At 46.8% G+C, this 144,179-nt stretch overlaps 1 protein-coding gene across 2 annotated transcripts; it reads right to left on the reverse strand.

Annotated features, from left to right (window-relative positions):
- Window positions 1-17,941: 17,941 nt before the first annotated feature.
- LOC138663210 (zinc finger protein 585A-like) lies at window positions 17,942-94,202 on the reverse strand. Of its 2 annotated transcripts, XM_069749369.1 has the most exons (8): window positions 94,152-94,197; window positions 71,739-71,832; window positions 49,352-49,501; window positions 49,043-49,222; window positions 48,836-48,959; window positions 48,655-48,752; window positions 48,329-48,419; window positions 17,942-20,636 (listed from the first exon to the last, which is right to left on the reverse strand). In XM_069749369.1, exons 3-8 carry the CDS (start codon window positions 49,427-49,429, stop codon window positions 18,106-18,108), a joined length of 3,102 nt encoding a protein of 1,033 aa, XP_069605470.1. In that variant the 5' UTR covers window positions 49,430-49,501; window positions 71,739-71,832; window positions 94,152-94,197; the 3' UTR covers window positions 17,942-18,105. The 2 variants fall into 2 exon arrangements, with proteins under 2 accessions (XP_069605470.1, XP_069605471.1); XM_069749370.1 differs by lacking the exon at window positions 71,739-71,832 and having other exon boundaries at window positions 94,152-94,202.
- Between the last annotated feature and the right edge of the window lie 49,977 nt (window positions 94,203-144,179).

A 144,179-nucleotide genomic window follows, 5' to 3' on the forward strand; every position in this document is an offset into this window, starting at 1 on the left:
CAGGGGCCATTTTGTCTCAGAGGGATCCTGTTGGTTCCTTAATGAAACCGTGTGCCTTCTTTTCCCGTAAGTTTTCGCCTACTGAACGCAATTATGATGTCAGCAATCGGGAGTTGTTGGCTATGAAGTGGGCGTTTGAGGAGTGGCGACATTGGCTTGAGGGAGCTAAGCACCGTATTGTGGTCTTGACTGATCATAAGAATTTGATTTACCTCGAGTCTGCCAAACGGCTGAATCCTAGACAGGCTCGATGGTCTTTGTTTTTTTCCCGTTTTGATTTCGTGGTCTCGTACCTTCCGGGTTCTAAGAACATTAAGGCTGATGCCCTCTCTAGGAGTTTTTTGCCTGATTCTCCTGAGGTCTTAGAACCGGACGGTATTCTGAAAGAAGGGGTGGTCCTTTCTGCCATTTCCCCTGATTTACGACAGGCTCTTCAGGAATTTCAGGCTGACAAACCTGACCGTTGTCCTGTGGGGAAACTGTTTTTTCCTGACAAATGGACTAGTAGAGTGATTTCTGAGGTTCACTGTTCCATGTTGGCTGGTCATCCTGGCATTTTTGGTACCAGAGATTTGGTTGGTAGGTCCTTTTGGTGGCCTTCTTTGTCGCGTGATGTGTGTTCTTTTGTGCAGTCCTGTGGGACTTGTGCGCGGGCCAAGCCTTGTTGTTCCCGTGCTAGTGGGTTGCTTTTGCCATTGCTGGTCCCTGAGAGGCCCTGGACGCATATTTCTATGGATTTTATTTCCGATCTTCCGGTTTCCCAGAGGATCTGGGTTGTTTGTGACCGGTTCTCTAAGATGGTTCATTTGGTGCCTTTGCCTAAATTGCCTTCCTCTTCGGATTTGGTTCCGTTGCTTTTTCAGCATGTGGTCCGTTTGCATGGTATTCCGAAGAATATTGTGTCCGACAGAGGTTCCCAGTTTGTTTCTAGGTTTTGACGGGCCTTTTGTGCTAGGCTGGGCATCGATTTGTCTTTTTCTTCTGCGTTTCATCCTCAGACAAATGGTCAAACCGAGCAAACTAATCAGACTTTGGAGACTTATTTGAGATGCTTTGTGTCTGCTGATCAGGATGATTGGGTGGCTTTTTTGCCATTGGCCGAGTTTGCCCTTAATAATCGGGCTAGTTCGGCTACTTTGGTTTCGCCTTTCTTTTGTAATTTTGGTTTTCATCCTCGTTTTTCTTCTGGGCAGGTTGAGCCTTCTGGCTGTCCTGGTGTGGATTCTGTGGTTCACAGGTTGCAGCAGATTTGGGCTCATGTGGTGGACAATTTGGTGTTGTCTCAGGAGGAGGCTTAACGTTTTGCTAACCGTCGTCGGTGTTTTGGTTCCCGGCTTCAGGTTGGGGATCTGGTCTGGTTGTCTTCCCGTCATGTTCCTATGAAGGTTTCTTCTCCTAAGTTTAAGCCTCGGTTTATTGGTCCTTATAGGATTTCTGAGATTATTAATCCGGTGTCTTTTCGACTGGCGCTTCTGTCCTCTTTTGCTATCCATAATGCCTTCCGTAGATCTTTTTTTTTTTGTTCAAATAAATTTTTATTAAGAATAACAGTACAATTAACATGTTTCATTTGCATTTTCAATGCAGAGTATTTTTCCCCCCTCTCCCTTCAAACAACCCCCTTCGATCCCAATGCCCCCCTCCCCCACCCCACAAAGCAGCTCGTCTTGTTAATTACTACCATCATTAAAACAATTGAGTATCTAATCCCTCAACCAGTCGTATAAGCCACACTTCACATTACTATCCCATAGCAATCCATGGAGACCACATTTTATTGAACGTTTCAGTTTTCCCTTTCTTCTTATAAATCCCTTTTTCTAGTGTCAGGCTCTGTTTTACGTACTGGAGGAATTCTCCTCTTGACGGCGGCTCTTCCCTAATCCAGTTTCTAGCTATCACCTTCCTAGCCATGTACAACAATCTAGCTATAGCTATCTTTAGATGTTTATCCACCCCAATCTCATCCACGCATCCCAACAAGCATACAACTGGATCCCTTGGCACCGTGCATCCATACGCACCTTCCATACGACTTAAAACTACCACCCAAAAGGCAGCCAACCTCGGACATGTCCACATCATATGGAAAATGTCTGCATCCGTAGACCTACACCTCGGACATTCAGAGTCATTACGCAATCCTGCCTTATATAGTACCATCGGAGACCTATAAACTCTGTGTACCACATAAAGCTGTGACAATCTATACGGTTCACTCATCGACAGTTTTGGGATCCATTCCAACACCGACTCCCAAGTCTCATTATCCATTGGGCCCAGATCTCTTTCCCATTTAGCTCTCGCCATTATTGGAAACCCCAATAGGAAAGTGTGCAACAGATCCCTGTACAGAGTGGATATGACTCCTCCAGTCGTCCCATCATTACACACATACTCCAGTACTATATCCCTTTGAATCCTAATACCTCCGTTCCTACTCTGAGCTCCAAAAGCATGCTTCATCCGCAAATACTGATACTCCCCCGCAGTCCCAAGGCCAAATTCCGCCTGCAATTGGGAGAATGATTTCAGTTCACCTTGCTCAATTATTTGATACACAAACTGAATCCCTTTGCCCAGCCACTCTATCAGTACCCCTAATGCCTCAAATTCTTTCAGATTGTTATTATGCCATAGCGGCGAGTATCTAGTCAAGTCCGTGATCCCACGTACATGCCTCAATCTACTCCACAGCTTGCGTATCAACAGCAAAGTCGGGTATAGCTTCCCCAAATTCTCCAAGGATCCATCCTCCAAACATTGTACCACTGGCCTTCTTTTTGTCACCACTTCCATCAACCGCTGTACCGCTCCAGATGACCCTTCATGCGCCCAGCCCCTTAGATGCTGACTCTGGGCTGCGAGGAAGTACAATTCAGGGTTAGGCAATGCCAGACCCCCATCATCCTTGGGTCGCAGAAGTGTCTCTAGTTTAATACGCGGATGTTGCCTCCCCCAAATCAAGTTCCTGAACAGAGAGTTGATCTGTCTAAATTTCCCACGTGGTATCCAGACCGGTGCATTGTGAAGAATATACAGTATTTTTGGCATCAGAATCATTTTGATAAGATTCACCCTACCTACCACAGACAAATGTAGCTTGAGCCATGCATCCGCTTTTGCCTTGAGTGCACCCAAGATTGGAGTCAGATTCTCATGTATATAGTCAGTGACCGGCATAGATACCCATATTCCCAGGTACTTAAATTTACTCGTCACCTCCAGTCGCCCATTCTCCAATGGCTCCCCATCCACATCGTCCACCTTAAACAAGATAGACTTACTCCAGTTTATCCTAAGCCCCGACACTGATCCAAATCGTTCAATAATCCTAATGGCTCCTTCCAAGGATGCAACTGGATCTGCCAGAAACAACAAAATGTCGTCCGCATACAACGCCACCCTTTCTTCAATCACCCCATATTTAAATCCCGTCATCTCATCAGACCGTCGAAGCTTAGCAGCCAGCGGCTCCACTGCTAGAGCAAACAAAAGGGGGGAAAGCGGACACCCCTGCCTCGTCCCTCTAGCCAATTGTATGGTCCGTGACAACTCCCCATTTACCCTAACCCTGGCCATCGGCATCGAGTACATTAATTGAATACAGGATATGAACTGCGGTCCAAACCCCATTCTTTGCAACACTTGCCAGAGATACCCCCACTCCACACTATCGAACGCCTTGTGGGCGTCTAAAGATGCAATAACTCTCTGGCCACAGTTATCAGCTCTGAGTTGCAAGTTCACATACAATCTTCGCAAGTTGATCGCAGTTGACCTATCAGGCATAAAGCCAGATTGATCAGAGTGTACCAGGCCAGAAATAACACTTGTCAACCTCATCGCCAACACCTTAGCCAGGAGTTTAACGTCAATAGTAAGTAAAGAAATTGGTCGATATGAATCCGGCTGTGTCAGGTCTTTCCCCTCCTTTGGAATCACCACTATTGTGGCCTCCCGCATAGATGCCGGCAGCCTTCCACCAATCCTAGCCTCCTCCAAGACCACCTTCAATTTAGGGATCAACACTTCCCCCAAGTTTTTATAAATTTCAGCAGGAAATCCGTCTACGCCAGGCGCCTTCCCATTAGCCATCGACTGTAATGCCCGTCCCAGATCCTCTTCCGTAATGGGAGCCTCCAGATCCTCCCTATCCCTGTCACTCAGCCTCGGGAGCTCCAACAACTCCTCAAGGAACGCCACCGTGTCCTCCATTGACCCATCTACCCGAGAGGAGTATAAGTCTGCGTAAAAATCTGCAAAAGTCTCCAAAATCTCTGAAGTCTCCGAAACAGCAACACCACTCCCAGTCACCAGAGAATGAACAAAGGATGTATTTCTCTGGGCAGATGCCACCAGCGACAGTAAATGACCCACTGATTCACCCTCCTGGTAATAGGCCAAATTCATGAATTCCCTCTTCCTTTCAGCCTTACTCAGCAAGACCTCCTCTAGCTGGTTTTGAGCTGCTTTCAACCTCCTCCCAGCCTCCAGAGTACCCGTTATTACCATCTCATCCTCAGCCACCCTCAGCCCATCAATCGCCAACCTCTCTGCCTCTCTCGATTTCCGCTTACACCTGCTAATATCCCTAAACAACAGCCCTCTCAAGTACGCTTTCATGGCTTCCCACACAGTAAGCACATCTACACTTCCCTCATTTATCTCAAAAAATTCCCCTAGTTCCTTCTTAATCTTCTCCAAATCTATACTGTGTAACCAATTAGGGTGAATTTTCCACTCCCTTCTGCTCCCGTTCCGTGTCCCCACTGGTCTAAATTCCACTTCAACTGGACTATGGTCTGAGAGAGCCCTAGGTAAATATCTCACATCCCCCACCATCGTATCTAATAATCGGTTACCTAGTGCCAGATCAATCCTAGACAGCGTACCATGAGCTGCCTTTCATAGATCTTTATTGCGGAAATATGTGGAGCCCGTTGTTCTGTCTGTTGATCCTCCGGCCCCTGTGTTGGTTGATGGGGAGTTGGGATATGTTGTTGAGAAGATTTTGGATTCCCGTTTTTCGAGACGGAAGCTTCAGTACCTTGTCAAATGGAAGGGTTATGGCCAGGAGGATAATTCTTGGGTTTTTGCCTCTGATGTCCATGCTGCTGATTTGGTTCGTGCCTTTCATCGGGCTCGTCCTGATCGGCCTGAGGGCTCTGGTGAGGGTTCGGTGACCCTTCCTCAAGGGGGGGTACTGTTGTGAATTCTGCTTTTGTGCTCCCTCCGGTGGTTGTAGGTGGTAATGCAGTTGTCTCTGGGCTGCTGTCCTGGACAGGTGTATCTGCTAATTGCAATTCTGACTGGGGTATTTAGGTTTGCAGGACTCATTAGTCCTTGCCAGTTGTCAATGTTTCTGGGGATGTGTTGGATCTCTGTCTGGCTTCTCCTGCTTAGCTGCCAATTCAGCAAAGATAAGTGTCTGTTTCTTTTTCTATGGCACACAAGCTGTGTGCTTCTTTTTTGATTGTATTCCTGCTCTGAGTGTAGGAGTCTCTGGAGTTGCAGATATACGTTCCCAGTCTTTAGTTAGATGGAGGAATTTTTTGTATAATCTGCTGTGGATATTTTTGGAAGGGTTTTTATACTGATCGCACAGAACTCTGTCCTATCCTTTCCTATTTTAGCTAGGGTGGCCTCTTGTGCTAAATCCTGTTTTTCTGCCTGTGTGTGTCTTTCTTCTCCTACTCACAGCCAATATTTGTGGGGGGCTGCCTATCCTTTGGGGTTCTGCTCTGAGGCAAGATAGTATTCCTATTTCCATCTATAGTGGTATTTAGTCCTCTGGCTGTGACGAGGTGTCTAGGATTTGTTAGGTACACCCCACGGCTACTTCCAGTTGCGGTGTTAGATCAGGATTTGCGGTCAGTACAGTTACCACCTACTCCAGTGAAAGTTTTCATGCTGCTTCAAGGTCACCGGATCATAACACACATGCCCTCTATTCACCAATGACCGTGGGCCGCGTGGTACATGCATCGCCGTTGTGTTTCTGGCGCCTCCGTCTGCCGGCTTCACGTACCTCGGGGCTGCCTCAGATGTTCGCAGCGTCGGCGATCACGTGGGCTGGCGGCGGATGGTACCATGGTAACATCCAATGGCCGTGCGTGTCGCTCCACACTCGCTCCCGCTGTTCCTTTGTTGCTCCCCTTATAAATACCTTCCCTCTTCTGGATGATGCCACCCCCTGACGAAGGCTGACGCCGAAAGATGCGTCGGGCTCGGGCGCATCCAGGAGAGGGTTCTCTTATCACCCACAGGTAATGTTGCACATTATAACGCATTAAGCACCAATTTTTGTACGCACTTTATCCTCAGATTTTGTTATCTTAATTTCCAGTACTCTGCACTTGCACCTTACGCTTTTGGTACACTTTTATGTATATACTCACTGCATCATTCCTGTGGATACATATATATTGTTTTAATATTTTTCATTACTGGTGCCATGTATGTACTCATTCATTTATTTATATCTTTGATCTATCTATTATCATGAGTCACCTTAGTACTTAGTATATTGTGAGAATACGTTCCCGTCTCCTGGCTTTACGCCTCTCTTCTTGGTATTTTTCCCCCCTCCTACCAGATTGTGTACCTTATCCTCAATAAATACATCATTATTTAATTTGGGCACAAATTCGGTTTCCTTGTTCTTTTTTATTTGCTCATTTGCCGAGTTGTCCCTTATTTAGTCCATGTTGGTATACGCAGTAGTTCTGATTTAGAAATTTTGTCTTTTCCAATATATTTTTTTTGATTTATTCATTCTGTACGTATACCTTGCGTTGAGATTTGTTTTTAATTTAGCCTGTCGATACTGTAGAATCAGCTGCATGTGCAGATTGGGATCACTTATTCCCAGCCGTTGTGAGTCGATTTGTAAAGTACAGTCCATAGGCTCCTCAGCACTGGCATTTTTAGCAGGTATCTCCGGTGCAAGAGCTGGCATTGCTGGGTCTCTCTGAGGTGGACTCTCTCCTTGCCCAGATGTTCCAGCACTTTGCTCTATGTCCTGCTCGACCAAGGCGCATATCAGCAGCTCCCTGGATCTGTTGGCCGTCTCTATTCCTCTCTGCTCACAGAGGTCAGTCAGAGCTTCTTTGCTCTGCTTCTTGTACTGGGCTGCCATATCGATGAACAGCCTTTGCCAAATAAAAGATAGAAAAGAAAAACAGGGAGGGGAAACTGTTTGCAAGCATGTCTAAGTAAGCACTGAGTTCAACCTTGTAGAACTGGTGAACTCCTCGCAAGGATACCAATTCTTTAGTGCAGGGAATAATTGCTTATACCATGCACTAATGCTCTAACAGAAATAATTCTATCCCACCGCTCTGCCACCATTTGTCATGGATCTTGTTGTGAATTCTGTGGCTGAATTCACTCCTGTGGTCACAAGTGGTACTGCAGCTTCTGAGCTTCTTCCCTCAGGTGTTCTGGTGAGCTCGTTAACTGCTTCGTTACTTAACTCCGCCTGATGCTGCTATCCCTGCTCCTTGTCAATGTTCCAGTGTTGGATCTGAGCTTCTACTGCTTGTTCCTGTGACCTGCTGCTCTGTATAGCTAAGTGCTTTTTGCTATTTTGTTGCTTTTTTTCTGTCCAGCTTGTCTTTTGTTTTGCTGGTAGCTCTGAGAAGCAAAGGGTGTACCGCCGTGCCGTTAGTTCGGCACGGTGGGTCTTTTTGCCCCCTTTGCGTGGTTTTTGCTTTAGGGTTTTTTGTAGACTGCAAAGTTCGCTTTACTATCCTCGCTCTGTCTAAGATTATCGGGCCCCACTTTGCTGAATCTATTTCATCCCTACGTTTTGTCTTTTCATCTTACTCACAGTCATTATATGTGGGGGGCTGCCTTTTCCTTTGGGGTATTTCTCTGGGGGCAAGTCAGGCCTATTTTTCTATCTTCAGGCTAGCTAGTTTCTTAGGCTGTGCCGAGTTGCATAGGTAGTTGCTAGGCGCAATCCACAGCCGCTTTTAGTTGTGTTTAGGATAGGTAGGTGTGCAGTCTACAGAGTTTCCACGTCTCAGAGCTCGTTCTTTGTTTTTGGGTATTTGTCAGATCACTGTGTGCGCTCTGATTGCTAGGCACACTGTGTCTGTGGATTGCCTTCATTACACCTTTCATTAGCAGACATAACAGTACAAGGAGCCAACTAATGATTCTCAATAGAGGGAAAGAAAAAGTTCTGACATCATTTTTTTTTTTTTTTTTTTCTCTGCTCTGTCTTCATTTTTTTTTTTTTTTTTTCCCCTAGACATTTGGGTGATTCTGGACACAGGTGTGGACATGGATATTCAGGGTCTGTGCTCTTCAATGGATAATCTCGTTTTAAATGTACAGAAGATTCAAGATGCTATTGATCGGAAAAATATGTTAGAACCAAGAATTCCTATTCCTGATTTGTTTTTTGGAGATAGAACAAAGTTTCTAAGTTTCAAAAATAATTGTAAGCTATTTCTGGCCTTGAAGCCTCATTCTTCTGGTGATCCTATTCAGCAGGTTTTGATTGTTATTTCTTTTTTGCGCGGCGACCCTCAAGACTGGGCATTTTCTCTTGCGCCAGGAGACCCTGCATTGAGTAGTGTCGATGCGTTTTTCCTGGCGCTCGGATTGCTGTACGATGAGCCTAATTCAGTGGATCAGGCTGAGAGAAATTTGCTGGCTTTGTGCCAGGGTCAGGATGATATAGAAGTATATTGTCAGAAATTTAGGAAATGGTCAGTACTCACTCAGTGGAATGAATCTGCGCTGGCAGCTTTGTTCAGAAAGGGTCTCTCTGAGGCTCTTAAGGATGTCATGGTGGGTTTTCCTATGCCTGCTGGTTTGAATGAGTCTTTGTCTTTGGCCATTCAAATCGGTCGACGCTTGCGCGAGCGTAAATCTGTGCACCATTTGGCGGTATTGCCTGAGGTTAAACCTGAGCCTATGCAGTGCGATAGGACTATGACCAGAGTTGAACGACAGGAATACAGACGTCTGAATGGGCTGTGTTTCTACTGTGGTGATTCCACTCATGCTATTTCTGATTGTCCTAAGCGCACTAAGCGGTCCGCTAGGTCTGCCGTCATTGGTACTGTACAGTCCAAGTTCCTTCTGTCCATTACCTTGATATGCTCTTTGTCGTCGTTTTCTGTCATGGTGTTTGTGGATTCAGGCGCTGCCCTGAATCTGATGGATTTGGATTATGCTAAACGTTGTGGGTTTTTCTTGGAGCCTTTGCGGTGTCCTATTCCATTGAGAGGAATTGATGCTACACCTTTGGCCAAGAATAAACCTCAGTACTGGGCCCAGCTGACCATGTGCATGGCTCCTGCACATCAGGAAGTTATTCGCTTTCTGGTGCTACATAATCTGCATGATGTGGTCGTGTTGGGGTTGCCATGGCTACAAACCCATAATCCAGTATTGGATTGGAATTCCATGTCGGTATCCAGCTGGGGTTGTCAGGGGGTACATGGTGATGTTCCATTTTTGTCGATTTCGTCATCCACCCCTTCTGAGGTCCCAGAGTTCTTGTCTGATTATCAGGATGTATTTGAAGAGCCCAAGTCCGATGCCCTACCGCCGCATAGGGATTGTGATTGTGCTATCAATTTGATTCCTGGTAGTAAATTCCCTAAAGGTCGATTATTTAATTTATCCGTGCCCGAACACGCCGCTATGCGCAGTTATGTGAAGGAATCCCTGGAGAAGGGACATATTCGCCCATCATCATCACCACTGGGAGCAGGGTTCTTCTTTGTAGCCAAGAAGGATAATTCGCTGAGACCGTGTATTGATTACCGCCTTCTTAATAAGATCACTGTTAAATTTCAGTATCCCTTGCCATTGTTATCTGACTTGTTTGCTCGGATTAAGGGGGCTAGTTGGTTCACTAAGATAGATCTTCGTGGTGCGTATAATCTGGTGAGAATCAGGCAAGGAGATGAATGGAAAACTGCATTCAATACGCCCGAGGGTCATTTTGAGTATCTGGTGATGCCGTTCGGACTTGCCAATGCTCCATCTGTGTTTCAGTCTTTTATGCATGACATCTTCCGTGAGTATCTGGATAAATTCCTGATTGTTTACTTGGATGACATTTTGATCTTCTCAGATGATTGGGAGTCTCATGTGAAGCAGGTCAGAATGGTTTTTCAGGTCCTGCGTGCTAATTCTTTGTTTGTGAAGGGATCTAAGTGTCTCTTCGGTGTGCAGAAAGTTTCATTTTTGGGGTTCATCTTTACCCCTTCTACTATCGAGATGGATCCAGTTAAGGTCCAAGCCATCCAGGATTGGATTCAGCCGACATCTCTGAAAAGTCTGCAAAAATTCCTGGGCTTTGCTAATTTTTATCGTCGCTTCATCTGTAATTTTTCTAGCATTGCCAAACCATTGACCGATTTGACCAAGAAGGGTGCTGATTTGGTTAATTGGTCTTCTGCTGCTGTGGAAGCTTTTCAGGAATTGAAGCGTCGTTTTTGTTCTGCCCCTGTGTTGTGTCAGCCAGATGTTTCTCTTCCGTTCCAGGTCGAGGTTGATGCTTCTGAGATTGGAGCAGGGGCGGTTTTGTCACAGAGAGGTTCTGATTGCTCAGTGATGAAACCATGTGCTTTCTTTTCCAGGAAGTTTTCGCCCGCTGAGCGTAATTATGATGTGGGCAACCGAGAGTTGCTGGCCATGAAGTGGGCATTCGAGGAATGGCGCCATTGGCTTGAAGGAGCTAAGCATCGCGTGGTGGTATTGACTGATCATAAGAACTTGACTTATCTCGAGTCTGCCAAGCGCTTGAATCCTAGACAGGCCCGTTGGTCGTTATTTTTTGCTCGCTTCGACTTTGTGATTTCGTACCTTCCGGGCTCTAAAAATGTGAAGGCGGATGCTCTGTCTAGGAGTTTTGTGCCCGACTCTCCGGGTTTATCTGAGCCAGCGGGTATCCTCAAGGAAGGAGTCATTGTGTCTGCCATCTCCCCTGATTTGCGGCGGGTGCTGCAAAAATTTCAGGCGAATAAACCTGATCGTTGTCCAGCGGAGAAACTGTTCGTCCCTGATAGGTGGACTAATAAACTTATCTCTGAACTTCATTGTTCGGTGTTGGCTGGTCATCCTGGAATCTTTGGTACCAGAGAGTTAGTGGCTAGATCCTTCTGGTGGCCATCTCTGTCACGGGATGTACGTACTTTTGTGCAGTCCTGTGGGATTTGTGCTAGGGCTAAGCCCTGCTGTTCTCGTGCCAGTGGGTTGCTTTTGCCCTTGCCGGTCCCAAGGAGGCCTTGGACACATATTTCGATGGATTTCATTTCTGACCTTCCCGTTTCTCAAAAGATGTCAGTCATTTGGGTGGTCTGTGATCGCTTTTCTAAAATGGTCCATCTGGTGCCCTTGGCTAAATTGCCTTCCTCCTCTGATTTGGTACCTTTGTTCTTTCAGCATGTGGTTCGGTTGCATGGCATTCCTGAGAATATTGTTTCTGACAGAGGTTCCCAGTTTGTTTCAAGGTTTTGGCGAGCCTTTTGTGGTAGGATGGGCATTGACCTATCCTTTTCCTCGGCTTTCCATCCTCAAACTAATGGCCAGACCGAACGAACCAATCAGACCTTGGAAACATATCTGAGATGTTTTGTTTCTGCTGACCAGGATGATTGGGTGTCCTTTTTGCCGTTGGCTGAGTTCGCCCTTAATAATCGGGCCAGCTCGGCTACCTTGGTTTCTCCATTTTTTTGCAATTCTGGGTTCCATCCTCGTTTCTCTTCAGGACAGGTTGAGTCTTCGGACTGTCCTGGTGTGGATTCTGTGGTGGACAGGTTGCAGCAGATCTGGACTCAGGTAGTGGACAATTTGACCTTGTCCCAGGAGAAGGCTCAACTTTTCGCTAATCGCAGACGCCGTGTGGGTCCCCGACTTCGTGTTGGGGATCTGGTTTGGTTATCTTCTCGTCATATTCCTATGAAGGTTTCCTCTCCTAAATTTAAACCTCGTTTTATTGGTCCGTATAGGATTTCTGAGGTTCTCAATCCTGTGTCTTTTCGTTTGACCCTCCCAGACTCCTTTTCCATACATAATGTATTCCATAGGTCGTTGTTGCGGAGATACGTGGCACCTATGGTTCCATCTGTTGAGCCTCCTGCCCCGGTTTTGGTGGAGGGGGAATTGGAGTATATTGTGGAGAAGATTTTGGATTCTCGTGTTTCTAGACGGAAACTCCAGTATCTGGTTAAATGGAAGGGTTATGCTCAGGAAGATAATTCCTGGGTTTTTGCCTCTGATGTTCATGCTCCCGATCTTGTTCGTGCCTTTCATGCGGCTCATCCTGGTCGGCCTGGGGGCTCTGGTGAGGGTTCGGTGACCCCTCCTCAAGGGGGGGGTACTGTTGTGAATTCTGTGGCTGAATTCACTCCTGTGGTCACAAGTGGTACTGCAGCTTCTGAGCTTCTTCCCTCAGGTGTTCTGGTGAGCTCGTTAACTGCTTCGTTACTTAACTCCGCCTGATGCTGCTATCCCTGCTCCTTGTCAATGTTCCAGTGTTGGATCTGAGCTTCTACTGCTTGTTCCTGTGACCTGCTGCTCTGTATAGCTAAGTGCTTTTTTGCTATTTTGTTGCTTTTTTTCTGTCCAGCTTGTCTTTTGTTTTGCTGGTAGCTCTGAGAAGCAAAGGGTGTACCGCCGTGCCGTTAGTTCGGCACGGTGGGTCTTTTTGCCCCCTTTGCGTGGTTTTTGCTTTAGGGTTTTTTGTAGACTGCAAAGTTCGCTTTACTATCCTCGCTCTGTCTAAGATTATCGGGCCCCACTTTGCTGAATCTATTTCATCCCTACGTTTTGTCTTTTCATCTTACTCACAGTCATTATATGTGGGGGGCTGCCTTTTCCTTTGGGGTATTTCTCTGGGGGCAAGTCAGGCCTATTTTTCTATCTTCAGGCTAGCTAGTTTCTTAGGCTGTGCCGAGTTGCATAGGTAGTTGCTAGGCGCAATCCACAGCCGCTTTTAGTTGTGTTTAGGATAGGTAGGTGTGCAGTCTACAGAGTTTCCACGTCTCAGAGCTCGTTCTTTGTTTTTGGGTATTTGTCAGATCACTGTGTGCGCTCTGATTGCTAGGCACACTGTGTCTCTGGATTGCCTTCATTACACCTTTCATTAGCAGACATAACAGGATCTCTACTCTGTGATGTCACTAATTTGTCACGTGTCCGCTCTCAGCACGTGACTTGGGGTTGTGCCTGCAATGGTTAATCTATCTCCCCAATCTTAGTCCAGCCTTCAACCTCTGTCCTATGCTGTAATGAGAGCATAAATCACACACAGACCCAGGCCACACACCCCGCTCATACACGCTGCCACCACTCACCGAACACACAGGTGATGAGTCCCAGAAATATTACTAATAATGTCTACCACTCATAAAGCTCACACACCTTAGGCTATGGATTCACTAGAATATTAAAGATTCAACTTGTTAAAGTTTTATACTTTAATACAAAAAGGTTCAGTGCTTACAGTAAGAAAAAGGTATAAAAATATGATATTAAAAGGTATAAAAAGTATGCAAACAGTATAAAATAAACAGGAGAAAACTTACAGAAATCAACTAGCTTGGTAGTTGCTTTCTGCTCCTTGAGGGGGTGAATGGAGTTGGTGGAACACATCAGCTTCCCAGGGCTGCCCTCACATGTGAACACGATTCTAGGTATACAGGCCTAATTTATAGCTTTGGTCTGGAGGTCAGATTTCTAGACCGGACCCTCAGGTTAATATCATATTTGCTTGTTTTTAATTGGACCATGGCCGCGCTACCAATAAATATATTATTTTCTCTGAGATTCTTTGTGTAAAAGTTCTCACAGATAGATACTATCAGGCCGTAATTGACATCTCTCTTCCAAGACCGAGGAGATGTCAAGTGTTACTTTTTGTCTTAGTTGCCAGCAGGACCTCCTGGTGAAATTTGGAGACAGAAGTCTGCGGTCTCAGGATAATACATATTAACACCTGGGTGAAACCTACAGCATTCAGGACAGATTTTACATTATTGCTAGTGACACAATAAACCTATACAGATTTCAGCACACACACACATATATATATATATATATATATATATATATATATATATATATATACACATATTTCACCACACTCACTATTGTATTTTGCGATGTCCTTGCTATCATCTGTTTGTGGCGCTCCCTATCTGTACGTGCGTGTGTGCTCTGCCCCCGACAGTTCTCGGCATCTCTACACTGTGGTTGGCATCGCGGTTTGCATGGTGACACGCACATCACGTCCGACTCGGGCTGTAGTCTCTGGTCACGTGACACCGCCTCCAGATTACAACCCAAGACTATAAAAACCATGCATGCAGCTGGATGTGCAGGCCCCCTGACAAAGGTAGGACCGAAACATGCATTGGGGTGGATGTGCATCTCTCCTGGTTGTGGACTGCTCCCTCTTTAGGTAAAAGACCTCCTTCATAAATATCGTTATTAAGCTGCTATGTGATTGTTGTAATGCCTGTATATTTACATGCGCAATAGAGGTCAGCACCTATTTTGGCTCAGGGATCTGTAATATTGGTGATTTGCCCTGTGTCTATACCTTTTGTGAAAAGTGACATTGTATACAGGAGGGTATGGGGTATACACAGTGCCTTGCGAAAGTATTTCGCCCCCTTGAACTTTTCAACCTTTTCCCACATATCATGCTTCAAACATAAAGATACCAAATGTAAATTTTTGGTGAAGAATCAGCAACAAGTGGAACACAATTGTGAAGTTGAACGAAAATGTATTGGTTAATTTAAATTTTTGTGGAAATTCAAAAACTGAAAAGCGGGACGTGTAATATTATTTGGCCGCTTTAACTTAATACTTTGTTGCGCCACCTTTTGCTGCGATTACAGCTGCAAGTCGCTTGGGGTATGTTTCTACATCGAGAGACTGAAATTCTTGCCCATTCTTCCTTGGCAAACAGCTCGAGCTCAGTGAGATTTGATGGAGATCGTTTGTGAACAGCAGTTTTCAGCTCTTTCCACAGATTCTCGATTGGATTGAGGTCTGGACTTTGACTTGGCCATTCTAACACCTGGATGCGTTTAGTTGTGAATCATTCCATTGTAGATTTTGCTTTGTTTGGGATCATTGTCTTATTGGAAGACAAGTCTCCGTCCCAGTCTCAGGTCTTTTGCAAACTCCAACAGGTTTTCTTCAAGAATGGTCCTGTATTTGGCTCCATCCATCTTCCCATCAATTTTAAAGGGACACTGTCACCTGAATTTGGAGGGAACAATCTTCAGCCATGGAGGCGGGGTTTTTGATTCACCCTTTCCTTACCCGCTGGCTGCATGCTGGCTGCAACATTAGATTGAAGTTCATTCTCTGTCCTCCGTAGTATATGCCTGCACACGGCAATCTTGCCTTGCCCAGGTGTGCACTATGGAGGACAGAGAATGAACTTCAATCCAATATTGCAGCCAGCATGCAGCCAGCGGGTAAGGAAAGGGTGAATCAAAAACCCCAAAACCCCGCCTCCATGGCTGAAGATTGTTCCCTCCAAATTCAGGTGACAGAGTCCCTTTAAAGGGACTCTGTCACCTGAATTTGGAGGGAACAATCTTCATCCATAGGGGCGGGGTTTTCGGGTGTTTGATTCACCCTTTCCTTTCCCGCTGGCTGCATGCTGGCTGCAATATTGGATTGAAGTTCATTCTCTGTCCTCCGTAGTACATCGTTTCCAAGCCGGCTGGACCATACCAGTACCTGTGATCCATTAACCTGGACTGTGGCTGCCTTACACCAGTAAAGAGACTGCACCTTGTGTCTACATCATCTACCATATGTCCCTACTACAATGGGAATCTTGAGGACCCCAGCTTCACCAGTGGGAAGCCATACCATCCTTGCTGCAGTGCCATCACTCCCCAGAGGACCCCTTTAAGCAGCGTCTGTCAACCAAATACCACAGGTGGCGTCACGAACATTTCTTATTCTATTAACCCATTTAAAGTCCTTTCCTTTAATCTGGACGCCCAGGACCACGAACCAGGTTGATGCCACCATGACCACCCCTTTAACGATGACCGGACCCGGTATCGAGTAAACCCAAGGCCCTGGGGGGCGCTTCAGAACCATGGAATATATAGTGAGTAATGTAATACAGCCTGATATTACAGTAATATAATGTGAACTCAACTTATATGTCTTTATAAGATTTTATATGAACTGAGAGATTCTATATAGTGAGTGAGAGGAACATAAAACTCTATTAAGCTATATTTAATTATATTCTTAAAGAAACAACCAAACATCTGCAAACTGTCTCTCTCATCACATAAGACAAGTTTCATTTCAGGAGCTCATATGATTGGCAGGTTCCTTTCCCATCTGTGTTTATCACCATCAAGTTCCTGATTCATTGAAAGTCTTCTGCAACGTGCTGGAGCGCTTTGTGGCAATGGTGGAGCAGGTGGCCAGTCAGATATATGGATTCTGGGAATGTCCAGGGCATCATAGAATGGGCTCATTTTCATTGAAAAAATGTGTGACAGATAATGTCTATTGGACTCTCAGAATCTGAACCATGATTGTCTAGTGCACGGTACATCCTATCTATCTCTAGCTCCTTATCAATAGAATCACCAAGGATATTATTGAATAATGTGACCAGTGGTTGCATAATCGCTTGTATATTGATGCTTTCAGGTATAACCCAGATGTTATTATGATTTTCTTTGTCATCAGCCATATTATACAGATGGTTTATTTGCTAGCTGTGAAGATCCAGTGTTTGTTTATGAGCATTTTTATGTTCCAAACTTCTACATCATCCTCTAATCTCTGTACTTTGTCAGTAAGCTGTGAAGCGCTAGTATTGAGGTAACGTATTTCAGTTTTGTATATGGTCTCCGGCCTTTGTATATATTGTTCCATGTTTTGTTTAATAGGGATAGATGCAATATGGTATACGAATCGATTATGGCGTTCCCCATATCAGAATCCCCTGTGGCTTGGGAGGAGAGGAGGTAAATTCCCCTGTGAAGCAAACATTGCTCAGTATGTGGGCTTCGGTGAGAACACAAGGAGATTTGTGGCGCTATTTTCTTGTGAAACCGATATTAATAAACACCTACAAATAATGGCAACGCCAGAAAGAACCATATCATAAAAAGATATAACTTTATTGGACATAAAACAGAAAATATATTAAAATACAAAGGTATACTGCAGGTGAGGGTCACATAAACAGGAAAAGAAAAGGTGCATAACGCCTGGAAAGAGTCTGTGTATAAACCACAGGACGAAGCATTTCAATGCGAAACGCGCGTCGGGTGTGGTGGACGCCTGGTTATCCTGCACCTGACCTGGTAAATATGTATACAATGTAACTTTGTTGTCACTTGTTATATGCTATCTTAACTACTCACAGGACCCCTGTCGGCCTTTACTGGTGTATGTTTTGGCTTAAACTCCCCATACGTATACAGGCCTATTAGACATAAGGTCTCTTTACTTTGTTCCAACTTGTTGTATCTTTGTATTTGTTGTATGACAGGTCAGCTGTGGTTTATACACAGACTCTTTCCAGGCGTTATCCCTTTTCTTTTCCTGTTTATGTGACCCTCACCTGCAGTATACCTTTGTATTTTAATATATTTTCTGTTTTATGTCCAATAAAGTTATATCTTTTTATGATATGGTTCTTTCTGGTGTTGCCATTATTTGTAGGTGTTTATGATTTAGTATTATGGCCCTTAGTTAGGACATGTATATAGGTGTTTTGAAACCGATATTAAGAAAGGAGAAATTGCTGGACTTACAGGCTTGAGCTGTCTTGCATTGTGAGGGTTAAGAGTGCTTCTCTTTCCAAGCGGAGGTAGTAATAGCACCGAAGTGGGACGATGAGCCCTTCGATAAGAAATGCGGGAATGCGAATCGCGACACCAATGGATCAGCACCGGCATGGAAGGAAAGTATGAGTGTTTTTATTGTAAAGAGACCAAACATAAGAAATGAGAAGGTACAATTTTCGGTTAAAAAACAACAACATTCTGAAGATGAAAAAGGCTTCTCCCCTCTGTGACTTCTCTGAAGTTTATTAAGAGTTAATTTCCATGTAAAATATTTCCCGCATTAAGAACATGAAAAAAGCTTCTCCCCCGTGTGACTGCTCTGATGGCTAAGAAGAGATGATTTCTTCTCAAAACATTTTCCACATTCTGAACATGAAAAAGGCTTCTCCTCTGTGTGAGTTCTCTGATGTTTGATAAGACATGATTTAACTGTAAAACATTTTCCACATTCTGAACATGAAAATGGCTTCTTCCCTGTGTGAGTTCTCTGATGTGTGATAAAATTTGATTTATGGTTAAAACATTTTCCACATTCTGAACATGAAAATGGCTTCTCCCCTGTGTGAGTTCTCTGATGTGTGATAAGACATGATTTATCTGTAAAACATTTTCCACATTCTAAACATGAAAATGGCTTCTCCCCTGTGTGAGTTTTTTGATGTGTGATAAAATTTGATTTATTGTTAAAACATTTTCCACATTCTGAACAGGAAAAAGGCTTGTCCCCTGTGTGAGTTCTCTGATGTTTGATAAGACATGATTTATCTGTAAAACATTTTCCACATTCTGAACATGAAAATGGCTTCTCCCCTGTGTGAGTTCTCTGATGTGTGATAAAATTTGATTTATGGTTAAAACATTTTCCACATTCTGAACATGAAAATGGCTTCTCCCCTGTGTGAGTTCTCTGATGTGTGATAAAATTTGATTTATGGTTAAAACATTTTCCACATTCTGAACATGAAAATGGCTTCTCCACTGTGTGAGTTTTCTGATGTTTGATAAGACTTGATTTCTGGTTAAAACATTTTCCACATTCTGAACATGAAAATAGCTTCTCCCCTGTGTGGGTTCTGTGGTGGTAATGAAGATCCGCTTTACGGTGAAAACATTTCCCACATTCTGAACAGGAAAATGGCTTCTCCCCTGTGTGAGTTCTCTTATGTTTGATAAGACTTGATTTCTGGTTAAAACATTTTACACATTCTGAACATGAAAATAGCTTCTCCCCTGTGTGAGTTCTCTGATGTCTGATAAGACTTGATTTCTGGGTAAAACATTTTCCACATTCTGAACAAGGAAATGGCTTCTCATTTGTGTGACTTCTCTGGTGTGTAACAAGATGTGATTTATGGCTAAAACATTTCCCACATTCTGAACAGGAAAAAGGCTTCTCCACTGTGTGGTTTCTATGGTGGCTATCAAGACTTGCTTTACTGTGAAAACTTTTCCCACATTCTGAACAGGAAAATGGCTTCTCCCCTGTGTGAGTCCCATGATGTCTGATAAGCCCTGATTTATCTGTAAAAGATTTTCCACATTCTAAACATGAAAAAGGCTTCTCCCCTGTGTGAGTTCGATAGTGGCTATCAAGATTTGTTTTTTTGTTAAAACATTTCCCACATTCTGAACAGGAAAATGTCTTCTCCCCTGAGTGATTTCTCTGATGTGTGATAAGACTTGATTTCAGGTTAAAATATTTTCCACATTCTGTACATGAAAATGGCTTCTCCCCTGTGTGAGTTATCTGATGTCTAACAAGAGTTGATTTCTCTGTAAAACATTTTCCACATTCTAAACATGAAAAAGGCTTCTCCCCTGTGTGAGTTCTATGGTGGCTATCAAGACTTGCTTTACTGTGAAAACATTTCCCACATTCTGAACAGGAAAATGGCTTCTCCCCTGTGTGAGTCCCATGATGTCTGATAAGCCCTGATATAGCTGTAAAAGATTTTCCACATTCTAAACATGAAAAAGGCTTCTCCCCTGTGTGAGTTCTATAGTGGCTATCAAGATTTTCTTTTTTGTTAAAACATTTCCCACATTCTGAACAGGAAAATGGCTTTTCCCCTGAGTGCATTCTCTGATGTGTGATAAGGCTTGATTTCTGGTTAAAATATTTTCCACATTCTGTACATGAAAATGGCTTCTCCCCTGTGTGAGTTCTCTGATGTCTAACAAGAGTTGATTTCTCTGTAAAACATTTTCCACATTCTAAACATGAAAAAGGCTTCTCCCCTTTGTGAGTTCTATGGTGGCTATCAAGATTTGCTTTCTTGTTAAAACATTTCCCACATTCTGAACAGGAAAATGGCTTCTCCCCTGAGTGAGTTCTCTGATGTGTGATAAGACTTGATTTCCGGTTAAAACATTTTCCACATTCTGAGCATGAAATTGTCTTCTCACTTGTGTGACATCTCTGGTGTGTAACAAGATGTGATTTATGGCTAAAATATTTCCCACACTTGGAACAAGAAAATCTATTCTCCACTGTGTGAATGTTTTGATATTTAAGAAAAGACTTTTCGAGGGGAAAATTATTTACATATTCTGAACGTGAAAATGGCTTCGTTGCTTTATCAGTTTGATTTTTAATGCTTATTTTGTGACTTAGATTTTCCTCAGAGGTCGGTAATGAATCAGAAGACAGGATCTGTTTCAAAGGATCAGATGGTAGATCTTTGCTGCGAAAAGATGATGGTATATCTGGAGTAATGGCATTCCCTTCAATTGTATCCTGTGGAATCTCAAGATCATCTGATTTAAAAATTGAAGATGTCAGCTGTCCCTCTGATCTCCTGGTACAGTAATCTGCCAAGAATAAAACCAATTATTATTTTTGAATAAAATCCTTGAAACTTATATTAAAATAATAAATAAAATATTTTTTTTTAACATTTCTTCTTAAACTATCTGTAAACATGCAAGTTATGTTAAAAAAGTTTAATTATTCACGAAGACAATGATATTTCACAGTCTGATAGAAAACCTCATAGCATGAACCAGTAGAGCGTGGTGTTCGACTGTCTGTTCATTCTGCCTCCCAAAAGTAGGTGAAAATAACAACAATAAATACTTCTACTCATCTCACAAAAAACAAGCCCCCCTCAGGTCCATCATCTGTCAGAGGAAAAACAGAAGTTTCCACATTATTAATGGCTCAAAGGCTCTTGAAAAGCAACATGATTTCATAAACCAATTCAGCAATATCCGCTCTCCCAAAGTCAAATCTTTCCCTCACTTCTGAGCCTTGCCGTGTGCCCCAACCACATTCAACATCCATGTATTTGGCAATACAATATTGAGAAGAACCCACTTCATTTACGAAGTGTCTCCTTTAGCACAATCTGGGCACTATGTGTAGGGTAATAAAATGGCAAATGTGCCATTTTCACTCTCCAACATCCACTCGGTGCTAATTTCCAGAAAGTGGCTGTGAAGTCAAAATAGTCACTACTCCTAAAGATTAATTCCCTTAGGGCTATAATTTCCAAAACTGAGCCACCTTATTGGGTTTTCTACTGCTATTGTTTTCTATTTTGTCATATTAGGACTTCTGAAAATGATGTGAGAGAGGCCTGGATGTCTTCCTGGAGCAGAACAATATTGTATCATACAATTATTAGGTTCTGTAGAAGGACGTAGATCTGGGGATTTATTATGATGGAGTATAGGCTGAACTGGATGGACAAATGTCTTTTTTCGGCCTTACTAACTATGTTACTATGTGTCACATTTTTTACTGGATCTGCTCCTGCAATGTCCGTTTCTGCCACCAGGTGCCACCTTATTCATTCTGCAGGCAGCGCTGGTGATGCAGGAGATATAGCAACCAGAAACTCTGGATGGCACAGGCTTTGTCCTTCCAATAAGATTAGGTTGCCTGGGACCTGTAGTACCATCCAGTCTAGCAGTATGGGATTGCGTGGTGTCCAACTGAAGTAATCTGCTTCCTATTCTCTTCATACAGGTATATAGCTCATTCAACTACTGCAAAGATCCTGCATGTCTCCAGTCATTTGTATTCTATGTCAGAAAGCATATCTAATGGTATATAGTTTCTTCTTACTCTGCATTTCCCTTAATGCTGTAATGTCATGTAACTTTGTCAAAGAGGTTTATGATCCATGTAGGCCTGCAAAGTTGTTTATTTATCTCTCCATTTATTGTCTCCTGCTGTCTTAACTTGGTTGATTGATTGCTAACAAGGTAAAATAGTGATAGATCTAAGAGCAAGCGTCCTCTATATTCAGACACAGCTTGGGGATGTGCAGCTCCCCAGAGTCCTGGTCGTTGCAGTAATGTAGCTCTGCCGCTAAGGGGAGTGATGTTATGTCTGATTGCACTAAAGGAGTTCACCTGACCAGGTATCACAAGCACACATTACACTTCACACTCCGGCCACTAGGGGGAGCAGAAGGCACTATTTACTAGGCCACTCCTCACACTGGTAAAACTAGCTTAAATCACCTGAACGGACATAGGAGGCAATCATGGGAGAGGGGCATCGCTAGGGTCCCAAAATAACTCCAGGCCTACCGGTCATACGGGTGCGTCCTAGCCATATCATACTGGGGGATGGAGTGAAGTGTTATGACCTGGTGGTTAGGACAATAATGGACCTGGTGGTTAAGAGCACACGGAAAGACTTGATAGTTACAATAATACAGGACAAGCTCTGGGAAGTGGGAACTCTGCTGACCGCAATCCCTAATCCTATCACACACACTAGAAATAGCCGTGGATTGCTCCTAACACTCCCTATGCAACTCGTCACAGCCTCAGAACTAGCTAGCCCCCTAAGATAGAAAAATAAAGCCTACCTTGCCTCAGAGAAATTCCCCAAAGGTAAAGGCAGCCCCCCACATATATTGACTGTGAGTTAAGATGAAAATCACAAACACAGAGATGAAATAGATTTTAGCAAAGAGAAGCCCGACTTACTGAATAGACAGAGGATAGGAAAGGTAACTTTGCGGTCAGCACAAAAACTACAAAAAACCACACAGAGTGCGCAAAAAGACCTTCCGCACCGACTCACGGTGCGGAGGTTCCACTCTGCATCCCAGAGCTTCCAGCAAGCAAGACAAAATCAAAATAGCAGGCTGGACAGAAAAATAGAAAACAAATAATACTAGCAGGAACTTAGCTTCTGCTGGAGTAGACAGGTCACCAGAGAGATGCAGGAGCGAACTAGACCGATACTGGAACATTGACAGGTGGCATGGAGCAATGATCTAAGTGGAGTTAAATAGATCAGCCAGCTAACGAATTAACCTCGTCACCTGTGGAAGGAAACTCAGAAGCAGCAACTCCACTCACAGCCACCAGAGGAAGTCCATGAACAGAACCAGCTGAAGTACCATTCATGACCACAGGAGGGAGCTTGACAACAGAATTCACAACAGTGAAGAGAGAGGACAGATACGACAGTTGTGAGGACTATCCCGTGGTGCTCAGCAGGGAAGGACTACAACACAGGCGTTAGAAGGTAGACACTGATTTCCACCTGCAAAGGGAACTCTGGATGTGCCTTCGGTCCGGCCGGTCTCAGCCAGCCCTGTTAACAGTGCTCTGGATTGCGGATCCCGAAACCTTCAGTAAAAAGGTAAAGAAACTGCAACCCTGTGTCCTTGTTATTCCTTGCGTTCTGCACTACGCACTATCACCTTTTATTGGACGCCCCTTAGCAGGGTCACGGACCGGGTCTAGCCACTGTGACAACTCCGGACCAAGTACCCCGCGGCCCTGTGTCTGGGGGCGCTCCAACTTGGCATCACGAACAGGATCTACTTAAGCCTGAATAATCAGGTCATGTGTGCCTTGGAACTGTGATTGAACTGTGACTTATTGCAAAGATTGTGTATTGCTATTTGCTGCCAAAAATCCGCCATTGCCGCGCCGTGTGGAGCGCAAAAGGAGGAGCCATAGCTTCGTGGGTGGAGATGACTGGAAAAGCGCGGGGAGACGCGGTGAGGTGCCGACCCCGGAAATAGCACCCTGACCCCGTCGCCGATCCCAGAAGGAGACCCCGGCTCTATCCCGGAAGAAGAGCCCCGACCCCGGCACCGATCCCGGAGGAAGAACCCCGACCCCGGCAGGTTAGCAGGGGGAAGGGACGGTCATGTCGGATAACGGAGGAGTGGAGGCGGCGGCCACAGCTGCGGACTCGGGGGTCCTTCCAGATTCCGTGGCAGGCGCAGCCACAAACCCGGTACCACCGCTAGATGCCGCGGGGCTTGCCGCTCCCATCAGCCAGCCGGACCCTGCCGCAGCTACAACAGCCATAATGCCCTTCTCTATGCCGTACCTACCAGGAGCTGCCTGGCTCCCGCGATATTCTGGAGAATCCCATACGTTCACTGACTTTAAAGAGGGGATTTGTAGCCTGCTTGGATTTTATCCCTTGACAGAGCCCCAGAAAGTTCATATGATAACCGGCCAACTCTTTGGAGCAGCCTTGAGGGAAGTGAAGTCCTGGCCCGTGGCGGATAAGAAAACTGCGTAACAGGTATTTGCAAAGCTTAAAACCACCTTTGACACCCACACCACTACGGAAATTAAATTGACGTTCTATGGGTGCAAGCAGCGGCCGCAGGATAGCTTACGGGATTATGCCCTTAATCTGCAGGAGGCGCTGCGGGCCATCAAGCAAAGTGACCCAAACAGCATGCAAGATGAAGATAAACTCCTGAAGAAGCGGTTCGTCGAAGGGCTCCTGTGCAGTAACCAAAAGGCCCAGCTACACTTCCTGGCCATGCAGAATCCAGATCTGACTTTTGCGCAATTTAAAGATAAAGCCATCCAGGCGCTACCAGAGCGACAGCCCAGCCGTGCCACACTTCCCAGGCGTCAAGCCCTCACATACCACCAGGAGGTGGCGCCGGACACACCCGTTTCCGCCGAAGCTGATGCCCAGACCTTGGAAGACGACTCCCCTGCAGGACTGCGCCTCCAGATACAGGAGCTGACCAGGAGCGTTGCTGCCCTAGCCCGGACCGTTCAATCTCTACAGAAGGCCCCCAAGGAGAAGATCCAGTTGGCTTCCAGACCGGAAGACGTCCCCTGGCAGCGACCAAGGAGAGTCCCCTCGACCAGAGGCAGAGATGACGATCGCTTTCATCGAGATGGACGACCCATCTGCTGCTGCTGCCACCAGGTGGGCCATCTTGCAAGGTACTGTAATTTAAACAAGCAACCCCTGGGGCAGAGGGCCAACCCCCAGGAGTAGAACGGTCAGGCCCGCAGAATTGGAGAGCCAAATACATTGGATCGATGGTATCCCCATGAACGCTTTGCTGGACACTGGTTCCCAGGTGACAACTATGCCCTACATCCTCTATAGACGTTATTGGGAGGACACCGACATCACTCGTGGCCCCGATGATGATTTTACCATAATAGCTAGTAATGGTCAGCCACTGCCACAAGTGGGGTATAAACAGGTCACCATTAAGGTGGGGCGGGTAGAATTGCAGGCCCAGGGAATTGTCATTGTTGATATTGATCGAGGTGAATGTAACCCCATGATGACCATCGGTACTAATGTCATAGAAAATTGTCTTGCCGAAGTTATTGTCTTGTTGCAGCAGGTAGCAGAGACAGCTGGTTACAGTGAACAACGTGCCCTGCAGAAAGAAATCAGAACCCTAATGCGGAGACAGCAGGTGGAGCTGACTGGTGGTGAAATTGGCCGGGTCACAGTGAGTGATTCGAATCCCATTGCAATACCCCCCAGGAGTGAAATGTTGATATGGTGTCGGGCAGCCATAGGTCTCGGGGGCAAAGACTATCAGGCCCTGGTAGAACCTGTGTATTCAGATAATAGGCCTACCCTCCTGACAGCCAGAGGGGTGGTTGACGTCCGCAAGGGGAGGGTGCCTGTTGTGAATTCCGCTCTTGGGCTCCTTCCGGTGGTTGTAAGTGGCACTTTTGCGAGTTCTGCTCTTGGGCTCCCTCTTGTGGTTTCTAGTGGTATGGCTGCTCCTTGGAGTTAGCTGTCTTCAGCTGCTTCCACCTGATCGTCGTTTCTGCTCGGCTATTTAAGCCTGGCTTTTCCTTCAGCTTGTGCCACTTGTAAATGGTTTCTGGTTGGATTCACATCTCTTTGGATTTCCCTGTTATCCTGACCAGTTCAGCTAAGCTAAGTTCTTGCTTGCGCTTTTCTGTCCACTGATTGTGGACTTATCCGTTCTGTGTTTTCTATGTTTGTCCAGCTTATCAGTATGAATTAATTCTGTCTTGCTGGAAGCCCTGGGAAGCAGATTTACCCTCCACACCTTTAGTCAGGTGTTGAGTTTTTAGTAAACTCTGCGTGGATTTTTGTAGTGTTTTATACTGACCGCACAGTATTCCATCCTGTCCTATCTATCTAGCTAGACTGGCCTCCTGTGCTCATTCTGGTTTAATTCTGGGTATGTCTTTTCCCTCTCCACTCACAGTCATTATTTGTGGGGGGCTAATCTATCCTTTGGGGAATTTCTCTGAGGCAAGATAGTTTTCCTGCTTCTATCTTTAGGGGTAGTTAACTCTTAGGCTGTGTCGAGATGTCTAGGGAGTGACAGGTACATCCCACGGCTGCTTCTAGTGTGGTGTTGAGCTTAGGGACTGTGGTCAGTACAGATACCACTTCCTTCAGAGCTCGTTCCATGTTGCTCCTAAACCACCGCATCATAACAGTACAAGTGGCCAAAAATGAATTGAATGCATCTCAAAAGAAGGAAAAAAAAAAGTTCTGAACCATTTTTTTTTCTGTGCTCTGTTCTGTCTTTTTTTTCCTCTTGATATCTGGGTGGTGCAGGATATATGCTCTGGCATGGATGTTCAGGGGTTGTTTTCTCGTGTGGATCAACTTGCTGCAAGAGTCCAGAGTATCCAAGATTATGTTGTCCAGACTCCGGCTCTACAGCCTAGAATTCCTACTCCTGATTTGTTTTTTGGGGACAGATCCAAGTTTTTGAACTTTAAAAAATAGCTGCAAATTGTTTTTTGCTTTGAAACCCCGTTCTTCTGGTGATCCCATTCAGCAAGTAAAAATCATCATATCCTTGCTGCGTGGTGATCCTCAAGACTGGGCTTTTTCTCTTGAAACAGGGGATCTGGCATTATTGAATGTAGATGCATTTTTTCAAGCGCTCGGATTATTGTATGACGAACCTAACTCTGTAGAGCATGCTGAGAAAACACTGTTGGCCCTGTGTCAGGGTCAGGAAGCGGCAGAGTTATACTGCCAGAAATTTAGAAAATGGTCTGTGCTCACTAAATGGAATGAAGAGGCTCTGGCTGCTATTTTCAGAAAAGGTCTTTCTGAAACCCTTAAAGATGTTATGGTGGGCTTTCCTACGCCTACCGGTTTGAGCGAATCTATGTTTCTAGCCATTCAGATTGATCGGCGTCTGCGCGAGCGCAAAGCTGTGCACCATATGGCAGTATCCTCTGAGCAAAGTCCTGAACCTATGCAATGTGATAGGATTTTGACTAGAATAGAACGGCAGGAATTCAGACGTCAGAATAGGCTGTGTTTTTACTGTGGTGATTCGGCTCATGTTATCTCTGATTGCCCTAAGCGTACTAAGAGAGTCGCCAGGTCTATTACCATTAGTACTATACAGCCTAAATTTCTCTTATCTGTGACCCTGATTTGCTCATTGTCGTCCTTTTCTGTCATGGCATTTGTGGATTCAGGCGCTGCCCTGAACTTAATGGACTTAGAATTCGCCAGGCGCTGTGGTTTTTCCTTGCAGCCTTTGCAGAGCCCTATTCCTTTGAGGGGCATTGATGCTACACCCTTGGCCAAGGATAAACCTCAGTACTGGACACAGATTACTATGTACATGGCTCCTGCACATCAGGAAGATTGCCGTTTTCTGGTGTTGCATAACCTGCATGATGCTGTTGTACTGGGATTTCCATGGTTACAGGAACATAATCCGGTGCTGGATTGGAAAACTATGTCGGTGACTAGTTGGAGTTGTCGAGGAGTACATAGTGACGTTCCTTTGATGTCAATTTCCTCTTCCCCCTCTTCTGAGGTCCCTGAGTTTTTGTCGGATTTCCAGGATGCATTTGATGAGCCCAAGTCCAGTTCCCTCCCTCCACATAGGGACTGTGATTGTGCTTTTAATTTGATTCCTGGTTGTAAGTTCCCTAAGGGCCGACTTTTCAATCTGTCTGTGCCAGAGCATGCCGCCATGCGGAGTTATGTTAAGGAATCTTTGGAGAAAGGGCATATTCGGCCCTCTTCGTCACCATTGGGAGCGGGTTTCTTTTTTGTTGCTAAGAAGGATGGCTCCTTGAGACCCTGTATTGATTATCGTCTGCTTAATAAGATCACGGTCAAATTCCAATACCCCTTGCCTTTGCTTACTGATTTGTTTGCTCAGATTAAGGGGGCTAGTTGGTTTACTAAGATTGACCTCTGAGGGGCATATAATCTTGTTCATATTAAACAGGGTGGCAAATGGAAAACTGCATTTAATACGACCGAAGGCCGTTTTGAATACCTTGTGATGCCATTTGGGCTCTCTAATGCTCCATCTGTGTTCCAGTCTTTCATGCATGATATTTTCCGCAATTATCTTGATAAATTCATGGTCGTATATTTGGATGATATTTTGATTTTTTCCGATGATTGGGAGTCTCATGTGAAGCAGGTCAGGATGGTGTTCCAGATCCTTCGTGATAATGCTTTATTTGTGAAGGGGTCTAAGTGCCTATTCGGAGTTCAGAAGGTCTCTTTTTTGGGTTTTATTTTTTCTCCCTCGTCTATAGAAATGGATCCTGTTAAGGTCCAAGCTATTCATGACTGGATCCAACCCACATCTGTGAAGGGTCTTCAAAAATTTTTGGGCTTTGCTAATTTCTATCGCCGTTTCATTACCAACTTTTCCAGTGTGGTTAAGCCCCTTACTGATTTGACGAAGAAAGGCGCTGATGTGACGAATTGGTCCTCTGAGGCTGTTGAGGCCTTTCAGGAGCTTAAGCGCCGATTTACTTCTGCCCCTGTGTTGCGTCAACCGGATGTTTCTCTTCCTTTTCAGGTTGAAGTCGACGCTTCTGAGATTGGGGCAGGGGCCATTTTGTCTCAGAGGGAGTCTGATGGTTCTTTGATGAAACCATGTGCTTTTTTTTCCAGAATGTTTTCACCTGCGGAACGCAATTATGATGTCGGCAATCGGGAGTTGTTGGCCATGAAGTGGGCGTTTGAGGAGTGGTGACATTGGCTTGAGGGAGCTAAACACTGTGTTGTGGTCCTGACCGATCATAAGAATCTGATTTACCTCGAGTCAGCCAAGCGGCTGAATCCTAGACAGGCTCGATGGTCCCTGTTTTTCTCCCGTTTTGATTTTGTGGTCTCGTATCTTCTGGGATCTAAGAATGTTAAGGCTGATGCCCTCTCTAGGAGTTTTTCGCCTGATTCTCCTGGAGTCCTTGAGCCGGTTGGCATTCTTAAGGAGGGGGTGATTCTTTCTGCTATCTCCCCTGATTTGCGGCGGGTGCTTCAGGAATTTCAGGCTGATAGACCTGACCGCTGTCCAGTAGGGAAGCTGTTTGTTCCTGATAGATGGACAAGTAAGGTAATTTCTGAGGTTCATTGTTCAGTGTTGGCTGGTCATCCTGGGATTTTTGGTACCAGAGATTTGGTTGCTAGGTCCTTTTGGTGGCCTTCCTTGTTGCAGGATGTGCGTGCTTTTGTGCAGTCCTGTGGGACTTGCGCCCGGGCCAAGCCTTGCTGTTCCCGCACTAGTGGGTTGCTTTTGCCTTTGCCGGTCCCTGAGAGGCCCTGGACGCATATTTCCATGGATTTTATTTCGGATCTTCCTGTTTCCCAGAAGATGTCTGTTATCTGGGTTGTTTGTGACCGGTTCTCTAAAATGGTCCATCTGGTACCTCTGCCTAAGTTGCCTTCCTCCTCAGATCTGGTTCCATTATTTTTTCAGCATGTGGTTCGTTTGCATGGCATTCCGGAGAATATTGTGTCTGACAGAGGTTCTCAGTTTGTCTCTAGGTTTTGGCGGGCCTTTTGTGCTAGGATGGGCATTGATTTGTCTTTTTCTTCGGCGTTTCATCCTCAGACTAATGGCCAAACTGAGCTAACTAATCAGACCTTGGAGACCTAATTGAGATGCTTTGTGTCTGCGGATCAGGATGATTGGGTGTCTTTCTTGCCATTGGCCGAGTTTGCCCTTAATAATAGGGCTAGTTCGGCTACTTTGGTTTCGCCTTTCTTTTGTAATTTTGGTTTTCATCCTCGTTTTTCTTCTGGGCAGGTTGAGCCTTCTCATTGTCCTGGTGTTGATTCTGTGGTGGACAGGCTGCAGCAGATTTGGACTCATGTGGTGGACAATTTGACGTTGTCTCAGGAAAGGGCTCAACGTTTTGCTAACCGCCGTCGGTGTGTTGGTCCCCGGCTTCGTGTGGGGGATTTGGTTTGGTTGTCTTCTCGTCATGTTCCTATGAAGGTTTCTTCTCCTACATTTAAGCCTCGGTTTATTGGTCCTTATAAAATTTCTGAAATTATTAATCCGGTGTCTTTTCGTTTGGCTCTTCCTGCCTCTTTTTCCATTCATAATGTTTTCCATAGATCTTTGCTGCGGAGATATGTGGTGCCCGTTGTTCCCTCGGTTGACCCTCCTGCCCCGGTGTAGGTTGAGGGAGAGTTGGAATATGAGGTTGAGAAGATTTTGGATTCTCGTTTTTCGAGGCGGAGGCTTCAGTATCTTGTCAAGTGGAAGGGTTATGGCCAAGAGGATAATTCTTGGGTTGTTGCCTCCGATGTCCATGCCACCGATTTGGTTCGTGCTTTTCACTTGGCTCGTCCTGATCGGCCTGGGGGCTCTGGTGAGGGTTCGGTGACCCCTCCTCAAGGGGGGGTACTGTTGTGAATTCCGCTCTTGGGCTCCCTCCGGTGGTTGTAAGTGGCACTTTTGTGAGTTCTGCTCTTGGGCTCCCTCTTGTGGTTTCTAGTGGAATGGCTGCTCCTTGGAGTTAGCTGTCTTCAGCTGCTTTCACCTGATCGTCGTTTCTGCTCGGCTATTTAAGCCTGGCTTTTCCTTCAGCTTGTGCCACTTGTAAATGGTTTTTGGTTGAATTCACATCTCTTTGGATTTCCCTGTTATCCTGACCAGTTCAGCTAAGCTAAGTTCTTGCTTGCGCTTTTCTGTCCACTGATTGTGGACTTATCCGTTCTGTGTTTTCTATGTTTGTCCAGCTTATCAGTATGAATTAATTCTGTCTTGCTGGAAGCTCTGGGAAGCAGATTTACCCTCCACACCTTTAGTCAGGTGTTGAGTTTTTAGTAAACTCTGCGTGGATTTTTGTAGTGTTTTATACTGACCGCACAGTATTCCATCCTGTCCTATTTAGCTAGACTGGCCTCCTGTGCTCATTCTGGGTATGTCTTTTCCCTCTCCACTCACAGTCATTATTTGTGGGGGCTAATCTATCCTTTGGGGATTTTCTCTGAGGCAAGATAGTTTTCCTGCTTCTATCTTTAGGGGTAGTTAGCTCTTAGGCTGTGTCGAGATGTCTAGGGAGTGACAGGTACATCCCACGGCTGCTTCTAGTGTGGTGTTGAGCTTAGGGACTGCGGTCAGTACAGATACCACTTCCTTCAGAGCTCGTTCCATGTTGCTCCTAAACCACCGCATCATAACAGGTGCCAGTACGTGTCCTTAACTGTGGGGAGGAAGAAGTCCACCTAACCAAATATGTCACGCTTGCCAAGCTGTTTACTGTTAATAACAGCGTGATACAGGCACCCGAGCCCTTGGACCCTTCCAATCCGGCGGAGGACAACGGCTCAGCAGGGCAATCGAAAGATTGGTGTCAAGAATTACATGTGGGCACTGATACTACTCCACCTCACCAGATACAGGGGGCCTACAGGGTGGTTCACGAGTATGAGCGGGTATTCAGCAAGCACCCCCTTTATTTCGGGTGGGTAAAAGGGATTCAACACCATATTCCCACAAGAGATCACCCACCCATAAAAGAGAGATACCGTCCTGTACCCCCAGCTCATTATCAGTGTGCCAAGGACATGTTACGAGAGATGAAGGAGGCTGGGGTAGTGAGAGACAGCTGTAGCCCCTGGGCAGCTCCATTAGTTCTCATTAGGAAGAAAGATGGCACCATGAGGATGTGTATGGATTATAGGCAACTAAACCGCATTACACATAAGGATGCATACCCCCTGCCTAGGATAGAGGAGTCCTTGGCTGACTTAAAGTCTGCTAATTATTCTCTACCTTGGATCTCACCAGTGGGTACTGGCAGGTTCCCGTGGCAGAGGCGGACAAGGAAAAGACGGCCTTCACAACGCCAATGGGTCTCTGCGAGTTCAACTACATGCCCTTCGGATTGTGTAACGCCCCGGGGACGTTCCAGAGGATGATGGAGTGCTGCCTAGGACACAAGAACTTTTAGACCGTGTTGCTATATCTGGACGATGTCATTGTCTTCTCCAAGACCTATGAAGCCCATTTGAAGCACCTGGCCGAGGTGTTTGAAGCCCTGTCCAACTTTGGCTTAAAGGTGAAACCGTCCAAATGCCATCTGCTGAAACCCAAAGTGCAGTACCTGGGGTATGTGGTGAGTGCCGAAGGAGTGGCCCCAGACCCCAACAAGGTCACGGTGATAAGGGACTGGCCGCAGCCTGGTAACCTCCACGAAGTCCGACAGTTCCTTGGGTTGGTGGGTTACTATCGGAGGTTTATCAAAGATTTCACCAAGAAGGCCGCACCGTTGCAAGACCTGTTGGTGGGCCAACCCAAGAAGCCCAAGGGCAAGAATGCCCCGTTTGATTGGAACGACGAACTGGAAGAATCATTCACCTGCTTAAAGTCGGCGCTGACGGGAGAAGAGGTACTAGCCTACCCTGAATATGACCAGCCGTTTGTATTGTATACGGATGCCAGCAACGTGGGGCTGGGAGCTGTGCTGTCCCAGGTCCAGAAGGAAAGAGTGATTTCCTATGCCAGCAGGAAACTTTGCCCCACTGAAAGAAACCCTGACAACTACAGTTCCTTTAAGCTGGAGTTCCTCGCTGTCATTTGGGCCATGATGGAGAGGTTCAAGCACTACCTGGCCTCAGCAAAATTCACCGTCTTCACGGATAATAATCCGCTAACGCACTTGAACACAGCAAAACTCGGTGCCTTGGAGCAGTGGTGGATGGCCCGATTGTCCAATTACGATTTCTGTTATGAATTCTGCTTTTGGGCTCCCTCCGGTGGTTGTAGGTGGTAATGCAATTGTCCCTGGGCTGCAGCCCTGACAGGTGTATCTGCTGATTGCAATTCTGACTGGGGTATTTAGGTTTGCAGGACTCATTAGTCCTTGCCAGTTGTCAATGTTTCTTGGGAGGTGTTGGACCTCTGTCTGGTTTCTCCTGCTTAGCTGCCAATTCAGCAAAGATAAGTGTCTGTTTCTTTTTCTATGGCACACATGCTGTGTGCTTGTTTTTTGATTATATTCCTGCTCTGAGTGTAGGAGTCTCTGGAGTTGCAGATATACGTTCCACGTCTTTAGTTAGATGGAGGAATTTTTGTATCATCTGTTGTGGATATTTTTGGAATGGTTTTAATACTGACCGCACAGTACTCTGTCCTATCCTTTCCTATTTTAGCTAGAGTGGCCTCTTGTGCTAAATCCTGTTTTCTGCCTGAGTGTGTCTTTCCTCTCCTACTCACAGCCAATATTTGTGGGGGGCTGCCTATCCTTTGGGATTCTGCTCTGAGGCAAGGTAGAATTCCTATTTCCATCTATAGGGGTATTTAGTCCTCCGGCTGTGACGAGGTGTCTAGGGTTTGTTAGGCACACCCCACGGCTACTTCTAGTTGCGGTGTTAAGATCAGGATTTGCGGTCAGTACAGTTACCACCTACTCCAGTGAAAGTTTTCATGCTGCACCAAGGTCACAGGATCATAACAGATTTCATCAAGTACCGGGCGGGGCACAAGAATGCGAATGCCGATGCATTGTCCCGGATGCCTCACTTGCCTGAAACGGGGGAGGATCCAGAAGCATTTGAAGAGGTAGAGCTGCCCGCTTTCCATCGTCCCAAGGCAACCCAGTGTTCCCATCAGGTGAAGAACGGGCGCAGGAATCAACAAGGCGTCGCGTTGGATCCCCTGCCCCATCATGGATGGACAGAGAACCAGGATGGCGACCCTGCGGTCCGTCAAGTGAAAGAGCTCCTGACGCAGGCAGGTTTGCATCCCGGCCCGGATGATCCACCAGAGGCATTACAGTTGTGGAAGGAGAGGGGCAAACTGTTTATACACGATGGAAAGCTGTGCCGGAGGAGCATCGACCCACGCATTCATGAATTGGTATGGCAGATCGTAGTCCCAAGACAAGATGTGCCAATGGTCCTGGGAGCGTACCACGATGGGGCAGGACACTTCGGGTGGAGAAAACTGGAGAGGCTACTCCGTGGGAGGTTCTACTGGATTAGCATGAAGAAAGCCATCGAGAAGTGGTGTCGAGAGTGTGGCCCCTGTAGCCTACGCTGGAAGGATCGTGACAGCCAGCGGGCTCCCTTGCGGCCCATCATCACCAAACGGCCACTCGAATTGGTCGCGCTGGATCACGTGAAGCTAACACCTAGCCGGTCAGGTTATCTCTACGCTCTCACCATTGTAGACCACTACTCCAGATTCCTGGTAGTCGTACCGGTCAAAGATTTAATGGCTAGGACAGCTGCCAAAACCTTCCAGCAGTACTTCTGTAGACCCCATGGGTACCTGGAGAAGGTGCTAACCGATCAGGGACCAGCATTTGAAGCGGATGTGTTCCAGGAGTTCTGCGATTTGTATGGGTGGAAGAAGATCAGAACCACGCCGTACCATCCACAAACCAACAGGATGTATGAGAAGATGAACCAAGTGGTGATCGACTTACTGAATACCTTACCAGTAGAGGAGCGGAACTTGTGGCCCACAAAGTTACCAGACTTGGTAGACATGTACAAACACATCCCGGTGAATTCCACCAACTGCACCCCAGCGTACCTGATGCGAGCAAGTTCTAGCAAGTTGCCCGTCGATCTGGACATGGGGGTCCTGACCCCCGAAGATATATCGCCAGATGCGGATTGGGATACCGAGAGGCAGCAACGGTACCGCGAAGTACAGGAATGTGTAGAAAGAAGTCTCGCCCAAGCCAGACAAAAAACAAGAAAGGGACTACAATCAGTATACTCCATTGTCACCCGGTGAGCAGGTACTCAAATGAAAGAGGAGACTACACAATCTTGATGACCAATGGGAAGCAGAACTGTATACCATTCTGCCCCCCGATTTCGACAATACGAAGGTCTGTCTCATCAGTAAAGATGGAGAGGAAACCTCAACGGCCATATCCAGAGACCACCTCAAAATATGCCCTGATAAGCTGAGAGATGGGGAACCAGATCCCGAGACTTCTCCGCCCGTGGAAGAAGAGAAGATGATACACACTGTCCTTGGCGATTTTCCCCAGTCGTGGACTCAAATAAATCAGGCCATTGTGGTACCTGTCTTAACGTTTCGTCAACTGAAACCGCCAAAGCTAGACGTGGTGCCAGGGCATCTGTACCCGCAAGCGCAGCCGACCCCACCAGAAGATGCAATGCCAACAGTCGAACCAGCAAGCCCTCCCTCTGCTATCGGTGAATCTGCCATGCCCACCATTAGTAGTGACAGCTCTGAGGACTCCAGCATGTCAGTGCTGCCCAGACTCACTAGAAGTGTAGCTAGAAGACAGTGCACTACACTAGCGATAGCAAGCGTAGCGGACCCTGTTAGGCCAGTAGCAACCCCTGCGCTGCGGAGGTCCACGCGTAGCACTAAGAATCAGACTCCACTTCACTATAAAACTTGGAGATATTAACCATAGTTGCTATTTGGTTGAAATGTTTGTGTAAATATCTTTGTTACGGTTTAAGAATGGACAATGGTGTGATGGACAATGAATCGCTCCAAAACTTTCAAAGGGGCCCCTTTGTTTACCCGGGGTCCCTGCTACTTCAAGGTTACACCTACTGAACTGAGAGTCATGAACTATGCATGGCCAACCTTTTGCAACGTCCAAGCGTCCTAACCTCCCGTAACGGGAAGCACTATTATATTTACTTGTTCATAGTATTTGGAAATTTTTTTTATGTTTTCTACTAACATGTCTTGTTATTCTTCTTTTCCCAGTCCGGGGGTACTGGATTTAACCGGGGGGAGTGCAGCGCCCCAGAGTCCTACTCGTTGCAGTAATGTCGCTCTAACGCTAAGGGGAGTGATGTTATGTCTGATTGCACTAAAGAAGTTCACCTTACCAGGTATCACAAGCACACATTACACTTCACACTCCGGCCACAAGGGGAAGCAGAAGGCACTATTTACTAGGCCACTCCTCACACTGGTAAAACTAGGGGTTGGATAGGAAGTTAGGGAGAGAGTAACCTGGGAGAGCTCCAGGGAGGACCTGTCAGAGGTGGGTTCCTGACAGGGGCCTAGCAGAAAGGACTGATTGTTACAGAGCTGTGCCTGCACTACCTTGCGGCGGCATCTTAGAAAGGACACGAAGAGAAGGATACTGTGGAGCAGTGAGAAATGGGATCAGAGTACAAAGGAGATAGAGCCAATAGGAGTCGTGCCCCGAGAACGGCAACATCCTTCTGAGGCGCGTAGCCGGTGACCGGAGCACCGAGGAAGTAACAGACTCTACGCATTACTTCAAACAGCGGCAGGACAGTTAATTACAGGTTGGCTGTCTAACTTAAATCACCTGAACAGACATAGGAGGCAATTGTGGGAGAGGGGCATCGCTAGGGTCCCAGAATAACTCCAGGCCTACCTATCATACGGGTGCGTCCTAGCCATATCATACTGGGGGACGGAGTGAAGTGCTCTGGATTGCGGATCCCGAAACCTTCAGTAAAAAGGTAAAGAAACTGCAACCCTGTGTCCTTGTTATTCCTTGCATTCTGCACTACGCACTATCAACTTTTATTGGACGCCCCTTAGCAGGGTCACGGACCGGGTCTAGCCACCGTGACAACTCCGGACCAAGTACCCCGCGGCCCTGTGTCTGGGGGCGCTCCAGATGCATTTATGTAGGGATGGCATTTATCTACATTTATTCAAAGTACATTTTTCAAAGTATCTTGCAGTTATACATGGCAGTTAGAAAAGGCAAGAGACAGGTAAGACATTTAAACAAACCTGTTCCCAGTACATTTGGAATGCAACAAATACTCACCATATGCATTTGTATCATTTATATTCTGGTTGCTGCATTCACACACACCCACCGTGCATGCATTAACTCTTTACACTTCATCCACATCGGCCCCTCAGTCCTCTCCTCTACTATGTATAGCATTCACGCTCTTTTCACATAGCTAAACTGCACAGATCCATTCAGTCTGTTATGAACTGGTGGTTTAGGAGCAACATGGGACGAGCTCTGAAGGAGGTGCTATCTGTACTGACTGCAACCCTGAACCTAGCAGCGCAACTAGAAATAGCCGTGGGGGGTACCTGACACTCCCTAGACCCCTCGGCACAGCCTAAGATCTAACTTCCCCTAAAGACAGAAACAGGAAACCTATCCTGCCTCAGAGAAAATCCCCAAAGGAAAGCTAGCCCCCCACAAATATAGACGGTGAGAGGAGAGGGAAATAACATACGCAGAAATGAAATCAGATTTTAGCATAGGAGGCCATACTAGCTAGATAGATAGGACAGGATACTGTTCGGTCAGTATAAAAACTACAAAAATCCACACAGAGTTTACAAAAATCTCCACACCTGACTAAAGGTGTGGAGGGTAACTCTGCTTCCCAGAGCTTCCAGCTAACAGAATAAATTCATACTGACAAGCTGGACAAAACAATGCACAGAACAATTAAGTCCACAACATGTGGACAGAAAAGAGTAAAGCAAGGACTTATCTTTGCTGAACTGGTCAGGATATCAGGGAAATCCAAGCAGAGATGTAAATCCAACCAAGAAAAATTGACAAGTGGCACTGGCTGAAGGGAAGGGCCAGGAATAAAAGCCGAGCAGAAAGACAACCAGTGGAAGCAGCTGCAGACTGCTAAATCCAAGGAGCAGCCATTCCACATAAAACCACCGGAGGGAGCCCAAGAGCAGAACTCACAAAAGTGCCACTTACAACCACTGGAGGAAGCCCAAGAGTGGAATTCACAACAGTACCCCCCCCCCCTGAGGAGGGGTCACCGAACCCTCACCAGAGCCCCCAGGCCGATCAGGACAAGCCAAGTGAAAAGCACGAACCAAATCGGTGGCATGAACATCGGAGGCAACAACCCAAGAATTATCCTCCTGGTCGTAACCCTTCCACTTGACAAGATACTGAAGCCTCCACCTCGAAAAACGAGAATCCAAAATTTTCTCAACCTCACATTCCAACTCTCCCTCAACCAACACCGGGGCAGGAGGATCAACCGAGGGAACAACGGGCACCACATATCTCCGCAACAAAGATCTATGGAAAACATTATGAATGGCAAAAGAGGCTGGAAGAGCCAAACGTAAAGACACCGGATTGATAATTTCAGAAATCTTATAAGGACCAATAAACCGAGGCTTAAACTTAGGAGAAGAAACCTTCATAGGAACATGACGAGAAGACAACCAAACCAAATCCCCCACACGAAGCCGGGGACCAACACACCGACGGCGGTTAGCAAAACGTTGAGCCTTTTCCTGAGACAACGTCAAATTGTCCACCACATGAGTCCAAATCTGCTGCAGCCTGTCCACCACAGAATCCACACCAGGACAATCAGAAGGCTCAACCTGCCCCGAAGAAAAACGAGGATGAAAACCAAAATTACAAAAGAAAGGTGAAACCAAAGTAGCCGAACTAGCCCTATTATTAAGGGCAAACTCGGCCAACGGCAAGAAAGCCACCCAATCATCCTGATCAGCAGACACAAAGCATCTCAAATACGTTTCCAAGGTCTGATTAGTTCGCTCAGTTTGGCCATGTGTTGGAGGATGAAACGCCGAAGAAAAAGACAAATCGATGCCCATCCTAGCACAAAAGGCCCGCCAAAACCTAGAGACAAACTGAGAACCTCTGTCAGACACAATATTCTCCGGAATGCCATGCAAACGAACCACATGCTGAAAAAACAATGGAACCAAATCTGAGGAGGAAGGCAACTTAGGCAAAGATACCAGATGGACCATTTTATAGAACCGGTCACAAATCACCCAGATAACAGACATCTTCTGGGAAACAGGAAGATCCGAAATAAAATCCATGGAAATATGCGTCCAGGGCCTCTCAGGGACCGGCAAAGGCAAAAGCAACCCACTAGCGTGGGAACAGCAAGGCTTGGCCCGGGCGCAAGTCCCACAGGACTGCTCAAAAACACGCACATCCCGCGACAAGGAAGGCCACCAAAAGGACCTAGCAACCAAATCTCTGGTACCAAAAATCCCAGGATGACCAGCCAACACTGAACAATGAACCTCAGAAATTACCCTACTTGTCCATCTATCAGGAACAAACAGCTTCCCCACTGGACAGCGGTTAGGCTTATCAGCCTGAAATTCCTGAAGCACCCACCGCAAATCAGGGAAGATGGCAGAAAGAATCATCTCTTCCTTAAAAATGCCAACCGGCTCAAGGACTCCAGGAGAATCAGGCAAAAAACTCCTAGAGAGGGCATCAGCCTTAACATTCTTAGATCCCGGAAGATACGAGACCACAAAATCAAAACGGGAGAAAAACAGGGACCATCGAGCCTGTCTAGGGTTCAGCCGCTTGGCCGACTCGAGGTAAATCAGATTCTTATGATCAGTCAAGACCACAATGCGGTGCTTGGCTCCCTCAAGCCAATGTCGCCACTCCTCAAAAGCCCACTTCATAGCCAACAACTCACGACGTCATAATTGCGCTCCGCAGGCGAAAACTTTCTGGGAAAAAAAAGCACACGGTTTCATCAAAGAACCATCAGTATTCCTCAGACAAAACGGCCCCTGCCCCAATCTCAGAAGCGTCAACCTCAACCTGAAAAGGAAGAGAAACATCCGGCTGACGCAATACAGGGGCAGAAGTAAATCGGCGTTTAGACTCCCGAAAGGCCTCAACAGCCGCAGAGGACCAATTCGTCACATCAGCGCCTTTCTTCGTCAAATCAGTAAGGGGCTTAACCACACTGGAAAAGTTGGCAATGAAACAGCGATAGAAATTAGCAAAGCCCAGAAATTTCTGAAGGCTCTTCACAGATGTGGGTTGAATCCAGTCATGAATGGCTTGGACCTTAACAGGATCCATTTCCATAGACGAGGGAGAAAAAATAAAACCCAAAAAAGAGACCTTCTGAACTCCGAATAGGCACTTAGACCCCTTCACAAATAAAGCATTATCACGAAGGATCTGGAACACCATCCTGACCTGCTTCACATGAGACTCCCAATCATCGGAAAAAATCAAAATATCATCTTGAATTTATCAAGATAATTGCGGAAAATATCATGCATGAAAGATTGGAACACAGATGGAGCATTAGAGAGCCCGAATGGCATCACAAGGTATTCAAAATGGCCTTCGGGCATATTAAATGCAGTTTTCCATTCGTCACCCTGTTTAATACGAACAAGATTATATGCCCCTCGAAGGTCAATCTTAGTAAACCAACTAGCCCCCTTAATCCGAGCAAACAAATCAGAAAGCAAAGGCAAGGGGTATTGGAATTTGACAGTGATCTTATTAAGAAGACGATAATCTATACAGGGTCTCAAGAAGCCATCCTTCTTAGCAACAAAAAAGAAACCCGCTCCCAATGGTGACGAAGACGGCCGAATATGCCCCTTCTCCAAAGACTCCTTAACATAACTCCGCATGGCGGCATGCTCTGGCACAGACAGATTGAAAAGTCGGCCCTTAGGGAACTTGCAGCCAGGAATCAAGTCACTAGCACAATCACAGTCCCTGTGCGGTGGAAGGGAACTGGACTTGGGCTCACCAAATACACCCTGGAAATTCGACAAAAACTCAGGAACCTCAGAAGAGGGGGAAGAGGAGATTGACATCAAAGGAACGTCACTATGTACCCCTTGACAACCCCAACTAGTCACAGACATAGTTTTCCAATCCTGCATCGGATTATGTTCCTATAACCATGGAAAACCCAGTACAACAACATCATGCAGGTTATGCACCACCAGAAAACGGCAATCTTCCTGATGTGCTGGAGCCATGTACATGGTCATCTGCGTCCAGTACTGAGGTTTATCCTTGACCAATGGTGTAGCATCAATGCCCCTCAAAGGAATAGGGCTCTGCAAAGGCTGCAAGGAAAAACCACAGCGCCTGGCGAATTCTAAGTCCATTAAGTTCAGGGCAGCGCCTGAATCCACAAATGCCATGACAGAAAAGGACGAAAATGAGCAAATCAGGGTCCCAGATAAGAGAAATTTAGGCTGTACAGTACTGATGGTAACAGACCTAGTGACCCTCTTAGTACGCTTAGGGCAATCAGAAATAACATGAGCAGAATCACCACAGTAAAAACACAGCTTATTCTGACGTCTGAATTCCTGCCGTTCTGTTCTAGTCAAAATCCTATCACATTGCATAGGCTCAGGACTCTGCTCAGAGGACACTGCCATATGGTGCACAGCTTTGCGCTCGCGCAGACGCCGATCAATCTGAATAGCTAGAGACATAGATTTGCTCAAACCAGCAGGCGTAGGGAAGCCCACCATAACATGTTTAAGGGCTTCAGAAAGACCTTTTCTGAAAATAGCAGCCAGAACATCCTCATTCCATTTAGTGAGCACAGACCATTTTCTAAATTTCTGGCAGTACAGTTCTGCCGCTTCCTGACCCTGACACAGGGCCAACAGGGTTTTTTTCTGCATGATCCACAGAATTAGATTCGTCATACAATAATCCGAGCGCTTGAAAAAATGCATCTACATTCAGCAATGCCGGATCCCCTGATTCAAGGGAGAATGCCCAGTCCTGAGGGTCACCACGCAGCAAGGATATGATGATTTTAACCTGCTGAATGGTATCACCAGAAGAACGGGGTTTCAAAGCAAAAAACAATTTGCATTTATTTTTAAAGTTCAAAATCTTGGATCTGTCCCCAAAAAACAAATCAGGAGTAGGAATTTTAGGCTCTAAAACCGGAGTCTGGACAACATAATCTTGGATACTCTGTACTCTTGCAGCAAGTTGATCCACACGAGAAAACAAACCCTGAACATTCATGCCAGAGCCAAAATCCTGAACCACCCAGAGATCAAGAGGAAAAAAAAGACAAAACAGAGCACAGAAAAAAAAATGGCTCAGAATTTTTTTCCCCTTCTTTTGAGATACATTTAATTCATTTTTGGCCACTTGTACTGTTATGAACTGGTGGTTTAGGAGCAACATGGGACGAGCTCTGAAGGAGGTGGTATCTGTACTGACCGTAACCCTGAACCTAACAGCGCAACTAGAAATAGCCGTGGGGGGTACCTGACACTCCCTAGACCCCTCGGCACAGCCTAAGATCTAACTTCCCCTAAAAACAGAAACAGGAAACCTATCTTACCTCAGAGAAAATCACCAAAGGAAAGATAGCCCCCCACAAATATAGACAGTGAGAGGAGAGGGAAATAACATACGCAGAAATGAAATCAGATTTTAGCATAGGAGGCCATACTAGCTAGATAGATAGGACAGGATACTGTGCGGTCAGTATAAAAACTACAAAAATCCACACAGAGTTTACAAAAATCTCCACACCTGACTAAAGGTGTGGAGGGTAAATCTGCTTCCCACAGCTTCCAGCTAACAGAATAAATCCATACTGACAAGCTGGACAAAACATAGAATGCACAGAACAATTAAGTCCACAACATGTGGACAGAAAAGAGCAAAGCAAGGACTTATCTTTGCTGAACTGGTCAGGATATCAGGGAAATCCAAGCAGAGATGTGAATCCAACCAAGAACAATTGACAAGTGGCACTGGCTGAAGGGAAGGGCCAGGAATAAAAGCCGAGCAGAAAGACAATCAGTGGAAGCAGCCGCAGACTGCTAAATCCAAGGAGCAGCCATTCCACTTAAAACCACCGGAGGGAGCCCAAGAGCAGAACTCACAAAAGTGCCACTTACAACCACTGGAGGGAGCCCAAGAGCGGAATTCACAACACAGTCCCACCATTCAACAGAAGAGACGCTTTCACAAGTCTCTTAACCATCCGCTCACTCTTTCTATCCTCCTCCTAGTCGCAGGACATCTCTCCCAACCTTGGCCCCTCATGTTATAGTAAGTCGCACACCTCTACTGCTACATTCAGAAACCCCTCAAATCTCATTAACATTCCCTGTGTGTCTTAGGTCTCTTAATTGTGCCCTTTGGAATTCTCGCTCAGTGTGTAAAACTCTCCTTCATCCATGACTTCTGCCTTTCTGATTCTCTTAACCTTCTGGCTCTTACCGAGACCTGGATCCAGCAGTCAGACACCACCGCTGCTGCTGCCCTTTCTTATGGTGGACTACACTTTTCTCATACCCCAAGATCGGACAACAGAGCAAGTAGAGGCGTTGGTCTGCTCCTATCACCCAAATGTACCTTTCAGGTTATCCCTCAAGTACCCTCACCTATCTTCCCTTCTTTTGAGGTCAATGTTGTCAGACTATACATCCCTTCTCCATGTGAGTAGCGGTTGTGAATCATTCTCTGGGTCCCTCCCATCAGTTCCTGGATAACTTTGGCACCTGGCTTCCTCATTTTCTCTCCTGTGACATCCCAACCTTCATCATAGGAAACTTTAACATCCCCATTATTTTTCCCCTCTCCCCATCTGCTACTCACCTTTTACCTCTAACCTCCTAGTTTGGCCTTTCGCAGCTTACTAACTCTTCTACACATGAAGACAGAAACTCCCTCGACTTGTTCTTCTCCCGGCTTTGCTCAGTGTATGATTTTCCAAACTCCCCTCTCCCACTCTCGGACCACAACTTTCTTTCATTCTCGGTTAAGAACTGCTATCCTGCTCAGGTCACCCCCACTTTCCACACTTCTAGAAATATACAGGCCATTAACAGCCAAAATCTTATGAAGAACTTGCAGTCATCATTGGCCCCTATCTCCTTCCCCCATGTTCTGACTCTGAACTGAAGCATTATAATGAAACACTGCAAAGTGCCCTGGTATGAAACTGCACCTTCTATACATAGAACAACTTAGCACAGATGGTAACAACCCTGGCACGCGCTGCAAAAACGTTTCCTACAGCGGTGCTCCAGGTGCCCCGAACATCTGTGGAGAAAATCCAATCTATCCATTATAAGTTTATGCTTAAAACATACAACACTGCCCTTCACCTCTCCAAACAAGCCTATTTCAACGCCCTCATCACGTCACTATCCAATAACCCTAAACGTCTCCTTGACTCTTTTCACTCCCTACTCAACCCAAGAGTGCAGGCTCCAACCACAGATCTCTGTGCTGACGATCTGGTCAATTAATTCAAAGAAAAAAAATTGACCCTGTCTGACTGGAAATTTTCTCCCAATCCCCTCATACCATGCACTGTCCTCGCTCCCCCACTGCATCTAGCTCAATCTCTGATTTTGAACCAGTCACAGAAGACGTGATCAGGCTCCTTGCATCTTCTCGCCCTATTACTTGCACCAGTAACCCTATTACATCAAATTTCCTCCAGTCCCTTTCCGCAGCTGTTACCACTCACCTAACAAAAATATTCAACTTCTCGCTCTCTCTTTTGGTATCTTTCCCTCCTCATTTAAGCATGCCATCATACATCCATTACTTAAAAAACCATCCCTGGACCAAAACTGTGCTGCTAACTATAGACCTGTCTCTAATCTTCCCTTCATCTCTAAACTTCTCAAATGCCTGGTCCACTCCCATCTTATCCGCTATATCTCAGATAACTCTCTTTTCGACCCTCTTCAATCCAGTTCCCGCTCTTTACACTCTACTGAAACTGCCCTCACTAAAGTATCTAATGATTTACTAACAGCTAAATCTAATAGTCCGTACTCCATGCTAATTCTCCTGGATCTCTCTGTAGCATTCCACATGGTGGATAATAGGCTCCACCTCACTATGCTCTGCTCCATTGGCCTCAAGGACATCGTTCTCTCCTGGTTCTCCTATCTTTCTGACTCATCCTTCACTGTATCTTTTGCTGGTTCCTCCTCCTCTCATCTTCCCCTTACTGTTGGGGTTCATCAAAGATCAGTCCTAGGCCCCCCCATTTGAATACTGCCCCTATTGGACAAACAATCAGTAGAATTGGTTTCCAGTACCATCTGTATGCTGATGACTCCTAGATTTACACCTCCTCTCCTGACATCACGCCTGCCTTTTTAGAAAACACTAGTGATTGTTTTACTGCTGTCTCCAACATAATGTCCTCCCTCTATCTGAAACTGAACCTGTTAAAAATTGAACTCCTTGTGTTTACTCCCTCCACTAACCTACCTTTGCCTGACATTGCCATCTCCGTATGTGGTTCTACCATTACTCCCCAGCAATATGCCCACTGCCTTGAGGTCATACTTGATTCAGAGCTTTCATTCACCCCCCACATCTGATCACTGGCTCGCGCTTGTTTTCTGCACCTCAAAAACATTTCTAGAATTCGACCTTTTCTTACTTTCAATGCTGCAAAACTCTTAAAGGGACACTGTCACCTGAATTTGGAGGGAACAATCTTCAGCCATGGAGGCGGGGTTTTGGGGTTTTTGATTCACCCTTTCCTTACCCGCTGGCTGCATGCTGGCTGCAATATTGGATTGAAGTTCATTCTCTGTCCTCCATAGTACACGCCTGCACAAGGTGCAATCTTGCCTTGCGCAGGCGTGTACTATGGAGGACAGAGAATGAACTTCAATCCAATATTGCAGCCAGCATGCAGCCAGCGGGTAAGGAAAGGGTGAATCAAACACCCGAAAACCCCGCCTCCATGGCTGAAGATTGTTCCCTCCAAATTCAGGTGACAGTGTCCCTTTAAGCTATTTGCACACGTCTAGGATTTTTTGCAGAAAATTCCTGAGAAAAACCTGAAATTTTCTGCAAGAAATCTGCATGCATTTTTTCCTTGTGTTAGCCTCGGTTCTGATGCGTTTTTTTCCGAACATTTCCCAATGCATTTTATCGTGGGAAATCCGAAAAAAAAAAAACCCCGCAAAATTAATGAACATGCTGCGTTTTTTACCGGGATACGTTTTTTTCGCGGAAAAAAACGCATCATGTGCACAAAACATTCAGAATTCATTCAAAATGATGGGATGCACATTGTATGCAGTTTTTTTGCGGTTTTGTAGCGTTTTTATTGTGAAAAAAAACGCGAAAAATCAGCAACGTGTGCACACAGCCTTACTATTTCTCTTATTCATTCTCATCTGGACTATGGTCTCTACTAATCGGTCTTCCTCTTACAAAACTCTCCCCTCTCCAATCTGTCTTGAATGAAGCAGCCAGGATCATATTCCTCACCAACCCTTACATCGATGCCACTGCCTTGTGCCAGTCATTACACTGGTTACCCATCCTCTCCAGAATTCAGTATAAACTTATCACTCTCCCCCACAAAGCTCTCCATGGCTCAGCACCACCCTACATCTCCTCCCTCGTCTCAGTCTACCACTCTACCCGTGCCCTCTGTTCTGCTAATGATCTGAGATTAACATCCTCAATAATCAGAACCTCCCACCCTCGTCTCCAAGACTTTTCACTTGTTTTGCCAATTTTTTGGAAAGTGCTACCCAGGTTTATTCGATTAATCCCCAATACCCACAGTTTTAAACGTGCCTTACAAATGAATCTCTTCAGACTGGCCTACTGCCTCAACACAATAATCTAACTATCCCCTGTGTTGCCCTTTCAAAATTTTTACCATATCCAGGTTCTTCGTATCATGTTCTCATACTCTTTATTTATTTAATAGCCCTCTGCGTCTGTACTGTTACATACTTAGACTGATAACCGGTTCATGCAGCATTACATGAACAAAATGTTAAGTGCTGCGGAATATGTTGGGGCTATAGAAATAAAATTATTATTACGGTATTCCTGCTTCAGCCAATTGGAAAACCCCACACCCTACTAAAAATCAAAGCGTATTGCCGGAAGCTGCCAGGTACAGCCTTGTTCTCCTCTGTTTCAGTCATCTGTGCTCAGCTCCCGACTTCTGTATTTGTTTCCTGTTGTGATCCCGGCCTGTTTACTGACTACTCTTGTATCTTCTAATTTTGTATTTTCTCTGCCCTCCTGGTTGTGACCTAGCTATCTGACCATGCTTCTTGCCATGTCACACCACAGAATAGAAAGTAAATTTAGATCTCGGGCAATATTTTCCATTAAATGAGTTTCTTTAAAAAGTATTAGACATTCAAGGAGGACTTTTTATAATATTGCAAATAAAATTTAGATCTCGGGCATCGCAAAGGCGACCTTTTTTTAAAGACTACTACGAAGTTACAGGCTCACATAACTGAGGCAGGCCAATTCCAGAACAACTCATACAATATAAAAAACTAAATAAACAGACATAGAACAAAAAAAAACATGTTATATCCTTAACAAAAATGTATGCATGAGGAGCAAGCTCCAATACTAAACAGGACTTGCACTCATTTATGGTGGACCATTGGAGCTACTATGAGTGCTGACCAGAAGAGTAGAGAAAGTATTAGTGCTCCCCCATTTCAGGAGAGATTGTGCAGTAATCTGAATTCCTTAGGATTATAAACATAATGAAAGTTATGATGTGGAGTCAATCCATGAAACCAGGGCTCGAGTCATTCCAACACATCTCCTGCAGGCGTGAATAAATGTATATTACAGACATCAGCTACGCACAGCTTAGAGATATATCATGGCACAGGTATAATGTTTTTATGTAGTTTCTCATAACCATTTCTGAAGTTAGCCAATTTTAAATTGAAAAGTCAGGATAAAGGGAAACTCTGTTGTTATTGTACAGAAAGTCACACTTGGCCTCACTGCACATTTAATGTTACCGATCACAAAAGTGAAGTTTGGCCAGAAAGACTGGACCTGGTCTTGTAGGGGCCGTATGAGCACATTCAGCAGCACAGGAGGGAGAGAAGGTAGATTCATCTAATAAGATCTCGGGCTTCTAGGAAGCCAACAGCATCATTACCATACACTTTCTCTTAGAGGCCATTTTAATATTTTTCTTCAAGTGATTTTCTAACTTGTCAGCACGTTCTACGGTCATTTGGCTTTTTAGTTTACAGATCTGTGCAGATAACGGTCAGCGTCTTCTAATCCCAGGGGGTAGGTGGAGCCTCCAGGTTGTAACTTCTATAGAAAAGGGCTTTCAATGACCAATGTCATTTGAACCGCTTTGGGTGGAGGAAGATATTGTGGTCTAGAGGCAAAATGGTGATCACACGATTGTGATACGGCCGGACAACACCACCGATAAAGCAGCCACAGCCGGTGACTGAGAAGAATCTGTGACTTCTCTATATTTAGTGGTTACTACTCACCTGGCCAGTTATAAGTAGTAATCTTCTCTTTACACCATTCATCACCTCTCATATAGGTCTCTGTAGTATTAATATGGGTCAGATCTTCACCCTAAAATAAATATTGTAAAAGTCACAGACAGATTGAGAATTTACAGCTATCATCATCTCTAATCCTGCCATCTCCATTGTTCTCATTACACAAGTAAAAAAATATATATATAATATTGGTGGATAAAACAAGACTAAGCAAATAATATTGGTCGATAAAACAAGACTAAGCACAAGACCTTCACAACTATCTACACAACATATGGGAGATCTCATGACACCTTCTCTCCATCTACCTGATGATCCTGAGGAACATTGGGATCTTCTTGGTTACAGTCCTGTAGAAGAATAGGACGGGGACATCTCTCTGGTGTTGTCATCTTACTGGACAGATCTAGAGGAAACACATACATGGACTGACTTCATTCTTTACATACAGATAATTATAGGCCGTATGTGTTTAGTCCTGTCTATTACCTGGTGATGTGAGGGGCTGGGGAACCTCCATCATGATGTCCTTGTACAGATCTTTGTGTCCTTCTAAATACTCCCACTCCTCCATGGATAAATAGACAGCGACATCCTGACTCCTTACAGGAACCTGACACATACAATGATACCGTCATCCCCCCGATCCCTTCATAGCGTTACTGTATAATGACCCAGCATTCCCAGCAGTGTCACCTCTCCAGTCAGCAGCTCAATCATCTTGTAGGTGAGTTCTAGGATCTTCTGGTCATTGATGTCTTTGTGTATTATGGAGTGAGGTGGAAACCCCGTGATTGGGCTCAGGGGTCTTCCCCATCCCTCAGACACAGGGTCCTGACAGCGCTCACTAGAGGTCTTCTTCACTACTGTGTAATTCTGGTTATGGAGAGACACATTAATAAACCTCACTACAGACATTTCCAGAGTCCTCACCTCTCCAGTTCTGTCCATCTGTTATTCCCATAGATAAGAATGATGTAATGTGACGTAATCAGAATCTCTCACCTCTCCAGTAAGACGGAAGAGGATCTCTAGGGTGAGGTGTAATATCCTCTCCACCATCTTTTCTCTATCCATTTCCATCCTTGATGAGTAAATCAGGAAAATTCTCTTATACAGAAGATCTTCACTGAGAGGATCCGCTATTGTAGAGACCTGAATGAGAAGATGAGATGATGTAACATCATAAAAATCCTGTGTAATAATACAATTACTGGAGATAATAAGGGGAAACATATGAGGAGATTTATTATTTTACAGTATTTAGTTTTCTTCTTTACATCTACTAATAAAACCTATATATTTTAGGCCACAGACAACAAGCAATTTCTTCCTCGGAGTCGGCAGCTGAATACGTTCCTCATAGACTCATCTTCCATAACGCTAATTCTCGTCTCATTTACCGACACTGGAATCGGCATTAGCAATACTGCAGGAGATATTCATTACACGTGACAGGAGAAATAACTACTTCATGATGAGGACGACATCTTCATCTTCTACTACGGCTCTAGAAACAGATTTGTCCAGAGTCGGTCACTGACTCCATCACCACCGGCCTCTATATGAAGGTTTCCCATCTACTCCGCACTGTAATCTTCTATCACGTTAGATCTCAGGTCTGATTCACACACAGAAGTTTGAGGCTTTTAGAAAAGATGGTTTGTAAGAACCAAGACTAGTTATTTGATGATAATCTCTCAATGTACAGTGTTTTTTTTTCTGGATTTTTTTTTAGCATTTTCCTGTACGTTTCCATATATTACATGAAAAACACCAAAAAAAAACAATACTGTGTGAATATTACGCTGTGTAGGAGCCAATAAAGGAGCCACATACTATAAGAGTAATACATGTTTTTTTGGTTTCCATCTTTCGTAGTTGCGTCGTTTGTATCTATCAGCGGAAAAGGAAAAAAAAAAACATTGTGATTCTTAAGGTACCGTCACACTGAACGATATCGCTAGCGATCCGTGATGTTGCAGCGTCCTGGCTAGCGATATCGTTCAGTTTGACACGCAGCAGCGATCAGGATCCTGCTGTGATGTCGTTGGTCGCTGCAGAAAGTCCAGCTCTTTATTTCGTCGCTGGACTCCCTGCAGACATCGCTGAATCGGCGTGGTTGCCATCGTAAAAGTAAAAAAAAAAAAACACTACATACTTACCTTCTGCTGTCTGTCCCCGGCGCTCTGCTTCTCTGCACTCCTCCTGCATCCTGTGTCAGTGCCGGCCAGTGACGTCACCGCTCTGCTTTCCGCCCGCTGCGCTCACAGTCAGTGCAGGAAAGCACAGCGCCGGGGACAGACACGGAAGGTAAGTATGTAGTGTTTGTTTTTTTTACTTTTACGATGGTAACCAGGGTAAACATCGGGTTACTAAGCGCGGCCCTGCGCTTAGTAACCCGATGTTTACCTTGGTTACCGACATCGTTGGTCGCTGGAGAGCTGTCTGTGTGACAGCTCTCCAGCGACCAAACAGCGACCAAACAGCGACGCTGCAGCGATCGACATCGTTGTCGGTATCGCTGCAGCGTCGCTAAGTGTGAAGGTACCTTTAAGGTACCGTCACAGTTAACGATATCGTTGCTTTTTGTGACGTAGCAACGATATCGTTAAGGAAATTGTTATGTGTGACAGCGACCAACGATCAGGCCCCTTCTGGGAGATCGTTGGTTGCTGCCGAAAGTCCAGAACTTTATTTCGTCGCTGGACTCCCTGCAGACATCACTGAATCGGCGTGTGTGACGCCGATCCAGCGATGTCTTCACTGGTAACCAGGGTAAACATCGGGTTACTAAGCGCAGGGCCGCGCTTAGTAACCCGATGTTTACCCTGGTTACCAGCGTTAACGTAAAAAAAAAAAAAACTACATTCTTACCTTCCGTGTCTGTCCCCGGCGCTGTGCTTCTCTGCACTGGCTGTGAGCGCCGGCCAGCCGGAAAGCACACCGGTGACTCATTACATGAGTGTGTAGGTCAGCGTTTGCAAAGAGCATAATTTAAAGAGCCACCTTTTCCTTGTGCAGTATTAGTGCTGTGCAAGATGGCTCTTTCAGCAACAAACGCCTGGGAGGGGGAGGGGGTTAAAGGTTCCCTTTCAACTTGCTCCAGTGCCGGCTTCGGCCTACACTCTGCTCCTACTGCAGACCCTGGGCTCTAACACCGCCAGTTGGTGCCCGGAAGTGCTAGCTGCACAGAGAAAAACACCCACCAATGTGTCAGTGGGTTTCAGCAAAGCCAGCTGTTCCCCTGCTGTGTAGCCAGCAACGTGTCCTGCAAACGCCACGCAGACACCTGAACTGAAATTAAAGGGAACCTGCCCCCCCCCCAGGTGTTTCTATGTATAACAGCCACCTTGTACAGCAGTAATGCTGCATTTGTACAAGGTGGCTCAATTTTTCTCCTTGCACACGTCGAACTCAACACGTACAAAATGTGTCCCCTGAGACCATTACACGTCTCATTAAAAAGGCAAGTCATGCCTCCAATACAGTTTGACTGTATATTGAGCTAAATTGTATACGTGTTTCATTCAGCGTGTGCAAGGAGCAAAATTTAAAGAGCAACCTTTTACTTGTGCAGCATTACTGCTGCACAAGGTGTGGCTCTTCTAGTTTGTAACACCTGAGGGGAGGTTAAAGGTTACCTTTGAAATTGGTTAATTTAGGCTTCGGCCTACACTCTGCTCCTCCTGCTGACCTTGGGCTCTAACACCGCCAGTTGGTGCCCGGAAGTGCTGGCTGCAGAGAGAAAAACACCCGCCAATGTGTCAGTGGGGTTCAGCAACGCCAGCTTTTCCCCTGCTGTGTAGCCGGCAACGTGTCCAGCACAAGCCACGCTGGCACAATAACAGACATTTTCCTGCCTCCAGTGCAGGCTTCGGCCTACACTCTGCTCCTCTTTGATTCCCTGGGTTTCAACACTGTCAGTTGTCACCTGGAAGTGTTGTCTACACAGAAAAAACACTCGCTCATGTGTCAGTGGGGTTCCGCAACGCCAGCTGTTCCCCTGCTGTGTAGTCGGCAACGTGTCCAGCACAAGCCACGCTGGCACAACAGAACAAAAGCTGCCACCAGTGCAGGCTTCGGCCTACACTCTGCTCCTCTCCTCCTCCTGCTGACCCTGGGCTCTAACACCGCCAGTTGTTGCCCGGAAGTGCTAGCTGCACAGAGCAAAACACCCGCCAATGTGTCAGTGGGGTTCAGCAACGCCAGCTGTTCCCCTGCTGTGTAGCCGGCAAAGTGTCCTGCAAATGCCACGCAGACACCTGAACTGAAATTAAAGGGACCCTGCCCCCCCCCAGGCGTTTGTATGTATAACAGCCACCTTGTACAGCAGTAATGCTGCATTTGTACAAGGTGGCTCAAATTTTTTTCTCCTTGCACACGTCGAACTCAACACGTAAAAAATGTGTCCCCTGAGACCATTACTCCGTCCCCGAGGTGTGACTTTCCTTTCTAATGATACGCAGCAACCCCCTTGGTAGCGCTGCCCGTCTTCTGACATCATTGGTTGGCTGGCTGCGCCTGTGCGTCCGCCCTGCCCGACACAACGCCCCTCGTTGTCTTATTTATTTTGACTGCGAGGGTGTGATTGATGGGCAGGAGCACTGCATATCTTCGCCTGTATTCACTCATCTCCATCCGCCTTCTTCAGACTGTGCGGCTTCATGGCCGTGGCATGCGATAAGGGATCAGCTGACGCTGCACAGTCTGAAGCGGGTGTAAGGACATGAGTGAGAGGCGAACATATTTACTGCGCAAGGCCATGAATCCCAGCCCCGCAGTGTGAATTTAGGAAAATACACTGCGGGTCTGGGATTCATGGGCATCGGTAACCGCAACGGCCGACATGAAATGAGGTCAGAAGACGGGCAGCGCTAAAAGCGCGTGGCCAAGGGATAACACAAGAGCGCAGACTCCTGTACAGCAAATAACGACGCTCAGGAGGCTGCGCCCAGAACCAAGGTGGGATTTTTTGACAGCTGTGCTGCGTCTCATTAAGAAGGCAAGTCACGCCTCCAAGACAGTTTGACTGTATAAGGGGCTAAATTGGATACGTGTTTCATTCAGCATGTGCAAGGAGCAAAATTCATAGAGCAACCTTTTACTTGTGCAGCATTACTGCAGCACAAGGTGTGGCTCTTCTAGTTTGTAACAGCTGAGGGGGGGTTAAAGGTTACCTTTGAAATTGGTTCAATTAGGCTTCGGCCTACACTCTGCTCCTCCTGCAGACTCTGGGCTCTAACACCGCCAGTTGGTGCCCGGAAGTGCTGGCTGCACAGAGCAAAACACCCGCCATTTTGTCAGTGGGGATCAGCAACGCCAGCTGTTCCCCTGTTGTGTAGCCAGCAACGTGTCCTGCAAACACAACGCAGACACAAAGCTGCCTCCAGTGCAGGCTTCGGCCTACACTCTGCTCCCCTGCTGACCCTTTGCTCCAACACCGCTAGTTGGGGCTCTAGGAAGACAATCTTGAATAGGTCCACATCCTGGTTCCAGTACCGTCAGCTGGTTCTCGGCAGTGTCTTTGTCATTGGTATTCCCTCCTGCCCAGCCTGGTTCCAGCACCGTCAGCTGGTTCCGGGTAGTGTCAAGGTCACTTACACGCCTAGCTGTTCTCTCTTCTCCTGTGGACCTTCTGGTCCACATCCTGGTTACAGCACCGTCAGCTGGTTCCGGGCAGAGCCTTTGGCTTAGGTGCCTCCTTCTGGGTATCCGAGTTCCGCCAACGCCAGGCGGTCCTTGGTAGTGCTTTTTAGCGCGGGTACCTCCTGCTTAGTAACCGGGTTCCAGCACCGTCAGCTGGTCCTCGGTCGTGCCATTGGCTCTTCCACACTTGGCCAACGCATCCGGGTTCCAGTACCGTCAGCTGGTTCTCGGCAGTGTCTTTGTCACGGGTACTTCCTCCTGCCCAGCCTGGTTCCAGCACTGTCAGCTGGTTCCGGGTAGTGTCAAGGTCACTTACACGTCTATACGTTGTCCCGTCGTGTTGCGGTCGGGTTAGCCAACTCCACGGTGCCTCCAGTTTAGGAGCTTCCTATGTGGGCTGCGGGAATTGACAATCAAGGCTGGTTCTGTAGTGCCAGTAGGCCAAGCTCCCCCTGTAGGACTGTTGGTGTTCGGTAACTGCGGCAGCCTCGCGGCCTAGCTGTTCTCTCTTCTCCTGTGGACCTTCTGGTCCACATCCTGCTTCCAGCACCGTCAGCTGGATCCGGGCAGAGCCTTTGGCTTAGGTGCCTCCTTCTGGGTATCCGAGTTCCACCAACGCCAGGCGGTCCTTGGTAGTGCTTTCTAGTGCGGGTACCTCCTGCTTAGTAACCGGGTTCCAGCACCGTCAGCTGGTCCTCGGTCGTGCCATTGGCTCTTGCACACTTGGCCAACGCATCCGGGTTCCAGTTCCATCAGCTGGTTCTCGGCATTTTCTCAGCCTTCTTGTAACTTCTGCTACATTTCCAAGTTCAAGACCCTAAAGACGACGACCCGGAAGACCACCCCTAAAATGACGATGACACCAGAGACGACGACGACCCTGGAGACGACGACCCTGAAGACCACCCCGATGATGACGACGACGATGACTCCGGAGATGACGACTCCGGAGACGACGACCCTGGAGACGACGACATGGAAGACCGAGAAGCAGAAGAACAAGAGGCTGCAGAACAAAGAGCAGAAGAACATTAAGCATAACACTTAATATCAGAGCAAACGATATTATCTAAATTATATGCAGAAGAAGACTAAGCAGTGTATGGGGGTGAGTCCGTTCCTCCTCGTGGTGCCCCTGGATAAAGCCTGATGCTGCAGGCCAAACTGAACGCGGACAAATGTTACTCTTTTGTGACAGGCAGAACGGAAGGTGTAATCTTCAAACTTTTATAGATAACAACTACGGGAATGCCTGTCACAAATAAGAATATGATGAAGAAGTAGAATATGAAGAATAATAATAGTTGAATAAAAAGAATATGAAGAATTTAACAAAAAAAAAATAGGTAGAAGATGAAGAAGAAGATGAATAAGGTGAAGAAGAAGTTGATGTCAAAGATGCTTCATCATGATGAAGAAGAATGTGTGGGAAAAGTAAATAAAAAAGGTGATGGGCGTGGAAGTAGTGAAACATCAATATCTGCCAAAATAAAAAATTCTTAACATAGTCAATATCTTTGTAACTCCGAACATCTTTAAAAAAATTAAAATTCCTGCTATTCTATTTGATTGAGCTAAACCTCTATGCCTTTAATGTCTCCGCCACCTCCCCCAATACATCCTACAATATTCTTAGTTGTTTTCCTTCATGTAGAATGAACCTACATGGAAAGAAAAGGTTTATTTTAATTCCGATACTTTCATCCCATTGACTTGCATTGGGATCGGGTATCGGTATCGGCGATATCCGATATTTTTTGAATATCGGCCGATCCAATCCGATACCGATACTTTCCGATATCGGAAGGTATCACTCAACACTAGTCCCGAGTGCTGGCGCCAGTGTCAGGTATTAAGATGCGAGACTCGTGCGAGTTTCTCACATGTGTGATACCGGCCTTAAATAAAGACACGCACACGAAATCTGCGTTAGGCCGGTGTCACACTTGCGAGTAACTCACACGAGTCTCTCGCCTCAATACCCAGCACTGCCGCCGGCACATGGACCGCTGCGTTCAGCTGCCTAGAAAGAATAGGATAAGGGGATGGCAGTACAAAATGTAGCAGAAAAATAATGCAATATCGTAGAATAATCCGAGGACCACTAGTAGTCCATGACAAAAATTATTTTATTGAATAGATATTGCGACTAGTCATATACTGCACTAACGTTTCGGCCAGTGATGCCTTTGTCAAGGTGATTATCTACAAAATAATATGACATAATGAAAACAAGCCAAAATATTCACTAATATAGAGATCAAAAAATAAACTGGTCTATCATCCACCAGAAACACATTTTAGATAATGAAAAAATGCAATTGTGTATCAATAAATATACATACATACACAAACTTATAAGTACGTGTATATCTGACCGCAGACATATGTAACTGGCATCCAGACATAGCAGAGCCTGTAGATGATCGCCGGAGATAACTCTCCAGCGATCACCTAAATTCTAGCACTCACGGTCGGCTGACCGTGAGAACCAGCCTAGTGTGACTGGAGATAACCCCCCGGTCACGTGCACGGCAGTTCTCGCGGTAAGCTAAGTTATCGCAAGAACTTACCGTAGCTTACCGCGAGAAGTGCAGTGGACGCGGGACTTCCGGCGGTGTGACAGGTAAGGCGGCATGTAAATTAGGAGACATTCGTAGTAAGCTGCCTTTATGCAGTTACTATGCATGTGACTAATCATTAGATTTTACCGCATCTAACGAATATCTATGGGAAATTTATGGTGCGGCGACAGAGCGTCGCCACATTGTAAACAGACATGCTGCGTTCTGAAAAGACGCGCCGCATGTCCGTTTACGCGGGTCTGCCGCATGCGTGTTTTAACGCATAGTGGAGACAGGATTTCAGGAAATCCCCTCAACTATGCTGTAACATCTGGACGCTGCGTGTTTGACGCTGCGGCTCTACGCAGCGTCAAACACGCAGCGTTTCCAGAACATGGAAATACACCCTTATAAGGAGACAACACAAACCCCCCTAAATATAACATTTTTATAACAAACCCACAATTTGTTACTCTTTAGGGTAAATCCCTATCTCACCATTGGATTAGAGCTAGTGATGGGCGAGCACTAAAATGCTCGGATGCTCGTTGCTCAGGTTGGGCAAATTGGAATGCTCGGGTGCTCAACCTGAGCAAAGAGCCCAATGCAAGTCTATGGGAAACCTGAGCATTTTTGCCGCAAACCCCCCGGGGGTCTTTTTAGGGTCTAAAAATGCTGGAAATCAATGGAAACACTGCTCAAATGACATGGGATCATCATGGGGATGCCCCCTGGAAGCATTTCTGACTCCTACTTCACTGCTGTGAACAATGTCAGAGTATTGTGCCAATTTTACAGGTGCACACTAAAACATACAAAAACGTAACCAAAATGGATTTTCCTGGGAAATATGTTAAGGAACATCCTTTCCAGGGTAATGACTTGTATGTATGTGAGGCAAAATAAATAGCCCCCACAAAAAATATACCTCCACCACTTGGGCTATGTTCACACGTAGCGTTTTTGATGCATTTTTCAACTTTAGCATTGCTTTCATCCAACACAAATGCATTCACTGGGAAATGTCATTTTAACATTTTACAACCTTATCTGGCCGTGTGGTGTGTGACACATCATCTGACACATCCTGTTTCATTTATGAAGGAAGGACTCATAGTCACAAAGCCGATTTTTATAGGGCCATCAGGCGGCCATTACTATTCTTAAAGGTCGTCCTCACTATTCTTAGAGAGCCATCAGCCAGCTATGCTTTGTTGTTCCCATTATTAAACAGTGGGTCTCCTATCCTGTTATTGTCTATGCAGTGAGTGGCAGGGGTGCCAAAAATGAGGACGCACCACAATACCCCTTTGACGAGACGTACAAGAGGGCCTCATGAAAAAATGTTCCCATTATAAGAAAGTGGGTCTCCCATAGTGTTTGCCTATGCATTGAATGCAAGGCCTGCTTTGCCCCAAAGTTACACGCACCCCTATCACCCTTTGCACTGAAGTCCTGGATGGCCACATGAAACCAAAGTTCCCATTATTATGTATTTGGTACTGCCACACTGTTAGCCCTTGCGTTGAATCCAAGGTTTACCTTGCCACAAAGTCAGACGCACCCCAATAACCCTTTGAACCGACATAGTGGATGGCCACATGAAACCAAAGTTCCCATTATTAGAAATTTTGTACTGCCACGCTGTTTGCCTATGCATTGAATGCAAGGCCCGCCTTGCCACAATGTTACCCGCATCCCAATAACCCTTTGAACTGAAGTAGTGGATGGCCACATGAAACCAAAGTTCCCATTATTATTTATTTGGCACTGCCATACTGTTTGCCAATGCATCGAATGCAAGGCCTGCCCTGCCCCAAGGTTACACGCACCCCAATAACCTTTTGAAGTGACATAGTGGATGACCACATGAAACCAAACTTCCCATTATTAGGAAGTTGGTACTTCCATTCTGTTTGACTATGCAGTGAATTGCAGTGTTAAGCCTCAAGAACCTCCGTCGGAGAATTGCAGTGGTTTTGGATGAAGAAACTGCAGTGGAGAATTGCAGTGTTGAGGATGAAGAGCCAGCAGTGGAGAATTGCAGTGGTGAGCCTGAAGAACCTGAGTGGAGAATTGCAATGGTGAGGCCAAAGAACACCTGGCAGTGGAGAATTGCAGTGTTGAGGATGAAGAACCTGCAGTGGAGAAATTCAATGTTGAAGCTGGAAAACCTGCAGTGCAGATTCTCAGTGTTGAGGATGAAGACCCAAAAGTGGAGAATTGCATTATTGAAGCAGCTGACCAACGCTACAGTTCCCACTATTATGAACTGGGTCTCCTGTTGTGAATTCTGTGGCAGAGCTCCCTCTTGTGGTCACAAGTGGTACTTCGGCTGATTCTCTCTGTGAGCTTCCGTTGGTGGAGGAAAGTGGTACTGCGGCTTCTGAGTTTCCTTCCTCAGGTGATATGGTGAAGTCGTTAGGTGCTGCTCTATTTAACTCCACCTAGTGCTTTCATCCTGGCCTCCAGTCAATGTTCTAGTATTGGACCTGTCTCCTCCTGGATCGTTCCTGTGGCCTGCTGCTCTGCATAGCTAAGTTATTCTTTGCTATTTGTTGCTGTTTTTTTCTGTCCAGCTTGTCTATTTGTTTTTTCCTGCTTGCTGGAAGCTCTGGGACGCAGAGGGTGTACCTCCGTGCCGTTAGTTCGGTACGGAGGGTCTTTTTGCCCCCTTTGCGTGGTTTTTGTAGGGTTTTGTGTTGACCGCAAAGTTACCTTTCCTATCCTCGCTCTGTTCAGAAAGTTGGGCCTCGCTTTGCTAAATCTATTTCATCTCTACGTTTGTCTTTTCATCTTAACTCACAGTCATTATATGTGGGGACTGCCTTTTCCTTTGGGGATATTTCTCTGAGGCAAGGTAGGCTTATTTTCTATCTTCAGGCTAGCTAGTTTCTCAGGCCGTGCCGAGTTGCATAGGGAGCGTTAGGCGCAATCCACGGCTGCCTTTAGTGTTGTTTGACAGGATTAGGGATTGCGGTCAACAGAGTTCCCACGTCTCAGAGCTCGTTCTTGTTTTTTGGGTTATTGCCAGGTCACTGTATGTGCGCTGACCTCTATGTCCATTGTGGTACTGAATTACCTTTCATAACAGTACTGGAGGCCCAAAGTACTAATGATTCTCAATAGAGGGAAAAAAGAAGTTCTGAGACCATTTTTTTTTCTCTGCATTGTGTTTTGCCTTTTTTTCCCCCTAGACATTTGGGTAGTTCAGGACACAGGTGTGGACATGGATATTCAGGGTCTGTGCTCTTCATTGGATAAACTCGTTATAAATGTACAAAAGATTCAAGATTTGGTGGTTCAGAAGCCTATGTTAGAACCAAGAATTCCTATTCCTGATTTGTTTTATGGTGATAGAGCCAAGTTTGTGAATTTCAAAAATAATTGCAAACTGTTTCTGGCCTTGAAACCTCGCTCCTCTGGTGATCCAGTTAAACAAGTGAGAATTGTTATTTCTTTTTTGCGTGGCGATCCTCAGGACTGGGCATTTTCCCTTGCGCCAGGGGATCCTGCATTAAGGAATATTGATGCGTTTTTCCTGGCGCTCGGATTGCTGTACGATGAGCCTAATTCAGTGGATCAGGCAGAGAAGAATTTGCTGGCTCTGTGTCAGGGTCAGGATGAGATAGAGGTATATTGTCAGAAATTTTGAAAGTGGTCTGTACTCACTCAGTGGAATGAAGGTGCGCTCGCGGCTATTTTCAGAAGAGGTCTCTCTGAAGCCCTTAAGGATGTCATGGTGGGATTTCCTATGCCTGCTGGTCTGAATGAGTCTATGTCTTTGGCCATTCAGATCGGTCGACGCTTGCGCGAGCGTAAATCTGTGCACCATTTGGCGGTATTACCTGAGCTTAAACCTGAGCCTATGCAGTGCGATAGGACTTGGACCAGAGTTGAACGGCAAGAACACAGACGTCTGAATGGGCTGTGTTTCTACTGTGGTGATTCCACTCATGCTATCTCTGATTGTCCTAAGCGCACTAAGCGGTTCGCTAGGTCTGCCACCATTGGTACGGTACAGTCAAAATTTCTTCTGTCCGTTACCTTGATCTGCTCTTTGTCATCGTATTCTGTCATGGCATTTGTGGACTCAGGCGCTGCTCTGAATTTGATGGACTTGGAGTATGCTAGGCGTTGTGGGTTTTTCTTGGAGCCCTTGCAGTGTCCTATTCCATTGAGAGGAATTGATGCTACGCCTTTGGCCAAGAATAAGCCTCAGTACTGGACCCAGATGACCATGTGCATGGCTCCTGCACATCAGGAGGTTATTCGCTTTCTGGTGTTGCATAATCTGCATGATGTGGTCGTGTTGGGGTTGCCATGGCTACAAGTCCATAATCCAGGATTAGATTGGAAATCCATGTCTGTGTCCAGCTGGGGTTGTCAGGGGGTACATGGTGATGTCCCATTTCTGACTATTTCGTCATCCACCCCTTCTGAGGTTCCTGAGTTCTTGTCTGATTACCGGGATTTATTTGATGAGCCCAAGTCCGATACCCTACCTCCGCATAGGGATTGTGATTGTGCTATCGATTTGATTCCTGGTAGTAAATTCCCAAAAGGTCGACTGTTTAATTTATCTGTGCCTGAGCACGCCGCTATGCGGAGTTATGTGAAGGAGTCTTTGGAGAAGGGGCATATTCGCCCGTCATCGTCGCCATTAGGAGCAGGGTTCTTTATTGTAGCCAAGAAGGATGGTTCACTGAGACCTTGTATAGATTACCGCCTTCTAAATAAGATCACGGTTAAATTTCAGTACCCTTTGCCATTATTATCTGATTTGTTTGCTCGCATTAAGGGGGCTAGTTGGTTCACCAAGATAGATCTTCGTGGTGCGTATAATCTTGTGCGTATTAAGCGAGGCGTTGAGTGGAAAACTGCATTTAATACGCCCGAGGGCCATTTTGAGTATCTAGTAATGCCATTCGGACTTGCCAATGCTCCATCAGTGTTTCAGTCCTTTATGCATGACATCTTCCGAGAGTACCTGGATAAATTCCTGATTGTGTACTTAGATGACATTTTGATCTTCTCGGATGATTGGGAGTCTCATGTGAAGCAAGTCAGAACGGTGTTTCAGGTCCTGCGTGCTAATTCTTTGTTTGTGAAGGGATCAAAGTGTCTCTTTGGTGTCCAGAAGGTTTCATTTTTGGGGTTCATCTTTTCCCCTTCTACTATCGAGATGGACCCTGTTAAGGTCCAAGCCATCCATAATTGGACTCAGCCAACATCTCTGAAAAGTCTGCAAAAGTTCCTGGGCTTTGCTAATTTTTATCGTCGCTTCATCTGCAATTTTTCTAGTATTGCTAAACCATTGACCGATTTGACCAAGAAAGGTGCTGATGTGGTCAATTGGTCTTCTGCTGCTGTGGAAGCTTTTCAAGAGTTGAAGCGTCGTTTTTCGTCTGCCCCTGTGTTGTGTCAACCAGATGTTTCTCTTCCGTTCCAGGTCGAGGTTGATGCTTCTGAGATTGGAGCAGGGGCTGTTTTGTCGCAGAGAAGTTCTGATTGCTCGGTGATGAAACCATGTGCCTTCTTTTCCAGGAAGTTTTCGCCTGCTGAGCGAAATTATGATGTGGGCAATCGAGAGTTGCTGGCCATGAAGTGGGCATTCGAGGAGTGGCGTCATTGGCTTGAAGGAGCTAAGCATCGCGTGGTGGTCTTGACTGATCATAAGAACTTGACTTATCTCGAGTCCGCCAAGCGGTTGAATCCTAGACAAGCTCGTTGGTCGTTGTTTTTTGCCCGTTTTGACTTTGTGATTTCATATCTTCCGGGCTCTAAAAATGTGAAGGCGGATGCTCTGTCTAGGAGTTTTGTGCCCGACTCTCCGGGTGTATCTGAGCCGGCGGGTATCCTCAAAGAGGGAGTAATTGTGTCTGCCATCTCCCCTGATTTGCGGCGGGTGCTGCAAAAATTTCAGGCTGATAAAACTGATCGTTGCCCAGCGGAGAAACTGTTTGTCCCTGATAGGTGGACGAATAAAGTTATCTCTGAGGTTCATTGTTTGGTGTTGGCTGGTCATCCTGGAATCTTTGGTACCAGAGAGTTAGTGGCTAGATCCTTTTGGTGGCCATCTCTGTCGCGGGATGTGCGTACTTTTGTGCAGTCCTGTGGGATTTGTGCTCGGGCTAAGCCCTGCTGTTCTCGTGCCAGTGGGTTGCTTTTGCCCTTGCCGGTCCCGAAGAGACCTTGGACACATATCTCTATGGATTTTATTTCAGATCTTCCCGTCTCTCAAAAGATGTCAGTCATTTGGGTGGTCTGTGATCGCTTCTCTAAGATGGTCCATTTGGTACCCTTGTATAAATTGCATTCCTCCTCTGATTTGGTGCCATTGTTTTTCCAGCATGTGGTTCGTTTACATGGCATTCCAGAGAATATCGTTTCTGACAGATGTTGCCAGTTTGTTTCGAGGTTTTGGCGAGCCTTTTGTGGTAGGATGGGCATTGACTTGTCTTTTTCCTCGGCTTTCCATCCTCAGACTAATGGCCAGACCGAACGAACCAATCAGACCTTGGAAACATATCTGAGATGCTTTGTTTCTGCTGATCAGGATGACTGGGTGTCCTTTTTGCCTTTGGCTGAGTTCGCCCTTAATAATCGGGCCAGCTCGGCTACCTTGGTTTCACCGTTTTTCTGCAACTCTGGGTTCCATCCTCGTTTCTCTTCAGGGCAGGTTGAGTCTTCGGACTGTCCTGGTGTGGATACTGTGGTGGACAGGTTGCAGCAGATTTGGACTCATGTAGTGGACAATTTGACCTTGTGCCAGGAGAAGGCTCAACGTTTCGCTAATCGCAGATGCTGTGTGGGTCCCCGACTTCGGGTTGGGGACTTGGTTTGGTTATCTTCTCGTCATATTCCTATGAAGGTTTCCTCTCCTAAGTTTAAACCTCGTTTTATTGGTCCGTATAGGATTTCTGAGGTTCTTAATCCTGTGTCTTTTCGTCTGACCCTTCCAGATTCTTTTTCCATACATAACGTATTCCATAGGTCATTGTTGCGGAGATACGTGGTACCCGTGGTTCCATCTGTTGATCCTCCTGCCCCGGTTTTGGTGGAGGGGGAGTTGGAGTATATTGTGGAGAAGATTTGGGATTCTCGTGTTTCTAGACGGAAACTCCAGTATCTGGTTAAGTGGAAGGGTTATGCTCAGGAAGATAATTCCTGGGTCTTTGCCTCTGATGTCCATGCTCCCGATCTTGTTCGTGCCTTTCATATGGCTCATCCTGGTCGTCCTGGGAGCTCTGGTGAGGGTTCAGTGACCCCTCCTCAAGGGGGGGTACTGTTGTGAATTCTGTGGCAGAGCTCCGTCTTGTGGTCACAAGTGGTACTTAGGCTGATTCTCTCTGTGAGCTTCCGTTGGTGGAGGAAAGTGGTACTGCGGCTTCTGAGTTTCCTTCCTCAGGTGATATGGTGAAGTCGTTAGGTGCTGCTCTATTTAACTCCACCTAGTGCTTTGATCCTGGCCTCCAGTCAATGTTCTAGTATTGGACCTGTCTCCTCCTGGATCATTCCTGTGGCCTGCTGCTCTGCATAGCTAAGTTATTCTTTGCTATTTGTTGCTGTTTTTTTCTGTCCAGCTTGTCTATTTGTTTTTTCCTGCTTGCTGGAAGCTCTGGGACGCAGAGGGTGTACCTCCGTGCCGTTAGTTCGGTACAGAGGGTCTTTTTGCCCCCCTTGCGTGGTTTTTGTAGGGTTTTGTGTTGACCGCAAAGTTACCTTTCCTATCCTCGCTCTGTTCAGAAAGTTGGGCCTCGCTTTGCTAAATCTATTTCATCTCTACGTTTGTCTTTTCATCTTAACTCACAGTCATTATATGTGGGGGCTGCCTTTTCCTTTGGGGATATTTCTCTGAGGCAAGGTAGGCTTATTTTATATCTTCAGGCTAGCTAGTTTCTCAGGCCGTGCCGAGTTGCATAGGGAGCGTTAGGCGCAATCCACGGCTGCCTTTAGTGTTGTTTGACAGGATTCGGGATTGCGGTCAACAGAGTTCCCACGTCTCAGAGCTCGTTCTTGTTTTTTGGTCACTGTATGTGCGCTGACCTCTATGTCCATTGTGGTACTGAATTACCTTTCATAACAGTCTCCCATACTGTTTGGCTATACAGTGAATGCAAGGCCTGTCCCAAATTTGCACGCACCCCTATCCCCCTTGGAAGAAACGTGGAGGGCCTCATTAAAAAAAAAAAATCTCATTACAAAGGAGCGGGTCGCCTATACTTGTAATAACCATATACTAAGGGTACCGTCACACAGTGGCATTTTGATCGCTACGACGGCACGATTCGTGACGTTCCAGCGATATAGTTACGATCTCGCAGTGTCTGACACGCTCCTGCGATCAGGGACCCCGGTGAGAATCGTACGTCGTAGCAGATCGTTTGAAACTTTCTTTCGTCGTCTAGTGTCCCGCTGTGGCGGCATGATCGCATGGTGTAACAAAGGTGTGCACGATATTGTATACGATGTGCGCATAGTAACTAACTGCTTCTACATCGCACATACGTCATGAAATTATCGCTCCAGCGTCGTACATTGCAAAGTGTGACAGCAGTCTACGACGCTGGAGTGATATTGTTACGATGCTGGAGCGTCACGGATCGTGCCGTTGTAGCGATCAAAATGCCACTGTGTGATGGTACCCTAAGTGTATGGGCTGACAAACATTTCACCCTGGGGGGGTACACATCAACATAATGTGTAAACTTTTTTTTACGGACATCAAAAACACCCTTTAACACAACAACGTGGTTGTTGCATCACGGACCACGTTCACCCTGGTGATCTAGTGGTGTTGGATGATGAGGATGAGGAGAAGGCGGAGGACGATGACAACAGCAAATAGGCAAAATCAGGAAGCATATACCCATGTGTGGGTGTGAAGAGGTGCATGGTAATAGAGTTTCCAAAAAAAGACACTGGATTACAGTTTATGTTTCGCTGCTATCACTCGGAGGTGTACAGAAGTCTGGCCCAATCCAGCCCTTGTTCATTTTTATAAGTGTCAGCCTGTAGGCATTTTCAGTTGACAGGTGGATGTGCTTATCAGTTATAATTCCACCAGCAGCACTAAACACCTGCTCTGACAAAACGCTAGCGGCAGGGCAGGCTAGGACCTCCAAGGTGTAGAGAGACAGTTCATGCCACGTATCCAGCTTGGATACCCAAGAACTATAATGCACAGAGGAATCACAGAGGACATTGGTTCGGTCAGCAAGACACTCCCTCATCATCTTCCAAAACTTTGCACTCCTTGTGAGAGTACTCTGTGCCTCAGGGCCTGTGTGATGGAAGGGTCTGAGAAAACTCTCCCAGAACTTTGCCAGAGTTCCCCCTGCCTCTCCTGGATTGGAGTTGTGTCTCTCTCGCCTGTACTCTGGTTGTCTAACGAACTGTGACCTCTGCTGCCAACGTTTTCAGATGGGAACTTTTTTAATAATTCTGCAACAAGGTCCTTCTGGTACTGCACCATTTTAGTAGACCTGTCTGCCTCTGGAATAAGAGATAGAAAATTCTCCTTGTAGCGTGGGTATGACACCCAAAATTTTGAGAATGCGAGGGTCACGGGAAAGGCAGCGTAACATAAACTCAGCCATGTGTGCCAGACTACTAACGGGCAAGACTTCTGTGTCCTCACCAAGAGGACGAATGACAATGCTCTCCTCTTCCTCTCTGTCCTCAGGCCATCCACGCTGAACAGACAGAATGACAGTTGTGCTTGTAGTATCGTCTAGAGCGCATGAAAGTAGCTCCTGTTATACCTCCTCCTCCTCATTGTCACCCAATCCACGTTGGGATGAGATGAGGCTGGGCAGTGTGTAATCACCCTGTATCGTTCCTTGCTCCATCTCATCAATCTACTCCTGCAATGCATCCTCTTTGATTGTGAGCAGAGAGCGTTTCAGAACACAGGGAAGTGGGCTGGTGATGTTTATAATGGCGTCATCGCCGCGCACCATCTTGGTGGAGCCCTCAAATGACACAATTTTTAGCCCACAGATAAGTGAAGTGTGTAATGGAGATACCACACTTTAAAATATCTGGCCTGTATTTTGTTTTAAAAGAGTAAAATAGTGTCTATAACTAGGCTAAGACACAGCAAAAGATACAGTGATACAGTGGGTACGGAAAGTATTCGGACCCCTTTACATTTTTCACTCTTTGTTCATTGCAGCCATTTGGCAAATTCAAAAAAGTTCATTTTTTCTCATTAATGTACACTCTGCACCCAATCTTGACTGAAAAACAAAATGTAGAAATTTTTGCAAATTTATTAAAAAAGAAAAACTGATATATCATATGGTCATAAGTATTTTGCTCAGTATTGAGTAGAAGCACCCTTTTGAGATAGTACAAACCATGATTCTTCTTGGGAATGATGCAAAAAGTTTTTCATACCTGGATTTTGGTATCCTCTGCCATTCTTCCTTGCAGATCCTCTCCAGTTCCGTCAGGTTGAATGGTGAATGTTGGTGGACAGCCATTTTCAGGTCTCTCCAGAGATGCTCAATTGGGTTTAGGTCAGGGCTGTGGCTGGGCCAGTCAAGAATAGTCACATAGTTGTTCTGAAGCCACCCCTTTATTATTTTAGCTGTGTGCTTAGGGTCATTGTCTTGTTGGAAGGTGAACCTTCAGCCAAGTCGGAGTTCCAGAGCACTCTAGAAGAGGTTTTCATCAATGATATCTGTACTTGCCAGCATTCATGTTTCCTTCAATGGCAACCAGTCCTTCTGTCCCTGCAGCTGAAAAACACCCCCATAGCATGATGCTACCATCACCATGTTTCACTGTTGTGATTGTATTATGCAGGTGACGAGCAGTGCCTGGTTTTCTCCACACATACTGCTTAGAATTATCACCAAAAAGGTCCATCTCCGTCTCATCAGACCAGAGTATCTTATTTATCATAATCTGGGAGTCCTTCCTGTGTTTTAGCAAACTCTATGCGGGCATTCATATGTTTTGCACTGAGGAGAGGTTATCACATTAGTGTTTCCAGCCATGGCCGATGATATTGCAGCATCGGCCATGGCTGGATTGTAATATTTCACCAGTTTTAATACGTGAAATATTACAAATCGCTCTGATTGGCTGTTGAAAGTGAAACTGCCAATCAGAGCGATCGTAGCCACGGGAGGGTGAAGCCACCCCCCCTGGGCTAAACTACCACTCCCCCTGTCCCTGCAGATCGGGTGAAATGGGAGTTAACACTTTCACCAGATCTGCAGGGACGCGATCTTTCCATGACGCCACATAGGCGTCATGGGTCGGATTGGCACCGACTTTCATGACGCCTACGTGGCGTCATGGGTCGGGAAGGGGTAAAATTTGCTCCAAAGACTGATTTGTCCTCTCTGTCTGACTGTTACTCCCAGGATGATAAGCATAAGGAAAAGGACAAATGAATCCCCAGTTTACTGCAGAAAGCCTTCCAAAATCTAGAGACAAATTGTACACCCCTATCAAATACAATATTTTGAGGAATTGCATGCAATCGTACCACTTGAATAATAAACAGTGTGGAGAGAGTTTCACCATTGGGTAATCCAGATAATGGGACGAAGTGAGCTTGTTTACTGAAGTGATCGACTACCACCCAAATAGCAGTCATCCCCCCAGACCTTGGTAAATCTGAAATGAAATCCATGGACAAATGAGTCCATGGCCTTTCTGGAATTGGCAAAGGTGCCAATTCCCTGGCCGGCAATGCTGTACCTCAGCGCGTGCACAAGTTTCACAAGCAGACACAAAATCTCTAATATCCTTATACATGGCGGACCATCAAAAGTGTCTAGCAACTGCTTTCTGGGTGGCAGTGACCCCAGGATGACCACTCAACACAGAATCATGGAATTCTTGCAAATGGCGTAATCTGAGATGCACAGGGACAAACAGCTTGCCTTCAGGGATATTGGAAGGAGCCAAGTACTGAGCAGTACGAATCTCAGCTTCCAGCTCAGAGGAAACCATGGCCACAGCACCACCCTGAGAAAGAATGGAGGAAGGAGGTTCTGGAAGAGTCACAGAATCAAGACTATGAGACAGGGCATCCGCCTTCACGTTCTTAGACCCTAGTCTGAAAGGAATAGAAAAATTGTATTGTGAAAAAAACAAAGACTAGCGGGCCTGTCTAGGTGTAACCGCTTGGCAGACTCAATATAAGCAAGATTTTTGTGATCCGTCACCACAGTGACTGGATGAACAGCTCCCTCCAAAAATGCCTCCACTCTTCAAAGGCCAATTTGACCAGAAGCAACTCCCGATTACCCACATCATAGTTTCTCGCAGAAGGAGAACATTTTTTAGGGAAGAAGGCACATGGTTGCAGGTTAGTTAAAGTCTCAAAGTCCTGAGACAACACAGCACCCACCCGACCTCAGAAGCATCTATCTCCACAATAAAAGGCCTCTGGAGGTCTGGTTGCACCAAAACAGGAGCAGACATAAAACATTTCTTTACATTTTCAAAAGCCCCAACTGCTTCCGACGACCAAACCTTTAGCTCTGCCCCTTTATGAGAGGTCCATAAGAGGCTTGACGATCTGGGAAAATCCTCTAATAAATTTTCTCTAAGGCTGGTTTCACATTTGCGTAGGGTAGAGCTGAGGAGGGCTGCACAGTTCCTCTGCTAAGCCCTGCCCACTGCCGCACCTCTTCCATTCAGCTCCGCCTACGTCAACATGCATCCTGCATACCTATTTTCAACATTGGGTACGCAGGCCATGCGAATGTATGTGGATGCCTCGTTTCCCGAGCACGCTCGGGTGTCCTCCGAGTATTTGTCAGTGCTCGGAGATTAAGTTTTCATCTCCGCAGCTGAATGATTTACAGCTACTAGCATAAGTACTTGTGGGGGTTGCCTGGTTGCTAGGGAATCCCCACATGTAATCAAGCTGGCTAACAGATGTAAATCATTCAGCTGCGGCAATGAAAACTAAATCTCAAGCACTAACAAATACTCGGAGACCACCTGAGCGTTTTCGGAAAATCTTAAGTAACGAGTATACTCTCTCATCACTATGTTCTATCAACGGCCACAATTTCAATAGGGCTTTCTAGCTTAACTGTCCCTAATCCTAACTTCAGAACCAGAAATTAATTCAGAACTATGAAATTAGCAACAGATCCGCAGTAATAAAGGCAAATTTGAACAGACTCTGATCTTGAAAAAGAAGTTCAGCATTCAACATCTTATCAGAGGAGTAAAAGGGTACCTCTAATTCTGAGTGACCTCCTCGACAATCACCCAGACTTGGGCTTTTCCCGATGGCTTGTTTGCTGCAGGTCGTGCCAAGTAATCCTTTAAGAAATGTCCAGCTTGGCCACAATAGAGACAAAGTCCAAGTTCCCGCCGGTCTCTCCTCTCCTTAATCCTAGAGTTTGCAGCACCAACCTCCATAGGTTCCACCTCAGGTGCCCAAGCCGGGCCAGTTGGACAAAATGGAGCCTCTTTTTGCAGCTCGTGTCTTTCCCGCATCCTCTGATCCATGCGGATAGCCTGAGTCATGGCCGCCACCAAACAACCAGGTGGAGCATGTAGAGCCTGACCGTCTTTAAGAGACACCGAAAGACCCCTGAGGAATTGGAATCTGAGAGCTGCGTCATTCCACAGGACCTCAGAAGACCACTGACGAAACCCAGTACAATAGTTTTCAGCTGTGCGGTTCCCCTGTGTCAGGTTCATAATCCTTGTCTCTGCCACCTTGACCCTGTCAGGTTCATCATAGATCTGTCCTAAAGCATCAAAAAAGACGTCCTTTTCTCCTGAAAACTTGTCAGGGAGTGCAATAGCAGGTTCAGAGGGGCTGAACGAGACATCAGATGGTACAGGAGTCATAACAGCGGTCTGAAAAGAGGGATTCTGAGGGGCAGTAAGAGTACCAGAATTGAGCATGAGAGGAAGCCAGTATGTTCTGTTCCAAGGCTAAATCCTGGACAGAGTCAGATTTGCTACCTGATTACACAAAGTATTTTTCAGACTATAAGATGATCCGGACCATAAGACGCACCTAGGTTTTAGAGAAGGAAATTATGAAAAAAAAATTGAAGCAAAAAAATGGTCAATTCTGTACTGCAATATCCCCTATCATGGTATATACGGTCCCCTCATCCCCATTCTGATACACATGGCCCATCATCCCTATCCTGGTATTCATGGCACCCTCATCTCTATCCTGGTGTGCATGACCCCATCCTTATCCTGTAATGATTGGCCCCATCACAGTCCTGGTTCGATTGGTCTCATCCCTTTTCTGGTATAATTGGCCCCATGCCATTCCTGGAATGCATGGTCCCATCAGGAAAGATTAAAAAAAAAAAAACAACAAAAAAAAAACCATTACATTCACCTACACGGCGCTCACCAGGACCGTTCATCGCAGTGAGCGGTGAGTATCCATTCTTCTTCAGCAGCGCGCAGTGTCCTGCTGCTGCCGGTGGTCACGTGTGCCGATACTTAACTTAATACGTGACCGCCGGCCGCAGCAGGAAGGCTCCAGTTGACACTGCGCGCTACTGAAGAGAAATGGAAACTCACCGCTCTCTGCAATTAACGGTCCCAGTGAGTATTCTGGCAGCTGTGCTCTGCTTGTGAACAGCGCATTACGTCCCTACCATGCGCTGCTTACAAGCATTAAGCAGCCGCTGGCACCAGAGCAGGACACTGTGAGGGAGCGCCGTGTAGGTGAGTGTAATGTTTTTTGTTTGTTTTTTAATCTTTCCTGATGGGGCCATGGATACCAGGAACGGGATGGGGCCAATTATAAAAGTAAAAAGATGGGACAAATCATACCAGGAACAGGATGGGGCCATTTATAGCAGGATGTTAGAAAAGTGAATATCCATTGCCCTCCACAGCCATGGGCGTGGAATGCAGTGCATATTCATTTCTCTTTAGCAGCGGGCACAGGAGCTAGCTGGAGCAGCCGGCTCAAGCCTCCTTTGACCCGATGCTCCGCCGAAACCGCTCCCTCACCTCCCCACCACAGCCAGAGCCCATACATCCAGACTATAGGAGGCACCCCCAATTTTCCTCCACATTTTGGGTGGAAAAAAAGTGCATCTTATAGTCCGAAAAATACGGTATGTAACGGATCCATAGGTGGAAAACTGAAAAAATTAACGGTCAACCGTATTGTGACGTGAGTCACGGCAGTAATTATGTATACTACTTACTGTAGGTAAAAGGGAGGTCAAACAATCCGAGGTCAAGTCCAGAAAATTGTGCAGTACGACAAAGGGAAGTCAGAGACGAAGTCCAATACACGAGCTGAGGTCAGAAAAGCCAGAGAGACAAAAAACAGTTACAGGGAAGAGGCACAAGCAAAGTCAGGTCACAAGCAAAGGTAAGAGTCCGGGAAGCGAATCAAGTCAAGCAGGGTCAGGCACAGAGGGATAAATGTTCCACAGGCAACAGCAAGTGTATGATTGACACTGAGGGGAGGAACTAGCGTGTCTAAATAGAATCCTGATTAAGGAAAATGAACACAGGTGATTGCAGCACAGACCCAAAAAGACAGAAACAGAGAGGAAATCGTCACAGTGAGATCTTATATAGACAGGTGTGTGCCTTTCCAAATCAAGTCCTATCAGTTTAATTAAACACAGCTGGACTCCAATGAAGGAGTAGAACCATCTCAAGGAGGATCACAAGGAAATGGACATCATGTGACTTAAATATGAGTGTCTGAGCAAAGGGTCTGAATACTTATGACCATGTGATATTTCGGTTTTTCTTTTTTAAGAAATTGGCTAAAATTAATACATTTCTGTTTTTTTTTACATCAAGAAGGGGTGGAAAATGTACATTAATGAGAAAAAAAAATGAAGAGGCTCATCTCAGGTGCTGCCGTGGCCGGCGAGTGGAGCCCTAGAAAAGCCTTACCACGCCGGGCAGCCGAGGTCGGGTGGCCCGCCTCTCCTCCTCCACGTGGCTGCTCCCCTCTCCATGGCTCATGCGACTCAGGACCTCCTTCTCGCCCCTCTCGCGCCTCTTTGTGAGGTAAAGCGGGGCGGTGACGTGGCCGGGGTCCTCCCGAAGCTCCCCGGCGTCCTCGTCCCGTAGTGCTGCCGAAGTTAAAGAGTCCATGCGTGCCAGAAGTGACGTCGACGGCGCACTTCCGGTTCGCGTCCTGAGGTGTCCACGCTGGAATGCTCGCGCTGCTTTGCGATCCAGGGGCTCCGGTGCCTTAGCTGCTACAGGGGTCGTTCTTGGGATCCTCCCTGTGGACCAAGGAGAGGAGGGGCACACAATTGACCCTGGACCACGATGTCTTCATATCCTGGTCAGGAGCCTCCAGGTAAGACGCAGTGTCTCTGTGTGACAGTTCTGACCATGGACTGCGACAAACCTACAGCTGCGTCTGCATAGCCCAGCGTTCACCCTCCTACTGTCAGTAGCGGGGCTGGTCCTTCACTGCCTAGGCATTGAGAGCTATGGGTCATTTAGTATGCCTTCTCTCTCTTTTAGGGAGAAGAGGTCTCTGCCCCAAAGAGCAAACCCAGCCGCAGTGTGGTGTTTGATTCCAGGCTTCCTTCTGCTTACAAGAAGACGTTATGCCAACCTTGCACGAATTACATATTACGTGCTGAGCAGCCCTCCTTCCTGGACAGTATTAAAACGCTCATTAAGCAGGAGGTGCAAACCTTCATGGCAGCCCTTACCCAGTCCCCAGTGCTGCACCCCCCTCTCCCTAAAACGAGGAAAATGGCACCGGCTGAAACCGACTCAGACTCGGGTGAAATTCATACCTCAGGGTTAGAGGATATTTGGGAAAATGAGGGCTCCACATCCACCCCTAAACCCGATAGTAAAATATACCATTTCTCTTCTGAGGATATGGAAGAGCTTGTTTCCATAGTGAGAAACATCATGGGGGTTGAGGAAGTGGAGGTGAAGCACTCAGTCCAAGATGAGATGTTTGGGGAGCTGAAACCCAGAGGTAAAAAAGGATTTCCTATTCATGAAAATGTCCAAAATCTTATTTCCCAGGAGTGGGCCCCCCAATGGAGGGGGACTTAGCGTACCCTTGGAATTAAGAAATCGCTTTCCCCTTGAAAGTGACAATTCTAATTGGGAAATCCTTAAAGGTACCGTCACATTTAGCGACGCTGCAGCGATATAGACAACGATGTCGATCGCTGCAGCGTCGCTGTTTAGTCACTGGAGAGCTGTCACACAGACAGCTCTCCAGCGACCAACGATGCCGAAGTCTCAGGGTAACCAGGGTAAACATCGGGTTACTAAGCGCAGGGCCGCGCTTAGTACCCCAATGTGTACCCTGGTTACCATTGAAAAAGTAAAAAAAAAAAAACACTACATACTTACATTCCTGTCGCGTCCCCCAGCGTCAGCTTCCCTGCACTGTGTAAGCGATGGCCGGAAAGCAGAGCGGTGACGTCACCGCTGTGCTCTGCTTTACGGCCGGCCGGCGCTGACACTGGGGGACGCAGGGAAGCTTACGCTGAGGGACGTGACAGGAATGTAAGTATGTAGTGTTTTTTTTTTTACTTTTACAATGGTAACCAGGGTAAACATCGGGTTACTAAGCGCGGCTCTGCGCTTAGTAACCCGATATTTACCCTGGTTACCAGTGAACACATCGCTGGATCGGTGTCACACATGCCGATTCAGCGATGTCAGTGGGAGATCAGCGACCAAAATAAAGTCCTGATCATTCCCCAGCGACCAACGATCTCCCAGCAGGGGCCTGATTGTTGTTCGCTGTCACGCATAACGATTTCGTTAACGATATCGTTGCTACGTCACAAAAAGCAACGATATTGTTAACGAAATCGTTATGTGTGAAGGTACCTTAAGGTAGACGTCCAGGTCTCTAAAGTAACCAAGTAGACGTCTCTCCCTTTCGAGGATTCTTCCCAATTAGAAGATCCTATGGATCGGAAGATAGAAAGCCACCTAAAAATGTCCTGGGAAGCCTCTACTAATTTTCTCAAAACAAATGTAGCTTCTACATGCGTCGCCAGAGTCCTATTTCTCTGGCTTCGCAAGTTGGAAGAACACCTCTATCAGGGGTACCCAGGAAGGAGATCCTGGACTCCCTACCCCTTCTCCAAAAGGCGACGGGCTTTTTAGCTGATGCCTCAGGAGAATCTGTTCGGGTGGCAGCAAGGTCCTTAGTCCTCGCTAATTCAGCTAGGAGAGCCCTTTGGCTGAAATCGTAGGGGGGTGACGTCACCTCTAAAACTAAACTTTGTGCCATCCGCTTTCAAGGACACCATATGTTTGGGCCAGTCTTGGATGATATCCTTGAAAAAGCTTTGGATAAGGAAATAAAATAAATAGCTTCCCAAACAGAAAATTACTAGGAAGTGTTTTTTTTTGTCCCCCTCGTGAACAGTCCTCCCAGAAGGAGTTCAGGGGAAAAGGTAAGTCTGGACGGTGGAGCTACCCGAAGGGCGGTAGAGGCAAGAACATCCTTGTTGCTCAACAACAGCAGACCCCGGACAAACAGTGACTCTCTGGTGAGTGGGGGGTCGACTCTTGCATTTTCTCGCCCAATGGCAGTCCATATTCACAAACCAGTGGATCCACCATACAATTTGGGCTGAAGTTGGAATTCGAGAGTACCCCCCCAGTGTCTGAGAATTACCCCGTTACAATCTCGAGATTTCCAGAATTCCTTACTCGATCAAGTACAGGATCTCTTGCGAAAAAAAGTAATCTCACATGTACCCCAGCAAGAGATAGGCAGAGGCCATTATTCTCACATATTCCTCATAAGGAAGCCCTCCGGAAAATGCATGGTTATCATAAATTTAAAACCCCTGAATCAGTTTATCAAATACCGGAGGTTCAAGATGGAGTCGATCAAAATGGCAATCCCTCTTATTGGACAAGACTGGGTGATGGCTACGATAGACCTGAGGGACGCTTACTACCATGTTCCGATCCATCCGGATTACAGGAAGTTCCTCAGGATCGCAGTCTCCCACAACCGGGGGATCACCCATTTCCAGTTCAATGCGCTCCTGTTCAGCATATCCTCAGCACTGAGGGTGTTCTGAAAGGTTATGAGCGAAGCAGTCATCTTCATCCATCTTCAGGGAATATGTGTTGTTCCATATTTAGACGACTTCCTCATCGCCGCTCCATCGATATCTCGGCTGAATCGGGATGAGTCAAAAACCCTGGAGATCCTCGAATCCCTAGGCTGGATCCTGAATTTTCAGAAGCCAGACCTACACCCTTCCCCAAGGAAGAAATTCCTGGGGATTCTCTTAGATTCAGAAAAGAAGACATCCTTCCTTCCAGAGGATCGTCAGCGTGACCTTCGTCAGAGAATCTACAGATTCAAACAGCAAAGGTCACCAACCTTAAGAGAGTCCATGTCCATTCTGGGGTCCCTAACCGTGTATTCTGGCAGTGTCCTGGGCTTAGGCACATACACAAACCTTCAATCCCACGTCATTCTACTCTCACGGAAGTATCGGAACGTTCTGTCCAGGAAAATTCCGCTTCCCGGACACGTGAAGTCGGCGCTCTCATGGTGGCTGAATTGCCGAAACCTGCAGCGGGCAGTGAATTGGGATCAGCTCCCCCTGAAAGTACTTTGTACAGATGCCAGTCAAAGAGATTGGGGAGCCGTGGTGGAGGAAGCATATTTCAAAGGACTGTGGTCCCCGGACATAAGATCCAGATCGTCAAACCTGAAAGAACTGAAGGCAGTGGAGGAAGCACTGAAAGCTGCTTCATCTCTCAACCAAAACCACCATGTTCGTATCTACTCCGACAAAGCAACTGCGGTGGTCTACCTCTGTCACCAAGGTGGCATGAAATATGTCAGCTTAAAATGAATCGCAGCAAGGATATTTCTCTGGGCAGAGAAACTGTTATGGCTGGTAATTCAGTACCACAATGGACATAGAGGTCAGTGCACATACAGTGACCTGGCAATAACCCAAAAAATAAGAACGAGCTCTGAGACGTGGGAACTCTGTTGACTGCAATCCCTAATCCTCTCCAACACAACTAGAGGCAGCCGTGGATTGCGCCTAACGCTGCCTATGCAACTCGGCACGGCCTGAGAAACTAGCTAACCTGAAGATAGAAAATAAGCCTACCTTGCCTCAGAGAAATACCCCAAAGGAAAAGGCAGCCCCCACATATAATGACTGTGAGTTAAGATGAAAAGACAAACGTAGAGATGAAATAGATTTAGCAAAGTGAGGCCCAACTTCCTGAACAGAGCGAGGATAGAAAAGGCAACTTTGCGGTCAACACAAAACCCTACAAAATCCACGCAAAGGGGGCAAAAAGACCCTCCGTACCGAACTAACGGCACGGAGGTACACCCCCTGCGTCCCAGAGCTTCCAGCTAGCAGAAAAAAACAAATTGACAAGCTGGAATGGAAAAAACAGCAAACAAATAGCAAAGAGGAACTTAGCTATGCAGAGCAGCAGGCCACAGGAACGATCCAGGAGGAAACTGGTCCAACACTAGAACATTGACTGGAAGCAAGGATCCAAGCACCAGGTGGAGTTAAATAGGGTAGCACCTAACGACTTCACCATATCACCTGAGGAAGGAAACTCAGAAGCCGCAGTACCACATTTCTCCACCAACGGAAGATCACAGAGAGAATCAGCCGAAGTACCACTTGTGACCACAAGAGGGAGCTCTGTCACAGAATTCACAACAAGAAACACCTATTGTCCATCTCAGCAGTGCATCTGAAGGGTTTGGACAATATCCAGGCGGACTTCCTCAGCAGGAAGGACGTCCATCCTGAAGAAGGGTGCCTGAACCAAGCGGTCTTCCTATCCCTGACCTTGAGATGGGGGAACCCAGAGGTCGAATTATTTGCAAATGCTCAAAATGCAAAATCAAAAACATTTTTCTCCCTCAGTCCTGCCTACGGTGCTCAGGGAATAGATGCTCTTGCCCATCCATGGATTTTCAACCTGGCTTAAGCCTTCCTACCAATCCCTATGCTGGCGAAGACGCTGCAGAAGATCCAGTTGGACCAGGTCACGACAATCTTAATTGCTCCAATGTGGTCAGGGCAAAGATGGTACAGCGCTTTGATGGATATGGCCCAGGAAGGTCCCTTATTTCTGCCCCAAAAGACCAACCTCCTTTATCAGGGTTCCTTACTTTACCCAAACCTCAACAGATTGAACCTTATGGCTTTGTTACGGAGGCCAGCATCCTAAAAGCCAGAGGTCTCTTGGACAGAGTAATCCACACTCTCCAAAAAAGCAGAAAACCAGTAATCAATGCCATCTGTGGCAAAGTATGGAAGTTCTCTTCCTGGTGTCTTCCCAACGTCCCTGATCCCTTCCATCCCCACATTGCACAGGTCCTAGACTTCTTCCAGAAGGGATTAGAGCTAGGGCTTACCCCAAGCACACTGAGGGTTCAGGTTTCTGCTCTTAGTTCCTTTTTTGACCCGGACCTGTCCGGGTACCGCTTGATCAAATGGTTTATGACCTCTGCAAGCAGAATACATCCTAGACTCCCTATCCATGTTCCCCCCTGGGATCTAAATTTAGTGCTCAACAGTCTAAGGTTCACATTGCGTTAAGTGCAGTCCGTTCAACGCATGTGTTAAACAGACTGCACAACAAAAGTGCCTTTTAAAGATCGCGTTATGCGATCGCGCGGTGACGGACCCTGAAACGCTGCAGACCGCGTCCGAGGGTCCATCACAGAATAACAGCACATTGCTAATGCATGCCAATTATGACATACGCTAGCGATGCGCTACATAATGTCAGTCAATGAGTGCGCTAACTCATCCATTACATAGCGTTAGTGCCACTATGTAACGGATGCCGTCAGTGCATTGCCATCAACGCAATGTGAACCCTGCCTAACTTAAGGTCACATTTAAACCCTTGTCTTCAATATCTTTAAAAATCCTAACACTTAAGACTGTTTTCCTTGTGGCAATTACCACGGCTAGATGCATAGTAGAATTGCAAGCCCTGTCTGTAGAAGAGCCCTACCTATCTCTGAACTCTTTTGCGTTTGGATCTCTCTTTTATGCCCAAAGTTGTCTCAGACTTTCATAGGGGTCAGGATATTGTGTTGCCCTCATTTTGCCCAAAACCTTCCAATGCGAAGGAAGAAAATTTCCATTCTGGATGTTCACAGGGTGGTCCTCCATTACCTTGAACAGTCCAAGGTTTGGATGATTGAACAGAATCTTTTTATTAAGTTTTCAGGCCAAACTAAAGGAAAGAAAGCATCAAAAAGCACAATTGAAAACTGGATCAAACAGGCCATCTTTCTAGCATATTCGGTAAAAGATCTCTCTCCTCCTGCTCCGCTAAAGGCTCACTCCACTCGATCAGTCTCTACATCATGGGCAGCATGAGGGAACGCTTCATCTGAGTAGATATGCAGAGCCGCCACCAGGTCTTCTGTACATACTTTCACCAGACACTACAGACTAAATTTTGACAGGGATCTAACATTCGGCAGACGAGTTCTGCAAGCTGTGGTCCCTCCCTAAAGAAATCAGTGTTGGTATGACTCCAAGGTGACTGTCATGGAAGATGACTGGAGAAAATAGAATTTGTCTTATCGGAAATTCAGTTTCTAGGAACCTTCCACAACAGCACTAATTTCCCTCCCTATCTGATACTCCTTTAGGATGATTCCTGCATTTTGGGGGTAACTATGCATGCTAGTGTGTCCAGAAAAAACACTGGAGATAGCAGGAAGGGGAGGGTTATTTAACCTCTTTGTGTTTCCTGTCCCCCATAAGGGCGGGGAGACATCCTCCAAGGTGACTGTTGTGGAAGGTTCCTAGAAACCGAATTACCGATAAGATTAATTCTATTTTCTTTTTTTTTTTTACAGCAAAATAGTGTCACTAACTAGGGTAGTGCACAGCAAAAACAGTTGAATAGAAGCCTCAAACACCACAATTTGTAGCCATCAGATAGATGAGGCGTGTGACGGAGACACCATGCATTCAAGTATCTGGCCTGTATTTTTTTTTTTGTCGGCCAGTAAAATTGTGTCAATAAGTAGGCTAAGACACAACAAAAACAATTCCATGGAGGCCTGAAATAGCACAATTTTGAGCACAATGATATGTGATCCGTGTGGCGGACAAAGCCCAGTGTAAAATATCTGTCCTGCAGCTAAATATTTTTGGCCAGCAAAATGGTGTCACGAAATTGTATAAGACACTCCAAAAAATGTTTACAGTACTACAAAAATATGTTAACACAGTCTTAACAAGGAATTTAGCAAAAAAATCCGTATAACAACTTTTATATACACAACCTCCAAATACATAAGTGGGGGAAGATGACAAATGTTGGTCACCTCTGCTGTAAACTGAGTACCCTGGTCCGAGATAATCTCCCGGGGAAATCCAACCCGTGAGAAAACCTGAAGCAGGGCGGCCGCCACCGTCTCTGCCAGTATGTTAGGTAACGCAACCACCTCTGGATACCGTGTGGCATAATCTACCACTGTCAATATATACCTTTTCCCTGACGGACTGGGTTTGGCTAACGGCCCTATCAGATCGACCGCTACTCGGCTAAATGGTTCCTCCACAATGGAGAGGGGGAGTAATTTGGCCCTGCATCAATCTCCCCTCTTGCCAATGCGCTGGCAACTGTCACAGGTCTGGCAGTACTGACGAACTTCATAGGTTACCCCAGGCCAAAAGAAGTTTTGTGTCAGACGATGCTTGGAGCGACTGACGCCAAAGTGCCCGGCCAAGGATATGTCATGAGAGATTCGCAGTAACTCCTGCCTATACTTCTTGGGAACTACCAGCTGTCGTTTTATAGTGGGGCTCGTCCCTGTGTGGTGCTGCTCTGTGATCTGGTAGAGGAGTCCCTGCTTCCATACAAACTGTTCCCCTTCCAGTACCCCTCTCCCCTCCTGTGCCTTCCCACGATATCCCTCCAATGAAGGATTCTCAAGTAACTTCCTCTTAAATTCATCTGGGGTGGCCCAAGAAATGTGTCTGGCTATAGGAATACGTGTAGGGCTGGGATGTCTTACCTGGGCCTCCTCTGAGTGTGAGTCCGCCTCCGCAGCTCGAGCTTGTCTCCGGGTGGTCACAGGATATGTCTCAGCCAGTGGGGCAACCGAGAAGGCAGACAACATGGGCCCCAAGTCATTTCCCAGCAAGACGTCTGCAGGCAAATCCTCCATCAAGCCGACCTCAACAAGGCCATCCCCGACTCCCCAGTTCATGTGAATCCTGGCAGTGGGCAGTCGATGTATAGCTCCCCCTGCAACACGGACTGCCACTATCCGGTCCATCTTCTCTTGGTCCCGGACGAGATGAGGCTTCACAAGGGTCAAAGTTGCCCTGGAATCTCTTAGTCCCTGCATACGTTTCCCATTAACCGACACGACCTGTCGATGCTGTTGTCGATTATCTGCCCGGGCTGCCTGCACGGGGTCTACTTCATGCAGCACTTCCTCCATCTCTTCCACCCCTTGGTTAGTCGTAGCCCCCCAATGCCAGGTCAGATTCGCCTTGGTAGCAGTGTACAGCAGCCCGGCTGAAGGTAGCTGTTCCCGCCTTTGGCCACTGGGTATGCCGAGTCCGGTTGGGACATTGTCTTTGCAGGTGGCCCAGCTGACGGCAGGTGTGGCATCGCGCCCCAGAGGGACTGTGGTAGGCCGGGTTTCTAGCTGGTCCCCCTACAATCTTCGGTGGTTTGGGGCCCTCCAGGTCCATTGGCGGACCCCTAGTGACCATCTTTGATCCGGACAACTGAGGCCTCCTGGCATCATGATGTTCATCGGCCAGTTGAGCGGCTTCCTCAAGAGTCGTTGGCCGCCTGTCCCGAAGCCATTCCTGTGTCTCGGGGGTTAGTCCATTAAAGAATCGTTCTAACAAGAAGAGCTGGAGGATGTCCTCCTTAGTGGTTGCTTGGCTCCCTTGTACCCACTGTAGCAGTGACCGCCGTAATTTACAGGCCCATTCAGCATGGGTATCGGTTACGCGTTTTATAAGTCCGCGGAACTTTTGGCGGTATGCCTCTGGTGTCAGCGCATACCGGGCCAAGATCACTTCTTTGATCCACTCATAGTCCATATAGTCCTCATCAGATACCGTGCGATAGGCGTCTGCTGCCCAGCCTGTCAGCTTGCTGGCCAGAATCTGAACCCGTTCCTCCAGCTTCACTTGATGAAGGGCACACTGCCGCTCAAAGTCCTGCAGAAAGCCATCAATGTCTTCCTCTGCCTCCCCCAACTGTCGGAAGGCATTATACTGGATCTTTTTGTGGCTTACTGTTGAAGGTACCTGGTCGAAGGCCAGAGCTGCCTCTGCTCGCTTACTCTCCTCTCTCCGCCCTGCCATCTCCATCTTGGCTAGCTCTATCCTGGTCCGCTCGGCCATCTTTTCCTTCAGATCAGTACGCACATCAGCCATCACCTCTCGTATGATCTCTACTGCAGGATTTGGGCCATAGAACGCCAGTCTGTTCTTTACCTCCCTCTGGAATTCAGTCTCCTCCACGTTCACATTGGGGAACGCTGCACTGACGCGTTCCATGATGGCTGCTATCAAATCCGCTTTTGTTTTGTTGCTGGCGATCAACCCTCGGGCTTCCACCATATCTTCTAATGTAGTCCTCTTTAACTTCTGGTAGTTGTTTTCCATTCATTCCTTTCCTCCTGTAGAAGGGGTATCATATCCCGCTGTCTGCCATCAGTGTAACGGGGTCTACCAATCTGGGGTACCTCTTTCATTACCACCCCATGTTTCCGGAGGTCTATTCTGCTTTGGCTGGAGTCTGAATGAAGGACGCTGGCTGGAATTGCTTGGTTACATGGGCGCATATAAAAGATCACTGCTTCGCCACGTATTTCCAGTCTGACAACACTTTACTCACAGGACACAGAATATATCACACAGATACAGAGGGTAGGCCAATAGAAAAGCGGCAGGCCAGAAATACATTACAATAGCCAAAGGTGGCCGGAGCCTGACGATATTTACTGTGGGAATTACAAAGTTGGGGGGGGGGGCGGACAAAAGGGGAATATCGTGTCCTCTGCCCAGGGGCCTGTTTGCTGATACATTAGGGACATGCAGCTCACATGGAACCTATTATACATACATATAACTGCACAACATATTCTGGGTACTGAGTGGTTCCGTAACACGTAACAGCAAGGTCTCTTATAGACCTGATGACGCTGTGCGGCCAGGCAATCACTGTAATGCCACAACCAACATGGCTACGGCATTACAGTGCGTGGCAGACAATCCCTGCATGCTGATTGGCTCTCTAAAGAGCGCCAAACATGCAGGGTGGGAACCCGAGCTCCAGCCGAATAATCACGGAAATGCTAGCTACTCGCCAAGTAACACGAGTGCAGCGATGCTCGGGCGAGTACAGAGTATGCTCGCTCATCACTAGTGTTGAGCGATACCGTTCGATACTTGAAAGTATCGGTATCGGAAAGTATCGGCCGATACCCCAAAAGTATCGGATATCGCCAATACCGATACCCGATACCAATACAAGTCAATGGGACACCAAGTATCGGAAGATATCCTGATGGTTCCCAGGGTCTGAAGGAGAGGAAACTCTCCTTCAGGCCTGGGATCCATATTAATGTGTAAAATAAAGAATTAAAATAAAAAATATTGATATAATTACCTCTCCGGAGGTCCCTGGACATCACCGCTGATAACCGGCAGCCTTCTTTGCTTAAAATGAGCGCGTTTAGGGCCTGAGAATGACGTCGCGGCTTCTGATTGGTTGCGTGCCACTCATGTGACTGCCACGCGACCAATCACAAGCCGCAACGTCATTCTCAGGTCCTAATTTCCTAGAATGAGGAGTTTAGGGCCTGAGAATGACGTCGCGGCTTGTGATTGGTCGCGTGGCGGTCACATGAGCGGCACGCGACCAATCAGAAGCCGCGACGTCATTCTCAGGCCCTAAACGCGCTCATTTTAAGCAAAGAAGGCTGCCGGTTACCAGCGGTGATGTCCAGAGGCCTCCGGAGAGGTGAATATATCAATATTTTTTATTTTAATTCTTTATTTTACACATTAATATGGATCCGATACCGATTCCCGATACCACAAAAGTATCGGAACTCGGTATCGGAATTCCGATACTGCAAGTATCGGCCGATACCCGATACTTGCGGTACCGGAATGCTCAACACTACTCATCACTAATTAGAGCTGATACTATGAAGCTAAAGTGACTAACAGACTTTCTGTCTCCTCCATAAAGGGGCACTTTACTGTGTTTGTCAGAACTGTCCGAGGATTATTAGATGATAGTTTCCCCCCAATTAGAAGGGACACCTGTGGATATTGGGGCCTTTACCTGCTAAAGTGCTAGTGTGGACGCTCCACCTGCAGAGCCGCACTCTACATAGAGAATAATGGAGCCTCCAGCACCGACCTCCACCCGCAGAGCCGCACTCCACATAGAGAATAATGGAGCCTCCAGCACCGACCTCCACCGCAGAGCCGCACTCCACATAGAGAATAATGGAGCCTCCAGCACCGACCTCCACCGCAGAGCCGCACTCCACATAGAGAATAATGGAGCCTCCAGCACCGACCTCCACCGCAGAGCCGCACTCCACATAGAGAATAATGGAGCCTCCAGCACCGACCTCCACCGCAGAGCCGCACTCCACATAGAGAATAATGGGGCCTCCAGCACCGACCTCCACCCGCAGAGTCGCACACAACATAGAGAATAATGGAGCCACCAGCACCGACCTCCACCGCAGAGCCGCACTCCACATAGAGAATAATGGAGCCTCCAGCACCGACCTCCACCCACAGAGCCGCACTCCACATAGAGAATAATGGAGCCTCCAGCACCGACCTCCACCCACAGAGCCGCACTCCACATAGAGAATAATGGAGCCTCCAGCACCGACCTCCACCCGCAGAGCCGCACTCCACATAGAGAATAATGGAGCCTCCAGCACCGACCTCCACCCACAGAGCCACACTCCACATAGAGAATAATGGAGCCACCAGCACCGACCTCCACCCGCACAGCCGCACTCCACATAGAGAATAATGGAGCCTCCAGCACCGACCTCCACTTGCAGAGCCGCACTCTACATAGAGAATAATGGAGCCTCCAGCACCGACCTCCACCCGCAGAGCCGCACTCCACATAGAGAATAATGGAGCCTCCAGCACCGACCTCCACCGCAGAGCCGCACTCCACATAGAGAATAATGGAGCCTCCAGCACCGACCTCCACCCGCAGAGCCGCACACAATATAGAGAATAATGGAGCCTCCAGCACCGACCTCCACCTGCAGAGCCGCACTCCACATAGAGAATAATGGAGCCTCCAGCACCGACCTCCACCCGCAGAGCCGCACTCCACATAGAGAATAATGGAGCCTCCAGCACCGACCTCCACCCGCAGAGCCGCACTCCACATAGAGAATAATGGAGCCTCCAGCACCGACCTCCACCCACAGAGCCACACTCCACATAGAGAATAATGGAGCCTCCAGCACCGACCTCCACCCGCACAGCCGCACTCCACATAGAGAATAATGGAGCCACCAGCACCGACCTCCACCCGCAGAGCCGCACTCCACATAGAGAATAATGGAGCCTCCAGCACCGACCTCCACCCGCAGAGCCACACTCCACATAGAGAATAATGGAGCCTCCAGCACCGACCTCCACCCGCAGAGCCACACTCCACATAGAGAATAATGGAGCCTCCAGCACCGACCTCCACCCACAGAGCCGCACTCCACATAGAGAATAATGGAGCCTCCAGCACCGACCTCCACCCACAGAGCCACACTCCACATAGAGAATAATGGAGCCTCCAGCACCGACCTCCACCCGCACAGCCGCACTCCACATAGAGAATAATGGAGCCTCCAGCACCGACCTCCACCGCAGAGCCGCACTCCACATAGAGAATAATGGAGCCTCCAGCACCGACCTCCACCGCAGAGCCGCACTCCACATAGAGAATAATGGAGCCTCCAGCACCGACCTCCACCCGCAGAGTCGCACACAACATAGAGAATAATGGAGCCACCAGCACCGACCTCCACCCGCAGAGCCGCACTCCACATAGAGAATAATGGAGCCTCCAGCACCGACCTCCACCCACAGAGCCGCACTCCACATAGAGAATAATGGAGCCTCCAGCACCGACCTCCACCCACAGAGCCGCACTCCACATAGAGAATAATGGAGCCTCCAGCACCGACCTCCACCCGCAGAGCCGCACTCCACATAGAGAATAATGGAGCCTCCAGCACCGACCTCCACCCACAGAGCCACACTCCACATAGAGAATAATGGAGCCACCAGCACCGACCTCCACCCGCACAGCCGCACTCCACATAGAGAATAATGGAGCCTCCAGCACCGACCTCCACTTGCAGAGCCGCACTCTACATAGAGAATAATGGAGCCTCCAGCACCGACCTCCACCCGCAGAGCCGCACTCCACATAGAGAATAATGGAGCCTCCAGCACCGACCTCCACCGCAGAGCCGCACTCCACATAGAGAATAATGGAGCCTCCAGCACCGACCTCCACCCGCAGAGCCGCACTCCACATAGAGAATAATGGAGCCTCCAGCACCGACCTCCACCCGCAGAGCCACACTCCACATAGAGAATAATGGAGCCTCCAGCACCGACCTCCACCCGCAGAGCCGCACTCCACATAGAGAATAATGGAGCCTCCAGCACCGACCTCCACCCGCAGAGCCGCACTCCACATAGAGAATAATGGAGCCTCCAGCACCGACCTCCACCCACAGAGCCGCACTCCACATAGAGAATAATGGAGCCTCCAGCACCGACCTCCACCGCAGAGCCGCACTCCACATAGAGAATAATGGAGCCTCCAGCACCGACCTCCACCGCAGAGCCGCACACAACATAGAGAATAATGGAGCCTCCAGCACCGACCTCCACCGCAGAGCCGCACTCCACATAGAGAATAATGGAGCCTCCAGCACCGACCTCCACCCACAGAGCCGCACTCCACATAGAGAATAATGGAGCCTCCAGCACCGACCTCCACCCACAGAGCCGCACTCCACATAGAGAATAATGGAGCCTCCAGCACCGACCTCCACCCGCAGAGCCACACTCCACATAGAGAATAATGGAGCCTCCAGCACCGACCTCCACCCACAGAGCCGCACTCCACATAGAGAATAATGGAGCCTCCAGCACCGACCTCCACCCACAGAGCCACACTCCACATAGAGAATAATGGAGCCTCCAGCACCGACCTCCACCCGCACAGCCGCACTCCACATAGAGAATAATGGAGCCACCAGCACCGACCTCCACCCGCAGAGCCGCACTCCACATAGAGAATAATGGAGCCTCCAGCACCGACCTCCACCCGCAGAGCCACACTCCACATAGAGAATAATGGAGCCTCCAGCACCGACCTCCACCCGCAGAGCCACACTCCACATACAGAATAATGGAGCCTCCAGCACCGACCTCCACCCGCAGTGCCGCACTCCACATAGAGAATAATGGAGCCTCCAGCACCGACCTCCACCCACAGAGCCGCACTCCACATAGAGAATAATGGAGCCTCCAGCACCGACCTCCACCCGCAGAGCCGCACACAACATAGAGAATAATGGAGCCTCCAGCACCAACCTCCACCCGCAGAGCCGCACTCCACATAGAGAATAATGGAGCCTCCAGCACCGACCTCCACCCGCAGAGCCGCACTCCGCATAGAGAATAATGGAGCCTCCAGCACTGACTTCCACCGCAGAGCCGCACTCCACATAGAGAATAATGGAGCCTCCAGCACCGACCTCCACCTACAGAGCCGCACTCCACATAGAGAATAATGGAGCCACCAACACCGACCTCCACCCACAGAGCCGCACTCCACATAGAGAATAATGGAGCCTCCAGCACCGACCTCCACCCGCAGAGCCACACTCCACATAGAGAATAATGGAGCCTCCAGCACTGACCTCCACCCACAGAGCCGCACTCCACATAGAGAATAATGGAGCCTCCAGCACCGACCTCCACCCGCAGAGCCACACTCCACATAGAGAATAATGGAGCCACCAGCACCGACCTCCACCCACAGAGCCGCACTCCACATAGAGAATAATGGAGCCACCAGCACCGACCTCCACCCACAGAGCCGCACTCCACATAGAGAATAATGGAGCCTCCAGCACCGACCTCCACCCGCAGAGCCGCACTCCACATAGAGAATAATGGAGCCTCCAGCACCGACCTCCACCCGCAGAGCAGCACTCCACATAGAGAATAATGGAGCCTCCAGCAGCGACCTCCACCCGCAGAGCCGCACTCCACATAGAGAATAATGGAGCCTCCAGCACCGACCTCCACCCACAGAGCCGCACTCCACATAGAGAATAATGGAGCCTCCAGCACCGACCTCCACCAGCAGAGCCGCACTCCACATAGAGAATAATGGAGCCTCAAGCACCGACCTCCACCCGCAGAGCCGCACTCCACATAGAGAATAATAGAACCTCCAGCACCGACCTCCACCCGCAGAGCCGCACTCCACATAGAGAATAATGGAGCCTCCAGCACCGACCTCCACCCGCAGAGCCGCACTCCACATAGAGAATAATGGAGCCTCCAGCACCGACCTCCACCCGCAGAGCTGCACTCCACATAGAGAATAATGGAGCCTCCAGCACCGACCTCCACCCACAGAGCCACACTCCACATAGAGAATAATGGAGCCTCCAGCACCGACCTCCACCCGCACAGCCGCACTCCACATAGAGAATAATGGAGCCACCAGCACCGACCTCCACCCGCAGAGCCGCACTCCACATAGAGAATAATGGAGCCTCCAGCACCGACCTCCACCCGCAGAGCCACACTCCACATAGAGAATAATGGAGCCTCCAGCACCGACCTCCACCCGCAGAGCCACACTCCACATAGAGAATAATGGAGCCTCCAGCACCGACCTCCACCCACAGAGCCACACTCCACATAGAGAATAATGGAGCCTCCAGCACCGACCTCCACCCGCACAGCCGCACTCCACATAGAGAATAATGGAGCCACCAGCACCGACCTCCACCCGCAGAGCCGCACTCCACATAGAGAATAATGGAGCCTCCAGCACCGACCTCCACCCGCAGAGCCACACTCCACATAGAGAATAATGGAGCCTCCAGCACCGACCTCCACCCGCAGAGCCACACTCCACATACAGAATAATGGAGCCTCCAGCACCGACCTCCACCCACAGAGCCGCACTCCACATAGAGAATAATGGAGCCTCCAGCACCGACCTCCACCCGCAGAGCCACACTCCACATAGAGAATAATGGAGCCACCAGCACCGACCTCCACCCACAGAGCCGCACTCCACATAGAGAATAATGGAGCCTCCAGCACCGACCTCCACCAGCAGAGCCGCACTCCACATAGAGAATAATGGAGCCTCAAGCACCGACCTCCACCCGCAGAGCCGCACTCCACATAGAGAATAATAGAACCTCCAGCACCGACCTCCACCCGCAGAGCCGCACTCCACATAGAGAATAATGGAGCCTCCAGCACCGACCTCCACCCGCAGAGCCGCACTCCACATAGAGAATAATGGAGCCTCCAGCACCGACCTCCACCCGCAGAGCTGCACTCCACATAGAGAATAATGGAGCCTCAAGCACCGACCTCCACCCGCAGAGCCGCACTCCACATAGAGAATAATAGAACCTCCAGCACCGACCTCCACCCACAGAGCCGCACTCCACATAGAGAATAATGGAGCCTCCAGCACCGACCTCCACCCGCAGAGCCGCACTCCACATAGAGAATAATGGAGCCTCCAGCACCGACCTCCACCCGCAGAGCCGCACTCCACATAGAAAATAATGGAGCCTCCAGCACCGACCTCCACCCGCAGAGCCGCACTCCACATAGAGAATAATAGAACCTCCAGCACCGACCTCCACCCACAGAGCCGCACTCCACATAGAGAATAATGGAGCCTCCAGCACCGACCTCCACCCGCAGAGCCGCACTCCACATAGAGAATAATGGAGCCTCCAGCACCGACCTCCACCCGCAGAGCCGCACTCCACATAGAGAATAATGGAGCCTCCAGCACCGACCTCCACCCACAGAGCCACACTCCACATAGAGAATAATGGAGCCACCAGCACCGACCTCCACCCGCAGAGCCGCACACAACATAGAGAATAATGGAGCCTCCAGCACCGACCTCCACCCACAGAGCCGCACTCCACATAGAGAATAATGGAGCCTCCAGCACCGACCTCCACCCACAGAGCCGCACTCCACATAGAGAATAATGGAGCCTCCAGCACCGACCTCCACCAGCAGAGCCGCACTCCACATAGAGAATAATGGAGCCTCAAGCACCGACCTCCACCCGCAGAGCCGCACTCCACATAGAGAATAATGGAGCCTCCAGCACCGACCTCCACCAGCAGAGCCGCACTCTACATAGAGAATAATGGAGCCTCCAGCACCGACCTCCACCCACAGAGCCGCACTCCACATAGAGAATAATGGAGCCTCCAGCACCGACCTCCACCAGCAGAGCCGCACTCCACATAGAGAATAATGGAGCCTCAAGCACCGACCTCCACCCGCAGAGCCGCACTCCACATAGAGAATAATAGAACCTCCAGCACCGACCTCCACCCGCAGAGCAGCACTCCACATAGAGAATAATAGAACCTCCAGCACCGACCTCCACCCGCAGAGCCGCACTCCACATAGAGAATAATGGAGCCTCCAGCACCGACCTCCACCCGCAGAGCTGCACTCCACATAGAGAATAATGGAGCCTCCAGCACCGACCTCCACATAGAGAATAATGGAGCCTCCAGCACTGACCTCCACCCGCAGAGCAGCACTTCACATAGAGAATAATAGAACCTCCAGCACCGATCTCCACTCGCAGAGCCGCACTCCACATAGGGAATAATGGAACCTCCAGCACCGACCTCCACCCGCAGAGCTGCACTCCACATAGAGAATAATGGAGCCTCCAGCACCGACCTCCACATAGAGAATAATGGAACCTCCAGCACTGACCTCCACCCGCAGAGCAGCACTTCACATAGAGAATAATAGAACCTCCAGCACCGATCTCCACTCGCAGAGCCGCACTCCACATAGGGAATAATGGAACCTCCAGCACCGACCTCCACCCGCAGAGCCGCACTCCACATAGAGAATAATGGAGCCTCCAGCACCGACCTCCACCCGCACAGCCGCACTCCACATAGAGAATAATGGAGCCTCCAGCACCTACCTCCACCCGCAGAGCAGCACTACACATAGAGAATAATGTGGCCTCCAGCACCGACCTCCACCCGCAGAGCCGCACTCCACATAGAGAATAATGGAGCCTCCAGCACCGACCTCCACCCGCACTCCACATAGAGAATAATGGAGCCTCCAGCACTGACCTCCACATAGAGAATAATGGATTTAATTGGCCACAGCAGCCATTTTATGAAAATAAATGATAACAGAACTTTTATGACAACCCAGAATAGGAGGGGCGGTCCTCGAAGCCCCAAAGTTATAAACCTCAGCATCCCAAATTCCATAATGTTCAGCCCAGGATAAGTCTTACCCCCAGCCATAAAGCACCAGCTCAGGGATAGATAACAACCAATCCTGGTCCACCGAACCCACCCCCATGCCAGGGGCCCATAAATCCACCTCATGCGGGATAACCGAACGGCGCCTTGTTAAATTCTCTCATGGGGGGTCCAGGACCTCTCAAGATCCCCCCCCCCCCCCCATTGAACCACCATTTACCATTTCCACCGACGTCGAGGACCTCCACCCCCGCCAAACTGCCGTGACAATACCCTAACAGTATACACAGACCAAAAAAAAAAATCAAGTCCATTTAAGTACCTCTTAAAATAATACTCATAAAACCCTCGCGGGCCGAATTCACCCCCTTTACCCTAGCCAAAAAGGGAGGGCGGGCGGGAGATTCCTCACTTGTCACGCAGGCACCTAAAATGGATTCCTGCGTGAGGAGCGTGCCCCCTTTTATGTGCCCCCTCCTCACAGTCCCTTAGTCCCACCTCCTCACATTCAAAAATTGCCATTAACCCTCCCCTCATATCCTGATTAACCCTTACCTCACTACCTCATCTGAACTGCTCCAGCTCCCTAGGTCCCACGTAACCCCATCTAGGCGGCCTCCCCTTAAGTGCCGTGGGCCCCCCGGTACGGCCTTTCTGGACTCTGCTGTGCTGGTTGTCATGGTGCTGGATGAGGGGAAGTTTCTGTGTGAGGTCAGGAGGGATTTACAGTGTGGATGTAGCAGAGCCGTGTGTGTGCGAGGTGCAGGTACGGACTGGGGATGAAATTCAGCCCTGGCATTTGAAATCACACAGGCCCTTGTTGTCCCCGTCCTCAAGCACTAGATGGGATATATCTAATATATAATTGCCTAGAATACTACTTCCTGCAATTTGTGCCAACTTCCTGTCCGGAGCTAATGTCCGGAGCTAATGTCCGGAGATAATGTCCGGAGATAAGTGACGTCAACAGTGTCCAGTGTCTGATTGGTTGCCGCCTGCTGCGAGCGACCAATCAGAAACGTGCCGTACTGTGACGCACTCCGCCCGCCATTTTGGTGTGATTTTTGAATTTTTACCTCACAGCAAGTTTCTACTGCGTGGAGGCGGGCCCAGTGACGTTGCTCTTCAAGCTCCTGCCGAATTTCGTCAAAAAAATGATAATACCATTTACCAAAACTATATATATTTAGTTGTGAAGTGGTTCAGTGACATTTTCACACCAATTTTGAACTTTTGTTTGGTGTTTTCTCCATATACTGCCTATTATTCACTGACTGTTATACTGAGAGACTGCCGTTTATTAACCTCTTCTTTGCCACATTGGGTATATTGCTCTATTATTTGCCACATAAGGACATTGTCCATTATTGCCCAGCAATTTCTCTGCAATATAAACTGCCTATTTATTAATATCTGCATTCCTGCAAAGAACTATTGCCTATTATTAACTGGGTATTTTCCTACTACCTGACATTGTTCTTAAGCAAAGAACCGTTGTTGTGGCATTTGCCACAACACGCAAAGTTGTCGTCTGATGTCTTTCATCCCTCCCCTCATAAGCATGTTCATGGATCCTGTGTAACTGTACCTTAAATAACAAGAATTGTCAAGAGCTGGTGAGTGCAGCCATTTTTTGTTCTTTCTTACTATTATTTATTAATTGTATTATTTTTACATTTGAATAAATAAAGTATATATGGATTCTAGACTCCCGATTCTTTAGAATCGGGCTGCCATCTAGTTACTAATATTACCCTGGATAGAGGAAAGGAAGATTTAGTACAAGACCAATATTGGCATGCTGGTGTAAGTGATGGAGTCAGCGACTTTCTGCTCTATCACAACTCTTAACAGTATGGGTGTCTTGAGAACACCAATTCTGTTAACAAGATTGCACACAAGGCAGCCCACAACTAGACAGGCCCTTCTGGCATTTGCCAGAATTGCCAGATGGCCAGTCCGCCCCTGGCGAGGTGTACGGAGTGGAGCCACACGTATACAGAGCGGAGCCATACATGGTGTACGATGTGTGGGATGATGGCGGTACTGTGGAAACATTATACAATATGTAGGGATATGGTGGTATTATGAGGTGATCGGTGTATGTTACCAGGTATGTTATGGGGGGTTTATTACACTATACACTATGTGTGGGGGATGTTACACTGCACTGTTATCTCAATAAACGATTGGTCCTCATTGGTGATGAGCGAGTATACTCGTTACTCGAGATTTCCCGAGCACATTCGGGGGTCCTCCGAGTATTTTTTAGTGCTCGGAGATTTAGTTTTCATCGCCGCAGCTGAATGATTTACATCTGTTAGCCATCCTGAGTACATGTGGGGATTCCCTAGCATCCAGGCAACCCCCACATGTACTAATGCTGGCTAATAGCTGTAAATCAAGCAGCTGAATCAACAAAAACTAAATCTCCGAACACTAACAAATACTCGGAGACCACCCGAGCGTTCTTGGGAAATCTCGAGTAATGAGTATACTCGCTCATCACTAGCCTCATCAAATAGGGAGACACAAAACTAATATGTAAATCTAAAGTGCATCATCTGGAAGGGTCTTATCCCACATAGACCGGTGACCACAGTGACAACATGAAGAGAATATCTGCACATAAAGAACATAACAGACACTGATAATGGAGGATAAAATCAGGAGCTTCTAGTGGGAGAGACACAAGGACATTGTACCCAGAGCATGTGAGTAACGACATCCTGCACCACAATAGAGTCTCCCTACTTACAGAATACAGTGCTAGAAATGGAGACAGTAAGGCGAGATGCAAATACAGAAGACATAGAAGCAGCTGCCGAGCTCTCTGAAAATGGTGGAGGCCCACAAAGCAGGAGAAGGATATAAGAAGATAACAAAGCGTTTTCAAGTTGCCCTTTCCTCAGTTCGAAATGTAACTAAGAAATAGCAGTTACCAGGAACAGTAGAGGTCAAGATAAGGTCTGGAAGACCAAGAAATATATTTCTAATATTAATGCGCCAGTAATGGGGAATCTCCACATACCTTCACTTGCAGAGCTGCACACCAGATATATGGCTGCTGTGTGGGCACAGGACCTGTGATGAGGTCACAGGAGGGGAGGAGTCAGGGGTCACATGATCAGGGGCCTCGGTGTACGCATTACTCTACTGTGCTGGTTAGGCCTCTTTCACGCTTCCGTCGGTCGTCCTGAGTGCGGTGACCCGACGTATCGATGGACGTTGTAAAAATAGTGGAAAACGAGAGAGAGACTGACTTTTCCCCGGGTTCAAATATGCTTCCAGGCGTGCTCAGATGTAAAAACTGCGTCCGTCACTGGACTCTGGCGTTTCACAGTGTGCGCAGGATCCAGTGTCCATAGGCTCCCATTCTGTGGAACGACGTATGTCGCAGGAGGCGTCGGGGCACGTTTTTCCACTGCAGACAAAAAAACGTTTCATGGAACGTTTTTTTCAAAAGACGGGCCGTCAAATTCCACAGGATCCAGTGCACGATGGATCAAACGTGTGGCCATACATCGCGATACGTCGCTAATACAAGTCTATGGGAAAATGCAGGATCCTACAAAAATTTTGAAAGACGGAAGAGTGAATGAGGCCTTGTAATGTTACTGAATGAGCTGAAGTTTATGTGTGGGGTCAGGAGGGGTTTACAGTGTGGATGTAGCTGAGCCGTGTGTGTATGAGGTGTACGGAGTAGAGCCGTGTGTGTATGGGGTATATGGAGCGAAGCTGCTTGTGTATGGTGTGGAGCTGCGTGTGTACGGGGTGTACAGTGCTGAGCCGTGTACAGTATGTATGAAGCAGAGTTGTTTGTGTACGGACAGAAGCCATGTTTGTACGGAGCGCAGCCGTGTGTGTACGACATGTACTGAGCAGAGCTGTGTGTGTACGACGTGTGCGGAGCTGAGCTGTGTGTGTACGAAGCGGAGCTTTGTTCCATCATGTTTTGATTCATTTAATAAGTGGATTTTTTCTATAAAATAATGATTGGATTCATCTGAATAATACATGCATTGTTCTCCAATATTTCCTCTCTATTAATCCTATCGGTGTATTATCGTCTTGTGTCTTTTTTCTTCTTCCTAATATTATTCTGTTCCGCAGCTGCAGGAGAGAATGGCGAAAGTAATGACTATCATGAAGCCCGGGAACCCCATGCTAGTGCTTATCCGTACGGTGGAGAGCAAGTTGCTAGGTAAGAGGCAAGGCCCATGCGAGGTTGTGGAAAAACTGGGTGAAGTTAATTGCAAGGTCCACAGTGAAGGAAGTCGCACCAAGTCTATCATGTGAACTTGCTAAAACCTTGGCGAGACTGAGAATCGCTGGACGCCCCTTGCTTGGGAGCCAGTCCCAAAGCCACAGTGGACGATGTCACTGTTGCGGAGACTCTAACACCCACCCAGAGGCAACAGTGTCGGGAGCTGCTGCAGCAGAACCATGACCTGTTATCGGAGCTGTCAGGGCATACTCAGGTGATAGATCATGACGTGTTGACAGAATGTCAGGGTGAACCTCAAACCCTATAGAATTCCAGAAGCACGTCAGGAGGTGATTTCAAATGAGGGAAAGAGGATGCTAGATCTCGGGGTGAGAGAGGAGTCGAAAAGTGGATAATCGAGTTCAATCGTCCTTGTGCCAAAGCCTGATGAGTGGCGGTTCTGCAACAACTACCGCAAGCTGAATGAGGTCTAAAGATTTGATGCATACCCAATGCCTTATGTGGACGAGCTCATTGAGAGACTTCGTTCCGCAAGGTACATTACAACCCTAGACGAAGGGCTATTGGTAAATCCTCATGTCTCATATTGTCAAGGAGAAGATGGCCTTCTTGACACCTGATGGATGTTTTCAATACACCAGAATGTCCTTCGGTCTTCAGTGGGCCATGGTAACCTTCCAGAGGGTGATGGATCGGATCCTGACTCCGTATAAGAAGTATGCTGCAGAATACCTCAAATGACATTGAGGTCTTTAGCCCTGACTGGGCTAGTCATCTGCCAAAAGTACAGACGGTTCTGGATGCTTTAAGAAATGCGGGGTTCACCATAATTCCGAAAAAATTTGCCAAGTACCTAGGCTATGTTGTCGGGAGGGGCGAAATTATGCTACAATTAAACAAGATCAAGGCAATTCAAGAGTGGCCGCAACCGCTTTCCAAGAAGCAAGAGAGGGCATTTCTTGGAATTGTGGAGTACTATCGGCTTTATATTCCGAGTTTCGCCATAATAGCAGCACTATTGATAGATCTTCTTAAAGGCAGCTGTTAGAAAAAAAAAAAATTTCTTACTTTTTTAAGTAAGAGCACGGTGAGGATAGAAAGGAAAGCAATATTGAATTGTGTGGATAAAACAAATCTTGTTTAATGTTCATTCAAAAAATTGATTACAAAAATAAAGAAAAGTTCATAGCGCACAAAAATAAGTATTAGGTTATAGAAGAGAAAACAATCATTCATTGGTTCTTACATATGGGGTCTTGAGGCATGATGTGGTCTGGGTTGGAGATTCTGTTAAGAGATCTGTCTGAACAGGAATTAGGTCGGTTTATGTACTATTTTGACCCATTGACTTACATTGGTTTCTATTTTTCCTGTCTCATAACCACCTTTGGTGATTTGCTGCTATATTCGTAGTCTCTACCATATTAGAAGAACACTAGTAACTTATGGAATATGCTTATTAGTTATTTGTACATTATCTCATTTTGAAAATACTTAAAGGGAACAGGTCACCCGACCCAGGGTTTTTTTTAACTAAAAGAGCCACCTTGTGCAGCACTAACGCTGCATTCTATCAAGGTGGCTCCTTTAGTTGGGGGTTGTATATCTAAGAAGAGGCAATTGTATGGACTGAGACAAATATTATTTTGCTGACACCTGGGAAATGAGGATATAAATTCCTGGTTTACTATAAGGAAATGGAGAAACAGTCCAGTATAGGATTTCTGGGGTTTAATGAAGCAATACCGGGAGTAATAAACCAATGTTCCATATGTGGATGATTTTCTTGAGTGCGTTCCTTTAATATAAGCTCCCCTTTCCAAGCATAGCGTGATATTTATCCTGGGTTATAGTTCTGTTATCATTGGGAGAGAATTGTCTATCCAATATAGTGCCAACAACTTTCTGGCTAGAATAATATTCTTGAGCTATTGCCATAAGGGAGTCTGGGTCTACGTCCTCTCCCAGGAGTCCTAGGATACAGATTTTAGGTTCCAACTGAAGTTGGATCCCAAATACAGATAGTACAAGAGCGATCCCCCCTTCCAGTAGTCGCCAATATTCTCACATCCCCACATCATATGCATCAGGTGGGAGTCATTGTGACCACATATAGTGCATGTGTCATCCGTTCATGCTCCAATATTAAATAAAATACTTGGGGATCTATATTCCCTATGCATGAGGAATTTGGGACATTCTTTGTGACTCCGACATGTAATGTTTAGGTGTCAAATACAGCATTTTCCCCCATTGCTCCTCAGATAAGGGACCCACATCCTCCTCCCATTTTGTCTTAACTATCAAACATAGGTCCAGTAACTGTCTATAAATAAGGAATATTAGACCTTTTGTATCCACGGCTGTAGAAATGGTATCTATTGTGAGACATCTATAAATCAGTATGGCGTTTATTCTAGATAGTGTACCATACACATGACTTATTTACAGATACTGATAAAACACCCTATACGGAAGGTTTAAATCTGCCTTTATTTGTTCAAAGCTCTTGAATAATCCATTCCTCAAGATTTGTGATACACCTGAGAGACACCTGTAAAAAAAGGCTCGAGTTACCTGCCATGCGGGTAGTGTCCTACCAACAAGGGGGACAGAGAGAAAGTGAGGACCTTGTGTGAGGCCCAAGGCAGTAAGGGACTAGAACACGGAGCAGAGAGGAAGGCGTCCAACCCCACCTGACTAGGGGGATTCCTGAATCGCTTCCAAGCCGGCCGGACCATACCAGTACCAGTGATCCGTTACCCTGGACTGTAGCTGCCTTACACCAGTAAAGAGGTAAAGAGACTGCACCTTGTGTCCTCTAGTTCTTTCTACACCATCTACCATATGTCCCTACTACACCGGGAACCCTGAGGACCCCAGCTTCACCTGTGGGAAGCCATACCATCCTTTCTGCAGTGCCATCACTCCCCAGAGGACCCCTTTAGGCAGCGTCGGTCAACTCTGACCGAATACCACAGGTGGCGTCACAAACATTTCTTATTCTATAAACCCCTTTAACCCCTTCCCGACCTTTGACGCATACGCTGCGTCATGAAAGTCGGTGCCATTCCGACCCATGACGCAGCATATGCGTCATGGAAAGATCGCGTCCCTGCAGGCCGGGTGAAAGGGTTAACTCCCATTTCACCCGATCTGCAGGGACAGGGGGAGTGGTAGTTTAGCCCAGGGGGGGTGGCTTCACCCCCTCGTGGCTACGATCGCTCTGATTGGCTGTTGAAAGTGAAACTGCCAATCAGAGCGATTTGTAATATTTCACCTAAAAAACTGGTGAAATATTACAATCCAGCCATGGCCGATGCTGCAATATCATCGGCCATGGCTGGAAACACTTATGTGCACCCACCCCACCCCTCCGATCGCCCCCCCAGCCCCCCGATCTGTGGTCCGCTCCCCTCCGTCCTGTGCTCCGCTCCCCCGTCCTCCTGTCCGCTTCCCCGTGCACCAATCACACCCCCTGTGCTGCAATCAAACCCCCCCGCACTCCGATCCCCCCCCGCACACAGCGACCCCCCCCCCGTGCTCCGATCCACCCCCCCCGCACAGCGATCCCTCACCCCGTGCTCCAATCCTTCCCCGTGCTCCAATCCTCCCTCCCGTGTTCCGATCCACCCCCCCCCATGATCCGATCCACCCCCCCGTGCTCCGACGCCCCCCCCGTGCCCTGATCTCCCCCCCCTTATACTTACCTGGCCGCCCGAGGTCCGTCCGTCTTCTTTCCTGGGCGCCGCCATCTTCCAAAATGGCGGGCGCATGTGCAGTGCGCCCGCCGAATCTGCCGGGCGGCAGATTCGTTCCAGAGTGAATTTTGATCACTGAGATATATCCTATCTCAGTGATCAAAATAAAAAAAATAGTAAATGACCCCCCCCTTTGTCACCCCCATAGATAGGGACAATAAAAAAAATAAAGAATTTTTTTTTTTTTCACTAAGGTTGGGGTAAGAACTAGGGTTAGGGTTAGGGGTAGGGTTAGGGGTAGGGTTAGGGTTAGGGGTAGGGTTAGGGTTAGGGGTAGGGTTAGGGGTAGGGTTAGGGCTAGGGGTAGGGGTAGGGTTAGGGCTAGGGTTAGGGGTAGGGTTAGGGCTAGGGTTAGGGTTTCGGTATGTGCACACGTATTCTGGTCCTATGCGGATTTTTCCGCAGCGGATTTGAAAAATCCACAGTGCTAAACCGCTGCCGATTTATCGTGGATTTACCGCGGTTTTTCTGCGCATTTCACTGCGGTTTTACAACTGCGATTTTCTATTGGAGCAGTTCTAAAACCGCTGCGGAATCCGCAGAAAGAAGTGACATGCTGCGGAATGTAAACCGCTGCGTTTCCGTGCAGTTTTTCCGCAGCATGTGTACAGCGATTTTTGGTTCCCATAGGTTCACATTGAACTGTACACTCATGGGAAACTGCTGCGGATCCGCAGCGTTTTCCGCAGCGTGTGCACATACCTTTAGAATTAGGCTATGTGCACACGGTGCGGATTGGCCACTGCGGATCCGCAGCAGTGTTCCATCGGGTTTACAGTACCATGTAAACATATGGAAAACCAAATCCGCTGTGCCCATGGTGCAGAAAATACCGCGCGGGAACGCTGCGTTGTATTTTCCGCAGCATGCCAATTCTTTGTGCGGATTCCGCAGCGTTTTACACCTGTTCCTCAATAGGAATCCACAGGTGAAATCCGCACAAAAAACACTGGAAATCCACGGTAAATCCACAGGTAAAACGCAGTGCCTTTTACCCGCGGATTTTTCAAAAATGATGCTGAAAAATCTCATACGAATCCGCAACGTTGGCACATAGCCTTAGAGTTGGGTTGGAATTAGGGTTGTGGTTAGGGTTAGGGGTGTGTTGGGGTTAGGGTTGTGGTTAGGGGTGTGTTGGGGTTAGGGTTGTGATTAGGGTTACGGCTACAGTTGGGATAAGGGTTAGGGGTGTGTTGGAGGTAGAATTGAGGGGTTTCCACTGTTTAGGCACTTCAGGGGGTCTCCAAACGCAACATGGCGCCACCATTGATTCCAGCCAATCTTGTATTCAAAAATTCAAATGGTGCTCCCTCACTTCCGAACCCCGACGTGTGCCCAAACAGTGGTTTACCCCCACATATGGGGTACCAGCATACTCAGGACAAACTGCGCAACAATTACTGGGGTCCAATTTCTTCTGTTACCCTTGAGAAAATAAAAAATTGCTTGCTAAAACATCATTTTTGAGGAAAGAAAAATGATTTTTTATTTTCACGGCTCTGCGTTGTAAACGTCTGTGAAGCACTTGGGGGTTCAAAGTGCTCACCACATATCTAGATAAGTTCCTTGGGGGGTCTAGTTTCCAAAATGGGGTCACTTGTGGGGGGTTTCTACTGTTTAGGCACACCAGGGGCTCTGCAAACGCAACGTGACGCCCGCAGACCATTCCATCAAAGTCTGCATTTCAAAAGTCACTACTTCCCTTCTGAGCCCCCACGTGTGCCCAAACAGTGGTTTACCCCCACACATGGGGCATCAGCGTACTCAGGAGAAACTGGACAACAACTTTTGTGGTCCAATTTCTCCTGTAACCCTTGGGAAAATAAAAAATTCTGGGCTAAAAAATTATTTTTGAGGAAAGAAAACGTATTTATTATTTTCACGGCTCTGCGTTATAAACTTTTGTAAAGCACTTGGGGGTTGAAAGTGCTCACCACACATCTAGATAAGTTCCTTTGGGGGTCTAGTTTCCAAAATGGGGTCACTTGTGGGGGGTTTCTACTGTTTAGGCACACCAGGGGCTCTGCAAACGCAATGTGACGCCCGCAGACCATTCCATCAAAGTCTGCATTTCAAAAGTCACTACTTCCCTTCTGAGCCCCCACGTGTGCCCAAACAGTGGTTTACCCCCACACATGGGGTATCAGCGTACTCAGGAGAAACTGGACAACAACTTTTGTGGTCCAATTTCTCCTGTAACCCTTGGGAAAATAAAAAATTCTGGGCTAAAAAATTATTTTTGAGGAAAGAAAACGTATTTATTATTTTCACTGCTCTGTGTTATGAACTTCTGTGAAGCACTTGGGGGTTCAAAGTGCTCACCTCACATCTAGATAAGTTCCTTTCGGGGTCTAGTTTCCAAAATGGGGTCACTTGTGGGGGGTTTCTACTGTTTAGCCACATCAGGGGCTCTGCAAACGCAACGTGACGCCCGCAGAGCATTCCATCAAAGTCTGCATTTCAAAACGTCACTACTTCACTTCCGAGCCCCAGCATGTGCCTAAACAGTGGTTTACCCCCACATATGGGGTATCAGCGTACTCAGGAGAAACTGGACAACAACTTTTGGGGTCAAATTTCTCCTGTTACCCTTGGGAAAATAAAAAATTGCGGGCTAAAATTCATTTTTGAGAAAATAATTTTTTTTTTTTATTTTCATGGCTCTGCGTTATAAACTTCTGTGAAGCACTTGAGGGTTCAAAGTGCTCACTACACATCTAGATTAGTTCCTTTGGGGGTCTAGTTTCCAAAATGGGGTAATTTGTGGGGGATCTCCAATGTTTAGGCACACAGGGGCTCTCCAAACGCGACATGGTGTCCGCTAATGATTGGAGATAATTTTCCATTTAAAAAGCCAAATGGCGTGCCTTCCCTTCTGAGCCCTGCCGTGCGCCCAAACAGTGGTTTACCCCCACATATGGGGTATCTGCATACTCAGGACAAACTGGACAACAACATTTGTGGTCCAATTTCTCCTATTACCATTGGCAAAATAGGAAATTCCAGGCTAAAAAATCATTTTTGAGAAAAGAAAAATTATTTTTTATTTTCATGGCTCTGCATTATAAACTTCTGTGAAGCACCTGGGGGTTTAAAGTGCTCAGTATGCATCTAGATACGTTCCTTGGGGGGTCTAGTTTCCAAAATGGGGTCACTTGTGGGGGAGCTCCATTGCATAGGCACACAGGGGCTCTCCAAATGCGACATGGTGTCCGCTAACAATTGGAGCTAATTTTCCATTCAAAAAGTTAAAAGGCGCGCCTTCCCTTCCGAGCCCTGCCGTGTGCCCAAACAGTGGTTTACCCCCACATATGAGGTATCGGCGTACTCGGGAGAAATTGCTCAACAAATTTTAGGATCCATTTTATCCTATTGCCCATGTGAAAATGAAAAAATTGAGGCGAAAATAAATTTTTTGTGAAAAAAAAGTACTTTTTCATTTTTACGGATCAATTTGTGAAGCACCTGAGGGTTTAAAGTGCTCACTAGGCATCTAGATAAGTTCCTTGGGGGGTCCAGTTTCCAAAATGGGGTCACTTGTGGGGGAGCTCCAATGTTTAAGCACACAGGGTCTCTCCAAACGCGACATGGTGTCCGCTATCGATGGAGATAATTTTTCATTCAAAAAGTCAAATGGCGCTCCTTCCCTTCCGAGCCTTACCATGTGCCCAAACAGTGGTTTACCACCACATGTGAAGTATCGGTGTACTCAGGAGAAATTGCCAAACAAATTTTAGGATCCATTTTATCCTGTTGTCCATGTGAAAATGAAAAAATTGAGGCTAAAAGAATTTTTTTGTGAAAAAAAAGTACTTTTTCATTTTTACGGATCAATTTGTGAAGCACCTGGGGGTTTAAAGGGCTCACTATGCATCTAGATAAGTTCCTTGGGGCGTCTAGTTTCCAAAATGGGGTCACTTGTGGGGGAGCTCCAATTTTTAGGCACACGGGGGCTCTCCAAATGTGACATGGTGTCCGCTAAAGAGTGCAGCCAATTTTTCATTCAAAAAGTCAAATGGCGCTCCTTCCCTTCCAAGCCCTGCCGTGCGCCCAAACAGTGGTTTACCCCCACATATGAGGTATCAGCGTACTCAGGACAAATTGGACAACAACGTACGTGGTTCAGTTTCTCCTTTTACCATTGGGAAAATAAAAAAATTGTTGCTGAAAAATCATTTTTGTGACTAAAAAGTTAAATGTTCATTTTTTCCTTCCATGTTGCTTCTGCTGCTGTGAAGCACCTGAAGGGTTAATAAACTTCTTGAATGTGGTTTTGTGCACCTTGAGGGGTGCAGTTTTTAGAATGGTGTCACTTTTGGGTATTTTCAGCCATATAGACCCCTCAAACTGACTTCAAATGTGAGGTGGTCCCTAAAAAAAATGGTTTTGTAAATTTCGTTGTAAAAATGAGAAATCGCTGGTCAAATTTTAACCCTTATAACTTCCTAGCAAAAAAAAATTTTGTTTCCAAAATTGTGCTGATGTAAAGTAGACGTGTGGGAAATGTTATTTATTAACTATTTTGTGTCACATAACTCTCTGGTTTAACAGAATAAAAATTCAAAATGTGAAAATTGCGAAATTTTCAAAATTTTCGCCAAATTTCCGTTTTTATCACAAATAAACACAGAATTTATTGACCTAAATTTACCACTAACATGAAGCCCAATATGTCACGAAAAAACAATCTCAGAACCGCTAGGATCCATTGAAGCGTTCCTGAGTTATTACCTCATGAAGGGACACTGGTCAGAATTGCAAAAAACGGCAAGGTCTTTAAGGTCAAAATAGGCTGGGTCATGAAGGGGTTAAAGTCCTTTCCTTTAATTTGGACATCCAGAGTCACGGACCGGGTCGCTGCCACCGTGACAACGCCTTTAACGACGACCGGACCCGGTACCGAGTAAACCCTAGGCCCTGGGGGCGCTTCAGAACCATGGAATATATAGTGAGTAATGTAATACAGCCTGATATTACAGTAATATAATGTGAACTCAACTTATATGTCTTTCTAAGATCTCATATGAACTGAGACATTCTATATAGTGGGTGAGAGGGGATATAAAACTCTATAAAGCTATATTTAATTCTATTCTCAAAGAAACAACTAAACATCTGCAAACTGTCTCTCTCATCACATAAGACAAGTTTCATTTCAGGAGTTCATATGATTGACAGGTTCCTTTCCCATCTGTGTTTATCACTTCAAGTTCCTGATCCACTGAAAGTCTTCTGCAACGTGGTGGAGCGCTTTGTGGCAACGGTGGAGCAGGTGGCCAGTCAGATATATGGATTCTGGGAATGTCCAGGGCATCATAGAATGGGCTCATTTACATTGAAAAAACGTGTGACAGATCATGTCTATTGGACTCTCAGAATCTGAGCCATGATTGTCTAGTGTACGGTACATCCTATCGATCTCTAGCTCCTTATCAATAGAATCACCAAGGATATTATTGAATAATGTGACCAGTGGTTGCATAATCGCTTGTATATTGATGCTTTCAGGTATAACCCTTTATCCAGATGTTATTTGTTATGTCTGCTAATGAAAGGTGTTATGAAGGCAATCCAGAGACACAGTGTGCCTAGCGATCAGAGCGCACACAGTGATCTGACAAATACCCAAAAACAAAGAAACGAGCTCTGAGACGTGGAAACTCTGTAGACCACACACCTGATCCTATCCTAAACACAACTAAAAGTGGCTGTGGATTGCGCCTAACAACTACCTAGGCAACTCGGCACAACCTAAGAAACTAGCTAGCCTGAAGACAGAAAAATAGGCCTGACTTGCCCCCAGAGAAATACCCCAAAGGAAAAGGCAGCCCCCCACATATAATGACTGTGAGTAAGATGAAAAGACAAAACGTAGGGATGAAATAGATTCAGCAAAGTGGGGCCCGATAATCTTAGACAGAGCGAGGACAGTAAAGCGAACTTTGCAGTCTACAAAAAACCCTAAAGCAAAAACCACGCAAAGGGGGCAAAAAGACCCACCGTGCCGGACTAACGGCACGGCGGTACACCCTTTGCGTCTCAGAGCTTCCAGCAAAACAAAAGACAAGCTGGACAGAAAAAAAACAACAAAATAGCAAAAAAGCACTTAGCTATACAGAGCAGCAGGACACAGGAACAATCAGGAGAAGCTCAGATCCAACACTGGAACATTGACTAGGAGCAAGGATAGCAGCATCAGGTGGAGTTAAGTAACGAAGCAGCTAATGAGCTCACCAGAACACCTGAGGAAGGAAGCCCAGAAGCTGCAGTACCACTTGTGACCACAGGAGTGAATTCAGCCACAGAATTCACAACAGTACCCCCCCCTTGAGGAGGGGTCACCGAACCCTCACCAGATCCCCCAGGCCTACCAGGATGAGCCGCATGAAAGGCACGAACAAGATCGGGAGCATGAACATCAGAGGCAAAAACCCAGGAATTATCTTCCTGAGCATAACCCTTCCATTTAACCAGATACTGGAGTTTCCGTCTAGAAACACGAGAATCCAAAATCTTCTCCACAATATACTCCAATTCCCCCTCCACCAAAACCGGGGCAGGAGGCTCAACAGATGGAACCATAGGTGCCACGTATCTCCGCAACAACGACCTATGGAATACATTATGTATGGAAAAGGAGTCTGGGAGGGTCAGACGAAAAGACACAGGATTGAGAATCTCAGAAATCCTATACGGACCAATAAAACGAGGTTTAAATTTAGGAGAGGAAACCTTCATAGGAATATGACGAGAAGATAACCAAACCAGATCCCCAACACGAAGTCGGGGACCCACACGGCGTCTGCGATTAGCAAAAAGTTGAGCCTTCTCCTGGGACAAGGTCAAATTGTCCACTACCTGAGTCCAGATCTGCTGCAACCTGTCCACCACAGAATCCACACCAGGACAGTCCGAAGACTCAACCTGTCCTGAAGAGAAACGAGGATGGAACCCAGAATTGCAAAAAAATGGAGAAACCAAGGTAGCCGAGCTGGCCCGATTATTAAGGGCGAACTCAGCCAACGGCAAAAAGGACACCCAATCATCCTGGTCTGCAGAAACAAAACATCTCAGATATGTTTCCAAGGTCTGATTGGTTCGTTCGGTCTGGCCATTAGTCTGAGGATGGAAAGCCGAGGAAAAGGATAGGTCAATGCCCATCCTACCACAAAAGGCTCGCCAGAACCTTGAAACAAACTGGGAACCTCTGTCAGAAACAATATTCTCAGGAATGCCATGCAACCGAACCACATGCTGAAAGAACAAAGGTACCAAATCAGAGGAGGAAGGCAATTTAGCCAAGGGCACCAGATGGACCATTTTAGAAAAGCGATCACAGACCACCCAAATAACTGACATCTTTTGAGAAACGGGAAGGTCAGAAATGAAATCCATCGAAATATGTGTCCAAGGCCTCTTTGGGACCGGCAAGGGCAAAAGCAACCCACTGGCACGAGAACAGGAGGGCTTAGCCCTAGCACAAATCCCACAGGACTGCACAAAAGTACGTACATCCCGTGACAGAGATGGCCACCAGAAGGATCTAGCCACTAACTCTCTGGTACCAAAGATTCCAGGATGACCAGCCAACACCGAACAATGAAGTTCAGAGATAAGTTTATTAGTCCACCTATCAGGGACGAACAGTTTCTCCGCTGGACAACGATCAGGTTTATTCGCCTGAAATTTTTGCAGCACCCGCCGCAAATCAGGGGAGATGGCAGACACAATGACTCCTTCCTTGAGGATACCCGCTGGCTCAGATAAACCCGGAGAGTCGGGCACAAAACTCCTAGACAGAGCATCCGCCTTCACATTTTTAGAGCCCGGAAGGTACGAAATCACAAAGTCGAAGCGGGCAAAAAATAACGACCAACGGGCCTGTCTAGGATTCAAGCGCTTGGCAGACTCGAGATAAGTCAAGTTCTTATGATCAGTCAATACCACCACGCGATGCTTAGCTCCTTCAAGCCAATGACGCCACTCCTCGAATGCCCACTTCATGGCCAGCAACTCTCGGTTGCCCACATCATAATTACGCTCAGCGGCCGAAAACTTCCTGGAAAAGAAAGCACATGGTTTCATCACTGAGCAATCAGAACCTCTCTGTGACAAAACCGCCCCTGCTCCAATCTCAGAAGCATCAACCTCGACCTGGAACGGAAGAGAAACATCTGGCTGACACAACACAGGGGCAGAACAAAAACGACGCTTCAACTATTGAAAAGCTTCCACAGCAGCAGAAGACCAATTAACCAAATCAGCACCCTTCTTGGTCAAATCTGTCAATGGTTTGGCAATGCTAGAAAAATTACAGATGAAGCGACGATAAAAATTAGCAAAGCCCAGGAACTTTTGCAGACTTTTCAGAGATGTCGGCTGAATCCAATCCTGGATGGCTTGGACCTTAACTGGATCCATCTCGATAGTAGAAGGGGTAAAGATGAACCCCAAAAATGAAACTTTCTGCACACCGAAGAGACACTTTGATCCCTTCACAAACAAAGAGTTAGCACGCAGGACCTGAAAAACCATTCTGACCTGCTTCACATGAGACTCCCAATCATCTGAGAAGATCAAAATGTCATCCAAGTAAACAATCAGGAATTTATCCAGGTACTCACGGAAGATGTCATGCATAAAGGATTGAAACACTGATGGAGCATTGGCAAGTCCGAACGGCATCACTAGATACTCAAAATGACCCTCTGGCGTATTGAATGCAGTTTTCCATTCATCTCCTTGCCTGATTCTCACCAGATTATACGCACCACGAAGATCTATCTTAGTGAACCAACTAGCCCCCTTAATCCGAGCAAACAAGTCAGATAACAATGGCAAGGGATACTGAAATTTAACAGTGATCTTATTAAGAAGGCGGTAATCAATACACGGTCTCAGTGAACCATCCTTCTTGGCTACAAAGAAGAACCCTGCTCCCAGTGGTGATGACGATGGGCGAATATGTCCCTTCTCTAGGGATTCCTTCACATAACTGCGCATAGCGGCGTGTTCGGGCACGGATAAATTAAATAATCGACCTTTAGGGAATTTACTACCAGGAATCAAATTGATAGCACAATCACAGTCCCTATGCGGAGGTAGGGCATCGGACTTGGGCTCTTCAAATACATCCTGATAATCAGACAAGAACTCTGGGACCTCAGAAGGGGTGGATGACGAAATCGACAAAAATGGAACATCACCATGTACCCCCTGACAACCCCAGCTGGATACCGACATGGAATTCCAATCCAATACTGGATTATGGGTTTGTAGCCATGGCAACCCCAACACGACCACATCATGCAGATTATGCAACACCAGAAAGCGAATAACTTCCTGATATGCAGGAGCCATACACATGGTCAGCTGGGCCCAGTACTGAGGTTTATTCTTGGCCAAAGGTGTAGCATCAATTCCTCTCAATGGAATAGGACACTGCAAGGGCTCCAAGAAAAACCCACAACGTTTAGCATAATCGAAATCCATCAGATTCAGGGCAGCGCCTGAATCCACAAACGCCATGACAGAAAACGACGACAAAGAGCATATCAAGGTAATGGACAGAAGGAATTTGGACTGTACAGTACCAATGACGGCAGACCTAGCGGACCGCTTAGTGCGCTTAGGACAATTAGAAACAGCATGAGTGGAATCACCACAGTAGAAACATAGCCCATTCAGACGTCTGTATTCCTGCCGTTCAACTCTGGTCATAGTCCTATCGCACTGCATAGGCTCAGGTTTAACCTCAGGCAATACCGCCAAATGGTGCACAGATTTACGCTCGCGCAAGCGTCGACCGATCTGAATGGCCAAAGACAAAGACTCATTCAAACCAGCAGGCATAGGAAATCCCACCATGACATCCTTAAGAGCCTCAGAGAGACCCTTTCTGAACAAACCTGCCAGCGCAGATTCATTCCACTGAGTGAGTACTGACCATTTCCTAAATTTCTGACAATATACTTCTATATCATCCTGACCCTGGCACAAAGCCAGCAAATTTTTCTCAGCCTGATCCACTGAATTAGGCTCATCGTACAGTAATCCGAGTGCCAGGAAAAACGCATCGACACTACTCAATGCAGGGTCTCCTGGCGCAAGAGAAATAATAATCAAAACCTGTTGACTAGGATTACCAGAAGAATGAGGTTTCAAGGCCAGAAATAGCTTACAATTATTTTTGAAACTTAGAAACTTCGTTCTATCTCCAAAAAACAAATCAGGAATAGGAATTCTTGGTTCTAGCATATATTTCTGATCAATAGTATCTTGAATCTTTTGTACATTTATAACGAGATTATCCATTGAAGAGCACAGACCCTGAATATCCATGTCCACACCTGTGTCCAGAAACACCCAAATGTCTAGGGGAAAAAAAAAAAAAGTGAACACAGAGCAGAGGAGAAAAAAAAAAAAAAAAATGATGTCAGAACTTTTTCTTTCCCTCTATTGAGAATCATTAGATGGCTCCTAGTACTGTTATGTCTGCTAATGAAAGGTGTTATGAAGGCAATCCAGAGACACAGTGTGCCTAGCGATCAGAGCGCACACAGTGATCTGACAAATACCCAAAAACAAAGAAACGAGCTCTGAGACGTGGAAACTCTGTAGACCACACACCTGATCCTATCCTAAACACAACTAAAAGTGGCTGTGGATTGCGCCTAACAACTACCTAGGCAACTCGGCACAACCTAAGAAACTAGCTAGCCTGAAGACAGAAAAATAGGCCTGACTTGCCCCCAGAGAAATACCCCAAAGGAAAAGGCAGCCCCCCACATATAATGACTGTGAGTAAGATGAAAAGACAAAACGTAGGGATGAAATAGATTCAGCAAAGTGGGGCCCGATAATCTTAGACAGAGCGAGGACAGTAAAGCGAACTTTGCAGTCTACAAAAAACCCTAAAGCAAAAACCACGCAAAGGGGGCAAAAAGACCCACCGTGCCGGACTAACGGCACGGCGGTACACCCTTTGCGTCTCAGAGCTTCCAGCAAAACAAAAGACAAGCTGGACAGAAAAAAAACAACAAAATAGCAAAAAAGCACTTAGCTATACAGAGCAGCAGGACACAGGAACAATCAGGAGAAGCTCAGATCCAACACTGGAACATTGACTAGGAGCAAGGATAGCAGCATCAGGTGGAGTTAAGTAACGAAGCAGCTAATGAGCTCACCAGAACACCTGAGGAAGGAAGCCCAGAAGCTGCAGTACCACTTGTGACCACAGGAGTGAATTCAGCCACAGAATTCACAACAGTTATTATGATTTTCTTTGTCATCAACCATATTCTACAGACGGTTTATTTGCTAGCTGTGAAGATCCAGTGTTTGTTTATGAGCATTTTTATGGTCCAAAACTTGCACATCATCCTCTAATCTCTGTACTTTGTCAGTAAGCTGTGACAGGTGTGGCATAGCGACTGGTCATGTGATTAATGGGCGGTATGTATCGCAGAGGTGGGTGGCCCTGTGATGGAAGCCTGGGTATGTTTTGCTCAAGCAGATCTACTGCTGAGGGATTTGTTTACATTGGGAAGGCTTCTAGGTGATTGGAGAGATGGGTGGGTTCAGTCACCTACAAACCCACCCTAAGAGGTGTGTTTGATTACCTAAGATGGTTTTGTGTTGAAGGACCTGTGGTGATGTCACACTCACCTGACTGGCCATGTGACAGGTATCTGGGTGTGGTTACACTTATGTAAAGAGGTGTGTGTAGCCCATGTGGAGAGAGTGTTTGGAAGTCTGTCAGGGTGGACAAACTTCCATGTGTCCTGGCTGGACGCTGCAGAGTGGCCTGTGTTTTGGACGGTTCCACGTGGGGACAGACGTCCTAAACAACACACAGAGACCATCTTTAGGCTGGAGAGCCTACGTGCTGGACATGGCACAGCCTGAATGCTAAAGTCTACGTTCACATTTGCGTTGTGCGATGTTGCGTCGGAGATGCAACACACAACGCAAACAAAAACGCAACAAAACGCACGCTAAAACGCTGCGTTTTTCGACGCATGCGTCCTTTTTTGCCAAAATTTGGACGCAAAAAAATGCAACTTGCTGCGTCCTCTGCGCCCCACACTTGCGGAAAAAAAACGCATGTGTCGCAAAACGCAGCACAACGCATGTCCATGCGCCCCCCATGTTAAATATAGGGGCGCATGACGCATGCGTCGCCGCTGCTGCTCCCGACGCAACCACGCAAAACGCTAATGTGAACGTAGCCTTACAGGTCTGAGAAAGAGCGGAGCTCTACTATGGACACTGAGGACTTTTATGCTATGTCTGTCTGATGTAAGACTGTTTACCCTTGTGTTGCTGACTTAAATGGTTTATGGAGTGAATAAACCTACATGAACGCTGAAGAGAATGTGCCTCCTGTTTCCTCCTATGCATCCGAGCGAGTACAACCCCTACAATTGGTGTTTCGAATGCGGGCAACAATCCAAGGAGCACATGTTGCAGCGCTGGCTGGTCTGAGCCAGAAGAGTGGACGGTCTTGACAACCGTAAGTAAATACTAATCGGGATCCGTGAGAACTGTTGTTCGTGGGATACCTTCGAGGAGAAGAGAGGTATCCGAGAACCTGTGCGGCACCAACAGGTAACGGATGGAGATCCGTGTTATGCTGATTGGGATCAGTGAGAAAATGTGTTTGGGCTGTAAAGCTGAGAACGGATGGAGATCCGTGGTGTGCTGACCGGGGTCAGTGTGAAACAAAGAAAGAGACATTGTGTCTGGGGCACCTCTGAGCCCAAGAGGTGCCCAGGAACCCGTGCAGGTTGCCAGCAGATAACGGTCTGAAAACCGTGTGTTGTGCTGATCGGGATCAGTGATTTGTTTGTAACAGACAGGAGTCTGCGCTATGCTGACCAGGGGTCAGTGAGAGACTGAGTTTTTTTTTTCCTGAGAGTCAGCTTGCTGTGGCTTGGTGAGGTCACGAAGTTTGCTGTGGATCGGCGGGTCCACGAAGGTGACAAGCGGCTTGCTGTGGATCGGCGGGTCCACGAAGGTGACAAGCGGCTTGTTGTGGATCGGCGGGTTCACGAAGTCTGCGGTGCAGAGCCTTGTGAAGTGTAGCTGCAGTTGCAGCAAAAAGGGGGCGGGAAAAAAAAAAAGGACATTGCTGATTTAGGTTGTGCAGACTCTTAAAGGGCCAGTGCCAGGCCAGAGTCACATTGGTGTGCTGTGCGTACTGGGGCTTGAGAGTTCGGTGGGAAGTCCACAGGGTGTACCCCAGAGTGGGGTGGTGTCCCTAAAAGTGGGGTGGAGTCACAAAACAGAGCGGTGACCCCAAATAATTATGGTTGGCCAAAAAGGGGCTGCGTCTCCAAAGGGGGTAGTTGCCCAAAAGGGGGTGAAGTCCCTAAAGGGGGTGGTGGCCCTAAAGGAGAAAATAGCCCACAAGGGGGTGGTGGCCCTAAAAGGGCGGATTCTAAAAAGGGGGTGTTAACCCAAAAGGGGGTGGAGTCCAAGAGGGGGCGGCGACCCAAATAGGGGTGGCGGCGAATGCGCTGATGGACTGTTGCTGGGTTCATTGTTCGAACAGCGCATGTCCAGAATATTGTACTGACTTTCCATCTGACAAGATGTCACAGAGTTGTTCTGTAGAAGTCAATGGAGTGTGCGTAACTGGTCTTCTGGTCTCAGGGAGCCTGGTGAGCGCCACACTCCCTGTCTATCTGATTCCCGGAAGGAAGATGGAAGTTCACTGCATTCATGGGGTCGCTAGGGATTATCCGGTATCCAGGGTAATCATTGAGACGCCCACGTTTATTGCCAGCCATGATGTACCTGTAGTCCCAGACTTACCATTCCCTGTTGTAATAGGCCAGGACTTTGAAAGGTTTTGGGACTTGTGGGAGGAAGGGGAGTGTCTGATTGCTCAGAACGGAGTCGGAATGACTCAAAGGGAGCCCCACCACAACAGGCGGCTGTAGTGATTCCGGATTGTGTGATGTGTGAAAAGGAGATAGCGACACCTAAGGTCGATAGTCCAGCGTTCCGGGTGACTGGAAGAAAGTGTGGGTCTGACACATGTTTAAATGGGGAATTGCTGTTCCAGGATGACAGAGTGAGAGGGGGTGACTCCTATTCAGACAGTGACTCGAGCACAAAGGGAAAGGAGTACAGTAAGGAGGAGCCAAGTAAAAATCACAGATCTTCATCATGTCGCGGGGGCCGCAGAAAGGCGGGAAAAGTTATACCCTCTGAGAAGAAAGATGATGAGGAAAAGACAGGGTCAGGTGCAGATAACGTTATTGTCCTTGATGAGGGGGTCACTTTATCTCTGATAAACCCTAGCACTGAGGTAGTTAGTGATGGGCTGGGGTTAGAACAGACCTATAGTAGATCCACATCTGCAATGCCCAGAAAGGGTGAAGTGGCTCAGTGTGACGAAGGCTCCAGAGTACCTGATGGTGAAAAGATGGAGAACTCTGAAGTTACCAAGAGTCAAGAGGTGTCTACGAGTAAACAGACAGAGAGCCCAGGAGACACCATAGAGGTGGATGCAGAAACAGGTGGAACTCTGAAGAGGCAGAGTGTGGGTGGGCAAGAGACCCCATCTGAAAATCTAATTAAAGAGGTGATGGTGCGACATGTGCTGGCCAACAGATAGCACGACCATGAGATAGAGCTGCTTAAAGAAATAGTTGAGTGAGAAAGGGTCCTGAGAGAGGTGATTGAGCACAGAGTGGGTGAGCTAGAGAAGGAAGTCTCTCAGCTCAGAGGTCACCTGTCAGCATGTCAAACCATAAATAAGGCCATATTAAAAGATATGGAGGTGCTCAGAGAGGCCCAAGAGAAGAATCTCCAGAGAGAAGATGAGCGTCGCTGCTTGGTAGAGGAGCAAGATAAAGTTCTCCAAGAGCTCAAGACAAAGGAGACTAATCAACAACCTCAGAAATCCACGGATGACCGGGAAATCAAACTGTTGCGCTCTCCCGATCTGATCTCTATGAAGGAGCGTGAGCTGGAGAGGCTGACCAAAGAAGGGGCCTCCACGGAGGAAGAAATCCAGCAAGGGAAGTGCCTCACAGATGGCCGAACAAAAGACATCGAGGTCTTGGAAAACTGCGCTGACGCTAAAGACGAGGAGGTCCAACGATATGACCAAGAAGGTGAGACTTCGATTTTCAAGTGCGTAATAGACATACCCTAAGACATGCAAGAAGCGTGTGCCAGTGAGGAGGTGCATGAAGCTTTTAAAAAGGCAGTCGAAGCGTATAGGGTGCACTGGGCACCTGAGACTCATCAACTGGTCATACTGTCGACTAGGGAAGTCACAGTGAAGCGGGTGGCTGTCCTGTGAGAGATGCATCTACAATGCCTCCACACAAAACAAATGATCATGTTGAAGAATAACGAAGCCGCTCGACGTCTGGAGCTAGCAAGAGAAGCTCGAAGTCGGTTGGGTATCGTAGAAGATGTCGTGTGTTGTGAATTCTGTTTTCGAACTCCCTCCTGTGGTCATGAATGGTACTTCGGCGAGTTCTGTCCATGGACTCCCTCTGGTGGCTGTGAGTGGAGCTGCTGCTTCTGAGGTTCCTTCCACAGGTGACGTAGTTTATTCTTTGGCTGGCTGTTCTATTTAACTCCACTCAGATCATTACTCCATGCCAGCTGTCAATGTTCTTGTACTGGTTCAGTTCGCTCTTGGATCTTTCTGGTGACCTGTCTACTCCAGCAGAAGCTAAGTCCCTGCTAGTTATTATTTGTTCATTGTTTCCTTGTCCAGTTGGCTATCATGATTTTGTCTTGCTAGCTGGAAGCTCTGGGATGCAGAGTGGCACCTCCGCACCGTGAGTCGGTGCGGAGGTCTTTTTGCACACTCTGCGTGGTCTTTTGTAGTTTTTTGTGCTGACCGCAAAGATACCTTTCCTATCCTCAGTCTGTTTAGTAAGTCTGGCCTCCCTTTGCTGAAACCTGTTTCATTTCTGTGTTTGTGACTTTCATCTTAACTCACAGTCAATATATGTGGGGGGCTGCCTTTTCCTTTGGGAATTTCTCTGAGGCAAGGTAGGCTTTATTTTCTATCTTTAGGGCTAGTTAGCTCTTAGGCTGTGAAGAGGCGTCTAGGTCGTGTTAGGTACGGCTATTTCTACTTGTGTGATAGGATTAGGGGTTGCGGTCAGCAGAGCTCCCACTTCCCAGAGCTTGTCCTGTGTGAGTTTAACCATCAGGTCGTTCCGGGTGCTCCTAACCACCAGGTCCATAACAGTACAGATGGCCCAAAGTATTAATGCATCTCAATAGAGGGATAAGAGAAGTTCTGAGACCATTTTTTTTCTCTGCAGTGTTTTTTGTCTTTCTTTTCCCCTTAATCTCTGGGTGGTTCAGGACACAGGTGTAGATATGGACATTCAAGGTCTGTCCTCTTGTGTGGATCATCTCACTGCAAGGGTACAAAACATTCAAGATTTTGTGGTTCAGAATCCGATGTTAGAGCCTAGAATTCCAATTCCTGATTTGTTTTCTGGGGATAGATCTAAATTCCTTAATTTCAAAAATAATTGTAAACTGTTTCTAGCTTTGAAACCCCGCTCCTCTGGTGACCCCGTTCAACAAGTAAGAATCATTATTTCTTTGTTGCATGGTGACCCTCAAGACTGGGCATTTTCCCTTGCGCCAGGAGATCCTGCATTGCGTGATGTAGATGCGTTTTTTCTGGCGCTTGGATTGCTTTATGATGAACCAAATTCAGTGGATCAGGCAGAGAAAATCTTGCTGGCTTTGTGTCAGGGTCAGGATGAAGCGGAGGTGTACTGTCAGAAGTTTAGAAAATGGTCTGTGCTTACTCAGTGGAATGAGTGTGCCCTGGCGACATTGGCTTGAAGGAGCCAAGCATCGCGTGGTGGTCTTGACGGATCACAAGAATTTGACTTATCTCGAGTCTGCCAAACGATTGAATCCTAGACAGGCTCAATGGTCGCTATTTTTCTCCCGTTTCGATTTTGTGGTTTCGTACCTTCAGAGCTCTAAGAATGTGAAGGCTGATGCCCTGTCAAGGAGTTTTGTGCCTGACTCTCCGGGTGTTCCTGATCCGGCGGGTATTCTCAAAGAGGGGGTAATTTTGTCTGCCATCTCCCCTGATTTGCGGCGTGTGCTGCAGAAGTTTCAGGCTGATAGACCTGACCGTTGTCCAGCGGAGAAACTGTTTGTCCCTGATAGATGGACTAGTAGAATTATCTCTGAGGTTCATTGTTCGGTGTTGGCGGGTCATCCTGGAATCTTTGGTACCAGAGATTTAGTGGCTAGATCCTTTTGGTGGCCTTCTTTGTCACGGGATGTGCGTTCTTTTGTGCAGTCCTGTGGGACTTGTGCTCGGGCTAAGCCCTGCTGTTCTCGTGCCAGTGGGTTGCTTTTGCCCTTGCCGGTCCCGAAGAGGCCCTGGACGCATATTTCCATGGATTTTATTTCAGATCTCCCTGTCTCTCAAAGGATGTCGGTCATTTGGGTGGTTTGTGATCGCTTCTCTAAGATGGTTCATTTGGTACCCTTGTCTAAATTGCCTTCCTCCTCTGATTTGGTGCCATTGTTTTTCCAGCATGTGGTTCGTTTGCATGGCATTCCGGAGAACATCGTCTCGGACAGAGGTTCCCAGTTTGTTTTGAGGTTTTGGCGGTCCTTTTGTGCTATGATGGGCATTGATTAGTCTTTTTCTTCGGCTTTCCATCCTCAGACAAATGGCCAAACCAAACGAACTAATCAGACTTTGGAGACATATCTGAGATGCTTTGTTTCTGCTGATCAGGATGATTGGGTGCCTTCTTGCCTTTGGCTGAGTTCGCCCTTAATAATCGGGCCAGTTGAACTGCAGTTCAATTTTCGTGTTTCAGGTTTCCATGTTTTAGCGCTGCAGTGTACTGCCTTATTTACTTAACTATATATGAGTTGGCAACTTTAGGTTCAGCACCTGTTCACACTTAGTCTATGTTTGGATGTGACGGTCAGGTTTTTGAAATGTAGGTCCGGTGTTATGAGAGTGAGCATTCCGGCTGATGATGAAGCCCAGGTCGTGGGTGAAGATGGGATGGTTCCTTTCCTGGTCGTCAGATCCATGGAGAGCCTTGTGTTATGACCTGGTGGTTAGGACAACAATGGACCTGATGGTTAAGAGCACCCGGAAAGACCTGATAGCTACAAAAACACAGGACAAGCTCTGGGAAGTGGAAACTCTGCTGACCACAATCCCTAATCCTATCACACACACTAGAAATAGCCGTGGATTGCTCCTAACGCTCCCTATGCAACTCTTCACAGCCTCAGAACTAGCTAGCCCTAAAGATAGGAAAATAAAGCCTACCTTGCCTCAGAGAAATTCCCCAAAGGAAAAAGGCAGCCCCCCACATATATTGACTGTGAGTAAAGATGAAATCACAAACACAGAGATGAAATAGATTTAGCAAAGAGTGGCCCGACTTACTGAACAGACAGAGGATAGGAAAGGTAACTTTGCGGTCAGCACAAAAACCTACAAAAAGCCACGCAGAGAGTGCAGGGAAAAAAAAAACCTTCCGCACCGACTCACGGTGCGGAGGCGCCCCTCTGCGTCCCAGAGCTTCCAGCAAGCAAGGCAATATTCACAATAGCAAGCTGGACAGAAAAGATAGCAAACAAAAAAATAGCAAGAGGAACTTAGCTTCTGCTGGAGTAAACAGGTAACCAGAATGATCCAGGAGCGAACTACACCAATAGTACAACATTGACAGCTGGCATGGGGCAAAGATCTAAGTGGAGTTAAATAGAGCAGCCCACTAACTAATTAGCCTCGTCACCTGTGGAAGGAAACTCAGAAACACCCACAGCCACCAGAGGAAGTCCATGGACAGAACCAGCTGAAGTACCATTCATGACCACAGGAGGGAGCTCGACAACAGAATTCACAACAATACCCCCCCTTGAGGAGGGGTCACCGAACCCTCACCAGAGCCCCCAGGCCGACCAGGATGAGCCAAATGAAAGGCACGAATCAGATCGGCCGCATGAACATCAGAGGCAAAAACCCAGGAATTATCCTCCTGACCATAACCCTTCCACTTGACCAGGTACTGGAGTTTCCGTCTCGAAATGCGAGAATCCAAAATCTTCTCCACCACATACTCCAACTCCCCCTCAACCAACACCGGGGCAGGAGGATGGAACCACAGGCGCCACGTATCTCCGCAATAACGACCTATGGAACACATTATGGATGGCAAAAGAAGCTGGAAGGGCCAAACGAAATGACACAGGATTGATAACCTCAGAAATCTTATACGGACCAATGAAACGAGGCTTAAACTTAGGAGAGGAAACCTTCATAGGAACATAACGAGACGACAACCAAACCAAATCCCCAACACGAAGTCGGGGACCCACACAGCGTCGGCGGTTAGCGAAACGCTGAGCCTTCTCCTGGGACAATGTCAAATTGTTCACCACATGAGTCCAAATCCGCTGCAACCTATCCACCACAGTATCTACACCAGGACAGTCCGAAGACTCAACCTGCCCTGAAGAGAAACGAGGATGGAAACCAGAATTGCAGAAAAACGGCGAAACCAAAGTAGCCGAGCTGGCCCGATTATTAAGGGCGAACTCAGCCAACGGCAAAAAGGACACCCAATCATCCTGATCAGCAGAAACAAAGCATCTGATATGTTTCCAGAGTCTGATTAGTTCGTTCGGTTTGGCAATTTGTCTGAGGATGGAAAGCCGAGGAAAAAGACAAATCAATGCCCATCCTAGCACAGAAGGATCGCCAAAACCTCGAAACAAACTGGGAACCTCTGTCCGAAACGATGTTCTCCGGAATACCATGTAAACGAACCACATGCTGGAAAAACAATGGCACCAAATCAGAGGAGGAAGGCAATTTAGACAAGGGTACCAAATGGACCATCTTAGAAAAGCGATCACAAACCACCCAAATGACCGACATCTTTTGAGAGACGGGGAGATCCAAAATAAAATCCATAGAAATATGCGTCCAGGGCCTCTTCGGGACCGGCAAGGGCAAAAGCAACCCACTGGCAAGAGAACAGCAGGGCTTAGCCCGAGCACAAGTCCCACAGGACTGCACAAAAGAACGCACATCCCGTGACAAAGACGGCCACCAAAAGGATCTAGCCACCAAATCTCTGGTACCAAAGATTCCAGGATGACCAGCCAACACTGAACAATGAATCTCAGAGATAACTCTACTAGTCCATTTATCAGGGACAAACAGTTTCTCTGCTGGGCACCGGTCAGGTCTATCAGCCTGAAATTTTTGCAGCACCCGCCTCAAATCAGGGATGATGGCAGACAAAATTACCCCCTCTTTGAGAATACCCGCCGGCTCAGAAACACCGGGAGAGTCAGGCACAAAACTCCTTGACAGGGCATCAGCCTTCACATTCATAAAGTCCGGAAGGTACGAAACCACAAAATCAAAACGGGAGAAAAATAACGACCATCGAGCCTGTCTCGGATTCAACCGTTTGGCAGACTCAAGATAAGTCAAATTCTTGTGATCTGTCAAGACCACCACGCGATGCTTGGCTCCTTCAATCCAATGACGCCACTCCTCGAATGCCCACTTCATGGCCAACAACTCTCGATTACCAACATCATAATTGCGCTCAGCAGGCGAAAACTTTCTAGAAAAGAAAGCACATGGCTTCATCACCGAGCCATCAGAACTTCTTTGCGACAAAACAGCCCCTGCTCCAATCTCAGAAGCATCAACCTCAACCTGAAACGGGAGCGAAACATCTGGCTGGCACAACACAGGGGCAGAAGAAAAACGACGCTTCAATTCCTGAAAAGCTTCCACAGCCGCAGAAGACCAATTGACCACATCAGCACCCTTCTTGGTCAAATCAGTCAACGGTTTAGCAACACTAGAAAAATTAGCGATGAAGCGACGATAAAAATTAGCAAAGCCCAGGAACTTTTGCAGGCTCTTCACAGATGTCGGCTGAGTCCAATCGTAAATGGCCTGGACTTTAACAGGGTCCATCTCGATAGTAGAAGGGGAAAAAATGAACCCCAAAAATGAAACCTTCTGAGCTCCAAAGAGACACTTTGACCCCTTCACAAACAAGGAATTCGCACGAAGGACCTGGAACACCATTCTGACCTGCTTCACATGAGACTCCCAATCATCCGAAAAGACCAAAATATCATCCAAATACACAATCAGGAATTTATCCAGGTACTCTCGGAAGATGTCATGCATAAAGGACTGAAACTCTGATGGAGCATTGGAAAGCCCGAATGGCATCACCAGGTACTCAAAATGGCCCTCGGGCGTATTAAATGCTGTTTTCCATTCATCGCCCCGTTTAATACGCACAAGATTATACGCCCCTCGAAGGTCTATCTTGGTGAACCAACTAGCCCCTTTAATACGAGCAAACAAATCAGACAGCAACGGCAAAGGATACTGAAATTTGACTGTAATTTTATTAAGAAGGCGGTAATCAATACAAGGTCTCAAAGAACCATCCTTCTTGGCCACAAAAAAGAACCCTGCTCCTAACGGTGATGACGACGGGCGAATATGGCCTTTCTCCAAGGATTCCTTTATAAAACTCCGCATAGCGGCGTGTTCTGGCACAGATAAATTGAACAATCGACCCTTAGGAAACTTACTACCAGGAATCAAATCAATTGCACAATCGCAATCCCTATGAGGAGGTAGGGCACTGGCTTTGGGCTCATCAAATACATCCCGATAATACGACAAAAACTCCGGAACTTCAGAAGGAGTGGAAGACGAAATTGACAAAATGGAACATCACCATGTACCCCCTGGCAACCCCAGCTGGACACAGACATAGATTTCCAGTCCAATACCGGATTATGAACCTGTAGCCATGGTAACCCCAAAACGACCACATCATGCAGATTATGCAACACCAAAAAGCGGATATCCTCCTGATGTGCAGGAGCAATGCACATGGTCAATTGGGTCCAGTACTGAGGCTTATTCTTGGCCAAAGGCGTAGCATCAATTCCTCTCAATGGAATAGGATACTGCAAGGGCTCCAAGAAAAAACCACAGCGCCTAGCATGCTCCAAGTCCATCAAATTCAGGGCAGCGCCTGAATCCACAAATGCCATAACAGAGTAGGATGACAAAGAGCAAATCAGAGTAACGGACAATAGAAATTTAGACTGTACCGTACCAATGGTGGCAGACCTAGCGAACCGCTTAGTACGCTTAGGACAATCGGAGATAGCATCAGTGGAATCACCACAGTAAAAACACAGCCCATTCCGACGTCTGTGCTCTTGCCGTTCAGCTCTGGTCAAAGTCCTATCACATTGCATAGGCTCAGGCCCATGCTCAGATAGTACCGCCAAATGGTGCACAGCTTTACGCTCACGCAAGCATCGATCGATCTGAATGGCCAAAGACATAGACTCAGTCATGGGAAATCCCACCATGACATCCTTAAGGGCTTCAGAGAGACCCTTTCTGAAGATTGCTGCCAGGGCACATTCATTCCACTGAGTGAGCGTAGACCACTTTCTAAACTTCTGACAATATATCTCCGCTTCATCCTGACCCTGACACAGAGCCAGCAAGACTTTCTCTGCCTGATCCACTGAATTAGGTTCGTCATAAAGCAATCCAAGCGCCAGGAAAAACGCATCAACATCACGCAATGCCGGATCTCCTGGCGCAAGGGAAAATGCCCAGTCTTGAGGGCCGCCACGTAACAAAGAAATAATGATCCTTACTTGTTGAACAGGATCACCTGAGGAGCGAGGTTTCAAGGCAAGAAACAATTTACAATTATTTTTGAAATTCAAGAACTTAGATCTATCACCAAAAAACAAATCAGGAATTGGAATCCTAGGCTCTGACATCGGATTCTGAACCACAAAATCTTGAATGTTTTGTACCCTTATAGTGAGATTATCCATCAAAGAGGACAGACCTTGAATGTCCATGTCTACACCTGTGTCCTGAACCACCCAGAGGTAAAGGGGAAAAGAGAGACAAAACACGCTGCAAAGAAAAAAAAATGGTCTCAGAACTTCTCTTATCCCTCTATTGAGATGCATTAATACTTTGGGCCAGCTGTACTGTTATGACCTGGTGGTTAGGACAACAATGGACCTGATGGTTAAGAGCACCCGGAAAGACCTGATAGCTACAAAAACACCGGACAAGCTCTGGGAAGTGGAAACTCTGCTGACCGCAATCCCTAATCCTATCACACACACTAGAAATAGCCGTGGATTGCTCCTAACGCTCCCTATGCAACTCGTCACAGCCTCAGAACTAGCTAGCCCTAAAAATAGGAAAATAAAGCCTACCTTGCCTCAGAGAAATTCCCCAAAGGAAAAAGGCAGCCCCCCACATATATTGACTGTGAGTAAAGATGAAATCACAAACACAGAGATGAAATAGATTTAGCAAAGAGAGGCCCAACTTACTGAACAGACAGAAGATAGGAAAGGTAACTTTGCGGTCAGCACAAAAACCTACAAAAAGCCACGCAGAGAGTGCAGGGGAAAACCTTCCGCACCGACTCACGTTGTGGAGGCGCCCCTCTGCGTCCCAAAGCTTCCAGCAAGCAAGGCAATATTCACAATAGCAAGCTGGACAGAAAAAATAGCAAACAAGAAAATAGCAAGAGGAATTTAGCTTCTGCTGGAGTAAACAGGTAACCAGAACGATCCAGGAGCGAACTAGACCAATAGTACAACATTGACAGCTGGCATGGGGCAAAGATCTAAGTGGAGTTAAATAGAGCAGCCCACTAACAAATTAGCCTCGTCACCTGTGGAAGGAAACTCAGAAACACCCACAGCCACCAGAGGAAGTCCATGGACAGAACCAGCCGAAGTACCATTCATGACCACAGGAGGGAGCTCGACAACAGAATTCACAACAGCCTTGGGAATATCCGAATGCTCCTGGGGTATCGCGTGGTATACCTGAAACAGATAGATATACCAAAAGATTAGACCAAACAATATATGAGGCGTACCTCCAAAAGAACGTATATCCAAAAAAGAGGGGAAGTAACAGACCAAAATTAAAATATAAGAAATTTTATTCAATGTGGTTAAAAGACATAAATGCAATTCAAATATATAATTATACATAAGACAAGGGGAAACATGGCAAGGTGAACCCACAGCAATCCGTACAAATAAATATATTCAAAGGAATGAGGAAAATGTACTAACTCAATACACATACACCAGCAGGCTCTGGATTACAGAGAAAGATGACCACAGAATAGTGCAATAGTAACCAATGGGATTGGTCTCAATGGATCATATAAGTAATATAATATATGTAGTTATATTTCAACAAAATGTCTATGAGTGACAAATGAGGGAAAGTATGCCTCCTGAAGATTGCTAAAGTAAACTGAATATAGAACCATATAATTGTATCTATGCACAGTGCTAGAATGGCCAAAAGGTAACGGATAAAGTGTCAGTGCATGGTGCAAATAACGCTAGAGGCCATATACATCCATATGGAAGCCAAATCAGGCGGGTCATAAGCATAGTGTCAACATAGTGTGCATACCTGCTGGAGGGAGGACTTGCCGTGGGACAGGATGAACCCCGACGCGCGTTTCGCAACGTAGCTTCTTCCAGGGGGTCGTGGTGGTATGTGGGACGCAGTGCGGGCTTTATGAAGTGCGGCGGTTGTCATGGCGCTGGCGTCCATCCGGCGCAGAGCAGGAAGCGGTGGGTTCGGTGTCCCACGTGATCAAGTCCCGCCCACCTCCGATGCGTCAGAGAGGTTGGGAGCAAGAAGACGCTACGGGACACGTCGCCACGGCAACCCGGGGAGGCCGATAGACGCAAGCGCACCACGCAGCACCCAAGAAGCACCAGCACAAGGCTGCAGGTAAATATGAGCAGATATATATATACCGGAGGTATAGGGGCTGAGTGGATGTAAGGAGACATTAACCAGACGCTGGGAGGAATGGATGAAGGAAAAGGACATAAGAAAGGGGAAAGAGTGTCAAAATAGAGTGACTAAAAGGCTTGCACAAAGGAGTGTAATGCACATTACGCTCACATTAGATGTGAACAGTGTAAAACAAGAACACTATGATGGGTACTGAGAACACAAGGGGAATAAAGTGCAGATATGCATGTAAAGTGACGAACTACATGTGCAGTTCCCATAAAATTGCAGTGTGAACAATACTGTAAGATGCATACACAACATAGAATACCAAAGAAGGTATGCACAAAAAATATGATATATAGTAAACATTATGCAAATGTATACAAAAAATTATTAATAAAAAGTGAAATTTTTTTTAAAAATAAAACGTGAAGAAAATTTTTTTTATATATATTTCTTCTTTCTTTACACAGATCCGTGACCTAGATGGGTGATGTCAAACGCAGAAAGCGAGTACACAGCAGCTGGTTAAGGTAATTTCACATAATTAGAACTACAAAAAAAGAGAGACAACAGTTGTTAATACCATGATATATACAGACAAAAGAAAAGAAATAATATGAGTAATGTATAAATACATAATGAATGCAGATTAGTTGTATATATACAAAGTTAAAAAAGCGGCACTGGAAAAAGTCCCGAAAAATATAAAAAGAATATAAAAATGTTAAAGAAAGGGAGCAAAACTCATCACTTCATTCAGGCCCTTGGGTTGAAGTGAGCCTAACCTAGAGATCCACTGGGTCTCAAGTTGAGCCAATTTAGTTCTCACATCACCGCCCCTCAAGTCTTTCAGGATCCTATCAATGCCAATCACTCTTGGTAGACTGGAATCACAATTGTGAGTCAGTTTAAAGTGACGTGGTATGGGTTTTAAAGTCACTAGCCTCACGGGCATTGATTATGTCACGGACATGTTCTCGAGTTCGTATTTTAAGTGGTCTGGATGTCATCCCTATATACTGAAGACCACATGGGCACGTGGCCCGGTAGATCACATGATCCGTTCCGCAGGTGATGTTATGCGTAATCCGAATATTCTTGCCCTGTGAGTCATTGAATTTTTGGGTCTTGTCCATATTGCTACAGGCCAGGCATCTCTTACAAGGGAAGAAACCCCAACTGGGTCTTCTGGAGTTGAAAATATTCTGGGTAGTCTTACCCTTGTACTGACTGTGGACTAGCATGTCTTTCAAATTCTGAGATCTCCTATATGTGATAGATGGAGTAGAGGGAACACATTTAGCCAGGAGAGGGTCGTTGAGAATAATGGGCCAGAATTTAGAAAGAGCCTGCCTCATAGGCTTCCATTTTTCATTCTCAAACAGGAGAAAAATACGAGCTCTACTGGGTATATATATATAAAATATAACAAAGTTTATTTAGAAATGCACAAAATATACACATAATAATGTAGGAAGAGCATATAAAAACAACACATGTGCAGAGGATAACACACCAGGGTCGACAGGACCCGCCGAAACCCTAGTCCATGTGTGCCCCACAATAATTAACTCCTAAAGTGCATGTGCAGACGGATATTGGGACACTAGTAAGTGTACCTGCCGGGTAAAGTATAGAACAAGCCTCCCTAAAGACACTGTAGGTAGATCCCCATACTAGGGTAATAATAATCTCAGGGGGTCGGCAGATGCTTACCGCTGGCTAGGGTGGACAGATCCTGGACAGGGTGTGTGGAAAACGCCTCCCGACGCGCGTTTTGCGTGCCCTACTGCCCGCTTTTTCAAGGGAAGTGCACAAGGTACCAGACAGCAGGACCTTTAAGGGTCAAAGGGTGCGTCACGTGGGTAGACCGGGCCAATCATCGCGGTTATGAAGCGGCGCATGCGCACCGCACACCGCAGGTCCTGGATGTCCAGAGGAGCGTCGCGCATTACTGCGCACGTGCGGGGAATAAACAGATTCCCCGCGCGTGCGAGCAAGGCAGAGAGACGCGCCGCTGCACCCCAGGTATCCCGGGTCACGGCGCGCATGCGCACAACCACTGCGTCACCAATGTAAATATAGACTCAAGTGGATCCCAGACACCGGTCACATATAGTGGCCAATCAGAAGGTTTGTGGCACAAGGAAAATATACCGAGGTACAAATCAGTACAAAACACAGAGATGGACATCACACATAGACATATAAGTATATGGTATATCGCATAGAAGTTGTTCATATGTGGATCTGAAGAGTTCCATCGCCGTCAAAGATCTCCAAATCCTCGGCCATGTCCTCCACAACAAACACACTCTGAGTGGCACCATCAGTATGGAATAATTCCCCGAACCTAGACCCATTCATTGCAGGTCCTACTGAAAGATGTAAATAAAGTAGTCAATATACAAAAAAATAAAAACAAATAAAAACAAAAACATAAAAACACCCTATAAAGATGTACGTGGATAACAGATATGAGTCTGCATCAGGATGTGATGGCAATTGCATAACTTATTAAGGTCCCAAGAAGGAGGAAAAAGACAATGATTCATTAAGCCCCTTAGGGGTCAGAGTATCTAGTGTTGTGATCCATTTTGTTTCTACCTGCGCTAAAATCTTCTTATAATTACCCCCTCTTATACCCAAATGGATAACATCAATCCCCCTCACCTTAAAAGAAGATGGATCACTGTTGTGATGTTGTCTAAAATGGCGGGGGACAGTTTTGAGGAGGGAGATATCGGGCGCTGTCTTGGCCGCGCAAATGTCCCGCACATGCTCCCGAATCCTGACTCTGAGCTCCCTCGACGTGAGTCCTACGTAAATTTTAGGACACCCACAGGTGGCGTAGTATATCACGTTTGTACTGTTACAGGAAATCCTGTACCTGATTTCAAAAGTTTTACTACCATCAGAGCTACAGAAGGTGGAGCTGCGCAGGGCATTTGCGCAGGCGAGACAGCGCCCGCAAGGTATAAATCCTGGAGTAGGGCCCTTAGATCCAAATGGATGCCTCAGGGTGAGCACATAGTGACTGCTGACTAGGAGGTCCTTCAAATTTTTGGACCTCCGTGCAGTCATAAGGGGATATTCACCCACCGACATCCCCAGGGAGGGCTCAGTACCTAGTATTGACCAATGTTTCGAAAGGATCTGCCGCATGTCCTCCCATTCATGATTGAATGTCGATATAAACCGAATAGGTCCGTCATTAGAGGAAGGTGTGCGGGCTCAGGTACCTCTCAGGAGATCACCGCGTGGAGTAGCCCTCGCCCTGCGATATCCGTGTTTAATGCACTGGTTAGAATAGCCGCGTGCATTGAATCTAGATCTCAAATCAGAGGCCTGTGCCTCAAATTTGGCATCCGACGAACAGACCCGCCTCATCCTAAGGAACTGTCCAACCGGGACGGCCCTAATCGTAGATCTAATGTGTGCTGAAGACGCATGAATCAGAGAGTTTACAGATGTAGGCTTACGATATACATCTGTTTGGATAGATCTATCGCTATCCACCTCAAAAGTGACATCCAAAAAATTAACTTTCTTGGTGTCATAAGTATAGGTAAGAAAGATGTTCATAGAATTCTGATTCAGCGTCTCCATAAATTCCCCGAGCTGCTGCACAGTCCCATCCCACAAAAAGAAAATGTCATCTATATATCTATGCCAGCACAGCACATGGGAGGCGGCCCGCGGGCCCTCGTCACAAAAAATGGATCTCTCCCAAGAACCTAGGAAGAGATTTGCGTACGAGGGCGCACAGGCCGCGCCCATGGCTGTGCCACGCCTCTGTAAATAGAATTGATCTTTGTAGACAAAAAAGTTGTGGGTGAGGACATAGTGCAGCAGCTCGAGGATAAAATCACAGAGGGGGCCGTCACGGTCGGAGGCCCCCAGGAAGAGGCGGACCGCGTCGATGCCATGTTGGTGATCGATGCAGGTATAGAGGCTTTCCACGTCGGCGGTCACCATCAGGGTATCATGATCCACAAAGATGCCATCAAACCTCGCCAAGGCGTCTGTTGTGTCACGTACGTAGGACGGTAATGATTCTATGAGGGGTTTAAGATAAAAGTCAATAAATTGACATACGGGGTTACAAAGACCCCCCAATCCCCGACACAATAGGACGCCCCGGGGGGTTGAGGGCATCTTTGTGGATTTTAGGAAGGAGGTAGAAAGTTGGAACCTTTGGATATTTCACCGTTAGACCATCCAATACCTGTTTGGTAATAATATTATTGTCCAGAGCCCGGACCAGAATACCCTGGAGACCGAGAGAGAAAGAAACCAGAGGATTGTACGACAGTCTGGAGTAAGTCTTAGAGTCTCTCAGTTGTCTGAGAGCCTCACGTTCGTACTTATCCTCAGGCCAGATCACGATATTCCCCCCCTTGTCTGCTGGCTTAAAAATGACATCAGGTAGAGATTGTAATTCAGATAAAGCCAAACGCTCCTTATGCGTCAAATTGTCATAGCGTCTTCTTGTTGAGAGTTTCTTGAAGTCCTCACTCACACATTTAGTGAAGACCTCAATCGCTGGGCTCAGAGACAAGGGGGGGAACCTCGTAGATCTGGGTAAGGATGAGGGAGGAAATCTATCAACATGTGGACCAACCTGTTCGTCCAGAAGGTCCTCCAAATTCTGGAGAGTTTCTCTCTCGGTCTCACTCATGGGTTCAAGGGCAGATCCTTTATAGCTGTAAATAAATGAAATGCATTAGTGGGAGAAAATGAAAGACCCTTAGAAAGCAATTTTAATTGAACGTCAGTGAGTTGGTAAGAGGATAAATTGACTACCTGTAGCCCTCCCTGGGGGTCGGATGGCACCCCAGTATTATTTTTAGACTTGTTAGTCTGTCTTGTAGTTCGTTTGGAATATGATGTGCTGCCCGTGGCACCATTTGATTTCATATTTTTGGATGTCATTTCCTCTTCCCCCGAGAAGTTGGACCTAACAGATGTCGAATGTGATCTAGAATATGATGAATTTCTAAATAAGGGCCTTGATCTATCATTACTGTTACGCCACTTATAGACCCGTGACAATCTCTTATCTTCCACATCTCGCTGGAATTTTTTGCTTTTAGTGGTTTGGATTTCATTGGCCCACTTTTGAGAGAGGGAGTCCATTTCATCATTAAATTTTTTTAGGGCATCAGTAGTCATGTCCCTCCGCAGGATCACTTGTAGTTCCTCTATCTCACCCTCCAAAGAGGCCAAGGAGTCCTGATTCATATTTCTCAAAAGTTCGAGAAATCCCCTTGAGCAGGTGTTAGTAAGGGTCTCCCAGTTGTTTTTAAAAGTTTCATCGTCAATGGGAAACGAGGGAAAAACCTGCACTCTGAGGCCTCGAGGTATCAGGTCTTTTTGCAGATACTTCTCCAGGAACGCATGGTTCCACCAAATACGTGTCCTTTTCCTTAATAGATCCTTAAACTTATTAATCACATCCTGTACATTTCTATCCGCTCCCATAGAACACCCTTCGGTGTCATCATGCACTGTGTCGTTAATCAGTGCCCGCCACGTCTGGTCGCGGGCACGGAAGTCCATATTGACATAGAGGTCAGCTGTGAAGAACACAGAGAGAATTAGTAGCCACAAAAACCTCACTGACATATTCCCGTCAGTAGGGAGGGCACAAAGTAGCCCAAAAAAGCGCCAAGAGTATACCCACTCAAAGTTACATACTCAAACAGGAGAAAAATACGAGCTCTACTGGGTATATATATAAAATATAACAAAGTTTATTTAGAAATGCACAAAATATACACATAATAATGTAGGAAGAGCATATAAAAACAACACATGTGCAGAGGATAACACACCAGGGTCGACAGGACCCGCCGAAACCCTAGTCCATGTGTGCCCCACAATAATTAACTCCTAAAGTGCATGTGCAGACGGATATTGGGACACTAGTAAGTGTACCTGCCGGGTAAAGTATAGAACAAGCCTCCCTAAAGACACTGTAGGTAAATCCCCATACTGGGGTAATAATAATCTCAGGGGGTCGGCAGATGCTTACCGCTGGCTAGGGTGGACAGATCCTGGACAGGGTGTGTGGAAAACGCCTCCTGACGCGCGTTTCGCGTGCCCTACTGCCCGCTTTTTCAAGGGAAGTGCACAAGGTACCAGACAGCAGGACCTTTAAGGGTCAAAGGGTGCGTCACGTGGGTAGACCGGGCCAATCATCGCGGTTATGAAGCGGCGCATGCGCACCGCACACCGCAGGTCCTGGATGTCCAGAGGAGCGTCGCGCATTACTGCGCACGCGCGGGGAATAAACAGATTCCCCGCGCGTGCGAGCAAGGCAGAGAGACGCGCCGCTGCACCCCAGGTATCCCGGGTCACGGCGCGCATGCGCACAACCACTGCGTCACCAATGTAAATATAGACTCAAGTGGATCCCAGACACCGGTCACATATAGCGGCCAATCAGAAGGTTTGTGGCACAAGGAAAATATACCGAGGTACAAATCAGTACAAAACACAGAGATGGACATCACACATAGACATATAAGTATATGGTATATCGCATAGAAGTTGTTCATATGTGGATCTGAAGAGTTCCATCTCCATCAAACATCTCCAAATCCTCGGCCGTGTCCTCCACAACAAACACACTCTGAGTGGCATCATCAGTATGGAATAATTCCCCGAACCTAGACCCATTCATTGCAGGTCCTACTGAAAGATGTAAATAAAGTAGTCAATATACAAAAAAATAAAAACAAATAAAAACAAAAACATAATAACACCCTATAAAGATGTACGTGGATAACAGATATGAGTCTGCATCAGGATGTGATGGCAATTGCATAACTTATTAAGGTCCCAAGAAGGAGGAAAAAGACAATGATTCATTAAGCCCCTTAGGGGTCAGAGTATCTAGTGTTGTGATCCATTTTGTTTCTACCTGCGCTAAAATCTTCTTATAATTACCCCCTCTTATACCCAAATGGATAACATCAATCCCCCTCCCCTTAAAAGAAGATGGATCACTGTTGTGATGTTGTCTAAAATGGCGGGGGACTGTTTTGAGGAGGGAGATATCGGGCGCTGTCTTGGCCGCGGAAATGTCCCGCACATGCTCCCGAATCCTGACTCTGAGCTCCCTCGACGTGAGTCCTACGTAAATTTTAGGACACCCACAGGTGGCGTAGTATATCACGTTTGTACTGTTACAGGAAATCCTGTGCCTGATTTCAAAAGTTTTACTACCATCAGAGCTACAGAAGGTGGAGCTGCGCAGGGCATTTGCGCAGGCGAGACAGCGCCCGCAAGGTATAAATCCTGGAGTAGGGCCCTTAGATCCAAATGGATGCCTCAGGGTGGGCACATAGTGACTGCTGACTAGGAGGTCCTTCAAATTTTTGGACCTCCGTGCAGTCATAAGGGGATATTCACCCACCGACATCCCCAGGGAGGGCTCAGTACCTAGTATTGACCAATGTTTCGAAAGGATCTGCCGCATGTCCTCCCATTCATGATTGAATGTCGATATAAACCGAATAGGTCCGTCATTAGAGGAAGGTGTGCGGGCTCGGGTACCTCTGAGGAGATCACCGCGTGGAGTAGCCCTCGCCCTGCGATATCCGTGTTTAATGCACCGGTTAGAATAGCCGCGTGCATTGAATCTAGATCTCAAATCAGAGGCCTGTGCCTCAAATTTGGCATCCGACGAACAGATCCGCCTCATCCTAAGGAACTGTCCGACCGGGACGGCCCTAATCGTAGATCTAATGTGTGCTGAAGACGCATGAATCAGAGAGTTTACAGATGTAGGCTTACGATATACATCTGTTTGGATAGATCTATCGCTATCCACCTCAAAAGTGACATCCAAAAAATTAACTTTCTTGGTGTCATAAGTATAGGTAAGAAAGATGTTCATAGAATTCTGATTCAGCGTCTCCATAAATTCCCCGAGCTGCTGCACAGTCACATCCCACAAAAAGAAAATGTTGTCTATATATCTATGCCAGCACAGCACATGGGAGGCGGCCCGCGGGCCCTCGTTGCAAAAAATGGATCTCTCCCAAGAACCTAGGAAGAGATTTGCGTACGAGGGCGCACAGGCCGCGCCCATGGCTGTGCCACGCCTCTGTAAATAGAATTGATCTTTGTAGACAAAAAAGTTGTGGGTGAGGACATAGTGCAGCAGCTCGAGGATAAAATCACAGAGGGGGCCGTCACGGTCGGAGGCCCCCAGGAAGAGGCGGACCGCGTCGATGCCATGTTGGTGATCGATGCAGGTATAGAGGCTCTCCACGTCGGCGGTCACCATCAGGGTATCATGATCCACAAAGATGCCACCAACCCTCGCCAGGGCGTCTGTTGTGTCACGTACGTAGGACGGTAATGATTCTACGAGGGGTTTAAGATAAAAGTCAATAAATTGACATACGGGGTTACAAAGACCCCCAATCCCCGACACAATAGGACGCCCCGGGGGGTTGAGGGCATCTTTGTGGATTTTAGGAAGGAGGTAGAAAGTTGGAACCTTTGGATATTTCACCGTTAGACCATCCAATACCTGTTTGGTAATAATATTATTGTCCAGAGCCCGGACCAGAATACCCTGGAGACCGAGAGAGAAAGAAACCAGAGGATTGTACGACAGTCTGGAGTAAGTCTTAGAGTCTCTCAGTTGTCTGAGAGCCTCACATTCGTACTTATCCTCAGGCCAGATCACGATATTCCCCCCCTTGTCTGCTGGCTTAAAAATGACATCAGGTAGAGATTGTAATTCAGATAGAGCCAAACGCTCCTTATGCGTCAAATTGTCATAGCGTCTTCTTGTTGAGAGTTTCTTGAAGTCCTCACTCACACATTTAGTGAAGACCTCAATCGCTGGGCTCAGAGACAAGGGGGGAACCTCGTAGATCTGAGTAAGGATGAGGGAGGAAATCTATCAACATGTGGACCAACCTGTTCGTCCAGAAGGTCCTCCAAAATACTTATGACACCAAGAAAGTTAATTTTTTGGATGTCACTTTTGAGGTGGATAGCGATAGATCTATCCAAACAGATGTATATCGTAAGCCTACATCTGTAAACTCTCTGATTCATGCGTCTTCAGCACACATTAGATCTACGATTAGGGCCGTCCCGGTCCGACAGTTCCTTAGGATGAGGCGGATCTGTTCGTCGGATGCCAAATTTGAGGCACAGGCCTCTGATTTGAGATCTAGATTCAATGCACGCGGCTATTCTAACCGGTGCATTAAACACGGATATCGCAGGGCGAGGGCTACTCCACGCGGTGATCTCCTGAGAGGTACCCGAGCCCGCACACCTTCCTCTAATGACGGACCTATTCGGTTTATATCGACATTCAATCATGAATGGGAGGACATGCGGCAGATCCTTTCGAAACATTGGTCAATACTAGGTACTGAGCCCTCCCTGGGGATGTCGGTGGGTGAATATCCCCTTATGACTGCACGGAGGTCCAAAAATTTGAAGGACCTCCTAGTCAGTAGTCACTATGTGCCCACCCTGAGGCATCCATTTGGATCTAAGGGCCCTACTCCAGGATTTATACCTTGCGGGCGCTGTCTCGCCTGCGCAAATGCCCTGCGCAGCTCCACCTTCTGTAGCTCTGATGGCAGTAAAACTTTTGAAATCAGGCACAGGATTTCCTGTAACAGTACAAACGTGATATACTACGCCACCTGTGGGTGCCCTAAAATTTACGTAGGACTCACGTCGAGGGAGCTCAGAGTCAGGATTCGGGAGCATGTGCGGGACATTTGCGCGGCCAAGACAGCGCCCGATATCTCCCTCCTCAAAACTGTCCCCCGCCATTTTAGACAACATCACAACAGTGATCCATCTTCTTTTAAGGTGAGGGGGATTGATGTTATCCATTTGGGTATAAGAGGGGGTAATTATAAGAAGATTTTAGCGCAGGTAGAAACAAAATGGATCACAACACTAGATACTCTGACCCCTAAGGGGCTTAATGAATCATTGTCTTTTTCCTCCTTCTTGGGACCTTAATAAGTTATGCAATTGCCATCACATCCTGATGCAGACTCATATCTGTTATCCACGTACATCTTTATAGGGTGTTTTTATGTTTTTGTTTTTATTTGTTTTTATTTTTTTGTATATTGACTACTTTATTTACATCTTTCAGTAGGACCTGCAATGAATGGGTCTAGGTTCGGGGAATTATTCCATACTGATGGTGCCACTCAGAGTGTGTTTGTTGTGGAGGACACGGCCGAGGATTTGGAGATCTTTGACGGAGATGGAACTCTTCAGATCCACATATGAACAACTTCTATGCGATATACCATATACTTATATGTCTATGTGTGATGTCCATCTCTGTGTTTTGTACTGATTTGTACCTCGGTATATTTTCCTTGTGCCACAAACCTTCTGATTGGCCACTATATGTGACCGGTGTCTGGGATCCACTTGAGTCTATATTTACATTGGTGACGCAGTGGTTGTGCGCATGCGCACCGTGACCCGGGATACCTGGGGTGCAGCGGCGCGTCTCTCTGCCTTGCTCGCACGCGCGGGGAATCTGTTTATTCCCCGCACGTGCGCAGTAATGCGCGACGCTCCTCTAGACATCCAGGACCTGCGGTGTGCGGTGCGCATGCGCCGCTTCATAACCGCGATGATTGGCCCGGTCTACCCACGTGACGCACCCTTTGACCCTTAAAGGTCCTGCTGTCTGGTACCTTGTGCACTTCCCTTGAAAAAGCGGGCAGTAGGGCACGCAAAACGCGCGTCGGGAGGCGTTTTCCACACAACCTGTCCAGGATCTGTCCACCCTAGCCAGCGGTAAGCATCTGCCGACCCCCTGAGATTATTAATACCCCAGTATTGGGATCTACCTACAGTGTCTTTAGGGAGGCTTGTTCTATACTTTACCCGGCAGGTACACTTACTAGTGTCCCAATATCCGTCTGCACATGCACTTTAGGAGTTAATTATTTTGGGGCACACATGGACTAGGGTTTCGGCGGGTCCTGTCGACCCTGGTGTGTTATCCTCTGCACATGTGTTGTTTTTATATGCTCTTCCTACATTATTATGTGTATATTTTGTGCATTTCTAAACAAACTTTGTTATATTTTATATATATACCCAGTAGAGCTCGTATTTTTCTCCTGTTTGAGTATGTAACTTTGAGTGGGTATACTCTTGGCGCTTTTTTGGGCTACTTTGTGCCCTCCCTACTGACGGGAATATGTCAGTGAGGTTTTTGTGGCTTCCATTTTTCATTGTAGCTGGAGATAAATCTCACCGTCATGGATGTTGATGGTTTATTCCTAGGCTGTAGGAGTTCTGATCTGGGTTTGTTATTTGCTTTGGACCAACCCCGACGAGTAATCCTATTTGAATACCCCCTCTGTGAGAACCGCTGAGCCAGTTCTGAGGACTGTATTTGAAATGAAGACTCAGTAGAACAAATTCTTTTCGTTCTCAAAAATTGTCCATATGGAATGCTGTCTTTCAGGGGTCTAGGGTGTGATGAGGCAGCATGTAACACCGAGTTCACAGACGTTTCCTTCCTAAACACCTCAGTGTGTAGAAGGCCATCCTCACCTTTAAAGATTTTGGTGTCCAGAAAATCAATGTTCGTTTGGCTGTATTTACACGTCAATTTTATGTTCAGCGAGTTGTCATTCAAAAGTTGAATGAAGGAGGTGAGATCTGTTTCGGAGCCCTGCCAAATCACAAAAATATCGTCAATAAAACGTACCCAGGTGCACACCTTCTCAATCAAAGGGATGACGTCAGTTAAGAAAAGCGCGCGTTCCCATGACCCCATGAATAAATTAGCATATGAGGGTGCAAATGCAGCCCCCATAGCAGTCCCCTGTAATTGGAGGTAGAGGACTTCTTTAAACATAAAAAAGTTGTGGGTCAGGGCGAATTCCAATAAAGTAAGTAAAAATTCAATTAGGTCATTGTCGTTGGTAGACATGTGAAGGAAATATCTGGCTGCTTCGATCCCGTCACTGTGACGAATGGACGTGTACAGCGACTCAACGTCAAAGGTTACCAACCACATATCAGTTTCTAGGGGTATGTCAGCCAGTTTACGAAGTACGTCCCCAGTATCCTGGATATATGACGGGAGACTCTCTACCATAGGTTTAAGATGGAAATCCAGAAATTTGTTGATCTGTTCACACAATCCACCACCCCCGGAGACAATGGGGCGTCCAGGGGGATGAGTTGTGGATTTGTGTACCTTGGGAAGTAAATATAAACAAGGTGTACGTGGTGTCTCAGGAATCAACCCATCCATTATCTCCTTAGAAATTGTTCCATTGTAGAATGCTTGTTCTACCATATCCCTAAGTTGGTTCTGATATATAGATGTAGGGTTGAAGGTCAAACGCTTATAACAGCTGGAGTCCTTAAGTTGCCTAAATGCCTCCTTCTCGTACATTGGAGAAGGCCACAAGACAATATTTCCCCCTTTATCAGAGGGTTTGATGACAACATTGTCAAGTGACTTTAATTCCTTAATGGCCTTTCTTTGTCGCCTCGTCAGGTTATCATGTTGTATCCCAGTAGGGATGCGGTGAAATTCTTCAGTTACCAACCGGACAAATAAGTCAATTTCAGGATACAAGCTAAGAGGGGGAAATTTCTTAGGTTTCGGTATGGTAAAATTACTCACAGTTGGTGTCGGAGTCTCATTGCTGAGTTCTTCCAGTATAGCGATGGTTTCCTGTTCTTGGGTGGACCACTCACTTGCGGTAGACGGTTTATCATGTAACTTTTTGAGCACCAACTTCCTGGCGAACAGATGCAGATCCTTTAGGGCTGTGAAGTAATCGAAGGACGCCACCGGAGAAAATGTTAGGCCCATGCTTAGTACGTCAATTTGATCTGTGGATAACTGAACATCAGACAAGTTAATTACCTGGAGTTTGGAACATTTATTGGAGGATCTCAGGTTCCTGTGTTGGTATGGACTAAATCTATGACCACCTCCACGTTTACTCCTATTGCTGGAACCTCCTTTGAATGGATGAGACCCAGACGTGCTCTCAATAGATGATAAAGATGAGCTCGATGGAGCCCTCTGAAGTGAACGGGGTTGTTGCCATCTGTATACATTGTTGGTCTGGAAGTCATTTAGATCTCGTTGAAATTTCTTTGTTTTTGTATCTTGGATCTCATTGACCCAAGTAGTTAAAAGTTTGTCCATTTCAGCTTTAAACATCTCCATATCAGTGGGTGATAGGGTATTTGTCAGTTTCACTTGGAGGGCCTCGATCTCACCCTCCAACGACTCTAAAGTTTTTTTGTTTATACCAATAAGGATCTCCATTAGAGATCTGTAGCAAGTGGTACAAGCATCTTCCCACCTACCACGAAAAAATGAATCCTCTACAGGAAATGACGGTAAAATTCTCACCCTTAGACCACGGGGGATAAGGCTCTTCATCAAATAGTTCTCAAGGGAGGCCTTGTTCCACCAGACACGGGCTCTTTTTTTGATAAAAAATTTAAATGAGTTTTTCAATTCGAGCGTGCTCTTATCAACATTACCCACACTCTGCACATGTTCACCCTTGAAAATAGTATCAATATTAGAAAGCCATAATTGATCTCTGGCTTTAATGTCCATGGTCAAGAAAAATGTGAAAACACAGGAAATCAATCACTATACCAAAAGATTAGACCAAACAATATATGAGGCGTACCTCCAAAAGAACGTATATCCAAAAAAGAGGGGAAGTAACAGACCAAAATTAAAATATAAGAAATTTTATTCAATGTGGTTAATGTTATGGCTGGCAATCAGGCAACACAGCGTGCAGTAATCAGCGCACATACAGAGATCTGGCAATAACCAAAAACAATAGGACGAGCTCTGAGACGTGGAATCTCTGTAGACTGCAGTACCTGATCTATCCTCACACAACTATAAGCAGCAGTGGATTGCGCCTATAACTACCTATGCAACTCGACACTGCCTGAGGAGCTGACTAGCCTGAAGATAGAAATACAAGCCTGACTTACCTCAGAGAAATACCCCAAAGGAATAGGCAGCCCCCCACATATAATGACTGTTAGCAAGATGAAAAGACAAACGTAGGAATGAAATAGATTCAGCAAAGTGAGGCCCGATATTCTAGACAGAGCGAGGATAGCAAAGAGAACTATGCAGTCTACAAAAAACCCTAAAACGAAAACCACGCAAAGGGGCAAAAAGACCCACCGTGCCGAACTAACAGCACGGCGGTGCACCCCTTGCTTCTCAGAGCTTCCAGCAAAAGTTAATAGCAAGCTGGACAGAAAAAACAGAAAACAAACTAGAAGCACTTATCTAGCAGAGCAGCAGGCCCAAGGAAAGATGCAGTAGCTCAGATCCAACACTGGAACATTGACAAGGAGCAAGGAAGACAGACTCAGGTGGAGCTAAATAGCAAGGCAGCCAACGAGCTCACCAAAACACCTGAGGGAGGAAGCCCAGAGACTGCAATACCACTTGTGACCACAGAAGTGAACTCAGCCACAGAATTCACAACAGTACCCCCCCCTTGAGGAGGGGTCACCGAACCCTCACCAGAACCCCCAGGCCGACCAGGATGAGCCACATGAAAGGCACGAACAAGATCTGGGGCATGGACATCAGAGGCAAAAACCCAGGAATTATCTTCCTGAGCATAACCCTTCCATTTGACCAGATACTGGAGTTTCCGTCTAGAGACACGAGAATCCAAAATCTTCTCCACAATATACTCCAATTCCCCCTCCACCAAAACAGGGGCAGGAGGCTCCACAGATGGAACCATAGGTGCCACGTATCTCCTCAACAACGACCTATGGAATACATTATGTATGGAAAAGGAGTCTGGGAGGGTCAGACGAAAAGACACTGGATTGAGAATCTCAGAAATCCTATACGGACCAATAAAACGAGGTTTAAATTTAGGAGAGGAAACCTTCATAGGAATATGACGAGAAGATAACCAAACCAGATCCCCAACACGAAGTCGGGGTCCCACACGGCGTCTGCGATTAGCGAAAAGCTGAGCCTTCTCCTGGGACAAGGTCAAATTGTCCACTACCTGAGTCCAGATCTGCTGCAACCTGTCCACCACAGAATCCACACCAGGACAGTCCGAAGACTCAACCTGTCCTGAAGAGAAACGAGGATGGAACCCAGAATTGCAGAAAAATGGAGAGACCAAGGTAGCCGAGCTGGCCCGATTATTAAGGGCGAACTCAGCCAACGGCAAAAATGACACCCAATCATCCTGGTCAGCGGAAACAAAACATCTCAGATATGTTTCCAAGGTCTGATTGGTTCGTTCGGTCTGGCCATTAGTCTGAGGATGGAAGGCCGAGGAAAAAGATAGGTCAATGCCCATCCTACCACAAAAGGCTCGCCAGAACCTCGAGACAAACTGGGAACCTCTGTCAGAAACAATATTCTCAGGAATGCCATGTAAACGAACCACATGCTGAAAGAACAAAGGCACCAAATCAGAGGAGGAAGGCAATTTAACCAAGGGCACCAGATGGACCATTTTAGAAAAGCGATCACAGACCACCCAAATGACCGACATTTTTTGAGAAACGGGAAGGTCAGAAATGAAATCCATCGAAATATGTGTCCAAGGCCTCTTCGGGACCGGCAAGGGCAAAAGCAACCCACTGGCACGTGAACAGCAGGGCTTAGCCCTAGCACAAATTCCACAGGACTGCACAAAAGCACGCACATCCCGTGACAGAGATGGCCACCAGAAGGATCTAGCAACCAACTCCCTGGTACCAAAGATTCCTGGATGACCGGCCAGCACCGAACAATGAAGTTCAGAGATAACTTTACTAGTCCACCTATCAGGGACGAACAGTTTCTCGGCCGGACAACGATCAGGTTTATTAGCCTGAAATTTCTGCAACACTCTCCGCAAATCAGGGGAGATGGCAGACACAATGACTCCTTCCTTGAGGATACTCGCCGGCTCAGATAACCCCGGAGAATCGGGCACAAAACTCCTAGACAGAGCATCCGCCTTCACATTTTTAGAGCCCGGAAGGTATGAAATCACAAAATCAAAACGAGCAAAAAATAACGACCAACGGGCCTGTCTAGGATTCAAGCGCTTGGCAGACTCAAGATAAGTAAGGTTCTTATGATCAGTCAAAACCACCACGCGATGCTTAGCACCCTCAAGCCAATGACGCCACTCCTCGAATGCCCACTTCATGGCCAGCAACTCTCGGTTGCCCACATCATAATTACGCTCAGCAGCAGAAAATTTCCTGGAAAAGAAAGCACATGGTTTGAACACTGAGCAACCAGAACCTCTCTGTGACAAAACCGCCCCTGCACCAATCTCAGAAGCATCAACCTCGACCTGGAACGGAAGAGAAACATCAGGTTGACACAACACAGGGGCACAGCAAAAACGACGCTTCAACTCCTGAAAAGCTTCCACGGCAGCAGAAGACCAATTAACCAAATCAGCACCCTTCTTGGTCAAATCGGTCAATGGTCTGGCAATGCTAGAAAAATTACAGATGAAGCGACGATAAAAATTAGCAAAGCCCAGGAATTTCTGCAGACTTTTCAGAGATGTCGGCTGAGTCCAATCCTGGATGGCCTGAACCTTAACCGGATCCATCTCGATAGTAGAAGGGGAAAAGATGAAGCCCAAAAATGAAACTTTCTGCACACCGAAGAGACACTTTGATCCCTTCACGAACAAGGAATTAGCACGCAGTACCTGGAAAACCATTCTGACTTGCTTCACATGAGACTCCCAATCATCTGAGAAGATCAAAATGTCATCCAAGTAAACAATCAAGAATTTATCCAGATACTCACGGAAAATGTCATGCATAAAAGACTGAAAAACAGATTGAGCATTGGCAAGTCCGAACGGCATCACCAGATACTCAAAATGACCCTCGGGCGTATTAAATGCCGTTTTCCATTCATCTCCCTGCCTGATTCTCACCAGATTATACGCACCACGAAGATCAATCTTAGTAAACCAACTAGCCCCCTTAATCCGAGCAAACAAGTCAGATATCAATGGCAAGGGATACTGAAACTTAATAGTGATCTTATTAAGAAGGCGGTAATCAATACACGGTCTTAGCGAACCATCCTTCTTGGCTACAAAAAAGAACCCTGCTCCCAATGGTGACGACGATGGGCGAATATGTCCCTTCTCCAGGGACTCCTTCACATAACTGCGCATAGCGGTGTGTTCAGGTACGGACAAATTAAATAAACGACCCTTAGGGAATTTACTACCAGGAATCAAATCGATAGCACAATCACAATTCCTATGCGGAGGTAGGGCATCAGACTTGGACTCTTCAAATACATCCTGAAAGTCCGACAAGAACTCTGGGATGTCAGAAGGAATGGATGACGAAATAGACAAAAATGGAACATCACCATGTACTCCCTGACAACCCCAGCTGGTTACCGACATAGAGTTCCAATCCAATACTGGATTATGGGTTTGTAGCCATGGCAACCCCAACACGACCACATCATGCAAATTATGCAGTACCAGAAAGCAAATAACTTCCTGATGTGCAGGAGCCATGCACATGGTCAGCTGGGCCCAGTACTGAGGCTTATTCTTGGCCAAAGGTGTAGCATCAATTCCTCTCAACGGAATAGGACACCGCAAAGGCTCCAAGAAAAATCCACAACGTTTAGCATAATCCAAATCCATCAGATTCAGGGCAGCGCCTGAATCCACAAACGCCATGACAGAATATGATGACAAAGAGCACATTAAGGTAATGGACAAAAGGAATTTGGACTGTACAGTACCAATAACGGCAGAGCTATCGAACCGCCTAGTGCGTTTAGGACAATTAGAAATAGCATGAGTAGAATCACCACAATAGAAACACAGTCTGTTCAGACGTCTGTGTTCGTGCCGTTCTACTTTAGTCATAGTCCTGTCGCACTGCATAGGCTCAGGCTTACTCTCAGACAATACCGCCAGATGGTGCACAGATTTACGCTCGCGCAAGCGACGACCGATCTGAATGGCCAAGGACATAGACTCATTCAAACCAGCAGGCATAGGAAATCCCACCATTACATCCTTAAGAGCTTCAGAGAGACCCTTTCTGAACAAAGCCGCTAGTGCAGATTCATTCCACAGAGTGAGTACTGACCATTTCCTAAATTTCTGACAATATACTTCTACATCATCCTGACCCTGGCATAAAGCCAGCAGATTTTTCTCAGCTTGATCCACTGAATTAGGCTCATCGTAAAGCAATCCCAGCGCCTGGAAAAATGCATCAACATTACTCAATGCAGAATCTCCTGGTGCAAGAGAAAACGCCCAGTCCTGTGGGTCGCCGCGCAAAAAAGAAATAATAATCAAAACCTGTTGAATAGGATTACCAGAAGAATGAGGTTTCAAGGCCAAAAATAGCTTACAATTATTTCTGAAGCTCAGGAACTTAGTTCTGTCACCAAAAAAACAAATCAGGAATCGGAATTCTTGGTTCTAGCATCGATTTCTGATCAATAGTATCTTGAATCTTTTGTACATTTACAACGAGATTATCCATTGAGGAGCACAGAGCCTGAATATCCATGTCCACAGCTGTGTCCTGAAGCACTCTAATGTCTAGGGGAAAAAAAAGACTGAAGACAGAGCTAAGAAAAAAAAATGATGTCAGGATTTTTTTTTTCCCTCTATTGGAAATCATTGGAAGGGCTCCTTGTACTGTTATGGCTGGCAATCAGGCAACACAGCGTGCAGTAATCAGCGCACATACAGAGATCTGGCAATAACCAAAAACAATAGGACGAGCTCTGAGACGTGGAATCTCTGTAGACTGCAGTACCTGATCTATCCTCACACAACTATAAGCAGCAGTGGATTGCGCCTATAACTACCTATGCAACTCGACACTGCCTGAGGAGCTGACTAGCCTGAAGATAGAAATACAAGCCTGACTTACCTCAGAGAAATACCCCAAAGGAATAGGCAGCCCCCCACATATAATGACTGTTAGCAAGATGAAAAGACAAACGTAGGAATGAAATAGATTCAGCAAAGTGAGGCCCGATATTCTAGACAGAGCGAGGATAGCAAAGAGAACTATGCAGTCTACAAAAAACCCTAAAACGAAAACCACGCAAAGGGGCAAAAAGACCCACCGTGCCGAACTAACAGCACGGCGGTGCACCCCTTGCTTCTCAGAGCTTCCAGCAAAAGTTAATAGCAAGCTGGACAGAAAAAACAGAAAACAAACTAGAAGCACTTATCTAGCAGAGCAGCAGGCCCAAGGAAAGATGCAGTAGCTCAGATCCAACACTGGAACATTGACAAGGAGCAAGGAAGACAGACTCAGGTGGAGCTAAATAGCAAGGCAGCCAACGAGCTCACCAAAACACCTGAGGGAGGAAGCCCAGAGACTGCAATACCACTTGTGACCACAGAAGTGAACTCAGCCACAGAATTCACAACAGGTTAAAAGACAAAAATGCAATTCAAATATATAATTATACATAAGACAAGGGGAAACATGGCAAGGTGAACCCACAGCAATCCGTACAAAAAAATATATACAAGGGAATGAGGAGAATGAAAATTACTGAAACAGATAGAGCAGCTAAGACGTGAGAGGGAGCAAATCAATATAGAGCTGCAAGGATTGGAAAACAGATTGCCACCACCTTCAACTCGCACTATAGAGAGACAAAGAGGTTCTCTGAAGACTGGAAGTCCTCAAGCTGAAGTTAAGAGAAGATATAGAGATAAAGGGAAGAACTGCTCTCCGAAGAAAGACAATAGGAGAGATCAACAACAGAGAGGGAACCGAAGGTGGCCAGATGGAGGAAGTAGAAATAGTGACTCCTGCACTTCAATTTTCGTGTTTCATGTTTCCATGTTTTAGCGCTGCAGTGTGCTGCCTTATTTACTTAACTATATATGAGTTGGCAACTTTAGGTTCAGCACCTGTTCACACTTAGTCTATGTTTGGATGTGACGGTCAGGTTTTTGAAATGTAGGTCCGGTGTTATGAGAGTGAGCATTCCAGCTGATGATGAAGCCCAGGTCGTGGGTGAAGATGGGATGGTTCCTTTCATGGTCGTCGGATCCATGGAGAGCCTTGGGAATATCCGAATGCTCCTGGGGTATCGTGTGGTATACCTGAAACAGAGCAGCTAAGACGTGAGAGAGAGCA

This window comes from Ranitomeya imitator, chromosome 2 (assembly GCF_032444005.1).
Source record: "Ranitomeya imitator isolate aRanImi1 chromosome 2, aRanImi1.pri, whole genome shotgun sequence".
Classification (NCBI taxonomy): domain Eukaryota; kingdom Metazoa; phylum Chordata; class Amphibia; order Anura; family Dendrobatidae; genus Ranitomeya; species Ranitomeya imitator.

Bases quoted from the DNA above. Each gene is read 5' to 3' on its own strand.
- LOC138663210 (XM_069749370.1), bottom strand. From the start codon at position 49,429: ATGGAAATGGATAGAGAAAAGATGGTGGAGAGGATATTACACCTCACC. The intron at 48,960-49,042 runs GTGACACTGCTG...TGTATGTGTCAG, and splicing joins TTGAGCTGCTGACTGGAGAG to GTTCCTGTAAGGAGTCAGGA. The intron at 48,420-48,654 runs GTAGATGGAGAG...TATTTATTTTAG, and splicing joins ATGTTCCTCAGGATCATCAG to GGTGAAGATCTGACCCATAT.